Source organism: Pleurodeles waltl, chromosome 1_1 (genome assembly GCF_031143425.1).
Source record: "Pleurodeles waltl isolate 20211129_DDA chromosome 1_1, aPleWal1.hap1.20221129, whole genome shotgun sequence".
Lineage (NCBI taxonomy): Eukaryota > Metazoa > Chordata > Amphibia > Caudata > Salamandridae > Pleurodeles > Pleurodeles waltl.
In genome coordinates, this window is record NC_090436.1 from 245,006,423 (window position 1) to 245,150,601 (window position 144,179).

Here is a 144,179-nt window from a genome sequence, read left to right on the forward strand (position 1 = left end):
ATGCATTTCCGAATCGCAAATAGGAAGGGGTGTTCCCTTCCTATTTGCGATTCGCAGTGGTATGCAATACCATTTGCGACCGCATATGCAGTCGCAAATGGTGTCGCAGTTACTATCCACTTGAAGTGGATGGTAACCCACTCGCAAATTGGAAGGGGTCCCCATGGGACCCCTTCCCCTTTGTGAATGGACCACAAATAATTTTTTCAGGGCAGGTAGTGGTCCAAGGGACCACTACCTGCCCTGAAAAAATACCGAAACTAAAGGTTTCGGATTTTTTTTTAAGTGCAGCTCGTTTTCCTTTGAGGAAAATGGGCTACACTTTAAAAAAACTGCTTTATTTATAAGCAGTCACGAACATGGAGGTCTGCTGACTACAGCAGGCCTCCATGTTTGCGAATGCCCATAGTCGCTATGGGGCCGCAATTTGCGACCCACCTCATTAATATTAATGAGGTGGGTCTTTGCGACCCCATACCGACTCGCAGACGATGTCTGAGACACCGTTCTGCATACCAAATAGCGAGTTGCAATTTGCGAGTCGGAAGGACTTGCAAATTGCAACTCGCTATTTGGTTTTTTGCTACATCTGGCCCTTGGTTTAATAATTGTTGGGAGCACATTCGTTAGCCCTGAAGAAGGTGGTGAAAGGACCTGAAAGACCACAGAAATGTGGCGACACTGTATATGATGTTACTGGACCTGTGGGAGCAGGCCTGAATCGAACAGGGATCGGTGACCGAAATTGAATGGCCTGTATCTACCAATACTGGGACAGTTTACCTTCAATAGACTATAGTAGATGTCTTGTTTTGTCTCCCTCATGTTAGATTTTATCTTTCCATGTGATTTTTATATGTGATTTTTAATCAAAAATGTTGTCATATTGGGTTTTAATTGTATGGGATTGTATAATTAAATCATTATCATTAGATTCCTTTATTTGAGATTGATCATTTGAGCGATTGATTGTTTGAGGTTGTGTGGTGTGTTTTTTTCTTCCCTTGGGGAGTTTTGTTGTTTCATTAGGTATCATGGGAACCTGCTGCTGCACTGGCTGCAACTGTGTCATTTGTATATGTGGCATTTGCACCTGCTGCCTGGGTTGGAAACCTTGCATTTGATTCATATTATTTTGGAAGTTTAGACTAGGACCTCTCATTTTCAGTCCTCTCATGTTCTGTAACGAATTGATGTCATTACTTTGCTGAACAACACCTTCCTGCACCATCATTGGACACTCCCATTTCCAATGTCCAAGGCCTCCGCAAACGTGACAGGGCAATAATTTCTTCATTCCCTGCACATCATTCTGAACCAATACAGTACCCAAGTCTGGACCACATTCACATTACCTCCGCGACCTCTACCTCTCATCTGGGGCTGAAACATCATTTTTCCCTGCTGCTGCTGTGGTAACTGTTGTGGAAAATGTCCTTGCATGCCTGTTGAGCAGCTTCAATCTGCATCACCATCGCCTTCTCTTTCAGCTTCCTCTGCTTCAACTCAATTTCATCACCACAGTACTTTGCATAATGCAACACCTCATCAATCGGATTTGCTTGCCAGCAAATCAAATAACTCTTAATCATTTGGCTAATTTCAGGTCTTAATCCTTCCACAAATCTGAACACAAAATGATTCATGTCCTTTGCCTCTATTGTCTCTGTACCACTGTAATGCTTGAACGCCTGTAACAACCTCTCATAATACTCATGTATCAACTCCTTTGCTTCCTGAGCTGGCCTGTCAATTCTCTGCCAATCAATATTCTTGGGCAAAATTCTCATTTTCTAAAATTCACTCACTTTATAGTAATATTTAATTACTTCGGGAGACAGTGCACCTCTATTTTATTTATCTCTTTCTGGTTTGCTTGTTGGCCAATGTACACTCCTCTTCCATTCTATCCACAGATCAGCTGGGACTACCATCTCTAGTAATGTGTTCAGGTCTTCCCACAGGCACTTTGCAAGTTTCACAAACCTGTCTGTCTGCTGATTCCACTCTGGATTCTCTCTCAATTTTGGATCATCGTTTATAAATGATAGAATTTCACTTCTGCTCCAAGGGGCAAGAATAAAGTTGCCTCCTGGAACCTCTCTCATTGGTAAAATCTTCACTAGATCTTGACCTTGCCACACATTTGCAGTCAGATCCACATAATCCCTTTTTCTTTGTCTCTTTTCTTTACCCATCTGCCTTCCCATTTGTCTAATGCTCCCCAGGTCTGGGCACTTTGAAGCAATTCCTTAAGGTGTGCCTTCATTCCGGCAGATCTCATGTGTTCAAAATCTTTAATCTCAAAATCTAATCTGTAACTCCTTTTCAAATGCTTTGTTTTCTTTATTTCTATGCCTTACTTCCCTACCAGGTCTGCTAGCTTCTGATGCACATTACTGACTTCCTTTGTAATCTTCGGGCATAGGTATCTCAATTCTGCTTCTGTGTAGGATTCTAACCTATTCACACCTATAGTTCCCTCAATGAGCTCACACGCTTCCATGTTTAGCTAGCATAAATCAAACAGTCCTCTCCCTTAGATGCACTCAATGGGGTATTCAGCTTGTCTAACCATTCAGTCAACTGCTGAGCTGACAACCCTTGCAACGAGATGTTACTGGCTTGGACCGGTGGCACCTGCTGTGCAACTGCATTTGAGGTCAGCGGTCTCAACAATTTCAAACTCTGGCTAATGTTTGACCCTACCATAGTATCTGGAAGTACTCCGAATAGACTAAGGTCCAACAGTGATCTTGATCCATCAAAAGTCTGTCCCACAGGAGAGACTGCTCGAGTAGTTTCATTAAGTCCTCCCCCATTACATTCTGTGTCATGACACCCTGTTCACTTACACTAAGTTTGTTCTGTGCAAATAGGGGTACTGTTGAACCAACAGTTATAGGTGAAGATATAGCATGTGGGGTTGGTCTGGTACTTACGCTCTATGGGAGAGTAACTCACATGTTCTGATTCATCACTGAAGACATATCTGACTGTGTCCCTGTCCTGCCATTGATTAAGTTTGTTTGACCAATAACTTTGTGTTTCACCACTGCGCATATTAGTTGCTCAATGTTCACCGTAGCACATGGTATGTTTTGTTCAGTTTAGCCGCCTATGGGCTTTGACATGGCATTAGCCATTGCATTTTGTATTCAGTTCAGCTGCCTATTGGCTTTAACATGATATTAGACATTGCATTCTGTATTCAGCTCAGCTGCCTATTGGCTTTGACATGATATTATACATTGCATTTTGTATTCAGCTCAGCTGCCTATTGGCTTTGATATGACATTAGATATTGCATTTGATATTTAGGTTAGCTGCCTATTGCCTTTAACGTGAAGTTAGACATTGCAGTTGAGAATCCAAGCTGTATTTTTCCAAGCTGTGTTTTTGCACAAGATGAACCAAGCTGTTTTCTTCTCACAGTAGACTAGACCTGATAAGAGAGGGTACATTGGGTGTTTTCTCTGCTCGAGCCTGGGAAGAGGAGCAGTCTAGGAGATCTGGCCAATCTCCAAAGGCTTGCATAGTTTTCCCGAGTCTGAGAGGAGGGGGCACACCTTTGTAACGGATGTCACAGGCTTCAGAGAATTAGATTCGAATCTGCCTGACTTCGTGCTGGAACTAGGCGCCAGTTGCCAGCATCCTGTGTGGGTAGATAAATCTCTTTCTCGCAGTTGACAAGGAGTCATCAACTTGCAGACCCTAGAAAGATGAAGCTGTAAATAGTTTCTCACACGGTGAAGTATTTGTTTTGCTTTGCATTCAATATCTTATAAATATAACCTGCTGTGTATATTGCAAACTGTGCATTAACGTGTGCTTGAAGTCTACTAATCCGTCATTTACGAAATAGCGGTTGGGGAAGAATTAACAACAATAAAAGTCTTCTTTGAACTCTGAAGTGCATTCCTGATATGTTATGTAAGTGCTGAAAACGAGATAAGTAGTGAAGCACCACATTTGGTACCAGGAGTGGGGTTTGACGAATTAATACATTTCTAAGTGCACACTTTAAAAGTGTAATTGTTTTTGTTGTTTGGAGAATTACAGAAATTGTTTTCTGTTGTTTGGAGAATCACAGAAGCACGGCAGACCATGTTTGAAAATGCATGTGTTGTTAAACTGCCCGATGGTGCTATGAAAAACTGTGAATTGTTTTCTATTTGGAGAATTACAGAAGCACGGCAGACCATGTTTGAAAATGCATGTGTAGCTAAACTGCCTGATGGTGCTTTGAGAAATATTCTTTTTTGTGATGAAGCATATTTAGAAAATGTGCCTTTTGGAAGCAATGATGACAGAAAGGTTTGGATACCTTTATCTGCTTACAGAGAAATGTAGGCAATTGGAACATGAAAATGAGAATTTACGTGAACAAATTAGCCAGAATACATTAATTCAAGATAATGCTGAAAGTTATAAAAATGCTGTTTTAGAAGAATCTTTCTTTTCCCATTCCAGTAATGAGGGGGTTAAGACAGCTTCGAGCTGCTCTGAGCCTTTGTGTGAGCCAGGGTTTTTGGCAGCCAAAATGCATTCCTTAACTGATAACACGGACGAGAACGAGAGAGCTCAGAATGTGATTTACGAGTTACCGTTGCAAAAGGAAGTAAAAAGAAAGATTTTAGGGTTGTTTACTGTTTGCACTAAGCAAGAGACACCGAGTTTCATTAGCTTGTTTGATTTTTGGAAACAGAATAGCCCTCATTTGAGTGAAATCCTAACACTTTGGTATATGGTCACTGTGAAAAATAATATGCAGCTGCGCGCTTGTGATTTGGCAAATGAAATAATGCAGACTTTAGGTTTCTGCGCAGTGAAATTGAGTGTAAACACTGATGTACATGTAAATTAAGAACAAGGGAAGAAAATAGTGCCCCTAGCTAGAATCATACAATGGATCTGGTACTTGCAAGACAGGGCTAGAGTACCACAGGTAAAAGAGTCACTAGTGAAATTGTGTGCACCATTTGAATTCGTGTCCACTGAAGATAAAAAGCATGTTTGTTTTACTAATGATTCATTGACTGAAATGTTATTTTATGGCACAGGAGAAGGAACAGCGTTGTACAATGTGTGCCAGATTTTAAAGCAAGAGCTACGTGAGATGTGTAATTTTTACGCTGATTTTGGGTTCACTGCCTATGGTTTAGCAGTTTGTTTTTCCACATGGCTTGCACCTAACCGGTTCAATTATCTTGCAGATGTTAATGAGAAAAATTCAGAGAGAGAAGTGTACACCCAGAATTCTGCCTTAGTGGGGATGGCTAAGTGGGTGCCCCAGAAATGTGAACAGCTGGGAGAAAAAGCCACTTACAGGTGGGCAGAGATGAGAGAGATGCACATTCCCCTAGATTTGATAAAACCTGTGCAGCACGCACGAGCGCAATCTGTCATGCAAGCAGTCACAGAGCAGTTGGGGAGAGGAAAGTTAGCAGGACAGAAATGGCAAATTGAGCAGGTTTTAGGGAGAGTGATTGCTGCAAATTACCAAGGAGAAATCGAAATTATGCTGATACCTAGAAAAGAATCTGATTCATTCATACCAATTGGAGACAGAATGGCCCAACTTGTCAAAAATGCAGTGAATGGAGGTTTGGTAAAGAATGAGTCTGCCCCAGCCCCTCTGACAGAGCAAGGAAAAGGAAGCTGTGGTGCAGCAGATAAAAACCTCAGTGCTGGTGTGTGGGTTGAAGCCCCAAGTGATCCTCCAGAACCTGCAGAAATTATAACAAAGGGCCCCAAAAACGTCCTGCTGATTATAAAACAGGGAAAGAAAGAGGAAGGGTACATTTTAAATGACAAATGTTATTTGCAAGAAAAGCCATACTTGTTTCTTTTGCAGATCCTACCACGTTTCGCCACTGTCCCTGAGTGTGCTGTGTGGTCCCCCTTCCGGTGTGTGCGTGTGGGGTCGGGGAAAGGACCGAACCCCCAAGCTGAACCTGGCTGAGTAAAGTGCCAGCACCATGGATCCATTTTGCGCAAACTGCGCCTTCAGTTCAAGTTCAACTTGTTTGATTGCATTCTTCCACTGGAACTAAGCTGTGTTTTTTTTTTTTTTTTCCCTTCTCGTATGGAACTCTGACTTTTGCTTATCTTCCAGAAAACCTTTCAGGTGGACCGTGCACCTTTACATGAGTAGAACTCATGCCACATCAAATTGCTAACACTGTTGAATTAGAGACACTATAATCTCATGCAGAGTATAAAAATTGTTCAGTCTTTTTGGTTTAGATGTATCTGATGTGAAAGGTTATGAGATCAATGTGTTAATTCACTTTCATTGCTTAACAGGGATTGTTTTGATCATTCAAATCTGACTTGCTGATAATGTTTTTTTTTTTGTGCTAATGTTTTTTGTTGTTGTTTTTGTTTGAAACAAGAGATATGTGAAACAAAAATTCATTGGTCAAAGGGTGGAATGTCCTGCCATTGATTAAGTTTGTTTGACCAATAACTTTGTGTTTCACCACTGCGCATATTAGTTGCTCAATGTTCACCAGTAGCACATGGTATGTTTTGTTCAGTTTAGCCGCCTATGGGCTTTGACATGGCATTAGCCATTGCATTTTGTATTCAGTTCAGCTGCCTATTGGCTTTGACATGATATTAGACATTGCATTCTGTATTCAGCTCAGCTGCCTATTGGCTTTGACATGATATTATACATTGCATTTTGTATTCAGCTCAGCTGCCTATTGGCTTTGATATGACATTAGATATTGCATTTGATATTTAGGTTAGCTGCCTATTGCCTTTAACGTGAAGTTAGACATTGCAGTTGAGAATCCAAGCTGTATTTTTCCAAGCTGTGTTTTTGCACAAGATGAACCAAGCTGTTTTCTTCTCACAGTAGACTAGACCTGATAAGAGAGGGTACATTGGGTGTTTTTCTCTGCTTGAGCCTGGGAAGAGGAGCAGTCTAGGAGATCTGGCCAATCTCCAAAGGCTTGCGTAGTTTTCCCGAGTCTGAGAGGAGGGGGCACACCTTTGTAACGGATGTCACAGGCTTCAGAGAATTAGATTCGAATCTGCCTGACTTCGTGCTGGAACTAGGCGCCAGTTGCCAGCATCCCGTGTGGGTAGATAAATCTCTTTCTCGCAGTTGACAAGGAGTCATCAACTTGCAGACCCTAGAAAGATGAAGCTGTAAATAGTTTCTCACACGGTGAAGTACTTGTTTTGCTTTGCATTCAATATCTTATAAATATAACCTGCTGTGTATATTGCAAACTGTGCATTAACGTGTGCTTGAAGTCTACTAATCCGTCATTTACGAAATAGCGGTTGGGGAAGAATTAACAACAATAAAAGTCTTCTTTGAACTCAGAAGTGCATTCCTGATATGTTATGTAAGTGCTGAAAACGAGATAAGTAGTGAAGCACTACAGTCTCTGTTACCAAAGTGAATCTCGGCATGGCTTGTGGCTGCACTTGGGGCAGTAAAAGTGGAGTTGGTTCTGCCTGAACCAACATCTGTCTCGGGTAAACCTTTTCCGTAGGCAACATTAAGTTTGTAGCCATTTCCATAATGGGCACATCAGGGTATATTTTCTGAACCTGTGCCGGTTGCACCTTATTTTGTACTACAGGAGTAGTAGGCGTGTTAAGACTACCCCTCACCATATTCTGTGTCAGGCTAGTATTAACCTGCATCGGACTCACTATCCCATTAACCTGTGTCGGAGCTGTAGGATCAGCACTGGTGCTCGGATCACTCTCATGTGCTGCATATGGCGGCGGACGATTTCTCAATAACTGTAAAATAAACACATCATCATCTGATTCTTCCTCCGCTGCTGAAGACTTTCTAGCCTCCCTACTTTTGGACGGGCTTTTGTTAGTCTTTCTAGTAGCTTTCCTTCCTTCCTTTTCATTGTCCTGCATAATTGCTGGAAACAAATTAGTTCTGTGCAAAGTCTCCATCCTCCAAACCCTCTGGCATTATCCTACCTAGCCTCTGTTAAAGTCTTTTCTGTTTTTCGCATTCTCCTCTCGATTTCTGTTGCTGTTGCTGTCTGACTACTAGCTCCCAAATCGGCAATGCCTCGAACTGTGCTTGTCTCGGAAGGGGCTTCGATTCATATAGCACCATCCTTAAATGCTCTAAAACCCTCAAATTGAACGTTCCATTTGTAGGAAATGCTAAGTTCCCATCTTTCTCTGTCACTTTGCATCATTGCATCAGCCAAAAACATGGCACAACACCCTTCTCTTCCATTACAACATTACAGTGTAAGCTGGTGTACCTTCTGGTGGTGTAGCTTCGCATATACTCTTTGTAATGTATGTATCTCCCCTTAAAGCACCTTTAAAGCTTTGAAAAATGTCATCTTTTCTACCTTTTTGTTATTCAAAATCAAATCAGGAAGTGACTTTCAATCCCAGAATTCTCTTCACCCACTTTCTCAAGCAATTGCCTCTCACAGACAGCTGCCAATCTGTGAGCGACCCTTCTCACTAACCGACCTATCCCAGCGCGGCTCCAATGACATCACACTCACACGTACTGCGACTGACAAAGTCTTGCGGCTTGCCCCTCCAAACTTCGATTCACACACATAATGCAAAGATTGCGAGCACTAAACCCAAAATCAAAAAACAAATCTGCTGGTTTACTACAGGGAAGGTAACAGAATTGCTTCAGAAACTTTAAGGATTTTTCACTGACAGCTCTCGCTCTTGCAGCTACTCCTTCTTTCTCAGTCTCCCTGATTCACAAGCAAAATTCGACCCGCAAATTTTACCCTCCACTGGTCAGTGGGTCTGTCTTGGTGCACATAGGACTCGCTAGATCTCAGTCAAATAATTCTTTCACTCGTTTTGACTCACACTCTGACTTGTCGACCACGCACGATCAACCTACTGAACCAGACAGATTACAACACAAAACCAAGTGTCTCATACACTTTTCAATACACTCCAGAGTCTTAGACCACGCAGGGTCTGTACATCAACAACCACATGGACAATTTTTGAGCACAAAGTACCACACACATGTGAAGTTCGACGACTTCCCTACTCTCACACTGCGGAGTACACACACTCTTTCTACAACCTCATTTTGAGTACGCTAACTCCCTAAACCCTCACAAACATCACAATTCACCTGCGATTTGCATAAGCTGTGCAAGCGCAAAACCCTACTGCATTCACACTATCACTAGAACGCCAAGAACATCCTCAAACAACCGTTGGCAAGATCCGATATTCTGGTAACATCATTTCTGAACTTAGGGGAACATTTGCGCTCCAATTAGCATAATTGAAAAATAAAGTCCAAATCTCAGTATTAATGAACTCTCAAAAGACCAAATCATCATGCTACTGCCAACTCTGGGAACACCTATGACGGGCTCTTAAGGAGACAACCCATCCGTCTCTGCTACCGTCTCTGTTAACGCATCTGACCTTAATAAGTAAACTTACAAGGGGACGCAAATAGGACGATGAACCTTTTGACTCACAATTAAGATGCTCCCACCATAACTCCAGTACATGCAGATCAATAACCAATAATCAATCAGTGATATCAATAATCAATGATATTAGTAATCACTTGGAGTCAGTAATTGTCACACACCATGATCTTTCAGTAATGAATAACCACACCTTTAGTAAAAGTTAGAAATATGTATTTCCCTATATTAACGGGGCTAAAGTCACATAAATTAATCTCAAAATTAAACATACAGAAACAATACTGGCTGTCCAAACCTGTGAAAGAAACGCAATCTAGTCAAAGCTTGAACTATTACACATTCTAAGGTTACAAGGCAAATTAATAATAAGAACAATTGCGCACATACATTTAGATTCAGCAAAGAAATACATCAACGTTATTCCTTATTTCAGACTTTCATTAATCAGAATCCTTAACTAACACCAGGTTAGCATCAGCATGTTGGGCTTCATGCAAACAATTTAGTAAACACAAATTTGGAAAACATCTAACTATGGCTCTATCAAAACAGTGCGGTTGGTACGTAGAAAGAAAAAAATCAAATAGTACAAGAATACCTTTCCTCAATTGGATCGGCAAGCTAAGATAGTCTTCGTCATCAGGACATCAGTTCGGTCAGCAAGGCATCAGGATTCAGCATCAAAGTTCAGAAAAGGCTAAGGAGGTTATTACAACTTTGGAGGAGGTGTTAATCCGTCCCAAAAGTGGCGGTAAAGTGACGGATATACCACCAGCCGTATTACGAGTTCCATAGGAAATAATGGACTCGTAATACCTCTGGTGGTATATCCGTCACTTTACCGTCACTTTTGGGACGGATTAACACCTCCTCCAAAGTTGTAATAACCCCCTAAGTCTTTAAGCATTAAAGTTAAGCACGTCCCTCGTCAAGACGCACAAGAAAATATCAATCTTTTGGCCAGCTAGAAAATAGGCAATGGGCTAAATGGCTGCTTCTTCTCAGTGTGGTCCTGTTAAGTTAATTTTCCTAAAACTACTTCCTAAGTCCCTATTGGTCAAGGGATCACATGTTCATACTTTGTCCAATAAAACTAAAACTTCAAATCTATGTATTCAACCACTACTCTGTTCACATGTCACTGTTTGGCTTCTCCTGCAATGTCCTTATCATCCGGCTCATCAGGTAACAATATTGTTGCAGCTTATACTCCAGTCTGTGTCTCCACTGGTCTCCTCATGAGAAAGTCAGTCTTACACATTTTACGCTCATAATAATTGTTGGACTTTTTTTACTTATGCAGGGTCATCCCCAATCTTTTTACCTCCTGCCTCCTATTTTTCTGACCTGTTGCTGTTGGCTTTTGATCTCTGAGCACTTTTCCACTGCTAACCAGTGCTAAAGTGCACATGCTCTCTGTGTAAATTGTATGTAATTGGTTTATCCATGATTGGCATATTAGATTTACTAGTAAGTCCCTAGTACAGTGCACTAGAGGTGCCCAGGGCCTGTAAATCAAATGACCTGGAGGAAAGGGCTACTGCTAATAGTGCCCCTCCCATGTTGTCTTCTTAGGGGGGCACTCCTAGTTGGGGGGTGCAGGACCCCAGAAGGGAGGGCAGGGGGAGGGAAGCCTCACCCCTGGCCCTAATCCAAACTGAAGGTACAGACCCCAGGTTGGAGGACCAGTTGCAGGTTAATAGCCCTGCACTGGTGGAAGAAGTGTGCAGGACTGCTTCTACAAGCACCCTGACAATTTTTGACACTGGGGGTGCCGCTCCTGGTGGGAGGGTACAGAGCCCCAGAGGGGAGCACCAGGGTCAGGTTGTCACCCCTGACCTGGTGGAAGGGAGAGTAGTCAAAGTGTGCCGGGCACCTGGGGCTACCGCCTCCACTCTCCACAGTCACAGTGGTTGGAGAGACCTGAGGTCGGGCTCTCATCCATGACAGTTGTCCGGGGTCACTGTGGCTTGCTGTCCTGGTGGACAGAGTTGCCCCTGGGAGGGGGACGAGAGTCACACCCCGGGGGTAGAGTGGGCAACACAACTGTGTTGGCCCTGGTGGTACTATCTGCCCACTGGGATACACCTGTGAGCAAAGTAAAGTTAGGTGCTACACAGATGGTATCTGTGGATGTGGAGAAGGGTTCCCCATGGGTTAGCTTAGTGGGCCCTGAGAGAATGGACAAAGGGATCCAACTGGAATCAGGAAGGCATAGAACTGGAACATGCCCCTGCTGTTGTGGGCCTGGGTCCTTGTTCTATCGCCCCAATCAAGGAAATACATCAAGGTATTGATTGTTCTTCCCTGGCTTTAGGCTTGTAGGGGGTTGTGATGGACTTTTTTACTTATGCAAGGCCATCCCCAATCTTTTTGCCTCCTGCCTCCTATTTTTCTGCCCTGGTGCTGTTGGCTTTCGAACTCTGAGCACCTTACCACTGCTAACCACTGCTAAAGTGCATATGCTCTCTGTGTAAATGATATGTAATTGGTTTATCCATGATTGGCATATTTGATTTACTAGTAAGTCCCTAGTACAGTGCACTAGAGGTGCCCACGGCCTGTAAATCAAATGCTACTAGTGGGCCCGCAGCACTGGCTGTGCCACCCACATAAGTAGCTCTGTAATCATGTCTCAGACCTGCCACTGCAGTGTCTGTGTGTGCAGTTTTAACTGTAAATTTCGCTTGGCAAGTGTACCCATTTGTCAGGCCTAAACCTTCCCTTTTCTTACATGTCAGACACCCCTAAGGTAGGCCCTAGGTAGCCCCAAGGGTAGGGTGTAGTGTATGGTTAAGGTAGGACATATAGTAATGTGTTTTATAAGTCCTAACAGTGAAATATTGCTAAATTCGTTTTTCACTGTTGCAAGGCCTGTCCCTCTCATAGGTTAACATGGGGGGTACCTTTAAATCTGATTAAAGTGTAGATTCCGTTTGGGAGCGGATGGACATGTGGAGTTTGGGGTCTCTGAGTTCACAATTTAAAAATACATCTTTTAGTAAAGTTGATTTTAAGATTGCGTGTATGAAAGTGCCACTTTTGAAAGTGAGCATTTTCTTGCTTATACCATTTCTGTGACTCTGCCTGTCTGGGTCAGTTTGACAGTTGGGCTGGTTGCACCTCACACTAGACTAGAATTGGTGCACTGTGTTATTATTTTGGTTAACACAAAGGGAGCTGGGATGTAGTCTGCATTTCCTGATGAGCCATCTGCGCTTGGAGGGAGGGGAGGAGTGGTCAATTACACCTGAAAGGGCTGTGCCTGTCCTCACACAATGCAGTTTCCGACCCCCTGGTGAGTGTCTAGGGCCTGGCCTGGGCAAGGCAGGATTTCACGTTCAAAAGAGACTTTACTTTGAAGTAGGCCTACTTCAAAGGAGAAATTGGGTATAAGAAGGGCACCCAAAACCACAGACTTTGGAACACTTCTGGAAACAAGAGGAACCTCTGCCTGGAGAAAAGCTGAAGAGCTGCCCTGCCTGTGACTGTGCTTTGTGGAGCTATCCTGCAGTTGCTGCTTCTGCCAGAGTAAGAGGGCAAAGACTGGACTTTGTGTGCCTTCCATCTTGTGAAGAAATCTCCAAGGGCTTGATATAGAGCTTGCCTCCTGTTGTTTGAAGTCTCAGGGACAGCAAAGACTTCTCTCTGCCAGCACCTGGAGTCTCTGGAGAGACTCCTGCTCTAAGTGGTGCCCCATCCAGTCCCTGGCCCTTGAAAGGAAAGCTGGTGGAAATCCAAGGAAATCGACTTCGGATGACTTCGGACCGGCGCCACTGCTGAATCCTTGATCTTCGCTGGAACGCAACGACCTTCGCAGGCCCGACGCCGCTGCAGCCCCGCTGAAGTCCGCGACTCCGTGGAAGTCGCCGCACTATGTCGTGACCAACGCCGCTCGAAGTGCGACCAACTCCGTGATCTTCGCTGGAACGCGACGACCTTCGCAGGCCCGACGCTGCTGCAGCCCCGCTGAAGTCCGCGACTCCGTGGAAGTCGCCGCACCAAGTCGTGACCAACGCCGCTCGAAGTGTGCAGATTCAATGTTTCGCACAGACGCCGCGATCCCCAACTTCGCGCCTCGACTTGTTTTCACTCTTCACCAAAGGTAGTGTACTTGGGGGTCTATGCGACTCCGTGTCTGGCGCCGCTGGTGTCGGCTTGTTGGGAACGACTCCGTCACGACTCCGTGTTAACACCTCATCGAAGCATTTTGTGTTTCTAAGCGCTATTTTTGAGTTTAATCTTTAAAAATTCATAACTTGACTTGTGTATGTCGGATTTTTGTCGTTTTGGTCTTGTTTTATTTAGATAAATATTTCCTATTTTTCGAAACTGGCGTTGTGTCATTTTGTAGTGTTTTCATTAGGTTACTGTGTGTGTTGGTACAAATACTTTACACCTAGCACTCTAAAGTTAAGCCTACTGCTCTGCCAAGCAACCAAGGGGGTAAGCAGGGGTTAGCTGAGGGTGATTCTCTTTTACCCTGACTAGGGTGAGGGTCCTTGCTTGAACAGGGGGTAACCTGACTGTCAACCAAAGACCCAATTTCTAACAATGTTACATTTATCAAGAACAGCATCTTCTAGCAATCGGTTCTCATGAGAAAGACGTTTAGCTATGAGCACATTTAGACAATACTATTGAAAACCACAGCTTAATTCTCTAACCAGCCATTTTATTAAACGTTACGAAATACAGCTTGACATGAGGCCGTGCAACTAAGCCAAGACCTTTGCTAAGTTAAGGCCTACAATTAATAAAGCTAATACATAATGCATATCCCTTAATATGACATATTACTACATTCATCTAACATATGCTCAACATTTCATATTAATAAACTATTAATAAGTATACTTCGTGAACATTGGCGGCCACTCATTGTGATCACATTTTCAACTGCGTGCATTATTTTTCTATGTTATTCCATTTTCTACACAAATTCGTTACTCATAGTATTAGAACACTCATTAATAATTTTAATAAAACACCTGCGCTAGCAAGAACCATTTAAGCGAACTTAGTAACTAGTAGTTTGAAACTCTTTTCTACTGCTGGAGGATTGTGGACATTTCAAAATGCATTGCTCTCACTCTAACAGTTGCATGTGCTGCAAAAAGCAAACCTAAACCACACAGTTGCTCCTGTGTTACATGTAAGTTATTTAGTTGTTAAACTGAGGCATTCACCCAGAAGTGTACAAAACTGACTCTTATTAAAGAAAATAAAATTATAGTACCTCATACACAAGTATTTGTAAAACCAACAGGTCTGTCTTTAATATACCAAGGCAGGAAAGAAGCATTTGTGCACGCTTCAGTGTGCATGCAGTATGAGTTATCACATTAAAGCCAGACCTCATTCTCTTCCCTGTCGATCTCTGATTCTGGTGACCTTTAGTACTATCAGCAACGTGCAAAACATACACATTTTTTCCATTTTGACTTTGCATAAAAGACAATACATAAGTATGTTAAATAATTTCAAACCCTGCAATACCCCACTTGTAATTTTCCCACAAACTAAAACTGCCCAAGCCATCTGCTGCAGACACATAACCTCTAGACTCATGCCACAATACACAAGCCAACCACAACTATGACGAATGTTCTTACGATTTTGACCATATAGCACAGTTTGAAATTCTCTAGTAAAGGCACTGTCAGATGTCTAATATTGAATCATTCTACTTTCCCATTCGCTAACTATTACAAACCCATGTTGCCTCGTCTTTAATCGGTGACATTCATCCACGTGTTTTCACTAACACTAGCTATTTAGCTAGCATTACACACAAGCTTACCGGGTGGGCATTACCTGGGGTGTTTATGTCATAGAAAACGTTTTCCATAAATGGGAGCATGGCCATCAAATGATGACAGGGAGGTGCATATAGGTGTCAGGCATGCATGCTGATGTCATTTCCTTTTTTCTGTGCCCTTCAACATAGATGTGGAGCTCTGCTCCTGAACTTTTGTCAGTCTTCACTGACCTTCAAAAATGTTTCTTTACTGTGTGCTATGGTGATGGACCAGCACAACATCTGCCTTTGGTGAATGATCCAACCATGACTCCAAATCATGCGATAAATGCTCCCTGGTGCACCAAAGTTCATCAGTGTGCGGGAGGTCAAGTCACTGAGCACAATCAATGGGGTTGTGTTTCAAGTCTAGGGCCGTTCTCATTTCAAGTCCTGGTCCTTGACTCTGCCCTTGGATAAGTCCAAGATGAAGCTGAAGGATTAAGCTCAGTGCAAGCACAAACAGTCCAGACAGCAGTCCTCTAACCATTGCTCCTGAGAGAGATTACACAGTTGGCACTCAGGAGGCGTAACTCCATGATACTTGCCTGACTGTGGCTCTATTCCCCACCTAAAGCTGATGCACTATGAATTTTCCAGACCATCTTTGATTCTGCAGCAGGTATAGGCATGCAATGAAGCAATGCGGCACCTTTTTAGGATGAGCCTCTGTATGTTTGGCCTATGACCCTCCCTTCCCCGCCAGGCTGCACCAACATCTGTTTGCCAAAGGGTGTGGCCCTGATACAGCATAAGAGATGGAATTGGATCCCCCCCATTGGGGCTCTCTTCCGAGGAATCTGTCTCATTTGTAGTAGTGGTCCATAGAGCTGTAGAGGTTGCCAACTGTGGAAACCAAAGGAAATTTGCTTACCGAAATTTTTCAAGCTGGCCCTTTAACATTAGTTACTTTTTTACCTTTCAAAGAAGCTCTCACAGAAGCAACATAAAATCAACATAACAATAAAGCAGTAGAATAAGACAACACCCCAACAAAATAAACACTACAGCGCAAACGAATAACATCACAACATAATAAAATCAACACAACACGCACCAACATAGTGAAGTGAAAGGTAAACAAAACATAAACATTCTACCTTCAATTAGTGTTCACTGTTAGCTGAACCTTAACCCTTTCCCCACCAAGGATGTAATGGTTACGTCCATGGCTGCAGCGCTGAAGCACCACGGACGTAACCATTATGTCCTGGGACCGACCCTCGGGGGAAGCGCTAGCGCTCCCCCCGAGAGACAAGGGGACAGAGTTGGAAAGGGAATCGCTTCCCCTTCCAACCTTACCCCCCCCAATGACGTGAGCTCGCGATTGCGCGGTGACATCATCAGAGGGTGCCAGAGGTGCTGGAAGCTATTTGTTTCCAGCGCTTCTTCAGGGAAGGAGATAAGTATTTCCCCAAGATTACTAAAAAAAGAGGCACCGGGGGTAAGGAAAGGGTTTTTCTTTCCCTTGATGTCTCGCGATCGGGCAGCAGGAATGTCCACTAGACACCAGGGATTTATGTGTGTGTGTGTGTATTTATAGTGTGGGGGAGCGACCCCTTGGGCAAGGTTCGCTCCCTATGGGGGGGGCAATATATTTATTGCTGTTCCTGCCGCCCATGGGGGGCAGATAAGCCTTTTTTTTAGGCCAATCTGCCCCCAAGAGGGCAGAAGCCACTAGAAACCAGAGATAGTTTTTGTGTGTGTTTTTTTGTGTGGGGGGGCGTCCCCTTGGGCAAGGGTTGCCCCAAAGGGGCAAAAAGCACTATTGGGCAGTTCTGCCCCCCATTGGGGGCAGATCGGCCGATTTATTTTAGGCCCATCTTCCCCCAAGAGGGGCAGAATCCAACTAGCGCCAGGGATCATGTGTCTGTGTGTGCTTTGTGTGGGAGGGTGGCCCCTTGGGCAAGGGTTGCCCCCCAAAGTGGGAAATATATTCTATGCCATTTATGCCCCCTTGGGGGAAGATTGGCATATTTTGTTTAGGCCCATCTGCCCCCAGGGGCGGCAGAGAACACTAGACACCAGGGAAAATATATAAATGTTTGGTGGTGGGGTGTTTGTCAACTGGAAAAGTATTTGCATTTGTGATTATAACAGTTTATATCTCCTTTTTGTTCTAGTTCAAAGCTTTTGCTTCTTTTGATGTGGTTTGTTGCGGTTTTGGTAGTGGTTGTCCTGCGGTTTGCGAAGTTGTATGTTTTAGGTAAGTATATAAATTTACTCCAAAGGAGTATTATTAACATGCATGAATGACATGTGTGTAGGTGGTGTACTAAATGCAGGCTTGTGTGTGAAATTGTCCTTGGATTAATGCACAATGATATTTGTGTTGTCTTATGTCTAATTTGCTTCTTTTTTTTTTTGTGGGATATCATTGATGATTACTGTGGCTGTGCAGAGTAGTTGCTGGTGAGTCTAGCTTTTTCAGTCAAGTGAGCAGTATAGTTTTTGAGTTTATAACTCTTAGTGATAAAGCTACACTTTGTTTATTACTTCTCTTACACAATGCTGGTTGTTGGTGGGGCATTTGTCCAGTTACTTTTTGTAGGAAGGATCATGGCTAGCGGTAGGATGACCTCTCAGCAGGTTGTTGGTGTGCTTTTTGAGTCGTCTTCTGACCATGATTGTGAGACTGACTCTGCATCTGAGGCAGAGGAGGAAGTGCAAGATTCTGCAAGTGAATTTTCTGTCAGAGATTAATCATCTGATGATGAAGCCACTCTCACTGCTGATGAAGTGCCTGTTTTAGAGAAGTACACTGATGTGCCAATGGTGCAGCAGCCAGCAGCTGAAAGGCTTCCCACTGGAAGACCTGACCCCTGGGTTGCACCAAAAATGGAGCAGCCACAGTTGCCAGCCTTTACTGGTTTCCCAGGGTGTAGAGTAAATACGGAAACTTTTTGCCTGTCAACTTCTTTGAGTTGTTTATGGACAATGTGTTTTTGAAAGAGATTGTTGAGCAGACTAATTTGTATGCAGAGCAGTATTTGAGGGACAACGGTGCCAGACATAGACCACACTCTAGAGCTACCCGGTGGATTCCCACAAATCCAGAAGGGTTGAAAAAGTTCTTGGGTTTAACTTTTTTGATGGGGCTGATAAGGAACCCATCACTGTCTTCATATTGGTCTACTAGTCCCTTGATGGCAACTGCTATATTTCCTGCCATCATGAGTCGTAACCGGTATGAGCTTCTTCTTCGGATGTTGCATTTTGTAGATAATGCTTTAGCCTTGCCACAAGATCACCCTGATTCTGACCGTCTTTTGAAGATTAGACTTGTCCTTGATCATTTTGTAGACTGTTTTTCAGAGATCTATGTTCCAGGCAAAGAAATATCCGTAGATGAGTCTTTGGTCCTGTTCAAGGGTCGTTTGGTTTTTAGGCAGTACATTCCTAGCAAGAGGGTACAGTATGGAATTAAATTGTATATGCAGTCTGAAAGTAGTACAGGATATGTTTATAATTTCCAGGTCTACACTGGTAGGGATTACAGTATTGGCCCCCCTGGTTGCCCACCCACTTTTGGAGTTAGTGAGAAAATTGTATGGGAACTTGGTAGACGATTGTTTAACAAAGGTCACCATTTATATGTGGATCACTTCTACACTGGAGTTCAGTTATTCAAGGAATTGTTCAGAGTGGACACTGTTGCTTGTGGCACAATCCGCTCTAATCGGAAAGGCTATCCAAGAGAGCTTGTCTGTAAAAAACTTTAGAAGGGACAGTGCAGTGCCCTGCTGGAATGATGAGCTACTAGCTCTGAAACTTGTAGACAGGAGGGATGTGTACATGCTAACTACCATCCATGATGAGAGTACTTCACCTGTGGCTGTTTGGGGTCAAATTGCTGAAGTGTGCAAACCTTTGTGCATTTTAGATTACAATTAGCACATGGGTGGTGTTGATAGAGTAGATCAGAGGTTGAAACCTTACACGGCTGCTGTTGTGTTTAAGGATAGTTCTCCAGAGACAAGGATGCCATTTGTGAAATTTCAGGAGTCTATCATAGCGAGCCTTGTTGTGCTGGAACAGGCAAGAGTTCCTAGAGAAGCAGTGGTGGAGGATGTGGCTAGATTGAAAGCTCGCCATTTTGCTGAGCACATTCCTCCCATGGCCAAAAAAGACTTTCCTGCTAAGAGATGTAGAGTCTGTGCTCAAAGACGTATCAAGAATGAGACTAGGATGTACTGCCCTGATTATCCTTCAAAGCCTGGGCTGTGTGTGGCTGTGTGTGGGTAGCTGTTTCAGGAGCTACCACATGCAAAAGAATTATTGGGAAATACCGTGAGCATAAACTGCTGTTTTATATTTTCATATGTTCAGTTTCACTGTTGCCATTATTGTCATGTATTCAGTTAGAGCTTTTGTGTTTGTAGTTTTGTACTTCTTTATAATTAGTGGTTTCTTTGTTGTTCAAAAACAACAAAAAGCGATGGGTGTGCGTGGACTGGCGCTTGGCTGGCGGTGTGTGTGGAGTGGCACTTGGTTGGCGGTGTGTGTGGAGTGGCGCTTCGCTGGCAGTGTTCTTGGAGTGGCGCTTGGCTGGCGATGTGCGTGGAGTGGCGCTGGGCTGGTGGTGTGTGTGGGGTAGTGCTTGGCTGCCGATGTGCGTGAGGTGGCTCTTGGCTGGAAGTGTGCGTGGGGTAAAGCTTGGCTGGCATGTGTGGGGGTGGCGCTTGGCTGGCGGTGTGCATGGAGTGCCGCTTGGCTGGTGGTGCCAGACAAACGCAAGTCCACACACTCCCATCAGCTGGTGTGATTGCTGTATCAGGCATGTGGGTGTATGAAAGTGATGGGCCATTGAATGGCGCTGTCAGTTGATACGAGTGTTGTAATGTGCTGGGCCCGCGGCTGGCGGCATGAATGGTCTTGTGCATGTCATGTATGAAAGGTGTGTGAATGGACAGTAAAGCAGTATGTGCCTTGACGCGGCTTTACAGCTCACGAGCTGTGAGTCATTGGTATAGTTTTTTAGCCTTTCAGTTATTAACATTGCATTTCACTTTTGTGAAATCTCTTGTTAATAAAATTTGATCTTCTGAACCATCTCTCACCCTCGTGCCAAATCCAACCAGTATGTGGGGTAAAAATGACAAAACCTGCTCCGCTGTAATCAAGCGTCACAGCACACCCATGACAAGCTTGGTGTCTCGGGGGGGCCCGATGATGAAGCATGATACCAACTTGATTGGTGGGTGAGAGGTCTTTTTAACATAACCTAAGTGTGTTTCTTTTCACAATTTTAGTGTTTGGAACATCACAGAAGTACGTAGACACATCAAAATGATCTATGACAAAACTACCTGTGTTTGCGGGGCATCTATGTTTTTGTTCCCGCGTGCGGCCTTCATCTAGAGAAACCTACCAAACCCAGACATTTTTTTAAACTAGACACCCCAAGATGTCCACGCAGGTATGGCTTGCGTGGACTCCCCTAAATTTTCTTACCCATTCTCCTCTGCAAACCTCAAAATTTGATTAAAAAAGCATATTTTCCTCACTTTTCTTTCTAGGATCACCGCTCAGGCACACATTTCCTACCACCCAGCATGCACCTCAGTCTCCCAAGTAAAATGATACCTCCCTTGTGTGGGTCCCCAAAGCAGAGTCAGCCTAAAGATGTATAAAAGAAAAATATGTGCTTATCAACTCGCTGTGCTATCCCGTCAATCTCTACATGTTGTTGGCCTTTTTCTGTTGCAGGCACCTGGGCCACCCACACAGGTACCATTTTTAGCAGGAGACTTGGGAGAACGGTGGGTGGAAGGAAATTTGTGGCTTCTCCCAGATTCCAGAACTTTCTGTCACCAAAACATTAGGAAAAGGTGTTTTGCTTTGTCAAATTTTGAGGTTTGCACAGGATTCTGGGTAACAGAACCTGGTGAGATCCCCACAAGTCATCTCATCTTAGATTCCCCTAGGTGTTTAGTTTTCAAAAATGCACGGGTTTGGTAGGTTTCCTTGGGTGCCGGCTGAGCTAGAGGCCAAAATCCACAGCTAGGCACTTTGCAAAAAACAGCCCTGTTTTCTTTGGGAAAATGTGATGTGTCCATGTTGTGTTTTGGGGCATTTCTTGTCGCCGGCACTAGGCCTACCCACACAAGTGAGAAACCATTTCTATCAGGTGACTAGGGGGAACACTAGGTGGAAGGAAATTTGTGGCTCCTCTCAGATTTCAGAACTTTCTGTCACCGAAATGTGAGGAAAATGTGTTTTTTTTTCTCCACATTTTGAGGTTTGCACAGAATTCTGGGTAACAGAACATGGTGAGGGCCCCACAAGTCACCCCGTCTTGGATTCCCCTAGATGTCTACTTTTCAAAAATGCACAGGTTTGGAATGTTTCCCTAGGTGCCGGCTGAGCTAGAGGCCAAACTCCACAGCTAGGCACTTTGCAAAAAACAGCTCTGTTTTCTTTGGGAAAATGTGATGTGTCCACGTTGTGTTTTGGGGCATTTCCTGTCACGGGCACTAGGCCTATGCACACAAGTGAGCTACTATTTCTATCAGGAGACTTAAGGGAATGCTGGGTGGAAGGAAATTTGTGGCTCCTCTCAGATTCCAGAACTTTCTGTCACCAAAATCTTAGGAAAAAGTGTTTTTAGCCAAATTTTGAGGTTTGCACAGAATTCTGGGTAACAGAACCTGGTGAGGGCCCCACAAGTCACCCCGTCCTGGATTCCTCTAGGTGTCTAGTTTTCAAAAATGCACAGGTTTAGTAGGTTTTCCTAGGTGCCGGCAGAGCTAGAGGCCAAAACCTACAGCTAGGGACTTTGCAAAAAACACGTCAGATCTCAATGTAAAAATGTGATGTGTCCATGTTGTGTTTCCTGTCGCGAGCATTAGGCCTCATTTATTGGCTCTGGGTACCTTAGGTTCTTGATGAACCTACAAGCCTTATATATATCCGCAACCAGAAGAGTCCAGCAGACGTAACGGTATATTGCTTTAAAAAATCTGACATCGCAGGAAAAAGTTACAGAGTAAAACGTGGAGAAAAATGGCTGTTTTTCTCACCTCAATTTCAATATTTTTTTATTTCAGCTGTTATTTTCTGTAGGAACCTTGTAGGATTTACACAAATAACCCCTTGCTGAATTCAGAATTTTGTCTACTTTTCAGAAATGTTTAGCTTTCTGGGATCCAGCATTGGTTTCACACCCATTTCTGTCACTAACTGGATGAAGGCTAAAAGCACAAAAAATAGTAAAAATGGGGTATGTCCCAGTAAAATGCCAAAATTGTGATGCAAAATGGGGTTTTCTGATTCAAGTCTGCCTGTTCCTGGAAGCTGGGAAGATGGTGATTTTAGCACCGCAAACCCTTTTTTATGCCATTTTCAGAGAAAAAGTACAAGCCACTTTCTGCAGCCCTTTTTTCCCATTTTTCTTTTTTTAAACAAAATTTTTGTATTTTTGATAATATCTCGGTCTCCTTCAGGGGTACCCACAAAGTCTGGGTACCTCTAGAATCCCTAGGATGCTGGAAAAAAAGGACGCAAATTTGGTGTGGGTAGCTTATGTGGACAAAAAGTTATGAGAGCCTAAGCGCGAACTGCCCCAAATAGCCAAACAAAGGCTTGGCACCTGAGGGGAAAAGACCTGGCAGCGAAGAGGTTAAAGAAAACAGCTTTTTTAAGGTAAATACCCTAAAATAAATATTTATGCCATGCCAACAAAAATAATGTCTCCAAAATATTGTATTTAGAGCACTTGTAGTGATAAACGCACACTCTCACATTTATTACCACAGATCAAATATCCATTTTCGTAATATCACAACAATACAGCAAAATCGGAATGAGAAAAACGCTGTTCACAAATTAGTACAATGACTTCTCATAGGGTTAACCATTCTGCTCACAGTTACAAGGTCTCTTTAATGTCAATTTATCACACTTCAGTAACTGAACCCCTTGAGGCTTATTTTTGGCCAAATAACTTCTATTAAAGCAGTTACATCTATATATGATGATATATATATATGATATATATATGATGTAAAGGCATAAACAATAAATGCCTATGCACAGAATGTAGTACATGTTTATTACGATTGTTGAGGGAAGGATGGGGCAAACCGACCTTCTCAGCGCTTCGCCTCTTGTCATTCATGGCCTTCTACACACTCAAAATGTCAAGAAATAGGACATGGCACTCCAGGCATCATCTTATATACTACTGATGTTAGTCCACTGAAACTAAACGACATACAGTTATAGGTGGGATTTACAATAACAGTGCTAATAAACACATTCACACATTTATTATCACAGTAAACCCAAATTGAGCACAAACGGTTTATTGCCTCAAAGGCTGCAAGTTACAATGACATCAAACATAGAAACAACCCATTTAATTTTAATATGTCTCTTGCACTCCGATTTTGCCACACTGCATAAATTTAACAATCTGCATCCTGGTTTAAGATTTTTTTTTTAAATAAATACAGGTAAAAAAGTGCCATGGTATAAGACATATATACAGAGTGTAATATGGGATTGTCACACAGTGCAGTGCAGCAAGTCATCTCGCTGCACTGCACTGCGTCACAGGGGAAGGGCAGGAATGCACCATATTTAAGGCGATACCTGTCTTTTCCCTTGCATTGGCACCCTTTTGGTTGCCTGGTGCCAACGTAGCTACCCTTGCACCATGGTGCAAGGATGTTTTTGTGCAGAAAGGGGCACTTTCCTGCACAAAAACAGAAGCAGAGTGCAGCACACATAGAAAGAGGAAGACACAAAGAGAAATAGAGATACTTCTAGTTGTTACTCTTCCACTGGAAGGTTTAAGATTTTGGTGCATTCTCAGGTTTACAAGTTCTTGTAAATCTGGGAATGTGTCAAAAACCATGGGAGTTGTGTGGAAACACTCACACAAGGCCCATGGACTGCCTTCCCAGGGCAGAGTAATGCAACACAGCTATTTGCACTGTATTGTGATACTCTAGATTTTTGGAGACACTCACTTTGGCTTTGGGTGGCTTCAACAATCTGACTTAATGTTTGCGTCGCTCTTGCACCCCTTTGCATGGTGCAATAGCAATGCAAACTGGCTCATAAGGAGTCCCTGAGTGTATAATTACTGCTCCATTTAGAGGTGAACCTAGCGAAAATCACCTGGGTGAAAACTGTAAGAGCACACAAGGGATATTGACATTTTAAAATCAACCTGCACTTATATTGACAAGGTAAGTAGATGTAGAATTAAGAATAGTAAACTCATACTTTCCTATAAATGTTTGCCTTGGCAATATTATGGTATTCAATACTGTGGAGTTGATGTATTTGCAACTCAATATTTTTTACTTTGATACTGTGACATACAAACTGTGCACAATTACCTCGAGTTAAAATTCCAATTTGGCCATAAATTGGAGTTTGCACCTAAATCAGAATTTGGGTGGCAAGGACAATGTGGGTCAAAATCTACAGTCATTTATAAAGTAGCCGAAGTACATCACAAATGTAAAATACTTGCTACATTCTTGTTCAGAATCGATTCCATCCACGTAAATACATCCCAAAATTGCTAAATCTAAATATTCTAAATGCCAGATGCCGTGAACGAATTATAATTTTGTATTTTGTCCTTGGCAAACTGGGGTCTCGCCAATGGACCACAAAGAAAGAAATAAAGGCTACCCGCTCTGAAATTAGAGGCCAATGAAGGTTCCTCAGAAGTGGAGGAGGAGTCAAATTTTGAGCCCATACTAAAAAGATTGGGTTCGTCTATGGATCATCTACAAATACTGGATTAGGCCTTTGGGATGGCTTTACAAAGGAATCTGCTTAATCCATCCGAGAGTCGACTACTATTACTACTGTGGACATTCACATAGAGGGAATGAGACAGTGATCTTTCTTAAACGCATCAGCTGAACAAAGCAAATTGGTTAAAACTGCAGTGGTCTGTGGATTTACTGGTGTAGCCACACCCATTTTTCTGATCAGACTCCGTACACACCTGGGCAGCCTCCAATTTCCATGGGCCAGTGCACGAGCCAATAGGAATTGCCCCGATAAGACGTGCCAAAGTTGTGCCTGATTTGAACATGTCAGCTGCTGCCCATTCAATAGCGAACCCACAGCACATTTCTTCAGAATTCTAACGCAGTTTATCGAGTCATCCCATTCAAATGGGCGAGTAATTGTGTGTCATAAAGGGTGTGAGAAGTGAGAAATAGGTCTGGGTATAAATCAGTACCGGGCAGAACAACACATGCTAATTAATTTGATTGTTTAACTTGCCATGGATACCCCTGCACTTGATCAGCCACGTGAAGTGAATCATTTAAGAATAATTCGTTTCAGATCAATTTCAGAGTATAACGAAGGAAAATGTAGATGCTTAACACCCCCTCAGATTATTTGTATAACATTCTTATTCAAAATACTTTGCACAGTACTTACTGTATATATTTATTACTATGCAATCAACTGGAACTCATTGCTTCAACTTCTGAAGCATCGCAGAATAAACCTGGGGGGGTTGAGATCGGCAATAGACAGATCTCACAAACATTTCAAGGTAGGTTCACCAAATATGTTTTGGGTTTTAAATGCCTCACAATACAAAATACTATTTTATTTCTTATGAATACATTTAGCTGCTGATTTCTCACTTTCTGAGTTACCCAGAAGGGTAAACTTTTCAGCATTTGCTCCCGCATGCTAACAAGTGTCAACGTCGCACTCCATAGCCATCTCATCCCACCTCCGGAATTGACGACGTGTAGGTGTGTATAGGTGTCAGGCATGCATGCTGATATCACTTCCTTATTTCGGTGCCCTTCAACGTGGATCTGGAGCTCTGCTCCTGAACTTTTGTTAGTCTTCACTGACCTGCAAAATGTTTTTCTTTGCTGTATGCTAGAGTATGTTCTTCTTAAGACTACAGGCTTTAAACTGTGCCGCATCTGCAGGAAGCCGTTATTGGTGTTGGACCAGCATAACATCTACTTTTGGTGACTCTGAACGAAGCATGACTCCAGATCATGCAATAAATGCTCCTTGGTGCACCCAGTTCTTCAGTGTGTAGGAGGTAAATTCACTAAGCACAATGAGGTTGTGCTCCAAATCTAGGGCTCGTTCTCACTCCAAGTCATGGTCCTTGTCTCGGCCCTCGGGTAAGTCCAAGATGAAACTGAGAGATAAAGTTCAGTGCAACCACAAGAAGTCCAGACAGTAGTCTTTTCACCATTGCTCCTGAGAGAGATTACACAGTTGGCACTCAAGAGGCCTAATTCCATGCTAGTTGTCTGAGTCCGACTCCGTTCCCCAGCTGGAGCTGCTGCACTATGACTTTCCCAGGCCATCTTTGATTCTGCAGCAGGTATAGGCATGCAATGAAGCAATGCGGCAGCTTTTCAGGATGAGCCTCAGTAAATTTGGCCTATGACCCTCCCTGCCCTGCCAGGCTGGACCCCCATCTGTTTGCCAAAAGCTGTGGCCCTGATACAGCATAAGAGATGGAATGGGATACCCCTTTGGGGCCCTCCACTGGAGAAAGGGTCTCATTTGTGGTAGTAGTACATAGAGCTGTGGAGGTGTTAGTACCGCAGCTGCTACTGACATTTTGCAAGCTAGCCCTTTAAAATCAGATACTTTTTTTATCTCTCAATGAAGCTCTCACGTAAATCTTCATGGCAGCATGTCCGAAACCATATTCAGCACCACTGGTAAGTCATCCCTTTGCTAGATGACAGAGCACAGTAGCACCCAGCCCAGAAGGCCTTTTAACTTTGACATCTGTCAACAAGGTGAAACAGAATGCCTTCTCTACTGTCGTGCCTGACAGGAAATCAAAGCACATTCACACACTTAAGAGTATGATCTCTTCTGACAGTCTGGCATTTCAGTCTTTGAATGCTGTTCGTTTGTTGGGGAGATACATTCATGCTTTGAAGTATATGGTGGGAAAAATCTTACCTGCCCACCACGAGGAGCTGTAATATACTCTTTGCCTAAATGGTTCACAGGAGGATGAATATCGTATATTTTATGGGCTGGTCTGAACACCAGAGAGTCAGTGGCCATGCAAAGGACACTAGTGAAAGCATTCACTGTCTGACCACAGGTGTTTACGGGTATGTGCAGACACCCGTTATGTGCATGCCTTTTGATCGTTCCAGAGTGTTTAGAGACAAGGCAAATTCAACTTCAGATCAGTTTAAGGACAGCTGTGCTATGGCCCACTACTTGGGGTTACAATCCCCAGACTGCAAGTTCCAACAACAGTAACAGAAGTTCAGAGGTTACTCAAGGAGCTTGGCTTACTGCCCGAGGCAGCTATATCATTCTGTGAAGTTTCCTGTTCAGCCTTTTTGTGGCTCCTGAGGACATGGCTGTGGCAGAGGATGGAATCAATAGAAAGGCTAGTTCTCAATACCCTCTTCAACCGCCCCAGTTGTGGCCAAATTCCTCTGACTCTCTCTTTAGGAGTTTAGGAGTCATCTAGGGCAGGACATCGGTTACCTGTTCAGTTAGCATGCAGTTACCTTAGACTAGTGGGTGCTTCAGGTTGTCATGGGTACGCCCCTCCTTTCTGTCCCCTCTTAGCTCTTATCTTCTGATCCCTGTCTCAGCGCTCTCTCCCACTGCCTCTGCCTTGCTCCTCGTGCCTGCTGCCCAGCTGTGGCACACGAGGCCACCGGTTCGATCCAGCGGTCTGCCTGGACTAACTCACTGCCTTGTGTAATTGCTGTAATGTTAATTGTTGTCAGTGTGTGCTTTTTTGTAAAGTGTAATACAGTCTCATTTTTCTGGAGCCTCAGTAGCCCTGTTCTGTTTTACCTACTTGCTGTGTCCTGTTACTGCCTGTACTTTGTTTGTCGTTTTTTTTTCCTTCTGTTTATTCCCATTGTTTATTCCAAACCCCAACAGCTGCCCTCCCACCTCCCTGCCAGCCCCTCCCACCTCCCAGTATGACTTATGGAGGCCGCTGCTCCACTTCCAGTAAGTAGCCTCTGACCCCAGTGTCAGCGCTCTCCCATGCTGCCTTGCTCCTCATGTCTCACAAGGTTGCTGGTTTGATCTCGTGGTCCATCTGGACTTACTCACTACCTTGTGTAATTGCTGTAATTGATGTCATGGTAATTGGTTTTTGTAAAGTGTTTTTTGTAAAGTGTAATTATAGTCTTGTTTTTCTGGAACCTTATTTGCCCCATTCTGTTTTGCCTCCTTGCAGTGCCCTGTTGTCACCTGCACTTTCCTTGTCCGTTTTTCCTGCCATTCTTTCCTGATGTTTTTTGCCTCCCCCACAAACTGCCCTCGTACCTTCCTGCCAGCCCTCCCACCTTCCAGGACTTCTAATGGAGGCCACTGTGCAATCGCGCAGGAGACATGCCTACGGCATGCCAAAGTCAGGCCCGTCTGTGCACATCCGTGCCTGGATCACACCCAGTGCTAGGAACCCTCGCACTACTCACCTGCTCTTAACCCTGGATGCAACAACAACTGTTGCCTCGCATCACTTCGCCTCACAGTGGGACCAATCACCTGCACCCACTGCCGATACTCCTCCACCCTAGGACTGACCACCATCACTGTCACCAACACCTCTCCATCCCTGCTGACGAGACTTCCGAAGAACAACTCCGGTGCTTCCTGTTCAATGCAGATCACTCTGCAAACATGTAACCGAAGTTTGGGATACCATCTCCACCCTCGCGCCTTATGTAACCTTCATCACAGAGATCTGGCTCACCCCCGTCTCGGCCCCGGACATCACCAGGGCAACACCCTCTGGCCACAAAATGAAACACTGCAACCGTATCACCATCATATACAAGGAATCAATCACCTGCGCCATCATCAGTGACAAAGCCACACCCATCATGGAACACATGAACTTCCTGCTCCACATCAATGATACCACCACCATCAAAGGAACCCTCACATACAGGCCACAAGGACCAAGAATCGGCCTCAGCGACTCCATCACTGAGTTCATCATCCCGCTCCCCATTGAATCCAAACACTACGTCTTCCTGGGAAAACTCAACTACCACCTGGACAACCCTACCGACATCAACTCCACCAACCTACTGGAAAGACTGGACAACATCGGCCTCTAGCAGCTGGTCATGGGCTCCACACACAAAGCAGGACTCACGCTGGACCCCATCTTCACATCCAGCAACAGAATCATGCTACAGCCACACCAAATAATTCACCTGATCAGACCACTTCACCCTCACTGGATCTCCCTGCACTGCCCTAGTCTGCCACAGTGCCCCCCTGGCTTGGGCCAAGGCCACCCAGCAGCAATGGACGAATGCCCTAGCACATCACAGCCCAACGTCACCACCAAATTGGATCAGGTAGTACAGAACTTTAATGACTCAGCCATGCCACCGACCTGGTCACTTGGACCAAACCAGCCAAAACCCACAGAACCAAAAAGCCAACTGGTACACCCCGGAACTCAGCAAATCAAAACGCAGGAGCAAGCAACTGGAGAGAAGATAGCGCACCAGCAAGAACCACGCCGACCAAGCCACCTTCAAAATGGCCCTCAACAACTGCCACTGCTAGATCAAAGCGACAAAAAGAGAGGCCCTGAGCCGCTGGATCAAGAATGGTGCTAACCAAATCAAGGAACTCTTCATCATCATCAGAGAGTTTGCTTGCCCATTAGCCATTGAGAACTCCATCCCCCCTCACAAGAACTCTGCAGTGCCCTCGTAGACCACTTCCACAACAAGAAAGAAACCATCTACAATAACTTCAATCTTCAACCCTATGACCTCCCCAGCATCCCTTTAACCTTCACGGCTAACCACCTGCTCACCACACGGGGACAACTCAGAACACCAAACACAATCACACTCATGAGCTCCATCCACTCAGGAGCACCCACCGACATGCCCCCACAGGATCTTCAACCTTGGAAGAAAAAAGATCAACCACCAGCTCACCACCATCCCCAATACCTTGTTTACCATGGCCAGTTTTCCAGGTGCCTCAAAATATGCAGCAGAGTTCAGACCCCTCCTTAAGAAGCCCTCTGCAGTGCCCAGCAAGCTCCAGACTTACCAGCCAGTCCTTCTGCTCCCGTTCTCCTCCAAAGTCCTGGAGAATGCCATCACCCTCCAAATCACCAAACACCTGGGGAGAAACAACCTGCTAGACTCTGCCCAATCAGGCTTCAGAGCCAATCACAGCACTGAGACAGCTCTGATCACCACAACACATGTTATCCGCGCCCTGCTCTATAGAAGAGAAGCAGCTGCCCTAATCCTGCTCGACCACTTCGTCTCATTCAACACTGTCTCCCGCCACACACTTGCAAACCAACTATGTCAGATTCGGATCACCAACAACGCGCTCAGATGGATGGCGTCCTTCCTCATGGGACACATCCAGGGGGTCCGCCTCCCCCTTCACCTCACAGGTCAAGCACACCATATGCAGTGTCCCCTAAGGCACCTCCCTAAGCCCAATACTCTTCAAAGTCTACATGACACCACTCACAGACATTGTGAGATCACACATTATCAATATCATCTCCTATGCTGACAACATGCAGCTTGCCCTCTCACTTTCAACAGACCACACCAAGACGAAGACCAGCTTCCACAACTGTTTACAGGATCGATCCCCATGGATGAAGGACAACTGCCTGAAGCTCAACTCAGATAAAACAGAGGTTCTGATCTTCATCAGACACTCAACCCTCTGGAATGACTCCTGCTGGCCAGCAGAGCTCAGACCCACCCCCACACTGTAAGATCATGCCCCCTAGCTCTGCATCAATTTCGACAGCAAATCTTATTGAAACGCCAGGCCAACACCGTTTCCTCTGCCTGCTTCCACATGCTCTGCAAGATCTCTAAGTGACTCCCCATCAGTACAAGAAAGACAGTGATGCAGGCCCTCATCACCAGCCGACTGGACTACAGCATAGCACTCTACGCAGGCACCATCGAAGTCATGCAGAGAGTCCATGCCATCCAGAACACAGCTGCCAGAGGGACCCTCAACCTGCCCTCCATTGGCTCCCGATCTGGAAAAGATGCCACTTCAAGCTCCTAACCCATGCCTACAAAGCCCTCCATAACCATGGATCCACCTACCTAAAGCACCGCCTTCACATTCACCAACTGACCAGGAGCCTCTAATCAGCACACATCGCCATCATAAAAATACTGAGCATACACCGCTGAAGCCCCAGAGGATGCTCTTGCTCCCGCCTCGCTGTCACAGTCTGGAACTCCCTCCACCTCCACACTGCACCCTCACTGGCCCACTTCAAAAAGGGTCTGAAAACCTGGCTTTTCGAATAAACACCTGCAGCAAGCACCTAGACACCCAGTCAGGTGATGAGCCGCACTATACAAATAACACCTGATTGATTGATTGATTCTGTCAACCACCCCTTCAGTTCCTTCTATTATTGGCAGACCACATCTTTATCCCTACCAGAGAAGTTCAATGATTGTTGGTCAAAGGGGACCCATGAAAGAGAGTGGCAAAGGATGCTACTGTTGTTACTTGTTGGTGTCAGATTGCAGGTTCAGGACTATTTTGAATCTTCAGTTCTTGAACACATTTCCTAGAGATGACAAATTCAAGATGAGAGTACTACTCTGTCTCAAATTCCACCTATAGCCTGTGTAGAAGATTCCATGTACCCAGGCTGTTCTGGACAGAGTCACGTTAAAAGCCACTGCATAGGGACATTCAGGGTATGATTCTGATGTTTCTGGCTCTGTTCTGTGTTCAGCCCTGAACAGTTCTGAGGCTTATTGGTCCTCTGGCCTTGTTTCTCCGACTGTTGCCTCAAGCCCATTGGCACAGGCAGGCTCTGCAGTGGAAACTTTGCCTTCAATGCTTTCAGCACCAGAACTGTCTCCCAAACAACCTTTGTGTGATGGATAAAAGGAGCCCAGGACCTACAATGGTGGATGAAGGAAGGCAACCAGATATGCATTAGACCATTCTCCCTACTCCATTCAGAGCTCACAGTGGTGATGGATGCATCATCTCTGGGCTGAGAAGGCCACCTAGATGAGGTGAAGACCAGAAGCCTCCAGTTTCCAATAGAACAGTTGCGCCACGTCCCTCTTATGGAGCTGCATGCCATCCAGCTAGCCCTCAAGGCCTCCCCGCCTTCCATCAGGATGCAGCCCTGTTCAGTTTCTGATGGTCATAAAAACTGCTATGTGGTACTATAACAAGTAGGGTGGGGTGGTGTCTTGTATGTTGAGACTGTGGCGTTGGCTAGAACTTCTGCCACTCTATCAACCATCTGGCAGGTTACCTGAATGCCAGATCGGACAAGCTTAGCAGAAATAATTTAGGCGAACATGTGAGGCATTGGTAACCTGAGGTACGTCAAGGCATCTTCGCTCAGTGAGACATGCCTTGGGGGTCACCTTTTTACTGCCTCCAAGAATGCTCAATGTCAAGTGTTTAGCACTCTGGTGTTTCCACCAGAGCACTCCCTGTGAGACGGTCCACTAACAATGGAACTCTATTCACCTTTATGCATTTCACTCTCTGTGGTTGCTTCCATGAGCTCTGACGAAGGCCAGGAGGGAATGTAATTATTTCCTTCAAATTGCTCAAGATCAAGCTCAGAGAGTCTTATACTCCGATTGTCTGAGCTGAGCAGCCTTCCCAACAACAAGGCAAGGTTCTGCATCTGAACTTCCACAATCTATACCTCCATGAATGGAAATTGAGCTGAACCTGCTGAGTGGTGTGGACTTACCCACAGAAGTGGTTGATGTGATTTTGGCTGTTCGCTGCCCAACAAAGAGTCAATCTATTTTAACCCCTAGGCATTTTGTGGCCTGGTGTAAGGTCCATTGTGTCGATCCACTTCGGAATCGGGTTTCTAATATGCTGCTACTTACCCTAAGCTGATTGGTGGACACCAATTTACATACTATTGATAATTGCTCTCTGTAGTCTCTTGATTTTGTGCTCCTTCTAAAATCCTGTACCAATTCTGGATCACTTTCTCCCGCTCCCTGGTATAGTGACACTCTACATGAGCTCAAAAAGAGTTGCAAGCATCTAGAGATGATCTGGCTCAAAAGTTTTTGTGAGAAGAGTAAGTTGAAATATAAGTTGGTTCAAGAGATTACCACAAAGAGGAATGTCACCCCACCCGGGTCCTTTTCTACTCCAATAAAATTTGCCTTGGCTCAGAATTGCCATAAAACACTATTTCAAGCAGTCAAATCCCTGCTGGATCCTACTACTCCGTCTCCTTCTTTCATACTTTTGCAGATGCAATGTGATAATCTGGCCAACTTCTTTTTTTTAAAAAGTGGCTGAACATCCAGGCTTCCCTTTCTCAAAGTCTTCAGACCTGCCTGTAAGTGGAAAATGTGGTGATTTTGCGTTGTTCTCCATCCTGTCTTTTGAGCACTTTTGCCCAGTACTTTATTTGTAAAAAAAAATATATATATATTGCCAGGGCCCTCTTCAGAAGGCAATTGCAGCTTGCATCACATATTCCCCACTAGTGCTGCCAATGACAGTACCTTCACACTTATATAAGTGTGATAGTTCATAATTCAAATATACATTACAAATGACTATTATATGTTGCCCAAGCTATTCTTATATGGCAGGAAATAGTGATTTCAATGTATATTTAATTATTAAGCACTTACTGTTGTGCTCATGGCAAAATTAGACAAACAACACCACCATGTGGCACTCTGTTACAAGAGCTGCTGTTGACAATAAAGTGCCGGAGCCGAGAACCGGAAACACCAGCTCAAATTAAGCACTGTCTTTGCCCCTATTTATGTCCCTGGATTCATTTCCTCATTGAGTTCCATTAAATCCAGCTCTTCTATGGATCCACTCCCTCCCACCTACTTTAGTAAATTGTGTCAACAGCTCCTTTACACTGTGATTAATCTTCTGTATTCTTCATCGTCAAATCTGTAGTCCCCAAAAATTGCAAGCATGCAATGATATTTCCTTTATTAGAGAAACCCAATCTTGATGCACTCAGCTGGTCTATCATTCGATCTCGCTTTTGCTCCTATTTGCAAAAACTCTGGAAAAACATAAATAAATAACTTTCTGCTAATGGTCTTCTTCATCCTCCGTGTCCTCCCCTCTTGGAGTCACTGAACAGCTCAGTCTCCAACTAGATAGGGGTGGAACTTTGGCTCTGATTCTATGAAATCTTAGCACAGCATTTTATGCTGTTTCACACTAGCTACTTCTTCAAGGACTAGAGGATATGGTCACTCAAGATCCGGCCCGGCTTGGTTAAAATCATTTTTACAAGACCTCTTTTTCAGAGTCCTTACTAAAATGCATACCTCAAATTCCTGTCCTTTAACCTCAGATGTACCTCAGGGTCGGCTATGATCCAACCCTGTTCAACATTATTGTGTGTCTCTTGGCTGATATAGTGGAAAGCTGGCGACTCGCTTTGTTTTTATATGTGGGCGATACCCAGATCATTTAATCTGTTTTTGTAGAAGGCTAGCCTGATTTGTAGTGGGTACGTAAGGTACTTACAGCTTATACCAGGTCCAGTTATCCCTTATTAGTAAATTGTAGGCAGTGTCTAGAGGCCAGGCGCTCTAGTGGTAGTGCGGATGAGCAGCCAAGGCCTGACTAGGAGTTATGCAAAGCTCATGCAATACCACTGTAATCACATAGTACTCACACACATGAAAGAAAATACTCAGTGTTACAAAAATAAAGGTACTTTATTTTGGTGACACAAATGCCAAAAATACCATAGAGACTATACTCCCTTAGAAGGTAAGTAATACACAAAATATATACACTAATATGCAGAAATAGTTGTGAAAACAGTTAGCAAATAGTGAAAATCACAACAGTTAGAAATGGGCCTGGGGGAAAACAAACCATATACTAAGAAAGTGGAATGTGAATGTCGATTTCCCACCTAGGCAAGAGTAATGTGTAGAAGGACGCTGGGAGTATTAGAAAACACCTATGGTAAGTAATAGAACCCACCCCAGAGCCCAGGAGAGCAGGAGTAACTTTCCTAGAACACACAAGAACACGAGAAAGAAGATTATGCAAGAAACAGAAGAGACAGCAAGACACCAACAATGGATTACTGGACCTTAAGACCTGTAGAAGAAGGGAACCAAGTCCACGAAGCACTGAAGAGTTCAGGGAGAACAGGAGCCGCTGCTAACCCGGATGAAGGTGCAATAGAAGAACCACCAGTGCATAACAACAGTCAGTACTGCACCCAAGAAGATGGATGTGGGTTCCTGGTTGGTGCAGATGATGTCCCACGCTGGATGGATGATTGCAGTCTGGTTTCCGTCACTGGATTCCAACAACAAGCCTTGGCACACGCAAAGCACAAAGTTAGTGGAAAATGGTGCTGCCTGGGCCCAGGAGGGACCTGGTGGACTCTACCCAGGAGGGGGAGTCAGAGGGTGCTCTCAGCAACTCAGAGAGCTCTCAGAAGACCAGGCAGTGCTCACAGGAGTCCCACAGCACGGGGACAAAGAAGGTGCAAAAGGAGGCTCATGCAGCACTACACAAAGGGATCCCACACCACTGGAGAACCACTCAGGAAGCTGTGCATCGCAGGATAGAGTGCTGGGGGCCAGAGCTGCACACTGTATGAAGAACTTTGTGGAAGGATCCCAACAAGCCTTGGCAACTGCAAAAAATGTGGTGCACAGGGGTACCGTCTTTCGTGGGGAGGCAAGCTCTTACCTCCACCAAAGTTGGACAGTAGGACGTCAGAACTGTTAGGACCACTTCAATCCACCACCTGTGATGCTGGATCCACGTACTTCATCAGGAGAGGGGACCCAAGCCATCGTTTGTCGCTGCAGAGGGGTGCCTGCTGAAGCAGGGGCGTGACTCCTTCACTCCAAGGGAGATTCCTTTGTTCTTCTGGTGCAGGCTGAAGACAGGCTGCCTTCTGAGGATGCACAACCTGGAAACAGTTGCAGTTGCTGGCAGCAGCTGAAGATTCAATGTTGCAGAAGTCTCATCTTTCCTTCTTTGTTGTAGTTTGTAGGGTTCATGAAGAGTCCAGATGCAGTTTCTTCGGTGAGAAGGTGAAGTAAAGGTTGCAGAGGATTCCTGCTGGAGTCTTGCAAACCAAATCTGAAGAACCGCCCAAAAGAGAGACCCTAAATAGCCCTGAAAGGGGGGGTTGGTCAACTAAACAGGTAAGCACCTATCAAGGGAGGGCTCTGTCGTCACCTGCTGGCACTGGCCACTCAGATGTGCCCAGAGTTCCCTACCAACTTGGAATCCAAGATGGCAAAACCTAGGGACCCTCTGGAGGAGCTCTGAGCACCACCCCTGGGGTGATGATGGACAAGCGAGTGGTCAGTCCTCTTTCCTTTGCCCACTTTTGTGCCAGAGCAGGGGCTGGGGGTCCCTGAACCAGTGTAGACTGGATTATGCAAGAAGGGCACCAAATGTGCCCTTGAAAGCATTTCCAGTGGTCTGGGGAGGCTACCCCTTCCAAGCCTGTAACACCTATTTCCAAAGGGAGAGGGTGTAACACCCCTCTCCTGAAAGAAATGCTTTGTTCTGCCTTCCTGGGCTCGAGCTGCTTGAGCAAAAGAAGGGCAGATACCTGTCTGAGAGGTGGCATCAGCTAGGGCTGCCTGGAAAACCTCAGAAGGCTGTAATAGCAGAACTAGGGGTCCTTTAAGGAGCCCCGAGAGAGCATGACATCATACAACCAAAGCTTGAAAAAGCCTTTGGGTATGATTCCAACATGTTTGATACCAAACATGGCTATATTCGGAGTTACCATTTTTGAGCTAGACATAGGTAGTGACCTATGTCCAGTGCATGATTAAAATGGTGTCCCCACACTCACGAGGTCCGGGAAAATGGTCATGGAGGTCACAGGGGCATCTCTGCTAGTGCAGGGGTGCCCTCCCACACAGGTACTCTGCACCCTGTCTTCAGGGCTGGAAGGTCTGCTATAGGGGTGACTTATAAGTGACCTGGTGCAGTGTAAATGCCAAAGAAAGGGTGCATGCACCTTTTCACGCAGAGTGCAATGGCAGTCCTGTAGAAGCCTTTGCATGGGCACCCTATGGGTGGCAAAAGATATGCTGCAACCCATAGGGATCCCCTGGAACCCCAATGCCCTGGGTACCTCAGTATCATATACTAGGGACTTATAAGGGGCACCAGCATGCCAATTGTGGGTGAAATACTGAATTACCAGTATGCAATAACCATAATTTAAGGGAGAGAGCATAACTACTGGGGTCCTGGTTAGTAGTATTGAACTAGGTTCTTTCAGGAATGAAGAAGAAAAAAACTCTGGAAGCAGAAGTGGATCCTTTTTGATGTATTTATTCTCCAAGATAAAGAAACACAAGGAACTCCAGCCCGACTTCCAAGCTGCTCGGCTAGTCTTCAACTGACAACTCTCACATTCCAGAATCTCTCATGTCAGGAGCAGCATGGGGGGAGTGGAGCATACCAATAACAATGTAACTCAATAACAATAAAATAAACTTAAAATAAACTTGGTGAACCAAGTAAAATAACTCATAGTACTAACTTACAATGTGAAATATACTACACTACCTCCCTTTTTACAACACAAAAAAAACAAAAAAAACACACAAAAAAGAAATATATATATGGCAATAGTTCATCTTAACTTAACAACTCTATTTAAATTCCAAATACACCCATCATCGACCTTTATCGCTCCTTGGAAAACTTTAACAACTTTAAAAATTTTACTATATTGAGACTGTCCACCTCCAGTTTTTCCCGGCAGTTTAATCTTAACAAAATCCCCCACATCGACTAGAACTTCCTTCACAGATTTTCGCAAGTCATAAATAAGTTTTCTCTCTTTTTGACAGTGCACATTTTTCTCAACAGCAATCTTCTTCTGCAACTCACAATCTAGTTCTTTTTGAGTATATTTCTTTATCCAGGGAGGATCCAACCTAGTGTGAGGAAAACGTTTTTTGAACAAAACAAACGGAGATTGTCCAGTGCTTGAATGAGGAGTAAAACGATAATCCTACTCACCCAATCTCCACCCAATTGTCTAGCCAATTGAATAGTTTCTTTTAGAGTCTGGTTAAATCGTTCTACCATACCATTAGCTTCTGGATGGTAAAGTGCACACCTTTTATGTACAATACATCTTGAGTTAAAAAAATCACACATTAACCTTGACGTGAATTGAACCCCATTGTCAGACACAATACACTTCGGGTTACCTTCTCTACCAAAAACTTCTGATAAAAAACGGATAACAATGGACGAAGTAACTTCATGTGTGATCAATACTTCTGGCCACCGTGACAATGCGTCCATAACAACAATGACATATTTTGACGATGTACCAGAACCTATAGACCCATTATATCAATGGAGATTTCCTCCCACACTTCTTTAGGAATTTCTTTCAAAAACAATGGTTGAGTTCTGAGTTTCAAACTCTTATCTGCAACTCTACATTCCACACACTCACAAACTCTTCTCTCAATCTCTAGATCCATTCCGGGCCACCAATATACGCATCTCATTCTTTCCTTCGTTTTGCAAATTCCCTGATGACCCTCGTGCGCAAGATCCATCAAACGTCCACGCAAACTTTTGGGAGGTACCCCTCACAACTAGATCATTGCAAACTGAAAGCTCATGCCAAATTTTCCTAAACTGTTCTCCATACCTATCCTTATTACACAGAGTCCTGCCAGCAGATAGCATACTTTTAATGTTTTTCAATTCTTCATCATTGTCTAGCTCTGACCTCCACTCATCTTTAGAAACACACCCATCAGTGATATTGCAAACTTTCACCTCCTCATCCACCCACCAAGACTCGTCATATTCATTCTCATCTAAATTACTCACCCTCAATCTGGATAAACAATCTGCAGCTCTGTAGTTCTGTTATCACACCCAGGTACATACTTAACTGTGAAATGGAAATCTTGCAGACCCACAATCCATCCACATATACGAGAAGAAATATTATCCAGACCTTTCTTCTCAAACACTTCACGTAAAGGCTTATGGTCTGTATGCACTTCAAATCGAGTTGCCCAAAGAAACTGTTTGAATTTTTTGATGCTCCAGAATATTGCCAAAGCTTCCTTTTCTATAGTCGAATACTTGCTGTCCCCCTAACGCAGACTGCGTGAGGCAAAAGCAATATTATTGACCATGCCATTATCTACCTGCTTCAGAACACATCCTAAACCCTTCTCCGATGCGTCTGTAGTAAGGTAACAAGGTGAACCAGGTCGGAAACTGCTGAGGGATTGAGCATTAGATAAAGCTTGTTTTAAGTCTTCAAACTCAGCTTGACAATAAGCATCCCAAACAAAATCAACACCTTTCTTGAGCAGACCCCTTATGGAAGAACTTCTTTTGGCAAAATCAGGAATGAATGTAGCATAAAATTCTGACATCCCTATAAAGGCTTGAACGTCATTTTTACATTCTGGAGCAGCTAAAATCACAATAGTTGTCACCAATTCCTGTTTAGGTTTAACTCCATCCTTCGATATGATGTGACCTATATATGAAATTTCTGTTTTGAAAAATATGCACTTCTTACCTTTCAATGTAATACCACGTGACTGAAATATTTTGAGTCCCTTAGTAACTAATTCTTTATGCAATTCAAACGTATCTGAAAAAATCAAAACATCATCTTGGAAAATATTTACACCTTCAATGCCCCCCAAAATATCATCCATTAGTCTCTGAAAAACGGAAGCAGCTGAACACAAACCAAAAGGCATTCTGTTGAACATGAAGACACCAAATGGTGTAATGAAGGAGGTAAGAGGTTTGGACTCATCACACAACTGTACCTGGTGGTAAGCTGAATTGAGATCAAGAGTGGTGAAGAATTTAGCATTTCCTAGAGAACCAACCATTTCTGATATATTTGGCAGAGGAAATCTATCTTCAACCACAGCCCTGTTAAGGTTTCTCAAGTCCACGCACAATCTGATTTCTCCCGAAGGCTTCATAGCAACCACAATGGGAGCAATCCACTCTGCCGCCTCCACCTTCTCAATTATGCCTTGAGATAACAACCTCTGAAGTTCCATCTTAACCTTATCTCGAACGCTAAAAGGAATGTTTCTAACTTTACATATTTTGGGAACAACATTATCCTTCAAAACAATACGGTGTTTATACTCTTTGATGCAACCCACTTCATTGTTGAAAACACATGGAAAGTCTCTCATTAGATCATCACCTACATTGGTTATTTCCTGCACCAGCACCTGAGGATCTGAATTAGGATTCAATATGATTCCCAATAACTTCTGATGGGGCCAGCTTAGTATTGTGTCTCCAATAACAGGAACATAAACTTTACCTACAATTCTGTTTCCTTTGAAATTAATGTTCGCATTGAAATAACCCTTTAGCTCAATGGGCTTGCCGCCATAACCATAAGGTGTAACATCAGGATCATGTAATGTAACTTTACTCAAGAAATACTTAACATAATCAGATTCTGAAACGAGAGTCAATTTCGCTCTAGAATCCATCATCATAGATATGTCGACCCCACCCACTTCCACAATATCAGAAGGGTACACACATTGATGATCAGAAACACAATTGACATCATTAACAATCTGAAGGACAAAACTGTGCTCTCCCTCTTCGTGGTCGGTGCAATCAATTTCATTAACTTTAACATTCTTCTTTCCCATGGCTCTACAACATTTAGCAGAGTGTCCCCTTTTTCCACAATTGTTGCAAACAACATTAAAAGCAGGACACATTTTGTTGTTAGCTAAATGTGATGGTGAATTGCACCTGAAACAAAGTAATTTTCCCTTCACAGTGGTGTTTTGCGTCACTTTAGATTTAGCATCCAAACTATGCACAGTGGAATCTGTCCTTTTAGATTTCCTTAGATCTTCGATACAAGACTCAGAATGTTCAATCTGTTTTGCTACAATCAAGACTTCCTCCAGTGTTGGATCTCCTTTAGACCATAAAGCTTCTCTGACTTTGTCACTTTTACATTCAAGCATGAACTGATCCCGAAAGCGTTCGTCCAAGTTGTCTCCGAATTTACACTGTGCTGCTAATTTCCGTAAATTGGTAACAAAGTCTTCAATAGACTCCGAATCACCTTGTTTACACTTCCCAAAATAATATCATTGAAGAATAATCGAAATCTTTGGTAAGTAATGTCTGTCTAATTTAAGTAACATTAGTTCAAATTCATTTAAGGAGGAGTCGCCATCCGCACCGTCAGGGTGGGTAATATGTGGCAGAGTTTCTAAAATTTCCTGTCCTTCTGCACCCAAACAATGCTGTAGGAGTGATGTTTTCCTCTCAGCTGATAAATTACTTCCACAAACTCGTATATAAGTTAGAAAAACTTTTTTCCATTTGTTCCAGGGAATAGGTGGATCACCTGGTAGAGAAAGAAAAAATGGTGGGGGCGAAATGTCCTGCATTTTTGATGAGAGAAGGGGGAAGTAGAGAGAAAAGACAAAAATAAATAAGAGTACCAGAAACTTTAGAGATTAGTTTAAAACATAAAAAAAACAAAACTAGAAATTCCTTAAACAAAAATTTTGGTTAAAGAAAAATGAGTCTGAAAATGCCCAAACAAGTTGTAATTTCATTCGTAGCTATTTGCATTCAAAATCCAATCGACGTTTGATAAGTTTATTCCAGCGTTGCTTTAAACAAAATGTATCTAGTTCGAGTACACAACGATTTTACAGTCACACCACAAAGACCATGATAATTTACCTTTCTGGCTCCACGCCGATGAATAATAGCGCATGTTTGCCGGGAACGAAAGCTTGCACAGCAAGAGGTGTGAATGTGACTCCGCGCCGATAAATAAATAGCGCGCGTGTGTCAGAAAGGAATGCTTCTGATCGTTGCTGGGAGACGCAGCAGGAAGAGCTCGACGAAAGGGTTGCTACGGCAACCAAAATGCTCAAGTTAAACAAAACCGTGCCAACTAAAAGAAAATTAGTAGCCGTAAATAAAAAAAATTGAAACGTTGTAACATCAGAGAAAGAACAAATAAAATGTCACCAGGATCAAAGGAAGTAAAAAGGAAAAATTAACTTTAAAGGTGACTAAAACTGAGATGAGTTGGAGTTCCTGGATTATAAGGGGTTCAGCTCGTCGCCAAAAATGAAGTAGGTTCTTTCAGGAATGAAGATAAAAAACTCTGGAAGCAGAAGTGGATCCTTTTTGATGTATTTATTCTCCAAGATAAAGAAACACAAGGAACTCCAGCCCCACCTCCAAGCTGCTCGGCTAGTCTTCAACTGACAACTCTCACATTCCAGAATTTCTCATGTCAGGAGCAGCATGGGGGGAGTGGAGCATACCAATAACAATGTAACTCAATGACAATAAAATAAACTTAAAATAAACTTGGTGAACCAAGTAAAATAACTAATAGTACTAACTTACAATGTGAAATATACTACAAGTATCCCAGTAGATACAGTCAAACACACTGATAACCATGCTAGAAAGAGGCTATTTTCCTACTTTGTTCCCCAGTGATGACTGCAGTTCTGATACCCTTAATTCCTGTGTTATGAAGGTGGCAACATGGATGAACAATAACCTTCTTTAACTAAATAGAAATAAATCTGAAATTTTGTTGGTGAGTAATAAACCTCATCTTTGAGGTCCTCATTATTGGCCTGTTGCTGTGAGAACTAACCCCTCTTCCGTTTCAGTAGTCAAATCAGTCAAATCACCAAGGTAGCCTCCACTTGTTTTGGTGTCCTACTGTAGTTAAGAAAAATACTTTGGATGCTCCCTGCCTCTGCTAAATGGACGGAAATATAGGCATTACTCATCTCTAGATCAAATTGTAGTAAAATCTGTTTCTGGGATATTCTAAAGGCTTCATTTATATGCCTTCAGGTAGTCCAGAACACGGTTGCCCAGCTGTCACTTCATCGTTCCAAGAACTCCTCTGCCTCTAACCTCTCAGAAGACTGTCATTTGGTCCCGATTAAGAAGCAAGTCCAATTTAAAGCTTTGTGCTTCCTGCACAAATGTATGAGGAGCACGAGTCCGCTATATCTTAGATCCTTGGTGGCACGTTATTGCCCCAGACAGCCCCTTCATTCAAGTGATCTTAATCTTTCTTCAGTTTCCAGATTCATGAGGACCCAACACTGTAGCAGGTCCTTCTCTTATCAGGGTCTAATTCACTACCTGCCTCTCTGAGATCTTGTAAATCGTTCTGTGGGTTTCACAACCTTCTAAAAGCCTGGCTTTTTACATTTTTGCCTCTGCAATCTGCAATCTGCCATGATTTCAGGTTATTTCTGGTGCTCCACATCTAAGTGCACGGAATGCTTTGTTAATTGACAACAATGCACAAAGGTGGGGCTTATATAGGACCCTGAGCTGTACCTTCCAAATGCATGATGAGGCTGCTACTCGTTCTTGCACAGGAGCAATTGCTTAGAATTTTCCACATCCAGTATGGTGCCTGAAGGGAATTCAAAGAGTGAGGAATCTGCTGTTAGAGTATCCAGCAGAAGGAGTGTTCCCAAAAGTGAGCAAGTTGTTCCTTTTTCCCATGTCACTTCTGTACATGATACTTTGTTAGGTTATATGGATTTATTGGCATAAGTATTCCACATAAAATAACAAGCTACTAAATATAAACTTGCATGGTGCACGGATGGCTCTACCGGAGAGAAGTTTTTCTAGTGGATATGAGGGGGGCAGATAGTTTGCCCCACTGCATTATGGAGGGGACTCATTTAGATAAATGCTACCAGTATATAACGCTGCAGGAAGCACAGACTTGGGAATTAGCAATTACATCTGTCCTTGGTTGGCCCCTGTTCTTTACAAAATTGCCACTTTGGTGGTTGAAACATTTTTTGTATCTCAAACATGTTTCTTCAATGTTGACTTGGATTGGGAGGCATTAGGGGACCGGTACCAGTGAGTAGAGGTGCTCAGGTCATTTTTAATATTTTGCCAAACTTAGTAGGACAGCCAGCAAAATCTGCACCAGTTTCCTGCAAACCCCCATATCGTCACATACACTGGAGGTATTGCTGGATGTGGACTCCCCTCGGGGGATGGTCTCCCACTTACATGGACTATTAGGGCAGTATCAGACTTGTACCCAATGGTGGCAAGGCAGGGTTCTGACAGGGACTTAGAGGATCCTTTGATAGACAGGAATTGGGTAAAAGCCTTTGCATTATTGTGAGTAGTCTCATGTAATGTGCACTTTAAATTGGCATACTGCTACGTCCTACAATCCTACCTATTGCCACAAGGTCACACAGTGTATATACAGAACGAGGTCTGCCATCAGCCCTAGGTGAGGAAAAAATGATGGAACAACTACTGCCTAAACAACAACGATCTAAACAACGACTGCAGAACCACATTAAAACCTAAACAACGACTTTTATTACAATGACATCTCCACAATGACAAAATCCTCTCAAACAGTAAAATACCTAAACAACGTTACCAACTACAACTAACACTGGAACCCCGAAAATATACATGCAAACGAACTACGAAAATTAAAACAAAAACGCTGTCTAAACTAAAATTTAACTTAAAAAAAATATATACATTTCTAAACGAACATTGATACCTGCATTTACAGAAAAAAAATGCATTTTTAAACAAACACATTAAACGGACTACAAACCAAAAAAATGTCATAAACACATAGTCTAACAACACTGTTTACAACCCCCACAAAGTATTTCTCCTCCCCAAACAAAACGGAGCAGAACGGGAAACCAATCAAAATTAAACAAACAATAAACTCAAAATAATAAACATATGTGCAACCATATCAAAATATACAATAACAAATCATGTCGAAAACAGGTTCTATATTAAATTTAATTCAATACTTCAAACAGGTATATAAACACATATGCAGCCATCCACCATTTTCAATACATTGTTACAGAGAACACCATACAGAGAAAACGTGTCTACGAGAACGAAGATACAGCGGTTAAAAATAATCTAAGGGCACCATCTACTGTTTTTAAAAGGTAAATTATTATTTGAAAATACCCCACAAATTAATTAACAAAACACGACCCAAAATACAAAATAATAAAATAAAATAATCTCTTTAAAATTTCAGAGCTACACTACAGAATACTGACCAAGAAACAAAGAAAATCGTTTAAAAAACAAAAATCCCACCGAAACCTATATCATTTCCTGGAAATTTTGAAAAAGGAACAAAGTTTCCAAGAAATGAGGCTAGCTCAATCACTATCATGCAGCCTAAACCCACGCACAACCCAAAAAAGCAAACAAATGTCAGAAAAGATATTGGCAAAAATACAAGAATTCCCTTTAATGGTACTGTCAGACTACCTAGACAGTCTAGCATATATACTAACTTACTAACAACAACAAACAAACTCATCATTACTTGCCAGTGTACAAAACACCATTAATCAAATCAAAAAGAATTAAAAATCTTTAACACCAAAATAATCCCAAAACACAAAAGCTCCTACCTTAAGGTGTTTTCTTGTCTTAATATAATAATAAGACCATTTCTGCATTTCTCCCTGTAGAAATATTGATCTTCTTTCAAATAAATAATTCATTTTAACCTGCAGAGAAGAAAAAACAAATCAATAACCCAAAAAATTACCATACATAAAACAAAATATATAACAAATAAACAAATATATAACCCAATAACAAATAAAGTAGGTGAAGCACAATATTCCATATAATGCATGAAAAAACATTTTTTCCCAAAAAAAATCGAACAAGCATAAATAACATACTAAATATATACTAATTTAATAAAAAATACACCACAAACACAAGAAAACGAAATAAAAAATTAAACAAAATAAAAAATAAACAAATACGAATAACAGTAATGTATGATAAGTAAACTATTTTACCAAAAAACCACTGCCAACTCAGTCTATAACGATACACAACATAAATCAGCATCACAAATTTTTAACATTCACATCACAAATATTAGTAAACAAAAAAATGCTAAACATCTTTATAAATAACACCGCAATCAATAACTAACCTGTACAGGAAAAAAACATACAAATTATCAACAGACGCCACTTCGAAACGCTACTCCCTAACTTAAAATTACCTCCGATACCTAATAAAAATACCCTAAAACATATATTAAAAATAATTTAAGTGAACTTACCCGAGCAAGGTGTCCTCTTCCATCCACTCTTGACCGCGACTCTCCCCGGAATGAAGAAACAGACGTACGACCTACGTAAAAAGAGGAAACCACTAAAAATAGAAAACGGACTATTGCTTACATAGGAAATAATGGAATAAATAAAATAATACCGCTAAAAAAGTTTAAAAAAAAGAAATAGAAATACATTCTGAAAAACTTCTAAAAATAAGTAAAAATTTATCTATATTTAAAAATAATTTTCTATATTTTGTAAACATTCTTTTGTGAAAAATAAACATTTTCAAAAGTTGTCATTAGGTGTTTTTATTAAAAAAAAAATTATTTACATGTAAAAAAAAGTCATAAATGGTGCTATTTTTTTTAAAATTATAACACAATACCACAAAAAGAAAAAGACCTAAGATATCTTCTCTAACTATATTTGAAAAAATACTTAAGTGTAAAAAACACATCCATTTTGCTTGCAAAAATATTATAAATTGCTATTTAATAAAAAAAAAATCTAACATATTATATTATACACATTTATAAATATACATATTACCCAAACAAAAGTATAATTTCCAGTGCAAAATATTTTAAACAATTAAATATAAAAATATTTGATAACAATTACAACATGTATAAACAATATAAAATACAGAAAAAATAGTACAAATTAATTAAATAAAAAAATAACTGAATAACAATTTTAAATACAGTTTAAGTAAACTAATAAAAATGTCAACATTACAATAATACACAATTATATAAATTTTAAAAAACAAAACAAATATATTTAATTAAAATACACAGAAATAATAAAAAAGATAAAACTAAATAATACAATACAAATATTACTTGTAAAGCTTAAATATAAATTACATTTTCCAACTATAAAAAACAAATACCATATAGCCTATCCCATTTACCACAAAATATTTTAGAAACAAATAATAAACATAACATAATTTTGTAAATTAATACAAAACCATCAACACAAATCCCTACTAAAAAGCCCTAAATCCCATATATTCCAAACCAAAAATCAAAGCATGTTTTTTATTTTTTATAAAAAAGAAGCCACTATAAAAAACAATGAAACATAAAATAGTTAAAATAATACCTGAGTACTACTACTCTTCTCCTCCCATAAGGTGTACATCCCAAACATCCAACCCCTTCCTCCACAGAATACATTTTTATATATAAAAAAAATACAAAACATTAAACTAAATACCCAAGTATTAATACACTTCCCCACCCACAAACCCTGTATCCCATTCATCCCACCCCTTAGCCCAATACACATTAATACACTTCTCCACCCACAACCCTTAAATTCCATACATCCCACCACTAACTCTACAAGAACATTTATTCCTTTAATCAACCAAAAATAATAATAAAAATAATAAAAATAATACCCAAGTATTTTAATTAATACCTAGGTATAAATACACGTGCCCACCCATAACCTTTCTATCCCATACATCTTACTCCTTAGCCCAATACACATTAATATACTACCCCACCCACAACCGCTAAATCCCATATAGGCTGCCACTAATTCTACAACAATTCATCCTTTAATCAAGCAAAAATAATAATAAAAACAATCAAACTAATACTCAAGTATTTGTATTAATACCCAAGTATTAATACACTTCCCACCCATAACCCTTACATCCCATACATCCAGCTACTTAAACCAATACATATAAATACAATCCCCTACCCATAAACCCTATATACCATATATACCACCCCTAAGTCCACTACATTCCTCATTTAATACTCAAGTATTTAAATTAATACCTGAGTATTAACACACTTCCCCTCACATAACCCCTACATAAAACATATATCCCAGGCCTTAATGTACAGCATTCAAACCATATATACAACAATATTAAAAAAACATACATATATATATACACATAAAAATATAAACATAAAAATAAATATAAATATATATATATATATATATATATATACTGTATATTAACATAACATATAAACATTATATAAACAAAAAGTAACAAAAATACAAAAAAAAAACTTACCTTCAAATTCTTTCTTCCACCATTAAAGTCTTTGTTGCAGCACTCGTTCTTTAGGAAAAATCGTTCTTAAGACAGTAGTTACTCTGTACCTTGTGGTACAGACTAACTAGTGGTTTAAGACTCGTTGTTAAGGCAGGTCGGCCTTATCAACTCGTTATTAAGGGTGTTTCCCCTAGGTGAGAGGTGGCTCAGGTGGATTTCCTGCACATGGCCTGCGGTGTGTGGGGCTCACAGTATATTGGGGCATGGTCAAATGCAGACTTCGGGAGTTGAGAAATATACATACAGGTACCACTGTCTCCTACTGTTTGCTACACCTCATACCATGTACTAATAATATAAGATAGTAATATAAGATATATTATAAATCTGCATTGGCTAGTCATATAAGATATATTATAAATTTGCATTGCTTGGTCTTCTATTGGCCGTTAGAAGAATTGCTATTAGATGAATGTGACCTAGGGGACCCACATATGCCCAGAGGAGTAAGGAGTGTTGTAGGTTAATTTTAGATCCTTGCTTGGACACATGTACTTTAGCTTAGGCCTGCGGGCTGAGCCCTTTTACCTAGCTACATGCTTTTTTTTCATTATTTCAGGTTTAGTCGTTTTAACATGGCCTGCTTTTAGCAGGGATGTTTTATTTTCCTTATCAGCTGCCATTCTGCAAAAGCGTTGACATTTGACTGTGTACTTCTGGCCAAGGCTGCTCAAGGCTTCACATGATAATCTATCTAGCATTGCCAGCACAAGAGTGTGCAGTCAGCCTTGACGCTTACACACATGTGCACGTCCAGCCTGTTTCTCAGAACACAATACATTTAGTTAGAAAAAAATCACAGTCCAAAGCAGGTTAGAGAGGTCATTCCAGCCAGTGTATACATCCTATGCGGTATGCCATTTCATTGCCGCCTTGCTGACCTCAGCCCTGCCTCAACTACCAACCGAGGAGACAATGGGCAGACGCCTGTTTTTCCGGTTTGGGGATGCTAACGCGCCCCAACTTTGACAATTTATTTACAAGGGAACTCGTTTTAGGCCAATGAACCTTTTGACCCTGATTGGAGGCTCCTCAGGACGAGATATTTATTCAACATCTCAATTGACAGCTAAATAATCTAATCAATATTCACAATAACTTATCAATCAAACTGATCAATGACATTTATTAAGAATGAAACACACCATGACCTTTCAGCCATGAATAACCACATAAACCTGGTAAGATTTTGTATATTTATTCCCTATTAGTTACAATCTACTAGCATATTCATTAGTCTCAATATCAATAAGCACATCAACAAAACTACAATATGGCAATTCGAATAAGACTTTATCAAAGCATAGATCATGAACATTGGGACAAAGCACGACGTCAACATGAATCAACTTTAGCAGAGTATCATTAGTACATTATTCAACAAAGCAAAGATTCAGTCATTTGTCTATTTGCACCCGATTTTAGTGAACTCCTTAACTAACCTCTAATTAGCATCGGCATGTTGGGCGTCATGCAAAACAATTTAGCAACATGAATTTGAAAAACATCTAACTATGGTCTCTATCAAAAGAGCAGTTGGTACCTAGAAAGAAAAGGCAAACAGACAATTACAATTTATCATCAGATAGTTACCCATCCAAATGGGGCGGCATACAGTGTCAGTCTTCGTCCTCAGGACATCAGTTGATTCGCCATCAGCCAGGATAAGCAGGTAAGTCTCAGCAGGGTATAGCAAAAGACTCTTCCCTCATAAGGAGGAGAAGTACGTCACAGGCAGGGGGTAAGGAAAGGATGGTTTAAGAAGAAGACAAAGTCTCTCAGAAAGGCTAAGGAGAATGTCTCGATTATGGCAGGATAACAATGGCAGGATAATGGCAAAGTAATGGCTGGTTTCTCCTTGTGTCACGTTGTTATATCAAAGTTGTCGGACAAGTCCCTAATTTCCTATTGGGCGATATTTGGTGCATCGTTATCTCTGTCCAATAATCCGTCGCACACCTTACTAGAATTTTCACCTAAGACAGTTCTCATGCAGTTTATTGGCTACTGTGATTGACGTCTTCACCGGTTAGAATGTCAGGTAAGAAAAGTTACACTTGTTGCTCCAGTCAGTAGTTCCATTGTCTTCTCCTAGTTTAGGCGACCTTGCACCTGTTGCGAATTACACTGTTGCATTCGGCAAGAATGTCTCCTTGAGCAAGTCGGTCCCATGAGAAAGAATTTACTACGGCTACACACATATCTCTAGCTTCTGGAAAAGTACAGCGTCGTGTCCTTTAGGAAAGCAGCACATTGCACGTTAGAAAACACAGTTAATATGAGACCAGACAGCTAGGCCCAGACCCTTGCTAACTAAGGCCTAGTGAGAAATTTAGCAAAACCTTCATTCATAACTCTTAGTGCTGATACAAAATCATACATGAGTACATCATTAATTCATTATTAGTCAGTTTCATTAGTCATCGTATACATTGGTGGCCACTCCCCATGGGCACATTTCAAATGCGTGCATTAGTATTACATTTATGCGGTTTCATTAGACATTATATTGCAAGCTTTTCATGTTAATATTGATTATAAAAGTCAAACTCCAACAATCCCTCCTCTGATGACTCTTGTCATCACACAAACCTTTCCTTCACAATTTATTCATCTTCTGAATTCCTTCATCTCAATTTCTTCTCCCAATTTTGTTGCGTCTAATTTTTCTCTGAACAATTTCTCCCTTTTCTTTTCTTCCCTCCTCTGATTATTCGTCACCCTTTTCAATTTAATTCTTTTACTAATTTTACATGATGACCATAATCCAAATAAGCAAGCCAGAATAATCAATATTCCCTGTATTATTTTTGCTAATATCCCATGCCAAATATGATTAAACCAGCTTCCCACTTTAGCAAGTCCCTTTCCATTTTTTTCTCAAACACCTGGTTCCTTCAGTTCTTTCAAATCTGTACTATCTCTTGTTAGGTTAGGAAGCATACTTCTGATTTCATTACTATTTTCAGGTATATATGCACAACAATGTCGCTCATTAAGGCCCGTATTTATACTCCGTTCGCGCCGAATTTGCGTCGGTTTTTTTGACGCAAATTCGGCGCAAAACTAACGCCATATTTATACTTTGGCGTTAGACGCGTCTAGCGCCAAAGTATTGGCAAATAGCGTCATTTTTTTGCGTGAACGCCTTCCTTGCGTTAATGAGATGCAAGGAAGGCGTTCCCGTCTAAAAACAGACGCACATAGCGGTGCGTGGTATTTATGCTCCAGGGCAAAAATCACTCCCGCGCGGCAGGCGGCGCAAAAAAATGGCGCAAAGCATGAATAGCGTGACATTTTAACGCCTGGGTCAGGGCAGGCGTTAAAATGGGGCAAACACACCTGTACTTAATCAGAACACACAGAACAAACAACAGAGCAGCAGAGCAGCAACAGGGAGACATGGAGGTGCTTTTTCTTCAACGTGCACGTAGACGCAGAGCCCTGCAGCAACAACAGCAGCCACAACAACAACAGCAGGGACCCCAAAGACAGCGCAGAAGGCAGGAGAGGATATTCCGCCCAAGAACAACCCTGCATGGCCTCAGGGAACGAGACATCATCCAGAGGTACCGGTTGAACTGGCAGGCCATTCAGCAGCTGCTGACAAATATTGAACAGCAATTGGCCCCCACTTTAGTGACTCCACGCACTATCCCAACAGAAACAAAGCTGCTTGCCGTACTTCACATGCTGGCAAGTGGCTCCTTTCAGACAACTGGTGCCCTGGTTGGTGGAATCTCACAACCATCTTTCTCCGCATTCCTGCCTAAAGTACTGGATGCCATCATTGGACTGACACCCCGCCACATCTGCTTCCCTAACACACTGCAGAAGCAGCAGGAAACAAAACAGGGGTTCTACGCCATCAGTGGCTTTCCGCACGTCCTTGGTGCAATCGACTGCACACACGTACGCCTTGTGCCACCTGCTGCGAGTGAACACCTGTACCGCAACAGGAAGCACACACATTCCATCAACGTGCAGGCCATAGTCGATCACCAAGGACTGATCAGCAACATCGTGGCTAAATATCCTGGGAGTGTACATGATGCATTCATCTTCCGTCACTGCACCATCAACCAACACTTCCAGGATGGACGGTATGGCAATGGACTACTTGTTGGTAAGGACAAAAACCTACTTATATACTCACTGCACAGAAACCCTCTAGGATAAACAACACATACACCACAATAGCAACACCTAGACAGGAACACACTGAGGTACTCACATCACTAGCCATGTGTCACAAGTCACCATTGAACCTCTCACACATTTGAATTTACTCCACAGCTTAGTGTGAAGACATTCATGACTGTGGTTGCCTAAATGTCACCTTGCAAATTGGAAGTCTCACAATAACCTGTACACTAATACAATGCATAACTTTTAAGGGATGGGATGGCCTGGCTATGTTCATATGGACGTTTCTAATACCCTTTCATGTTTCAACTCTGCATGGAACTATCATCACACCCCCAGTGAGGACACACGGACACCTGTGTCACAAGTCACAATGCAAGGGAGGGCACACTGTACTTGAGAAAACAATACATCCTGCTGACAAACAGTTAGACAACAAACACTTGCTCAGCCAAGGAAAAAAAACAATGCCAAAGTTTCCACCAACAACCATAGGTTGTCACATTAGTACACAAAATAGTCACAGACAACACAACACAACTACTGCCATCAAAGATACGTACAACAGTGCCTCCTACATCTAATTGATACCATTCTGTGTTTCTCTTTCAGCTGATCAGGGGTATGGCATCCAGCCTTGGATAATGACACCATATGGGAACCCAAACATTGTGGAGAGGACCTTTGGGATCCTAAAGTCAAGGTTCCGCTGCCTTGACATCACTGGCGGAAGCCTACTATACTCCCCAGAGATGGTATGCAAAATTATACTCACTTGTGCCATATTACACAATATTTGTGTACAAAGGAACATTCCCCTCCTTGAACCGGACCCAGACATGCCTGAGGATGATGATGAGGAGGATGCTGGCCTGCAACAGGAGGGGGAACAACCTAACACCGCAGCAGGAGTGCGTAGGCGCCAACAGCTTGTGAACAATTTTTTTACTTAAGTCATTATAATCACTTGTATTCCACACTTGTAAATAAACACAGATCACAAACACCACATCATGCTTTGGCCTATTCATTTCTGGCCACCTTTAGTTTGAAATAGCTGAAGATGAATGTCGTCTCATTGATCAAGAATGCCATTAAAAATCATCACACCAAAAATAAACATCACAACTGTATGCACAGAGGGTAGGATGTGACATGTTACATTACCATACACAGAGCCCAACAAGAGTACAAATGTGACAATTAGACATGCCGGATCCAAACAACTGAAACAGTCTCTCATCCAGCCCAAAATTGGAGATCATTGGAAAGTCACATCACACGGGTTCAGAGACAGGATGGGACCATCCATGTGTACGTGAACATGTCATCAATGGCTTCTCTCAAGTGTATGATGTGAGCAATACACAATAGCAACAACATCAGCTGCCACTAACTCAGGAGGAGACCTTGAAGTTACAGTGACAACATACACACAGACAGGTCATACTGGATCCACATTCCCACACACATGTACACATATGTCATACAACCAACCTAATATTTGAAAGTAGACCATCACAGTTGTGTCCCAGTTTGAACCTAGCAGGAAGATTGTAACATGACACTAAACCAGTTTATGCAGAAAGGGACACAGACAAGCAAAACAATCTTCGCATTATCACATCGTGAACGCTGAGAGTCTTGCAAACTTAGGGGGTCATTCGGACCCTGGCGGTAATTACCGCCCTGGCGGAGGTCGGCGGTAGCACAGCCAACAGGCTGGCGGTGCACCGATGGGCATTCTGACCGCGGCGGTTCAGCCGCGGCCAGAAACGGACTTCCCGCTGCCCTTGAGAATCTGCCATGGCGGCGGAGCGCGCTCCGCCGCCATGGGGATTCTGACACCCCCTACCGCCATCCTGTTCCTGGCGGGTCTTCCGCCAGGAACAGGATGGCGGTAGGGGGTGCCGCGGGGCCCCTGGGGGCCCCTGCAGTGCCCATGCCAATGGTATGGGCACTGCAGGGGCCCCCGTAAGAGGGACCCACAAAGAATTTCAGTGTCTGCTTTGCAGACACAGAAATTCGCCACGGGTGCAACTGCACCCGTCGCACCTTCCCACTCCGCCGGCTCCATTCTGAGCCGGCGTCCTCGTGGGAAGGGTGTTTCCCGCTGGGCTGGCGGGCGGACTTTTGGCGGTTGCCCACCAGCCCAGTGGGAAAGCCAGAATGACCGCCGAGGTCTTTCGGCGGGAACCGCTTGGCCCGCGGTCAGAATGACCCCCTTAGTCATATGAAAATGGTATGCAACTTAGCTCCAAATCATCAATACTGCAAACGTCAAATGGGCTAATGAGATGAATGAATGGTCAACAGTCATTCATACCATATGGCCTTACATTCGCCCGCTGCTGCAGGTTTGCCAGGATATGATAAAAATACTCCATGGATACAGTAGCTATTCTGGATGGTCAAATCCTAGGGTGCTGGGGGACTAACTCCACCTCTACCACCCCCAAAACATACAGGAATCATGTACTTGTGAACTAAACACATGCATAAGGCACATATGTGGCCTCAATGTCACAAGTCCTACACAAATATGAAACACAAAATCATAATGGGACATGGTCAGCCCCCTAAAAACTGAAAGTGACTCTCACACTCCCTGTTAGGACTACAGATAAAAGCATCCCCATCATAAAGGTGGGGACATTTTGGAGACGGAATACATAATGGTATCAAAAACCTCATTTCAAAATAGCCATCAGCAATTACACCAAATATGTTGTCAAATATGGTCAATACATTAGTTAACGTATCCCAAACATCACAGTGTGAAGGCCGTCTATACATAAAAGTACGGACATTTGTCAGATACAAACACAAATGTGTCTCACATCGCACCGTTTTACCATGACAAATCACCTTTCCAAAGCTAAACACATGAAGACATTTGGATCAATTTGCTCCATATTCTACGCATACAGCATGGCCGTCATAATTTGTTCATGTACATGAGTGCACACAATGCAGAGTCAGATACAAATGTATCCAAAAGTGTCTTGATATTTCACCTTCAAATTATTATTTACATCCACAATATTTTTGACTCTGCATCATGTGCACTACTGTACGTGTAATAAAAACCACGCACATGATGTATGCGTGGTCAAAATGACGCTATATGCACAATATATTGCTCATTTCATGTACAGTATTAATTATTAATATTAATAGCATTTTTTTTGACTCCGCATCATGTGCACCACTGTACGTGTAATAAAAACCACGCACATGATGTATGCGTGGTCAAAAAGACGCTATATGCACAATATATTGCTCATTTCATGTACAGTATTAATTATTAATATTAATAGCATTTTTTTTGACTCCGCATCATGTGCACCACTGTACGTGTAATAAAAACCACGCACATGATGTATGCGTGGTCAAAATGACGCTACATGGACAATATGTTGGTCATCTCATGTACATTATCAATTATTAATATTCATATCATATTTTTTGACTCCGCATCATGTGCACCACTGTACGTGTAAAAAAAACGACGCCCATGATGTATGCGTGGTGTAATTGACGCTACATGCACAATATGTTGGTCATCTCATGTACAATTTGAAATATTAATATTCATAGCATATTTTTACACTCCGCATCATGTGCACTGTAATGCGTCAAAAATATATGACGCACATCTGTGTATGCGTGAAAATATGACGCATTACGCGAAAATAAAAACGGCGGCCATTTTATGCAGGAAGTGATGTAATAGGATATCCTGTTTACCAAATCTGTACTGGGAGTTGACTTTCACTTTCACTTTGCAGTCTCAGAGTTATCTAGACTGTGTGGTTGTGTGAAAGGTGTTGTCCTGTGTTTTACTGCTTTAGTGTCCTGTGTGCCTTGTATTTTGTCTTTGTGTCAATCTTTTATTGTTGTCAAACATTGTCTCAGTCTGTTTAGTGTTGTTTTGTCTATACCTGTGATAGTTTGTATTGTCTGTGGGAGTCTGTTGTGGGTAGCATAGTTTGGGGTGTTAGTTGGGCTATTTTTCTCCTTCTTCTTTTTCTTTCACACCTCTACCTTTCCCCATTTCCCACTTTTTCTTTCATTTTTCTTTGGTACTATTTTTACACCTCGCATCATGTCAGGTAGGCCTCGCCTGTCCAGGATGGGTGAGGACGAATTGGGGGGCTTCATATGGCTCGTAAGCCATTTCCTCCCACTGATGCTGGAGGCTGGGGGCCGTGTGATACAGGGGTATCACACGGAGGCGAGGAAAATACGTTGGGAGAAGGTGCGCCATCACCTGGTCCGGGTCTACGGGAGTATGAGGAATGTCCATCAACTCAAGCACCGCTGGGCAGATCTGATCAGCAGGGAACAGGACCTGCTGGACCACCTGGGACTCCGGATTGGTGGCTATGTTGGTGAGTAATAATCAATTACATGGGAATAATAGGAATGTGTGCGTGAACATGTGATGATTGGTAGCCAATCTGCAAAATAAGTAGCTGACTGCGTGTTATACTAGGGAAACCTAGGCCCATGGGCATACACATAAATCCCCATTTTTGCTACACATGTACACCCAATAACAGCAGTAAAATGCAACATCTATTTGTATTTTGCTAAGTAGCCCCCTCTCTGCGTCACAAAATGATGCAAATGCTGCGCTAAAAAGGTATACATATGTGTCCAAATGTATATTTGTTGCCGGGTGTGTATGAAGACCTATGCTACCAGGCCGATGCCTTATCTTTGCAACACATACCAGATGGCTGTAGCTGCATGGAATGTAGTGTTGCATTTGTGTCTGAAAAGCTGCATTTGTGTCTGAAAAGCAATACGTGAACTGCTCAATTTGTACTCTACTGGTCATAATGGCCAGTGAGTACGTCATGTAGAAACAACATACCTACATATGTAGACGCCATAGCTAGACCGAAAATTGCAAACACATGATGATGCAACACCTGTGTGTTGCCTTCACGTCACATGAAGTTAGTCATGTTGTCCACACATATGTCACATGTGTGTCTGGTTGCTGTGTGATGAACCTGTCCCCATAGCCTGTTTGATTGTGAGTGGTCATGCAGTTCTCTCTGGGATGCACATGCTGAGATGTATGGATCACATGATTGTTCGGGCCTACTAATGGAGGAGTAACTTGGACGACACATGACTGTCCTGGCCACTGCATGAGTGTAGTAGGGTGTGTCACTGGAGCAGGAGACTCATCCAATGATAATCTAGAATACAAAGTCAGCCAGGCAGGATGAGCATGTGTGAAAGTGTATCATTACCATGTAATATTCACACACTGTCATTGTAACAGAAATTATTTGTCTGTTCACCCAGTCTGAGTATAATCTTCCTTTCATGCTTTACAGGTGGACCAGCCCCGTACACCGTTGGTGAGGTAGCCCATTTTGACGACCCCGATACCTACAGTGAGTGTTGCCTAAGTGCTATTTACATTGTTTGGAAATGAAGCATGATGGATTACTGTGTGTTCAGGACAATTCATGATATGATGTGCTGGCCGTTCATTGGCTTTGTTGTTTTGGTGTGATATCAAATTTGAATAATGTTTCGGTAAAGCAATCCCTAGTCATCTCTCAGATTGAGGGGCAGTAGGTCATTCAATTAGTGCGACTATTGGGAATAGCATGACTCATTTTGAACACACTGGTCAATGTTAGACTTGGTCAGGAACTTGCCATTAACTGAGTCAGCATATCAGACTGACAGTCTCCCAGATAGCTTAGGCACATGGCTTCGATGACAAGTGCTTCTTCCTAGTTGAGGATGGACTGTGTACACTGTAGGTCGGATCTTCCGGGGGCATGTACTTCCACAAGGTGACCTCGAAATGTGTGTGACTTGAGTGCAATGGCCTAGGTGTTCTGTTGAATCATGTGAATGGGTGTTCTACCTCCTCTGTGTGTGTTGTAAAACATGCCTCACTAATAGTATGTTATGTTTGGCTAAGTCATATCATTTTGACATGTGTGGACCTGGGATGTGACAAGGTTGGGCTGACTCCAACGTGTTGCTAGCCCTTCATAGGTGTTGTGTGTGAAGGCACATGCTTGTTGCACTTTCTGTACACTCCTGGTTGTGCATTGATTATGGGATTGTTGTTTGTTCTTCCCACACCACCCACAAAGACTGGGATGTTACTGTGAAACAGGGTACCTAGGACTGTAGCAACCAGTATGTTACACGTACTTAACACCTTTTGTGACTTGAGTTTGTACCTAGGTCCAGATGTAGCAAAATGTCTCCACATTGCAAATAGCATAATTTGATGTTAGTGAGTTGCAAACGTCTGTTTCCTAATCCGAAATGTTTTTGGTGGTCATGTACATATTCGCAAAATGCTTTTCTAAAGTAAAAAAATAAAGGAGTTTACCAGCCCTACTTGCAAATCACAGTGGTAGGCAATCCCATTTGCTAACGAGTACGTGGTTGCAAAGTGAGTAGCTGTTATCATCCACTTGAAGTGGCTGCTAACCAACTTGCTGACTGGAAGGGGTCCTCATTGTGAACCTTCACCTTTGTGAGTGGACCAAAATACTCCTGCACAAAACAGCCAGTGGTCTAGGGGAGCAATAATTATTGTGTAAATTACGAACAATCAATTGTTGTGAATTTAAACAAATCGCAGCTCATTTTCCTTTCAGATAAAGGGCCTACACTTGGTGAAAAATAACTTGCTTCATTTAAAAGCAGTCACGTCTATAGAGTTCTGCTGTTCCCAGCAGGCCTCCATCCCCGTGAGTGCCCATAGTTGCTAAGGTGGTGCAAGTTGGAACCCACATCATTGATGTTCATGAGGTGGGATTTAGGGACCCCATAGTGACTCGCAGACGGTGTCAGAGACACCGTTCAGCTTTGCAATTTGCTAGTTGATTTCCCATCAATTCCTACATCTGGCCCATAGTGTCGACATATGATTCATGGCCAGGGGTTCAATCTTAGCACACAACTATTTCGAAATGCCATTGAGTGAGGAGTGTGATTCTTATCACATAGAATGACATATGTAGTGAAGTCAGTATGCGGACGAGCTGGTGCCATAATGTATAATGGCTTAGGTATGAATTGTAGGAGTAGTTTAGGGTGATGTCATCCATCATGTAGAGACATGGATATGCTATATGTGATATGCCCTTCAGTATGCATGATTCACATGTACTTCCTCTGAGCCTTCCCGTGACATATGTTGTAACAATTGCTGCAACCAATACATTGCTAGTAATGGTCAAATTACCCATTGTGGTATTCAACCCACTGTAAATTCTATGCTCAATATTTGCCTTTTCCCTTCACAGCTGCAAACCTGAGTGCCGCAGCTCGCAACCAGTTTGAGCGCCGTGCAATGAGGTACAGGCACATCCTGCAGGTGCAGTGTGGGTATCGGAGGATGGCCCGCAGATACAATTCGGAACGGGCCTCCGGGGCGTGGTATGCCACACCACAGGCTCCACCAACGGTGCCACCTACAACCACCAGGTCTGCCCAAGGGGACCCAGCGACGGACCAGCCATCTTCCTCAAGACCTGGACCCAGCCGTGTGTTGGGAGCAGGGCTGTCCCGTGGCCACTCCACTCCAGCAACAATCTCCACCTCCACCGGCACGCAGACCAGCAGTGACCCTCCAATTGACCCTGCAGTCTTCCAGGCATTGTCTAGGAAACTGGACAGGTTAATTCAAAAGGTTGACAACCTGACGGAGGACATGGCGGAGGTTAAAAAGAAGGTGCGCTCCATCCGGCGCACACTTCAGAGGGCAAATCCTTAGTTATTTTGCCCTCCTGAACTTTTACCCCTCCCCTCTCCCCTCTTTCCTCTTTTCATACTGTTAGTTGGGTTTGGGGGGTTAGTTGTAGGATAAGTATAGGTAATTAGCTTAGTTAGTGTTAGGTAAGAGGGTGGGGGGTCCTTATACTTTCTATCTAATATTTTTGTGTGGGTGGGTGGGTGGGGGGAAATGTTGGGATTCCTGTTTGATTAAAAAAAAAATATATATAAAAAAATAAAAATACAAAAAAATATATGTTTGTTTAGGATAGTATAGTATGTGTGTAGGTTAGTAAGTGTTGTCCTGCATGTGTCTTGTCTCATAATGGTGGGTGGGGGGTTGATGTTTAGATCGTTTCGTTACATGTGTAGAGTAAGTTTAGCTTAGGTTAGTTAGGGACAGTTGTGGGTTAGTAGTAGTCAGGTTAGATTAGTGTAGGTTTATCTTTCCCTTAGTTGCCTCTTTTCTTACTTATTGGAAATAAAAAAATTGTTAACCCTTTACCAGATGCGTTAGGTGCTACCTTTTCATGGCCTTGACATCAGTGTAGCAGAAAGTTTTAGTATGACATTTGTGTCCTATGCTCGCTATCCCCAGGCTATTGAGGTTTAACATGCCAGCTACCCGTGTGCTAACTTGGTAAGTATCCACCGTGTGGGAGAGCCACCATTGGTAGTGTGCATAGATCATCCAGATTTGGGGTTGGTATGTATCCTACTTCACAAAGAGTGCTTCCAGAGTTGATTTTGTAGGTAAATAGATAGGTCGGACAGCATTGTGAAGTTCAGGGAGAGCTTTGTAGATGAGTATTTGTTCACACTCTTGTCTTGTTGCTGTCATTGCTGACCGACATCATGTGTGTACTGCTTGAGCATGACTTTCCTTCATGGTAGTATACGCTGTAAGGGTGATTGATGCAGTGTAATTTGGTTATCATTCCTTTCATTTTACAGCATAATGTATTGTGTTAGTATCGCAAGGTGCCTACATTTCTCATCCACCATTAGTTGTCTAGAATAGCTATGGATGGGGCCTCATTCTGTCCAACACAGCATGATTGTGTGTGCTTAGTCCCTACATCAGTTATTTTCCTCAGTCTAGTAAAGCTATGATGCAATCCTGGCCACTGCACAGATGTTTCAGTAGACATGAAATCAGGACAGTAGTCTAGAGAATCAACATGGTTGCCACACAGCCACTTTGGAGTTATGTACTGCACAGTTGAAGTGTGAAATGACACAGAGACACAATAGGTGTGCAAGTGATATTTATTTTTAGGTGGAGTAGTGCAAAAAGTCCATTAACAATGTTAGGTGAGTCCGTTCTGGTGCATTCTTAAATGGTGATCCTATTTACAGGGTGTGGATGATGCTCCTGACATGCTGGGGTGATGTCACAGACGGTGCAGAGGAACAGGAATTGCCAAATGGTAGGAGAGAAACATTTACAGCCAATGTGGACAAGTTAAACAGTAGATTGCCGAACAGTCATTGAGGGTAGTTGGAGTGAGGCTGGCATGTGTCAAAACGTAGGACCTTGGTCAGAGTGGGGCATGGTGCAGGGACTAGGGCTTCCGGGTACTCTTGCGTGTGAATGTTATCTGTTCCATGTCTTCTTCTTCTGATGTGTGTGTTGCCTGGTGTGTCCTTGTTGTTGTTGGTTTTGAAGGGGCAACACACACCTCAGTGTCAGAAGACATGGAGGCAGACATCCCGGGGGCTGATCCCTGTCCAGTTATGAAGGGCAGTACTGCAGCAAGGAGAGCGTGCTGGTTTTTCAGAATGGCAGCCACATCCCGATGGTAGGCAGCCAGGTCTGCCCTGAGGGGTTCGATGTTGCATTCGTGCACACGCTGACTGGCTTGCTGTTGGAGTTGTTTGGTCAACTGGATGACAGCTGTGCAGATTGCCTTCTGTGTTACTAAAAGTTCCTCCAACAGCGATGTTCTGGCTTGCATTGCAGCTGCCTGATCAGCAGTTGACAGCATGCACGAACGCACCCCCTCAAGGCTGGCTGCCATAGTTTGCATCCCCACCCGCACCTCCTTGGCCAGCTCCCGCTGGACCCCAACGACTGTTCTTTCGAAGCTGGTGCCAGTGTCGTCAGAGTCCTCAGCTGTGTTGGAGCTGGCAGGTCTTACAATTGGGGTGGCGGGTGGTTCTACTGTGGTGGCTGCTTCATCTTGGCTCCTCCTTGTTACTGAAGGGGGGGTTTGGAGGCTTTCGAGGACCATGTCAATGGTCTCTTGTGTGAGGTTGATGTTCTCGTCATCCATGTCATCAGGGAACTCATGGACAGGCATATCGGCAGGAGATCCGTGTTCCTCTGCAAAGAAACAGGGTACAATTAGTGTGTCTGTGTTGAGATCATTTAGCACTAAGATACAAGCCTTTGGATGCCTTTACTTTGTACTCTGATTTTGTCTTGGTATCTGCTGTCTGTCATAGGGCATTGTTGTAGGCCTACGGCCCACCTGTGTGTCACATATATGATATGAGCTATCAGACATGCCTGCCAGGACATCTCTAGGTGTTGATTTGTAATTATTTTGGAATATGCATTTTTTTGTCCTACTCCTCCCTCGGTGTTTCACTATTGTTATGGAGGGACATTTGTTTGGGTGGGCTCTCATTATCCTACATGTGATTCTTGGCTTTCTAGGCAGCAGGATAGCTAATGGTGTGGGGGACTAAGTTTGACCCACTTGTAAATAACTCTGTCACCCAGATATTGTATTTAGCTCAGACAGACTAGCAGTGCCTCTGGTCTCCCACAACAGAGGAATGTTTAGAAGTCCAAGCCCATGACATCTTTGGGACTTCTCAGGGAAGTGGTGGTCACTCAGGTCCTACACATTTCTATCTTTTCCGGTATGTTCCCATACACAAATGACACAGACAGTATTTGTTGGATATGAAGTTTCATTGTACAACTGACTTGTAGGAATTTAGGTGTGAGCCCCAATAACCAAAACAATACACACAGTTAGAACTGAAATAGTCCGCAGGAGAGTAATACATTGGTACACAGCTATCATGGTGCCTAACAGTTTCTACTCTCCCTCTGCTTGTTCTATATATAGCACTGCATGTTAAGTTTGGAGCTTGGCTGTCTGAATCACAGGGGAGACATCATCCCTCATATCAGAGGAATGGGCTGGGATCTGGTTGTGCATCAGCAGCAAGGCAGGCAGCATCTAGATGTGATTTTCTGTTTGTAAACTCCCCCATGCGTGTCTTGGGACGAGGAAGTGAATTTAAAAGACATATGTCATTGTGATGACAAAGTTTCCCTACGCAGGAATGGCAAACCTTAACCCCTACCACATCTATCATCAACGAACCAGACGGTATCCTTGACTGGGCCACAGAGTGAATATGTTCTGGCAAACTCCAGTGCAGAAGTAGGCAAAACAGGGTGATTTGACTAATTGCCAACACCTTAGGACTGACTATTTGCTACATTAACTGATAGGAAGGGCAATGAGATTCATTTAGTGCAAAGTGCTCTGAGGCACTTAGATGTGAGCAAATGAGTATAAGTACATTCAGGGTAAGATGCACAAAGGCCTCCAGCCTGAGGCTATTGCGCAAAGTATACGTTTCACTTGCCACGCTACACTTTGACTGACTGTGGGTGTTGTGACTGCCCTGCCAGCACACTTGCCTCACAGGCCCTGCACCATACACTTTTTATTCACATTGCATGATCTGTACATGTTAGGTGGCATGACCTATGTATGTCAATGTTAGGATGTGGTATGGATGTAAACATTGTTGATGTTTGTATCTGATGGGGTCTCATGTGTGTCTTACTGGATTGGCCTGTTTATCGTATGAATGTCCTATTTTTTGGTTAGACTGTGCAGATGTGTTTCATTGACCAGTTGCCTGTGTCCCCTCGTCAATGTTGTTGTCTGAGCAGTATGACATTTGTGATGTAGCATTGTTAGGCAGGCACGTGAGGGACCCTGACGTATGCAGCATGTGTGTGTCGTTAGTGCTGTGTGGCTCCTATTGCTGTTTACTTAGGCTTATGTATGTGTCAGTTATGGACATTCGGCATTTAAGTGTACTGGTAGCTTTGTCTTATTTCTAGGAGTAGTTGCAGATGTCATCCTCACCCCCTAATTTAGGAATGTATGTTCCAGGGTGGGGTTCCTGCCATTTGGTACTATAGCTGCCCAGAGATGAGAGGTGTTATTGTCAACTGTGGTGGCAGTTAAGTTGCAGTTGTTGTATTTGCTACTGCATTACAGGTAGGGACCTAGTTGATGGGGAATAGTTTGTGCAAAACAAGTGCCTGGATGTGGATTCAGGGTAGTGTCCTTCCCACCTGTCACTGGTTTCCCTTGGCTCTCTTGTTGTAATTACAGGATGTCCCCATGGGACTGTAGTGGTGGCAGTATTTTGTCGTGCCCCGGCTATGGTCAGTACTGGGCATTCCCCCCTGCCGTGCCCCTTTCCCCATGCCACTTCATATATGTGCTAAGTTACATGCATTGTGTAGTAGGTATCCCCCCCCTGCTTACAGTCCCCATTATTGCATTGTAATTCCCCATGCGACTTACCCTGCATGTGCTTAGTGTCGTGGTAGTCTGCGCTGTCCAGTCCTTGTATCCCTGTGACGATCTCCTCTGGGATGACGGCTGCGACCATCTCCTCCATGTGGTCCAGAGCCTCCTGTTGTGCTGGACTCCCCCCTCCAGTCTGCATTGCTGCCTTCCTGTTCCTGGCCATTTTCTCTTTGGTCCTACGTTTACAGTCATGCCAGCGTTTCTTACACTCGGTGACTGTCCGGCGTTCTTCAGCCACACTGTTTATCTTGTCCACAATTTCTTTCCAGATGGCCTCTCTCCTACTGAGTGGCAATTTTGAGGATATGAAAAGTTGGTGCTGGTGTTCCGTCACCTCTTTCACCAGGATTTCCTGCTCCTCTGCACTGAAGCAACACTTTCTTTTTTTCTTTAACATGTCCTGGTTCCTGTGTGCTTCCTCCTGGCTGGGTCCTGGTCTGCTCTCATCCTCCTGGGGTCTGTTGGGGCATCTGGGATCCATTTTGGGTCTCCTCTCCTGTAAGTGCAGTTTTCGCGCAAAAATGTCACGCAATAGCGTGAAAAAAAACGGCATATTCACGATAGCGCTGTCGTAAATCGACCCACAGTGATTTGCGTCACTTTTACGTGGGTTTGCCTTACGACAGACCGACGCTGTTTGCGTCACGAAATAATGACTCCCACCTGTTGGTTGCGCCGCCGTACGTCAAAGTATAAATTTGACGCCCGAATGGCGCATTCAAATGGCGTTAGACGGCGCAAATTTTTTTGACGCAAAACTGCGATGGCGCAGTTTTGCGTCAAAAAGTATAAATATGGGCCTAAGCATCTTACAGACTCTGCCATTTTTCGCTAAAAGAATGTCTAAAGCATGCCTGTTTTGAAGAGTCATAGCCCTCTCCACAGCAAGTTCAGTATCCATCAGGAGTATAGCTCCAGTAAAATTTGTCAGCATGTTATCCACAATAGTAGACAACTTTCGTATCTTTATGGAGTTCAAGATAACTTCCACTGAAGGAATTATTGCTCCAAATATGTCTCCTACTACACCAGCAGCAGTCTCCCTCCTTTGTCTAGTACGATGTAATTCAGCCAATTTCTGAAACTTTTTCAAATCCTCTAACTGATATATCTTTGGGAAAACTATCCCCAAATAACATGTCCCATACCATCCCTTTGGATGACGGTAATAAGCATTAAGTCCACATATGTAATAGATCCCAGGGATCGCTGGATCCTGTCCCTTTAAAATGAACGTCCATTTACTCTGAAACAAAAACACATGCTTACATTCACTCATTCCCACAAACACATTGTCATAGTATGACTTAGGTCGTGTTATGCAAAGCTTTCGTACGTGTAGTGCATCTAAAGCTAATTTCCCTTGCTCCCTAATTGCACTATAGCTCTCACTATTTACAAAAGCTCGCTGCTGCAATCCTTTCTCCAACTTCCCTTTCAATGCCCTTCTTTTATCTTCCGTGTGATCTAGAAAGCTTTCCTCTACAGGTGTAAGCAAACATGTCAGATTATTGCGGTGTACATAAGATGTACTAATTGCTAATGTCACCTCAAAGAACAATTTAACTAACTTTATGTTAAAGTATTTCGCTACACTATTCAGATCCTCTATGATAGGCACATAAGAAAACACAAGATCATTATTAGAATAACTGTACTGAATCTCTTCCTGGTTATAGAATCGGGTTAGTAGCAAAGTACAACTTATCCCATAAGTTAGAGGCAAACATTGATAGATAACTCCCTCTTGTACTGAAACAGGAATTTGTGTACACACATAACAATCTTTTGCATCCATAGTGTCAACATACTCACTCAGCAAGCGATAGAAAACATTAGTAGATAGTTCCCCTTTTACGTTAGTTCCCTCATGCAAATATTTTGTATCCTGCTCGAACCTCTCCCAAGGTGTTCGTGTAGCGGTCTCAGGAATTGTAGCATTGTTAGTTTCACTCTTATCCACCAAATGCATTCCCACAATTAGAACTATAATGAATATCACACACACAACGCCCAAGGCGACACCCAAACATTTACAACAACTACTTCCCCTATTATCATCTCTAGTGCTAGGCATGATCTGTAAAGAATCAGAAAGTAAAGTGCTATAGGTGCAAACAACAACCAACTTAGGATGGTTAACGCTTTTTCTTCTTCTTCTCTTTTTTCCCAGCAAGTAAAAGCAAGCAAAAGTCTTTCTGCAGCAATTATTTACACCTTCCACATTCACTCCCAGGATCCTTGTCAATTCCGGTTAGCAGCTTATCAAAATCAGTTTTCAAATGTCAATTCAGGTTAATTGTGTCACATACTTTAATTCATCAATCTCTTTTCTCAGGTTTCTTTACTCAATTTTTCACATTGGCACAGTCTCTTTTCTTTGACCAGACTCAGGTACCATAGTATTGACCTGGGACTTCTCGATCAAAACAGAACACCAAGAACTCTTGCTGCCATTCAGCTGATGTTGCGTATGCCCATTCAGGACCTGCGTACCTTCTGTTTGCTATTCTCTTTCTTTTCAACTTGCGATCACCTTGTAACTCTCCTTCACTCAGATCTTCTTTCCTTGTTGTATCAACTTCTTCCTCTATTGTATCATCGACAACCACTTTCCCTTTTGTCACTTGCGATTCTGGCCACTTATCTCCTTTCAGCGTCTCTCTGGTCTTTGATCTTCCTTGCAGCAGCTCGTTGCCCTCCTCTGACTCTATGGTGTTTTCTCTTGATGGACCTGCAATTTGCTCAGGAGGAGTCTGATCGCTCTGACTCTCTTCCGCCTCAACTCCTTCGCCTTCTGGGTCTGTCAGGGGCTCTACTTCAATACCGCATCCGTCTGCTTCTGGGAGAACCTCTCTCTGGGTCGGTCCTCCTGGCGCTTCAGTTGAGATAGGCTCACTTTCACCCCTCTGGGTCTCGTGTCTTATTGGACAGACCAAGCCGTCCTCAACGGGCTCTCCTTCTGTCTCAGTTCCCTTTTGATTGCTCCCTGGCCCTGAGACTTCCTTTTCTGGAGCTGTTATTTTCGACAATTCAATTTCCTCATCAGTTGGACATGTCACCTTTTTCGTGTGACTGGCATGGATCCAGTTTGGAATTTCCGCACACTTCACAGCAGTAGTAGTTGTCAGTATTACTTGATATGGCCCCTTCCAACATGGCTCCAAACATGACTTCCTCACGTTGTTCTTGATGACAACCGAGTCACCAGCTTTCAGATTGTGACCTGGATCACTTATCGGTGGCAGTGTTTTAGCTTCCACCTGGTGAGAGAAAGAGCGGACCACGTCAGCCAGACCCTTGCAGTAGTCCAACACCATATCATCCGTGATATTCACAAGAGCATTTGCAGGCACCGCAGGTAGTCTCATAGCTCGGCCCATGAGAATTTCGTGAGGAGACAGTCCTGTTTTCTTGTTGGCTGTATTTCTCATTGACATTAGCACTAAGGGCAACGCATCAGTCCATTTCAAATTTGTGGCTGCACACATTTTTGCCATTCTCAACTTCAGGGTACCATTCATCTGCTCCACTAATCCTGATGCTTCAGGGCGGTAACTATAATGCAACTTCTGCTCAATGTTCAATGCTGCACACAATAGCTTAACCACCTCGTTGTTGAAGTGACTTCCCCTATCTGATTCTAAAGAGATCGGAAACCCGAAACGTGGAATCAATTCCCTATGCAGCAGCTTTGCTACTGTGAGACTGTCATTTCTGCATGTAGGGTAAGCTTCAATCCAGTGACTGAAGATACACACAATCACCAACACGTATCTCAGACCTCCACACACAGGCATCTCAATAAAGTCCAATTGCATTCTGCTAAATGGACCTCCTGCTCTCCCAATGTGGCTCAAATTCACCACTGTCCCTTTCCCCGCATTCATCTGCTGACAGATGATGCGCCTGTGACAGAGCTTGTCTGAATTTCGGGTTAAACCAGTCAATTTTAAACAGCCTGATCATGGCATCTCTCCCAATGTGTACTTGCCCATGGTAAAACCTTGCAAACTGTGACAGAAGACTATTTGGCAAAACCATTTTCCCCTCATCTGAAACCCACAAATCATCTGGTCTCTGTACACATTGCATCTTTAGCCAAGTGCGTTTCTCATCTCTGCTGGCACGTCCCTGCAACAATTTAAATTCCTCCAACGTGTCAACCACCCCTTATGCGTAACCTGTGCATGTCTCATTTTCTGTTTCAGGTAGCAAATACCACTGATCCTTGAACGATATACAGTTCAATGCGCAAAACCTTGCGACTTGATCCACATCTTAAACCTCTGTATTTTCATTTGGAAACAAATTTGTGCGGTTCAGCACTGTACATCTTTTCAAAGTTACATTTGGAGAGCCCAATATGATCGTTTCATATTTCGTCAGTCTTGCTTTTGTCATGTGCTGCGTTTTGGTACGGGTCAACAAAATCTCAACTGAGTGTGGGACCACAACGGTTAAAGGATGTCCCATCACTATGCCTTCACACTGTGTGAGGCTTTGACCAACTGCTGCCACTGCACGCAGACAACCTGGCAAGGCTGCTGCGACTGGGTCCAAAGTAGCTGAAAAATATGCTACTGGTCGGTTTGCACCTCCATGGACCTGTGCCAAGACAGACAAAGAACATGCATCTCGTTCATGACAAAACAGGACAAAAGGCTTGGTGTAATCAGGCATACCTAAGGCTGGAGCCCTGCACCTACCCTCCCTTAGCTCAATGAACGCCCTCATCTCTTTCTCGGACACAGTTATGACATCCGGCCCATCTTTCACCTCCTTAACCGTCAATCTTACACTTGGAGATAATTGAGAAATTCGGGATCCACTGACGACAGTAGCCCACCATTGCCCGAAACATCCTCACGTCTCTCAGTGTCGTTGGGGGACCCATCTGCAATATGGCGGTGTTGGAAAATGGGTTATTGGTAGGGCAGGTAGGTACCTACACCTAGCAACAAGCCACTAACCTCCACATAGGTACAGTTAGGTCTCAGTAAATTAATCCCAGCTCAACCCTTGGTAGCTTGGCAACGAGCGTCAAGGCTTAACTTAGGAGACAAAGTGTAAAGCATTCAAATATCACAGAACAGTAATTAAATAAAACACAGGAAACAGTTTAAAAATCCAAAACCAATTTATAAAAATAGTTTATATTTGTATCTTTAAAATGACACCAAAACGAATAAAATCGGATAAAGGGAACCGGAGATATGAATTTTTAAAGAATTATTACTTTTCTAGCGCTTAGAAACAAAAAAGCGCCAATCGGGTCATCTGGTTGCACCAGGACCGGGGCAAAGTCAAACTTTCAGGCCGACCGCGATGGAGCCCTGCTCGGCTACAGGTCGCGGGAGGCCTCGGTCAAAAAGTTACCTTCTGACTTAGTCTTTATTTTTAATTTTTTCTTCACCGGGACGAACCTGCCAGTTGAATCCGACCTCCTGGAGCCCTTGTCCGGATACGCGATGTGGGTTTCCTCGGTGGTGATTTCTACCTTCGGACTTAGTCGTTTTTTCGAGATGAAAATCCTTCGACCGGGTAAACCTGGATCTTGATCCGACGTCCATGGAGCCCTTCTCGGATACGATGGCTGGGAGGTCCCGGTCAACTTTTTACGTTCGGACTTAGTCTCTTTTTTGGATGTTTTTCTTTACCGGGACGAACCACGAAGTCAGGCCGGGTCGCGGTTGAGGCAAGCCGGCTAGAATTTCCGCGGCGGGTCGGTCCCTCTCTGGAGCTTTTTTCCAAAAATTCTCAAATCTTTTCCAAACTTCTGGGGCTTCACCCAGATGTTCTTTTAAGGTTCTTTTGGGGTCCACAGCTCACCCCAAGGGTCCAGAAGTTCTGTGATGGTCCTTGGGGGGTGCGGACTTCAACTCCCAGAATGCACCTGGCGCAAACTCCTTTTTGGCCACTGGACAGTGGTCAGCTGGTCGCTTTCTTCAGGAGTTGGTGCAGGGGACTCTGGTTTAGCAATTTTTCACCTGTAGCAAACAGGGAGTCCCTCCTTGAACCAGTTGAAGCCAGGCAAATTCCTTCTTGTGGTGAAGCCCAAGTGTGCAGCTGGTGCAGTCCTTCTGAGTGCAGGGTCCAGGTGCAGGCCAGGGGTCCAGCAGGGCAGTCCTTCTTCTTCTTTAGTTCCTTTCTTGTTGAATTCTGGAGGGGATCTGAGGTGTGGGTGCAGGTCTGCCAGTTTTATCCTTGCTCCTGGGTGAAAAGCAGGGGGGCCCTGGTTCTCCAATCAGGGACAGGGTCGTCCCCCTGTGATGACCACTTCCTGGGAAGTGTGGCAAAAATCCATCCCAGAAGGCAACAGTCTCTAAAAATCCAACATGGATGAATCTGATTTTTGGAGGTTACATCTGGCTGAGCCCACCCACTGGTGTGGCTAAAAATCATAAACACACCCCTCTCCTGCCCTCTCCTAATCTAATCAAGGGGGCACCTAGCTGTCTGGGGTTGCAGGATGTGGGGGTGTTGCTGGGTGCTGCAAATGTCCTTCTCTGCCTTTGAAGACCAGTTTGGCAGCCCTCCCCCTTCCTGCCTCACCATCTGCTGAGGGGAGATTCTCTCCCCCAAGCACATTCCTTTGTGTGAAGTCTGGCCACTTCACACCTCATCAAGGCAGCCTGGCAGAAGCTGCTGCAGGCTGGCCAATCAGAGCACAGCAGCAAAAACAATGCAGAACTGAAATTGGCAACTTTTTAGGTAAAGTCTAAACTTTTTACCTGGACAAGTTATATTAAATCCAACAACTGGAAGTTGTGGGATTTATTACAACAATCAATTTGATACCAAATTCTTGGTATGTAACATTTAAGGAGACTTTAAAATTTAAAATAAAGTCTGCCCATTCTAGCCTATGAAGGCCATTTACTTCAATGAGGGAAAAACGAATTTGGCTGTTTTTACCTCACCAGGGCTTATAAATCTATTTTTATAAAGTCCCTGCTTATAGTTACATGGCACCCAGCCCTAGGGGCACATAGGGCACACCTTAGGGGTGACTTATATGTAAAAATAAGGTAGTTTAAGACTTTGGAAGTACCTTTAATTCCAAAGTCGAATTTGCATATAACTTTAATTTAAAAGCAGCCAGCAAGGCAGGCTTGCTTTTAAAATGACACTGGGCACCTCAGCAATGCACCTAGGTGTGCACCACCTATGCTGTGGTCCCTAAACCTACATGCCCTACCATATACTAGGGACTTATAGGTAGGTTAACTTAGCCAATTATAATTAGCCTAATTTGCATATCCATTTTACACAGAGCACAGGCCCTGGGACTGGTTAGCAGTACCCAGGGCCCATCAAAGTCAGGAAAACACCAGCAAAAAGAGGAAAATGGGGGCAAAAAGTTATGGGGCCTCTGCAATCAGCCCTGTTTTCTCACAGGCGGTCACTCTTTCCTTTGATATTTTCCTTGATCCCTTCTCAATTAGATGACCTAAGTGTTTCACCTCTTTCTGACAATACTGCAGCTTCTTTGGGGACACCTTATGCCCATTCTTTCCCAAGTGGTTTAGTAAGGCAATGGTATCATACTTACAATCATCTCTTGTTTTGGAGGCAATCAACAAATCGTCAATGTATTTCACCAGAGTCGATTGAAAAGGCAATTCCAATGACTCCAAATCTTTCTTCAGTATCTGATTGAAGATGGAAGGTGATTCCGAAAACCCTTGGGGAATTCGACACCAACTGTAAACCTTGTCCAAGAATTTGAAACTGAAGAGAAATTGTCTGACCTCATGAAGAGACACAGAAAAGAACGCTTGGGACAAATCTACAACTGAGAACCATTCTGCATCACATGGAACCTGGAACATGATCACAGCTGGATTTGGCACTACTGGGCAACACTTCACCACTATGTCATTGATTTTCCTCATGTCTTGCACAATTCGAACTTTCCCACAAGGCTTTCTCACTCCCATTATTGGTGAATTGCATGGACTGCTCATCACTTCCTTCAGGACCCCTTGCTTCACAAAGTCTGCAATTATCTGCGTTACCTGTATAAGGGCATCTTGCGCCCTGTGGTACTGTAGTACCTGGCGTAACACGGCATTTGGCTTTAATCTGACCTTAAGTGGTTCTACTTCTTTTATCAGTCCCACTTCCTTTCCTGTCAAGTCCCACACCTTTTCCTTTACTGTCCCCTGCAAATCTGCTGGCAGATCAGTCACTGTGAACATTGGGAAGAAGCTTATCAGGGGGTACTTCTCATCTGTGGTTTCCGTCTCAGGCTCTGAGATCTGTCCATCATCCCCTTCGTCACTGTTTGTCTGCACCTCAATCCCTTCATTAGAACAGGTGATAGAACACCTTGTCTTGCACAGTAAGTCTCTTCCCAGTCGGGACACGGGACTTGAGTCGCAAACCACAAATCTGTGCAACCCCTGAAAGGTACCAATCTCAACCTGAACTGGATCTGTGATCGGGTTAGTCAAAAGATGATTTGCTACTTCTACCACCTTTATTGTATGTCCCGAAAGAGGCAATTTCAGAACATCTGCACTTCTGACTGTAGAGCATGTAGCTCCTGTGTCAACAAAGAATGAAACTTTGTGACCCATCACTTTCCCTTGCACATAGGGCCCTCTCTGATCTACTTCTAGGGACGCTGCAAGTCTACACTCCTCACCATCTGAACTGACATCCGACCATTCATCGTTTATTCCATTCTCACCACGCAATGGGAACTGTTGTACTGCGTTATTTTGACTCATTCCTTGACCTGTGACTTGTTGAGGAAGCATCACCTGTTGCTGTCCCATTGGTGCTAAGGGCAACTGCATTTGCTGTCTAGGCACCACGGGAATCTGCTGTTGCACTTGCTGTATCTGCACTGGTTGTACATGTGGCATTTGCACTTGTTGCATGGGTTGGAGACCTTGCATATGAACCATGTTATTCTGGAAGTTCGGATAAATAAATACATTTTTTAGGACCAGGCAGTGGTCCCTGGGACCACTGCTTACTGGTAAAAAAAAAAGTTTTTGAAACGTCCCTTTTTTTAAATGCATCCCGTTTTCCTTTAAGGAAAAGAGTCTGTATTTAAAAAATTTAAAATGTTCTTTATTTAAATGCAATCAGAGACATGGTGGTCTGCTGACAACAGCAGGCCACGATCACTATGGTAGCGATTCGTAGAGGGTCACAATTTATGACCTATCTCCTGCATATTAATGAGGATGCAAAATTGCCACGCCCCCAACCCCCCTCCAAGGTTGGGATTTAACATATGCTGGTTCTCAACACAACAATGTATTTGGTAAAAATCAGTGCGCAAATAATTGTGACCACTTTTCCTGAATGCTTTGTATGAACATAAGGCCCTGTAAAATGTTAGGCTAACGCCTTACACATCTCCACATATACATTTTTGACAGTCAATTCAACCTTATGGCCTCATTTACAAGAAACTGACACATCGTCATTGATGAGTCAGACTTCTTGCGCCTGCCGTACTTCCCTTAATAACACCATGGATACACTGTATTTACAATACAGAGCTCCATGGAGCATGTTTTCACAGATGCATCAGAAATTCAGATGCATCTGTTGGCGCTAAAATGATGGATTGCTGGAGTTGTGTTGTTAAACTGATGCAACTTCAGCAATTTGAGGAAAGTCCCATTGGAAAAAGCCCTGCGTCAATTTTAAACCTGGTCTGAGTAGGTGGTAAAACTTTGATGAAGTGAAGTTGTAGAGTGGCGCAGTGAAAAGCTTTAAATTTCACTGTCTTTTCTACGTAGCTTTTTCCATGAGAACACCTACACTGCAAACATTATACCTGGTGTAGGGCTTTACAAACTGGCGCATTGGGCCCAATGCATCTGTTTGTAAATGTTAGACTTTTCATCCTTGGCGTGGTCTCCCTCAACTTTTTGCCTCCGTTTCCCAGGTTGCTGATGTGTGCTGGACTCTGTTTTTGCAGATTTTTTTACTCTGGGCACCTTACCACTGCTAACCAGTGTTAAAGTGCAAGTGCTCCTATACAAAATGTGTATGTAATTGGTTCATCCAAGATTGGCATTTTTGATTTACTGTTAAGTCCCTAGTACAGTGCATTAGAGGTGCACAGGGCCTGTAAATCAAATGCTACTAGTGGGCCTGCAGCACTGGTTCTGCCACCCACATAAGTAGCTCTATAATCATGTCTCAGACCTGCCATTGCAGTGTCTGTGTGTGCAGTTTTAACTGTAAATTCGACTTGGCACATGTACCCACTTGCCAGGCCTAAATCTTCCCTTTTCCTACATGTAAGGCACCCCTAAGGTAGGCCCTAGGTAGCCCCATGGGCAGGGTGCAGTGTATGTGTAAGGAAGGACATATACTAATGTGTTTTATATATCCAGACAGGGAAATACTGCCAAATTCGGGTTTCGCTGTTGCAAGGCCTATCCCTCTCATAGGTTAACATGGGGGCTGCCTTTAAAAATTATTAAAGTGTAGATTCCCTTTGGGAGCGGATAGACATGTGGAATTTGGGGTCTCTGAGCTCACAATTTAAAAATACATCTTTTAGTAAAGTTGATTTTAAGATTGTGTGTTTGAAAATGCCTCTTTTAGAAAGTGAGCATTTTCTTTCTTGAATCATTCTGTGACTCTGCCTGTTGTGGATTCCCTGTCTGGGTCAGTTTGACAGTTGGGCTGTTTGCACCTTTCTCTAGACAGTAACAGAAAGGGAGCTGGGGTGTAACCTGCATAGCCTGATAAGCCATATGTGCTAGGGGGAGGCGAGGAGTGGTCATTCACACCTGAAAGGGCTGTGCCTGCCCTCACATAGTGCAGTCTCCAACACCCTGGTGTGTGTCTGGGGCCTGGCCTGGGCAAGGCAAGATTTCACAAACAAGCCTACTTCAAAGGGCAAAATGGGTATAAGAAGGGCTCCCAAAACCACAGACTTTAGATCACTATGGAAACCAAGAGGAACCTCTGCCTGGAGAAGAGCTGAGGAAGAAGAGCGGCCCTGCCTGTTACTGTGCTTTGTGGAGCTATCCTACAGTTGCTGCTTCTGCCTGTGCAAGAGGACAAAGACTGGACTTTGTGTGCCTTCCTTCTTGTGAAGAACTCTCCAAGGGCTTGAATTTGAACTTGCCTCCTGTTATCAAGATCTCAGGGACAGCAAAGACTTCTCTCTGCCAGCACATGGGGCCTCTGCTGAGACTCCTACCCTGCCAAGTGGTGCCCATCCAGTTCTTGGGACCCTGAAAAGAGAAGCTGGCAGAACAAGAGTAAGAAATCCATGCACAGACCGCAGTGTGGGGAAATGATCGACACAACTCCGAGATGCGGCTGAAAAATCGACGTGCCGCCGGCTTCGCGGCTGAAATCGAAGCTCACCTGCAGCGCGGCTGGAAGATCGGCACGCAGCATTGCTGATGGAGGCTGGTGAGATCACAACCCGCGATGCGTGGTTTTCGAATCATCGTTTGGCAGAATTTCCGATGTAAACATCACTGGGCATATAGAAACTATGCAAGGCCTGCCCGGACCCGAGAGTGCTGATCGGATCGGCGCATCGCTCTCCTGCAGAGAGAAGAAACAACTCACGCCAACCCGACTGAAGGAGAAATGACGCAAGGTCTCGTTCGTGAGTGACATTGACGCATCGCAAGCCCCTTTTGACGCACACTCACCTGTGTGGGGTTATTTTTGACGCGCCCAGGTACATTTCCATGCTAACAGAGTTTGCGTTGTGTTTAAAATTCCATGAAGACTCTTTTTGGTTTTTAATTGATAACTTGACTTGTGTATAGTGGATGTTTGTCGTTATGGTCTTGTTTTGTTTAGATAAATAGTCTCTATTTTTCTAAACCTGTGTTGTGTCATTTTGTAGTGTTTTCATTGAATTACTGCGTGTGTTGGTACAAATACTTTACACCCAGCACTCTGAAGTTAAGCCTGCTTGCTCGTGCCAGGCTACCAAGGGGATCAGCGTGGGTTAGCTGAGGGTGATTCTCTTTTACCCTGACTAGAGTGAGGGTCCTTGCTTGGACAGCTGGTAACCTGACTGCCAACCAAAGACCCCATTTCTAACAGTAAATATGGAGCAGTGTAGTACACTGCTAGCACCGCCGCTGTGTCCAAAACAATGATGCAGCTTCAGCGCAAGGAGCTTGTAAATGAGGGTCTTTGTGTGCGTTTCAGCCCAATACACTGTATCACGATTAGACTTTATTTCCTGCACTGTCACCATCTGAGTCAGAAGATAACTGTCATGAGGCTTAAATGGAGGATAACATTTTACAGGAATACTTGGCAGACAGAAACCTTAGGGGGAGCTAAAGCCTAATTGTCTGGTTTGGGCTGAGCCTACAAGTTTCATCAATTAACTACAAAGTCAAACAAGGCGTGGTGTCACATGATGTCATTCTGCTCTTTGAAACTAATGGTAGAGAGTTCCAATGTTCTACTAATTTCGACAGAATGTTGCAAGTTATACCGTCACTATGGAAATTACAGGTGAAGAGATATGTAATACTGAATGCAATTCTTCAGCAGTATGGAGGCAGAATGAGATCATTTCAACACAGAACAGCCAAAATGGTGCATGGCCTGCGCCATACATCCGAGGAAGTGATATACTAGCAATTCAACATGAGTGGCCAACAAGAGAGGTGGCTGGAAAAAAATAATAGTCATTTTAACACCTCAGAAGTATAAACTAGCATTTTAAATGTGAGACTTTAGAAGGCTTTTTCAAGGTGACGCTCCTGGGAAACATATGTAGTAAAGGATTCAAATATTACTTCCAATAAGCATAGCAGGACCACAATTTGTAGCAATATTTAAAAAAATACAAAACAGATACAGCAGGCTGAAGGCAGTGCAAGAGAAAAGACACATAGATCATGAAGTGGCAATTTAAAAAAGGGTTTTAATTAGACTTTTGCCATTAAAACTCAATCATACCACCGCCTCCAATTTGGAGGTACATTGCTAGTGCCCCATGTGATGACAGAAATACCACAATGGTAGACAGGCATAATGGTATAATGATTTTCCACCGGATGTGGCTTAGTCATGGTGGTGACAATAATTTTACAGGAAGAATAAAATCCACTATGGTCAATATATTTTGATACTAAGGACTTCCCTCCAGCAGTTTGCTGAACATGATCTTTCCTCCACGGTCAATGTGAGATGTGCCCTATGAACTCTCAGTAGGTGCCATGAGTCTACAGTTACAGAGCATAAAATACAGGGACAAACGTGATTAATCTTGCAGTCCTTATTTCCAGGCAATATCCATGTTTCTGTGTACAACGGGTGGATTATGGAAATCTAGCATGTGTTTGTAAATCCACCTGGCTCATATTATTTCTGCTGATATAATTTTCCATTAGAATTACTTCCTCTGCACATTGTTCTGCATCAGAATCACCTAAAGTGATGTGTCTCAGCTAGTGAACACTATCCTAGCACTCCTTTGCACTGTAGTGTAATCTGGCTAGCTACCTGTCATTGCCCTTAGTCAAGTACACTACTGAGAAAGACCAATGGTCCCTACGATCTCAGCGAGGGGATCTAGTTAAAGCAGATCCATAATTGGGCATTGGTATTGAGAGGATGGCAAGTCATAAACCTCCTTAGGCGGAACTGAAATCCAAATTACGTGCTCATATCTGTGCCATACGCAGTTAAGGAGACGTTTTGGCCATCCGCATGATTAGCCCACTGCTGATCTTCTGTAGTCTAGCTATGTGTCAGTAGCATACTATGGATTACTATGTTTATTTATATTGCTTGTCCTCTAGTTTGGAGACTATGCAATACACTTGATTTCTCCTGATGTATCCTCTACCTACTGTGGTTCCAGAGTCATAGATCTCGCCAGAGTCTAGAATGATCTGCCAAGTTATCAACAACGATCTACATAAACTACCTATAGACTCACGATGGCCGGATGCTGATTCATTTAAAGTCCTGCTATAGAATGGAATTGGGTCTGATTTGGTAAACAACTTTAACTGCTGCCTTTTCAGTACTCTTTCTCTTTTGAGATGTCAGTGGAAAGGCAACCAGAGTCAACTAAGTTCCTATTAAACAATTATTATTCAAACTTATTGTGACCTTCAGCCTCATATGACTTTGCTATCTCCCTCGTTGAGACATTTAAGAGTTGAATTCCGTTTTTGCTTCCAACTGTTGTCCATCAAATTGGTGAGACTGAATAAAAAAAAAACATAGAATTCTGGGTACTGTGTGGATTGGGTGATATGTCTCACCTTCTCTTCCCTTGTCTCCTGTTAAACCAGTTTAGGAATTGATTCCGGAGACTTTTTTAACCTCATGGAAGCCTGAAACTGCGTTGCTCAATGCTTTGCAGGGAATAATTACCACTTAGGTGAAAACGTCGGTAAATACATGTTTTGAATAATTTTTCACTTAGCATACTAATATTGACAGTGATTAAGTTATCTTTTTAGTTTCTATTTTTTAGGTTTGGTCAACACTGTGCTTGATGTTATTACTCTAGCAGCAAATTGTAACTATTGTTATAAATAATCTATTTATAAGTGTTTACCTGAACTTGATTCTATGTGTAGCCTTTAAAGTAGACTTAGTTATAGGATTAATGAAATGAGTCTGACTATGACGAATTGTATTGTTTTAGTTTTGGTTTTTAGGGCTCGGCGGGCCCTAGGCTGTAATTGCCGAGTATATTAAAGAAAGAGGTAGAATGTGTGTTTCTATGGGGCAGATTTACTATTTTCTAACGGAACGCAGTATAGCAACAACAGTTATGTCGCAAGGGGTAAACAGCACGGAGCCAAATCTATTAAGACTGGCCTTCTCCTCCCGTCTTCTCCTGAGCTGGCTCTCCTATGGCTGCCTTGCACGACACACAGACTCGCAGAGGCCAACGTGCATTGTCTAGCATGAGATCCCTACTAGGAGCATATCCCACTAGTACTATGCCTAAGCAAAGAGAGAAGGATTCCACGCACTGGGTGTGCTTTGCAAACATCAGCTCACATGCATGGGTGTTTTTTTTTTCAGAAATGGAAACATTAGTAGCAGTAATCTTGTATAAGGGATGCTTTAGTAGACATGCTGGATTTTTGACATTCCTTTCTCAGCTTTTTGACTGTGGACAGGTGCAAGAGGGCCCTGGATTCACTCCAACTGTTTGCAGTTTTGATTCGTTTCCTACTTTTTGAAGCTGGTGTGAGTACCTAGGTTGATGTGGTTTTGGTTTGTATTTCATCTGTTTCAGAGCAGCCATGGTAGCCACAGCTGGTACCATGATTCAGTTGTATTCCTCAGTTAAGTTGTTCATAACACTGAAGGTTAAATCGGGGTACCAGGAAAGCACTTAGTAGCCTAGTGGATAGATTTCATAGTGATGTGTTCAAATAATATTTGGTGGCAAGTTTATCAACTGGATGATGGTTGGTTGTGATGATGTGAAATGGCACAGGAAGGTAATTCAACCAATCAAAATGTATGTGTGGGTGGTACATGATATAATTTCATCAAAAGTAAATATGAAGTCTAGAATGTTGCCTTTTATGTGAAAAGCATGCTGAAGGATGGTGAAGGATGGCAGGTTGATTGTAAAGTTAATATATTTTAAATGCATAAAGGAAATGCAGTTACATATCCCCCAATGTTAAAACCCCCTGAAATATATGTTTAAAGACTAGCATGAGATTTGAGGTGAAGTATTCAGGATTTAAACAATCAGTTTGGGATGGTGGTGTGTAATGTACAGATGTACTGTATTTTATGGCCAGTGGTGATTGATAATTGGAGAATTTCAAAAGAATCATAGGAGAGCAAAATCAACTGGATACATTTGATGGAGTCTCCATAAAGGCTGCTACCAACTTTGAGTTTCTTGACAGCTCTTATTAATTTGTGGTAATGTGGAACATGAAGACCCAGAAGACCGTGAAAGTGTAATGTAAATTGGATTTGTAGACCGCTGCTTGTCAGCTATGAGGGAATTCAGGCTCTGAGTAGGTGAGTGAAGGAGTGTGGTGATGCTAGGCCTGAATACAGGCATTCTCGATGGGCCCTCAAGAAGACAAAGGGGCTTATTTACAAACTTCTTGCGCCGCCAAGACATCACTTTTCAATGATGGTGTGTGACTTTTGATGGCCTTATAGATATGGAGTGAGGCAACGCAGCGCAAGTCGCCACTTTGCCTCACACTGTGATAGGGAGGCATGCCATGGGCATGATGGTGGGTGTTCCCACAAAACTCATGGCATTTAACACTTTTCCAGATTTACAGCATGCTGTAAACCTGGGAATGCATCAAAAGCCTAAGCCTCCCAGGGGGGCATAAAGGAGGCACGATGAGGAGAAATTACTTCATTTCTCCTCGTTTTTTCCTCTTTCTAAATGTGCTTCATGCACATACAGAAAGAGGAAAACTCCTCCATTGATTGTTTTTGTGCAGGAAGGTGATCCTTCCTGCACAAACAAATTCATCCCAACAATGAAGAGTTCCTTGCTCCACTGTGCAAGGTTGCCTGCATTGACGCACAGCAGCCAATTGTACGCCACAACTGTGACGACAGGAATGCGCAGTATCTTAAAAATACAGTGCATTCCTGCCCTTTTCTTTTGATGCAGGGCAGTGTAGCAAGAAGGCTTTGGGGCATATTTATACTCTGTTTGCGCTGAATGTGCGTCAAACTTTTTGACGCACAATCGGCGCAAACCCTGCCCCATATTTATACTTTGACGTCCGACCCCGCGGGAGTCAAAGTTCCACCATGTGCGTCATTTTTTGGAAGGGGGAACCAGCCTTGCGTTAATTATATGCACGGTAGGCGTTCCCTTCCAAAAAATGACTTTAAGGCCTGTGCCCCATGTTTATACTCTGACGTCATTTTGACGCACAGGAGGGGGCAGGCCTTAAAAAACGGCGCCCAGCCTGATGGGCGCCGTTTTTTAACGCCTGGGTCAGGGCAGGCGTTAAGGGACCTGTGGGCTCAGAAGGAGCCCAGAGGTGCCCTCCCATGCCCCCAGGGACACCCCCTGCCACCCTTGCCCACCCCAGGAGGACACCCAAGGATGGAGGGACCCATCCCAGGGAAGGAAAGGTAAGTTCAGGTAAGTATTTTTTTTCGGTTTTTTTTGTGGCATAGGGGGGCCTGATTTGGGCCCCCCTACATGCCACTATGCCCAATGACCATGCCCAGGGGACATAAGTCCCCTGGGCATGGTCATTGGGCAAGGGGGCATGACTCCTGTCTTTGCTAAGACAGGAGTCATTTCAATGGGGGTTGGGCGTAAAAAAAAATGGCGCAAATCGGGTTGAGGCCTGAATTTTGCCTCAGACCTGACTTGCCCCATTTATTGACGCCCAACCTCTATTTTCCCCTACGCCGGCGCTGCCTGGTGTGAGTCATTTTTCTTGACGCACACCAGTCCGCAGCGCCGGCTAACGTCATTCAATAAATAAGGCGCCCGCATGGCACTTTGGAATGGCGTTAGCCGGCGGTAAAATTTTTGACGCACAACTGCGTTGGCGCAGTTGTGCGTCAAAAAGTATAAATATGGGCCTTTGGGCGCTGCTTTGCACCAAAACATCTTAAATGAGGCCCTCTAATTTTGAAGTGACCTTGTTCAAAGCTTCAGCATTCATGATATTACAATAATCGAATCTCTAAAGCAGCAAGGCCCTGGGTTGTTCAGTGCCTTGAGAAACCCCTTCATTTTTCTCCGTCATAAAGGGCATTGCATTGACATGATGCTTTGTTTGCCTTAAGGGTGGTTTTAACTGCAACATGTTCATTCAATTTATTTTCTTTTAGATGTGTGTGTTTTGGCAGCATTTTATAGCTCAATACCACTAGACATTAGCATCTATTATCTGGTAGCGTTGACTAAATAATGGTTTTAGTTTTTGCCTTAAACAACCCATGTAAACATCACATTGCGCAGAAAAAGCTATTGAATAAGAAGTGTGACGAATCAGACCCAGATTATAGGTTTTAACATGCTGAGTGCACAGCTGTTATTACATTAAAATGGTAATGGAAAGAGGCTGAAAGATTAAGAGGAAGCCTGCTTGCACAGAACATTGTGTACTTTAAATCCGCATGAGTAAATTTCAAGTCTCATAGAAATTACAGTTTCACCGAGGAAGGGCTATCGGTTCGCAGAAGACTAGGCAACACCAGGTGCAGTGGTCACTTCGGTTTTTAAGTAGTGCTGGAAATGTGTGATGGCTGATTAAGATTAGCATTCAGGTTTACGAGTTTCATTCTGTTTGTCAATGCTCTTGTGAGCATGGAAGCAAATACACAATGTGGCTACGGGGAAGTCACATCCTGTACTTTTTAACCTTTGATATCATGGCCGTGGTGCCAGGGGTAGCAGAAGTGGCACACCCTTTGACCTTCTCTTCCACATATACACACACATACACACACAGGTTACTCTCTCACGTAAACATATGTTTAAAAGCATTTTTACTTACCTGAGCTGTCAGAAAAAGTCCCATTTGAGCGCCATTTTTATCAAAACAATCGTAATTTTTTTTAATTTTCTTCGCTATTAATGGAATAAAAACTACATAGAAAAAAAGGAGAATGGAGGGCCCCATGGAGAGCGGATGCAGTCTAGTCTCTCCACTGGAGATTTCGGGAAGGAAGTGAGGACAGGGAGGCAGGGATTGGTAAGGAGGTACGTGGGGGAGAGATTAGGGGGTGGGTATATATAATGGGATTAGGGAAGGGAACGCCTTCTTCCGTGCCTACCCATTGCACAGTCGGAAGTTTGGCATAGGTGAGCGTTAGGTGGGGGACAGGTTTTGCACGCAACAGTCATGGCTTCAGGCAATGCGGGCCATGCTTCGTGTTATCAGCGAAGCCGGCCGGGCCGACCTACTCAGGCCTGGTGTGCTTGACCAGGCCTTGGTCGTCATGGTGCGCCCTAAATGCGCGGGGTGTGGCAGCAGCGGTCGCCGCGTGCCGCTCGCCAGAAAGGCCAAAAAGGACGAAGTCACTGGGGGGGCAAAAAGCCAAAAACGTGTCCACTTGCGGGAGAGGTAGGGGCGGGGCCCCGAATTGAGGAGTCTGCTCGGGCCCCAGGGAGGCCAACAACAGTGAGGAGAGGGTGGGGCAGGTGATGAAGGAGCTGGGTGAGGAGGCAGGCACCAGCAGTGAGGCCTTTATGCCTCTGGATCTTTCTGCTGGCAAGGAAAAACACAGAGAAGGAGGGTGGAGGGGCCCGGCCCAGGGGGGGCGTGGGCCCTGGGCAGAAGAAGTGCAGGGGAAAGGCCAAGCAGGGCCTGGGGCAGCCCAGGCTACAGACTGGGGGCATCAAAGAGGATAGCAGGGAGCCAGAAGGACAGAGGCAGGCAGCCAGGGACAGGGCAGGCCACATGGGTGGGGACCACCTGGGCAGTAATGCAGGACAGACAAGGGTCCACAGATTGGTCCATGGTGGATATAGAGGCCAGGATCTGGGAGGAAAGGAGAGCAGTAGCAGAAACAGAGGAGAGGTGGGCCCAGCTCTGCGGAGAGAGGGAGGAGTCCTTGGGTAGAGAGAGGTAAATGAAAAGGAAGTCAGGTGGAGAGGGGTTGGGGGGCATGGAGGACACCAGGGCAGGACAGGGTAGCTGGGTATGGCTTGCCAACAAGGAGTGAGGAAGGGGTCAGGCCTGTGCGGCCGGGGGGTCCGGCAGCGCGTGGGGCTTGAATGGCGCATACTGCCAGGAGAGGCGTGGGAGAGCCAAAGTCAGTGATGGAGGCTGGCGGAAAGACGGTGATGCCAATGGGGTGCAACACGGTCCTAGGACATTGGTCTGAAGCACTAGAGGGGTCTTTGGCAGCCTTCTCTATGGCGCAAGAACATGGTAGTCGCAAGTATGGCACATGCCATGGGGGACAGGCTTGGGAAGAGTGGAGTGATGTAATGAGTGCTGGGGGTGATGATGACAAGCGTGAGATGGAAGGCGATGAGGTGGAGCTTGACTATGAGAATGAGTTGGATGTGTGGGAAGACAGGAAGATTTGCGATAGCGAGGTGAGCAGGGAGAAAGGGGGGGATGGCCTATGAGCGGTGCAACCCCCTCTTGGCTTTCTATTTTGCAGGAACGTAAGTCTAGTGTGTGGACACAGGAGGCATCGCACAAGGAGGAGCATGATGGCAGGACAACGAAAGAAACAGGGGCCGTGGAATCCAACTTAAAAGGTAAGGGTGAATGGTGGTCTGTGTGGGGCGAAGTGCAAGCCAATTCGATGGCTCTTAATTACAAGTCGGTAGGGTTGGGAGATCAATCTTTACATGAATCGCCTGGAGCAAGTGCGGCGCAGGAGGGAGACAGTGCAAAGACAACTGACAAGGGAACGATGATGGCCGGTGAGGATGGGGGAAAAGCCTAAGTAGAGGGGATGGAGGTGGAAGAAAAAAAAGGTGGGGGGCATAAGAAGCGGCTCCCATACATGGGTCTAGCAATGCAGTTAGGTTCTCATGGGGCCGAAAAGACAAAGGCAAGAATCAGGCAGCATGAATATGTGGATTTGTTCAAGCTCCTGCATAGGGACATACAGGCCAAAGAGGGATCTAAGGAGGAAGAATGTGAATTGGCACAGAGGCTTTCTGATATGTGCCAGTATTTATTGCGAAAAATATCCAGACAGGTCCATCGCAATGTTTAAGTAAATGGACATTATACGCAAGGCCCAAATGCATTTTGGGAGTTTTGCGTGGCTGAATTATGACAAGGAGTTCAGGGCGGGAGTGAGCATGGACTCAGATGAGTCTTGGGGGGACGTGGATCCCGAATTGTGGATGCAGTGGATGGCATCCCCACACTCCGCGGCAACCACGAGTACCGCTAGTGGTTTGCCTGTGGTGTATAAGCCTTTCAGTCGTGTCTCGCTCAATGGGGGGGAGGGTACTATACAGCGACCCCAGGTACCTACCTCCAGGGCTTTTTGGAATTTTAACAAGGGTTTCTGCTCCAGACACCCGTGTAGATTCAAGCATCAATGTTCAAAGTGTGGGGGAAGACACCCGATTTTGCAATGTTTTTCGCTTGCCAGCCCGGCTGAGTAGTGGAGATTGGCCAAAGGTAGAGGGATGCCAGGCGCACCTGTGCCAAAGGGCTCCTACCCCAATTAAGTTGGAGGTGCTGCTGCCTTGGTTGTGCATGTACCCGGATGCGGACATAGTGCGGAAATTGGAATTGGAATGGGATTTCAAAGAAGGGTTTTGGATAGGTTACCAAGGACCGAGAGTGAAGAGGTGGGCGGACAGTTTGAGGTCCGCCAAAGAAATGCCACAGGTGGTGGCAGCAAAATTGGTTAAAGAGGTGTCTGAATGCAGAATTGGGGGTCTATTCGATGACTGGCCCATGGAAAATCTGATGATTTTACCTTTGGGCGTGTCTCCCAAAAAGAGTAGAGGGGAGTTCCGCCTCATACAGCATTTGTCATGGCCGAAAGGGGCGTCGGTGAACGATTTCATCGCACCGGAAGACACGTGAGTGGTATTCGTATCAGTGGACAATGCCATTCGGCTCGTTCATGTGTGTGGCAAGGGAGCTGAGTTGGCCAAGTGTGACATTAAAGCGGCATTTCGGCTGCTGCCTACCCATCCTGAGGATTTTGCCCTGCTGTGGATGCAACTGGACCATACATGTAGACCGAGTGTTACTTATGGGTTGCGCGCTGTTTGAGGCTTTTAGTACTTTCCTACAATGGGTTTTCATAAAGGTGAGCAGACATCGGGAGGTGACACATTACTTAGACGACTTTCAGTTTGTGGGTCAGCCAGGATCCGATTCATGTAGGAAGGCATTGGAAGAGTTTGAACAGCTGGCTCAGGAGGTAGGCATTCCTTTGGCTCCAGAAAAAACAGAGGGCCCCAGTTGGGTGCTGTCATTCCTACGGATAGAACTGGACATTGAGGCAATGGTGGCTATATTGCCGTCAGGGAAGGTGGACGAGATTCTAGTTTTCCTGAGACACATCAGGTCCTTTCATAAAATCGAATTGCGCATGGCTCAACAGCTCCTGGGTTTCCTCAATTTTGCATGCAGGGTGGCTTGGGGGGGTGAGGGCAGGACTTTTTGCAGGCACATGGGACTGGCTATGTCGGGAGCATCCCTCCCGCATCACAGGATCCGCGTGTCAGTGGCGTGCAAAAGGACATCAGGGTGTGGGAGACATTCCTGATACACTTCAATGGGGTCTCAATGACTTTCCAGGAGGAGGACACGATTTGGCAAGTACAGGTATACTGTGACACAGCGAGGGCCACTGGTTTCAGACTTTTCTGGGATGGTCGGTGATGGGCAGAGGCATGGCCTGAACAGTGGTTGTCACAGGGCAGGAGCATTGCTTTTCTGGAATTTTTTCCGCTGCTGGTGGCTTCGACAGTATGGGTGTACAAACTGGCCAACAGGACAGAAGTATTTCACATGGAGAACATGACAGTGCTGGACCTGGTGAACAGACAGAGGGTGAAGGATCTTAAGGTATTGAGGCTACTGAGGAGTTTTATTCTCTGATGTTTAACTTTCAATATCATATTTAAAGTGGATCATATTCCAGGGGTGAACAATGCTATTGCAAATTCCCTGCCTTGTTCACAGGGGCAACGCTTTCACAGATTGGTGCCTGGAGCGGAGCAGCACAAGACAGCAGTCCCGTCAGACCTTTGGGAGTGGGGGGGCGTTATGATCATTAGGCTGGTGAAGATTTCATTAGCGGAATCCACTCAGAAGAGTTATCGCCTTGCATGGTTGGAGTTTCAGAATTTTGAAAGTTTTGAAGGGGAATTTTGGGTATAGGGTAGAGGCACGCTTGAGTCACATGCATTGCGTTTTGTATTGTTTCTGATCCACAAAGGTCTGTCGCCAGCCACAATTGGTGGGAAGTTAGCAGGTGTTACTTTTTACGGAAAATTGTTCTTTGGCTGTGATCCGGTAAAGGATGACATATTGGGAAAAATGTTGAAGGGATGGGGTAAGGCCAGAAGGGGAAATGGCAAGGCTGTGAGGGAAGCTATTACATTTGACTTGTTATTGGAGCTGCTGCACGTGTTACCGGTTTGTTGTGCGTATGCTCACAAGATTGCACTATTCAAGTTATGCATGGTGTGGATGTTTTTTGGGGAATTTCGGGTGTCTGAACTTTTGGGTGTGGGAAGGTCTGTGGGCGTGAAAGTCAAAGAAGTGTGCTTGCAAGGGGAGCACCTGCCAATATGGCTTAGACAGTTGAAGACTGATCAGATGGGAATGGGTAAATGGGTGTGGTTGTGTAAAGGGGGAGATCCAGCCGCATGCCCGGTTTCAAAGTGGGTTGGTTTTAGGTTCCAGGGAGTGGCAATCAGGGTTGGTGTATTTAGTCACGTGAATGGGGAGAAGCTCACAGCATTTCAGTTGTCTGTATGGCGCTACAATAGATTGGGAGACAGGCGCAGTGCTTTGGCACTCGTTCTTTCAGAATATGGGTAGCAACAGCACAGCTCACTATGGTTGGGACTGGGATCAGATCAGGCGTATTGGAAGGTGGCGATCTAAGTGCTGCGTGCGATACAGGAGGGCTTGATTTCGGGGCATGAAGTAAGTTGTATGAGGGTTCAGGGTGTTTCAGGATCGGAGGGATTTTAGGTATTTGTATTAATATTTGTTCTCTTTGCAGGTTGTGTGAGAGGCCCCAGGAGTAAAAAAAATGGTCACATGCTTGATAAGGCACTCGTTCATACACTGGGCAGCAAAGTACACTGAGAGACAGATTTATGGACACTCCTTAGGACTGGCAAGTTGCCGTCATGAGGTATTGTGGGGGGGGGGGGGGAGAGCGGAATGAGGTGGAGTAACTTGCTTCCTTTCTTAACATCTATGATGCCGAACTGGGGATGTCCTGATCTTCTGCTGTTGCACCTGGGTGAGAATGATCTGATGCAGCTCTCTGGGCTCACCCTACTGCAACACATGCAACAGGATTTGTAGTTGCTCCATCAAAAGATGCATGGAACATGCTTAGTGTGGACTGAGTTTGTGCCTAGGAGAAAATGGAGGGGGTAATGAATCATCAGGCTATAGAAAGGGCTCTGAGGAGCTTAATCGTGCAATGAGGGTTTTCTGTTGGGCGCATGACATTAAAGTGCAGAAGCATGAAGGGATTACAGAGGAAGAAGCAGGGCTCTTCAGGGATGACTGAGTGCACCTGTCCAAGTTGGGCAATGCATATTACCTTAAGGAGCTTTGTTTGATTTTGGGGGACTTGTGGGGTAAATAGATGTGGCTCAAGAGTCTGTGTAAGGTCGTGTAATGTTGCAGTGGGTTCTCTGGTGGGGCAGCAAAACGCCTAAAGGGTTTGTGCTGGGTGGCAGTAGATGGAGGAGGGTGGAGAGTGAGATGCAGGCCTGGCCACCCTTCCAGTGGAGGAAAAGAAGCAGGTGAAGGATGACAGCGTGAGGATGCCCGAAGTAGGCTCGGGACGAAAGGAAAAGGGGAATGTGTGGGTGAATGAAAGTGGAAGCTGGGTGAGCCGAGGAAAAGTGGGGGAATGAATGAAAAGGAAGATTGGAGAGAAGTTTAAAAATGGTGGGGTTTGAAAAGTTGGAGTTGATTTGATCATGTTCATGTTATGTTACTAGATGCAATCCTGTCCTAAATAAATGCCCTTTTAGACTATGTAAATCTGTTTCACTGACTGTGTCCCGATGGAGGGCCCCAGTCTAGCTATGGCAGAGCTGCTGCTCTATTCCAGGCACTGATCCTGCCCCTTTGAGGCGAGGAGTCACAGCTGTGACCTCTGGAGACCCCTAAGTGACATCCATGAACATGTCAGAGTTAGACTTTTATCCTTTCCTTAACACCTTCATAACCTTCTGATTCCTGCAGTGGGGCTGAAGGTGGATAGGCGGCGCATACTGGAGTTAGCAAACTGGTATCCATGAGCCGATTCATAAATATCTTTTAGAGTATGTAAATTAGCACTCCAGTAGTATTACTTCGCCAAATACAAAATACAATTCACAAACACCCGACCTGCAAAACACTGCTTTCTTCTGACCTCTTTTCTGAGTAGAGATCGCTGCCATGCATGTGGAGATCTCTATATACAAAGGTATAGGATTTAGTAGAAACAAGGTGGAATGGGGATGAGGGGAAATTTAAGGAGAAGTTTAGGTAATGCAGAAATGCCCCCACAAAAGAGTAAGACCAATTTAATTTAAACAATACACTTCCAGTTCTATTACAGCCCTAAATGTGACAACAGATTACAATACCAATCAATCACAATCAGGCAGACCACAGAAGAAAATAGGTCACACACCAAACAGCTTTTTTGGGTTCACTATCTCAGTGCATAGCTTTGAAGCCTAACCCCTCATATCGAGGAACAATTACTTGAAGACAGAGAGGTGCAGCAACAATATACCAGATTTTACCAGAAAAATCAACGCTCCAAAAAAATCACTTAAGGCTTTGTCTGCAGCAACAGGCAGGCCTCTGTATCCTCTCCCTCCCAAGTTTTCTTTTTCAGCAAGGGGCTGTGCTACATGCTCCACCCCTGCCAATGCAGCTTTATTCCCTCCCTCAGCTGCCTCCCTCCGCTCCCATCCTTCATCTGCCCCGGCTCACATTCACCACACACTGTTATTTCACATTGAATGTAGTTTAGGTATTTATTACACAGTAATAGTGAGGTGTTACCTGAGGTTAACGGTGAAGCATTTGAAAGTTTGAAACGCGAGGGCCATATATCTTTTCCATCGTAGGGAGCATGCTGGGGGGATGCTACCTGAGCAAGATTGTCTGACATGACGTAGCCTAACTATGACTCTCAATTCCAAGAAAGTTGTCATGCATTGAAGCTCGGATTTATTTTTTGGGGAATCATGGCTGGCTATTAAAAAAAATAATGGACCTAACAAAACTACCTTGAAAAATGGAAGGTTTACCTTACATATTAGCATGACAAATGCGTCACAGTATCAATATTCCTCTAATTTTTGCGCTAATGTTCTTGAAAAATATTTGTACGTGTAGGAAATAATGGACATATGTATTCAGCATTTCTTTATTTTGTCTTGATTTTTTTTTGGTGTTATTTGACTAACATGGGAAACTGTGTTCCCTCTTGACTGCCTTGATTGCAGGCATTATGTCTCATCTGCCTCAACAACCCTCCCTATCTGCTGTAGTCAGATCTTCCAGTTCGATCATACAAACTGTTTCTCTCTCTAAGCATGTCTTAAATGACTCAGGGATGTCTGGGCCTACCATGTACTTGTTTTTATTATTTTCTCACTCACCTCCAAGTTTAAGAATCCCCTCTGACTGAAGTCATGATTTGTTTTAATTTGCCCAACCCCAAGAATGGTCTACAATATCTTTATCCAGCAGTCTAAAAAAAATATATATATATAAATATATATATATATTAATTTAATAATACCAGCATTTTAATAGAAAATGTATGTATGTATTATTGATGTTGTTGGTGTACTTGGTTGCAAATGTAATAAAATGCAGTTCTACGAAATTTACATGACCTGTGTAGGTAGATGGATATTTTATAACAGCACATCATACATGCACATAATATAAACACTTTACATGAAAACACTCATTAAAGTGAACATGTGTTTATGTTGGGTAGTATTTAGCTTTATTTTCAAAGGTGCTTACAGGATAGAGTTTTACACATCTGGATTTGTGAATTGTGCAGAAAAATAGAAGGATGTCCTCTCCAGCAGATGACTGAGGGAAAACTGGAGCTATGGATGTACCTGCATGGGAGGAGTGTGTAGGAGAGTTGTGTGAGGTACCTGTAGGTTACTGGCCATGTGGAAGTGTGTCCTGCATCGCCAGGACAAGCATCTGTGGATCTGTAGCTGATTGCATCCTCAGGAGAGACCTCGAAGGAAGAGTACAAACTACTTGCCAGCAGTTAGGTGATCTTGACTTCTGGTTTCTAGGTAGGGCCAACAATGCCCTCCTCCTGCCACCTCCAGCTACTCTTTTTCTTCTTCTGCATAAATAGCTGCTTGGAGCAGGACTGGATTTTCTCCTCAGATTGCCCACAGTGCTCTGCTTGTGATTAGTGCTTCATCGCTGTAAGCCTTCTGTGCCTGCAAAAGGAAGTCACATGGGAGTATACTCAAAGTAATCAACATATGGGTAGAGCCGTGAATGGAATTCTTACAGATATGTAATGGCACTCACCTTGACTTCACTTGCTGAGCCAGTGTCCTTGAAGATGGTGTTGGTAAGGTATCCAACGATCGAGCAGCTGGGGGGAATATGAATGTTAAATATGAGTGAAAGAGTTATGAATCATGGGTTAACAGTGGTATCTGACACAAATGATGTGAATGCAGAGTGATATAAACACAAGATAAACAAGTTCAAGTTTAAGTTTATTGACACGGTTAATTAAAACCATCGCAATTCCGACATACGTAATAATATAAATACTTTGCCTACTCATTCTATTAATAGAGAACCATAAAGAAAAACATATAAAGCTTGTTTGAAACTAAAATATATCATGGTAAGGAGTTGTGCGTAGCTAAAAGGTTCTCCACTGATTCCAACCTTGGTCTTGAACTTAACTTTAGGACTTTCTTGCTCCCTTACAAACACTATAATTGTGGGTGAGTGTAGCTCAGGGAGAATCCTAAGTTGTACCTGTTAGAAATGGGGTTTCTGGGTGGCTAGGGTATGGACCTCAGCCAGGCAGAACTTACCCACTCTAGTCAGGGCAAGGGAGTTAAACGTCCAAGATAACCCCTGCTCACCCCCTTGGTAGCTTGCCACGAGCAGTCAGGCTTATCCCAGAGGCAATGTGTAAAGCGTTTGCACAACACACACAACACATGTGACGCAACATCCCCACCACAAAGGAAACACAACTCCAGATTATATGAAAATATACTGTATTGCACACAACGTAATTATTAGACCAACATCACATAACAGTAGTATCCTGCTACCTGAGCAGTTGTAAGAAGGTCACACATTACTTACTCTGCGAACTAGCAGTAGTCACAAATAACACACGTTACTCAATATTCTGCAACATAAGCAGTTGTCAGGAAACACGTTATCACATTAAAGCAATTGTCATAAGAATATCATGAAACCCCCATGGTAGGAACATTAGAAAACATATGGCAAGTTAGAAAAACAAATTAGCAAGTCATGCCCATAAAAGGAACATTTGCATACATATGTAAAAACACATCAAACAGGTAGGCAACATATAAACTAGCAAAGTCTCTAGCAAGAACTTAGAATTTATATTGTCTCTTTAAGAGTACCTGGTTTGATGAAGGCACCTCCAGTGCCTGAAAGACGAACAATGGGGCCCCCGGCGCTCCTCTCCGCAAAACGGGGGCCTCCTTTATCCTCTGGGGTCAGAGGAGGGTGACATGCACCTCCTCTCTCTTATAGATGGGCCCCTCTGTGGACCGTGACTACTGGGGCCCCCCCACAGGGCCTCAACCGGCCCTCACGGGGGAGCCAAAGCCAGCAAAATCAACTTAGGGCAGGAGGGGGGTGCCACGCATCCCCTCCGGTTTAATGACGGGCCCCTCCAGGGACCCACAATCTCTGGGGGCCCCCCAGGCCTCCACTGGCCCTTCCACCAAAGGGGGGGGCCGCAATAATGCCCGTTTTAACTAGCAGCCGAAAAGGAGCATCCTGCTTCTAACGCAGAGGCCAGGGGGAAGGGGGCACTCCCCGTGCCTTCCCCTGGTCCTGCCTGAAGCCACAAGAAGATCGGACCCCTCCTGGGGCCCGAGCAGACACTCGCCCGCACCCGATGCAGTGCGCAGGTGTTCTTCCAGATTCCCGGGCCGCTGCGGTGATCTTCTCAAAGATCTGAGGTGGCTAGTGCCCCAGGGGCACTCCAGGGAGCAGACGGTACCCCGGGGCACTGAAGAGTGTGCGAGGCTCGCACTCTGTAAATATCAGACGCCCGGGCTGCGGCGGTGATTCGGGGCATCAAAAAGAGTGCTTTTCAAAGTGCCAAAGCCACTCTTGAAGCCTGGGCTTCATAGGTGATCATTTTTAAAGGGGCACAATGCAGCAAGGAGCCTACGAGCTCCCAAGGCTCCATAAGGGCACTGCAATCAGCGCTATGGCAGCTGCAACCACGGAGAAACACCCCCCATGAATAAATGGATGCAGGGGTCAGGGGCCACAGCACCCTGCCCCTGGGGAGCATAGTCTTAAGAAAAGGTCCTCAGGTAGAGGGCCCAGCAACAGGCCAGCACAAGGGAAAGGCACCAAGTGGCAAGTTCTTCACAGTGACCAGGCAGGTCACTGGTCAGCACAGCAGCAGCAGTCCATGGCGGTTCCTGGTGAGTCCTTTCAGCCTTTGGTGTTCAGTTCCAAGATGATTCCAAGAGTCTCCAAATTGTGGGGAAAATTCCCCTATACTTAAACTCAGTCCTTACAATGTTTTGCAGTGGAAGGGAGAGGAGGTTCCAGCCAGTTACAACTGGTTCTGGGAGTGCCCCCTCTCTCCTTTCAGTACAGGCTTCAAACATCAGTGGGGGTTAACGACCCTATTGTGTGAGGGCAGGGCACATCTAGGTGTGCCCCGCCTCTCCCTTCTCTCTGCCCAGGAAGACTATTCAGTATGCAGAAGCACCTCTGTGACACCTCCACCCTCCCTGTGTACAGGCTGTCTGAAAAGTATGCACAAAGTCCCAGCTGTCACTCTGCCCAGACGTGGATTGGAGTCAAGCTGCAAAACACCAGTCATAAGCACAGACAAATGCACACTTTCTAGAAGTGGCATTTCTGTGATAGTAATAAAAAAATACACCCACACCAGTAAGCAGCATTTATTATCACCATCACAACCATACCAAACACGCCTACGCTACCCCTCATAAATCAGACAATACCCCTTACACATAAGGCAGGGCATTTCTAATGCAATCCTATGAGAAGGCAGCACTCACAGCAGTGAGACACCAAGTTAGGCTCAAAAGTTGTGAAGAAAAGGGGGGACAATTATAGGGATAGGCGCTAACAGAATATCACCTAAACATTTCTTAACAATAGATAATAAATACGGTGCTCCTGAACGGAGGGTCCTCCCAGCACCTCCAGTTTTTCTCCAATAGGAAAAACCAAACTGATTAAAAAAATCAGGGCACTCTTATGAAATATGATAAGAGTATGTGCAGTTAGGTTCTTGGTCTTCAGAGAATCATTATATAATCCAAACAGAGTTAAAGTTCAGTGTCTTTATTCTTGTGCGAGGTTTTCATACATGTTCATCACATCAGAAAGATTCCATATGTGGTCATCACAACAACATCCAACAGCCAACACGTGTTTCGTCTCCGAGAAATTAATCTCATTGACTTCCTCAGGGCAAAGTATAAGTAAGGTGTTAACATGAATAACTGGCTTATCCTAATCAAGTAAAACTCTTCAAGGTAATGTACGATCAATAGAGAAAGAGTAGTGGGAATCACGTGGCGGGGACAAAACACTATTATCCCCGAGTCTTCGTGAGGGAGTACTCATAAGTCAGCAAGTATGAATCCAAAATCTTTTATGGTGCGATCTATAAACAAAACAGTTCTTTTGGGTAATTACTTGTGTTGGGGGCGCTGTGTCTTGCTCCCCGATTATTAAGCTGGCATGTATGTAGAGAAAAAGGACGTGTAAGCCCTCCGTCTCATCTAAAACCGATGTGACAAAGATTATAATCTTATGTTGCTTCTAAATTGAGCAACCCGACTCAGCCCCCTCAAATAAAGTGCAAATACATAAGTTAACACTAATGTCATGCAGAGGAGTTTCACACACACACCTGAGACCTTACTCTGTGTCTCTTCTATACCTTATACCTCTAGGTAGGTGACATTAGTGTACCTGTGTGCAAGTCCATCATTGCGCTAAGAAGGCTGCATGGTAAGCCCCAGCCTTTCAGTTTCTCCCATAGGTGGGTTCTTGGTACGCAATCAAAAGCCAGTTCTGTCCAGGATTCTGAGCCAATTTTATCCTTTATTTACCTCTCCATCTCCTTCCAGACCCAGATCTGGGTTCTGTGGCATCATCGAGAAAAGATCTCCGGCAAAGAGCCCCCCTTCGGGGGGAGCCCGTCAGACATTGCAGCGCCGGTCTGACGAGGAGCCGTCCGATGATGAAGTATGACACCCAATAGGGTGTGTGAGGACTCGTGCTTCTATTAATTAGGACCCCCTTGTTTTCTTCATCCTTCTTTTGGAACAGTGTATTTTGTTATATTGTTAAGTAAATCTACCTGAGTGTCTTGCTTATCTGCTTGAAATTGGATAGCTGCTGACATCGCGTCCATTGTTGCTAGCAAGGCCTTCCACGAGTCTCCAGATGCTGATGGTTCGCCATTTGATTTAGCCCCCGTTGTGTGCTCTAATGGGTCTTCAAGTTCCTCTAGTTGCTCTGGTTGCTCCATTGCCGTGACAGCTGAGGTTACATGCATGTCGGATGTTGTTGTAGTTATTATTTTGCTAAATGGGTGATCTTTTTGTGGTGAGCTTGTGCTACAGGAGGTCAGCAAACTAGCCTTGGAGTCACTCTGGGGTTCTGGGTTCAACAGATGCAGGTCCAGTCCTTTTCACCCAGGAAAGAGCGCAGTAGACAGCAGGTCAGCACAGCATGGTAGCAGTCCTTCAGAGTAGCAGCCCAGCTGAATGGCACTCTTTACAGCAGCATAGCAATCCTTCTTCCTGACAGAGTATTCACAGATTCAGAAGTGTACTGGCGAGTTGGTGTCTGTGAGTCCAGTATTTATACCTGACCTTCCTTTGAAGGTGGAGAAACTCCTAAAGGTTTCAAGTCCGCAGACATCCTGCCTTCCCTGCCTTCCCTGCCTTTGCTCCAGACTAACTACAAGGGGTATGCAGCCCTGCCTGTAGTGGCGGGACACAACCTATTCAGCTGTAAGTAGGGCTGTACCAAGCTCAGCCCTCCCATCCTGCCACTGAGGTCCCATCCAGACACACCTAAGCTTTCTCCATTGTATTTGATTGTCTAGGCAAAGCCCAACTGACAACTGCTCCCACTCATGTGACCCAGAGACAGGCTGCAGGCACTACATTGCTAAGGCAGGAAAATGCCAACTTTCTAAAAGTGCATTTTTGGAACTGTAACTAAAAATCCGACTTCACCATCAGATAGGATTTCTCATCACAAATTCAAAGACACCAAAAATGAATGGGTTACCTGCTCCCATTGGTGGTAATGGGAAAGAAATGTCAGCTTATTAACTGTAATAAGGTACCTTCAATATTATCCTACGGGAGAGGTACATCTCACAGTAGCGAAAAACATATTTAAGATTTCTTTACTGCTTGGACATGTAAAACTTAAAGTACATGCCCTACTTTTTAAATACATTGAACCCTGCCCTCTGAACTGTCCAGGGCCTGCCATGGGGATGACTTATGTGTATTAAAAAGGAAGGTTTGGGCTAACTATTTTGGCAGGTCAAAATGGCTGTTTAAAACTGCACACACAGGCTGCAATGGCAGGCCGGAGACATGTTTAAAGTGCTACTTAAATGGATGGGACAATCAGTGCTGCAGGCCCACCAGTAGCATTTATTTTACAGGCCCTAGGCACACTGCAGTGCAACTTTACTAGGGACTAACACGTAAATTAAATATGCCACTTGGGGAAAAGCCAATTCTACCATGTTTTAAGGAAAAATCACAAGCACTTTAGCACTGCTAGTGCACATAATCCTAAAACCAGCAACAATGAAGTCAGGAAACAGAAGGTCTGAAGGCAAATATTAGGGGGAACACCATGCCAAGTCTAACAGTGCTCAAAATGTGTGTGTGTTCATTAGAAGCTGTTTATGAGGTATATATGTGTAAGGACTGCATAATAGCGTAAGATGGAATAGGGCTTATAAGGATCGAGAGGGGTTTAATTATGACCTAGCCTTACATTAGACTTCTGTGCAACAGGCAGGTCATATAGCATGTCAGGGTAAATAATGGATAGGCCACACTGCTCAAGGGGTGTGAGACAGAGAGACTGGATTTAGGTCCACCTCAGGAATAGTTTTTGCCACCTGATTCCTGTGGAACATCTCCTTCTTTCATCCTGCCATTTCTTTTTACTGACCCTTCATGGTGTTTGCCTCCTTTACAATATAATTACGGAGTCTGTGACCACATACCACCTACCCACAGTTTCCTCACCACCAAGGTTCTATGGAGGTAGACCATGTCGGCACTTGTAGCTTTTGACCACAAATATAACTATATGGGCTGATATGACCTCCTGCTGACCACATGGTTAGGAAGGTCAAGCAGAAGAGGGCAGAGCATAGGTTGTGGGTTGTATGTTTGGTTTTCTATGTGAATTGATGTCAGATATATGCGATTTGGACCGCATGTATAGTACTTGACTCTTTCCTTTCATTCACACATCTTCAACTTGATGCTGGACATCTCCACCTCAGTCACAGACATTTTTAGCCTGGTGGTGGATTTTTACTCCAAGCAAGTGGAACATAAAATGTGGTTGCAAAGCTACTAGTTTTAACCTTACAGCCATAATGTCAGTCATAGGAGGCTCTATCCCCTCATTTGAGTGGGTGGAGACTCAAACATCTACTCCACATCTAGGTTTAAATCTCTACTTGCAAATGTTGAATAGAAAAAAAAAGTGGAAAGTTACACCTAGGTGTAGGAGCAGATCTTCAAATGAGTAGATCTCAGCATACAAAAGTACCTGAGAAAATTGAGGTAAAGAACTAAAACCTAACCATACCAAAAATGATTGAGATTAAATAGGAGTTACGTGGAAGAATGGGAATTGTGGAGGATGACTGGCTTTAATAATAATAATAATAGCTTTATTCGGTCAATAAAGGCCATCAAAGCAATAATACAGTGAATGACAGGGTTAAAAGACTTAAAATGGAATAAAATAGTACATCCTAATCATAATAACTTATTATGTATATACAATAATTAAAACTTATCAATAGTCAAAAACATCCCTTTACATCTTATCTTCTGGTTCCTGCATCCTAAAATAACTAATAATAAAAGAAGGAAAAATGTATTTCAATGAGCGGTGTCGTATACTCCAAGTGGTCACAAGGAACTTGCTAACCGTGAGAATTACAGATTTAGTAGTTTCGCTCTTTAGAATCCTGATAGCTGTGGAGCACTGGCACAAGCCCAAGTCTCGACAAGTTCCACGAATCCATTTTGACCTTGGAATAGTATAAGCAGGGCAAAAAAACATAAAGTGTTCAATGGTTTCAGTGCAACTAGTACAGGCTGGGCAGAGATCAAATGATAAAATAGTTACCCAACCTTTGGTTAGGGACAGCAGTGGGAGGCTTCCAAAACGAAACGAGCATAGAGGCCCTTCCCCAGTACATCAGGAATTAAATCAAGATATTGTTCATACTGGGGATACCACTTGAAGTCTATGAATGTGTTGGTCAACCAACCATGAGATATACAACAAACCAGGTTGGTTCTTACATAAAACCAGTATGCTGTCTTCAAGACAGTTTTATCAAATCTCTCCAAATTATATGGCTCCTCCCAGAACCTTCCTAGACCCAGAACATGGAACCAGTTCGATACATGCCTAACCCATGAGATGGTAGCCGCTTCCGGCCTCCTAAGTATATTGAGGACTGAGTCTCTATATATAAGAAGTTCCGGGACTGTCCAGATCCTTACCCAGTATAGCAAGGGTCTTAAAGCTATGAAATCAGCTATACAATTAAAACCTAAATCCAGGAACAAGGGAATCAGGGGTGTGCTGCGGGGGCACGCAACTAAGGCCCTAGCAAAGTTGTTTTCTCCTACTGCTAATCTTTTGCTCTCATAAAATCCCCATATTTCTGCACCCTAAGCGGCAGCGCCCTGCGCCTTTGCTAGGTAGATTTTAATGGCTGGGGCTACAGCTTTAGATAGAGAATTCCTGTAAAAGCACAGGATAGCAGCCACTCTGTGCTGAAGGAGCACCGTGCCTTTGCTAATTTGTTCCTCCCAAAGCAGATTATTTGATAGCCTCACGCCTAGATAGTCTATGTTCTGAACTCTGTTTAATATGGCCCCATCCAAATTGATTGTGCATCTCCGACAAGAGCCGGGGTGAACACCATCAATTTCGTTTTGTTGACATTCAGTTCCAAACCATGATCGTTGCAGATTTGAATCTGTCTACAAGGGTTTGAAGGCCCATGGGGGTCTTGGAAATAAGAAGAGAGTCGTCAGCAAATAGTAGTATTGGAATCTTCTGCTCATTCAATGTAGGAGCGTCATTGGAACATGCAGACAAACTTTTTACCACTTTATTGATAAATAAGGTGAATAGAGTAGGGGCCAACTCCCCTCTGTATGGGGATTTTGTCTGTCAGTTCTCCTTGATCGCCCCACCTCACTTGTGCTTATGTGTTAGCGTGTATCCGCTGTCAAAGGAAAACTATATTGGTAGGAACGCCCATCTGGAATAGTACTTCCCAAAGCTTTTCCCTGGGAACCAGATCAAAGGCAGATCTAAGATCCACAAAAACAACATATAGGGATTGTTTAGCGAGAACCACATATTTCCAATACAAGAGAACAAGTCTAAAAGCTTGATCTATTGTGCTGGTTGAAGGACGGAAGCCCACTTGAAGCGTGGAAAGGGCTTGATGGTCTTGGACCCAACTAGTTAGCCTCTCTAATAGTTGACTAGCAAAGATTTTCTGTAAATTATCAATCAAGCTAATGGGTCTATAATTAACAGGGGAGTTTGCATTGCCCTTTTTGAAGATGGGAATTATCTCGGCTCCCTTCCAGGTGCTAGGAATAGCAGAACCAGCAGCAATTCTGTTTGAAATCCAGTTGATGTACCAGGACCAGATAGTTATTTCGGATTTATATAAATCGCCTGGTATCTTGTCAGGCCCAAGAGCTTTCCCTGGTTTTAGAGAGTGGATTGTCAGCTATGGTTTCGTCTATGGTAAAGACGAGTGGATCATCACAGTCACCCGGGCCTACCAGATGTAATGAAGTAGAATCGTATGTTAGAGAATGATCAGCTGAGGGGTTGCAGGGGACAGCATAGAGTTGGGTAAAATGATCTACCCAAGTCTCGGGTTGAATATGGTTCCTCATACGCCTATTGCCCCCTCCTTGCCCTCTAGACAGTAGTTCCCAAAACATCCTATTGTTATCATTTTTCGTTGCAAGAGTTAGGCCCTGCCGTATCGAATCTTCCCATAACCTTTTAGCTAACGTTTGAGCCCTCTTATATAATTGCCTGGGGTGATTGAATCTCTGCTGGAGAACCAGTATTAATAGCAACTTTTAATGCTGATTTGGCCTTACTACAGTCCTCGGTGAACCATCCTCTATCATCCTTGGGAAGATCATCACAAGGTTTAGAGCTGGTCTTTCTATAAAAGAACCTTTGCAATCCCTTCAACATCTCTTGATTGATATTCAGAATAGGGATATTATCAACTTTGGAGTCCTCATAAATACCCAGCACATCTACAAATAATTTGTAGATCCCAGCTATTGAATGAGGGTTTGACATAACCTTGGTCCAGGAGACCTTAGTGAGATTGTTATTCAACAATGGAGAGGGAACCACAGAACATTGTACATTCAATGTTCTCCTAAAAGTATCACCGGTCATAGTAAGTAGCAAGGGATTATGGTCACTCTCGCATCGGGATTCTACCTTCATGTCCTTTAGTAGCGTCCACAGTCTGACAACTAATAAGAAGTAATCCAATACACTTGAGGACATCCCACGTTTAAAGGTGGGTGCCAGATTTAGATCAGAGGGAGTGCGTCCATTACAAGCCCTAAGTCCATACTTAAGACATGATGTAGCTAACTGAAGGGCCACACGGGATCGAGTGCATTGGCGATTGATTTTTAGCTGTGGGATTCCCCACATTTCATCTTCTTCATCTGTTAGTCCATTAGTCATATAAGAGGGTTCAAAGGTACAATTTAAGTCTCCTGCTAATATTAGATAGAATGGAGAATTTAACGAATCCAGGAGTTCTGTCAACTGGATCAAGGTTTGAGACTCAGAACCCCGTGAGACAGATCGGGCATATACATTAATGACAAGGATCTTAAATTCACGGTGAAAGGGGAGTTGAACTCCCATTAAATCCGCTGAGTCTGTCTTTAATAGTGAATGTTCACATTGCAGATTCTTATTGATAAGCATTAATAGTCCCCCTTTAGCACAGCCTAGGCACTTCTCTGGTAATTGAGCTGGAGTGTTAGATGAAGATAACCCGTCAATATAAATTTGCCCATCAATCCAAGTCTCTTGGAACAAACAAATGTGCATATTACTAATAAAAGAAACCCACTCTAAATCCCCTAACTTCTTTCCAAGACCGGCAACATTACATCTTAGTAATATAGCTCAGAAATAGCTATATCATTACTATGGGCAGAGCTATAGCCCTCTTCCACACAGATGTTCCCAGTAGTAACACCAGGCCACACTTCCTGATTGCTACTTAGTCATTCAATAGCATCCAGGGAGTGAGAAGTATTAAGCCCCACAAGGGGTTCATGTCCTGGAAGCGGGACTAACTCATTAGAGAGCTTCTCTGTGCATGAGTGGGGTAATTTTAGAAAGAGGCTAATGCCAACCCTCCTCTTAGCCCATAGGTCACTTGTTCAAGTTGTAAATTCTATAAGTTGATTCACAAAAGTTTTTTTAGTAAAACAAACAGAAATTAAATCAGAATCTAGCCCAGGTTGACTGTGTCTTTCTACCTCGAGCGAATGACCAAGAGACAATTGCGTCTAAAGCGTATCCAGTGGGTAACCTTATTGGTCAAAGACTCATGGTCCTCGAAGGAACCAGGTGACAGTTTGGGAAAGTTGACCATGTAGACAATACTGTCTCTACTTGTTTGGCCCTGCTACGGTAACTGCTGTACCTACCGTGGAATGCCAGTACAGGGCATGCCTGATCTGGGGGGGGCCCATGGGGATCAGCCGCTCCACCAAAAACTCGGGGTGCGGCAGTCCCCCGGGATACACCATCAACAGGACGAGGCCAAGCCACAGCACAAGCATCCCCCTGGGAGCCCCTAATATTAGAAGTTCCAGTGCGTTTCCGCCATGACCTTTCAGGAACTAACTGATTACTCTCAGCAAGAGACAGGGGAGAGTCAATTGGAGAGGGATTGATAGCTGCCTCAGGGGGAGGAATAACTGGTTGTAATCCTAACTTGGGCACAATTTCCCCCCACTCATTCCCACCTTCTTGTTTGTTGACTGGCAGCTACAACCTTCCTCTAACTCCCTTTTATCTTTCAGTAACTCCATTAGCGATATAACCAAGGTCTTGACTTCATAAACCTTTTGTAGAACTAGGGCTAAATTAACATCCTCATGAGGAATTAGCACACCATCAATAACAAGGGCATTGATACTTTGGGTATTATTCTCCGTAGTATCTCCAAGGGAGGCACGAGTTGGGCAAGCGGGCAAGTCTCCCTCCTCCTCCAGTGACCCAAAGCGATTTGTACACGGAACATTAGGAAACACCATAATCACAGGGCTGAGTGGTGGAGGGTTAACCATGGTACCCATAGTAAAAGAATCTGTCTGACTGTGTGGAGCATCAAGAGAGCTACCAGGAGTGCTGCTGTCAAATACATAGTTTGGTCCTTGGAGACAGAAGAGTCCTTACTTGGGGGAAGCATGAGTGAGGAATGTGTAGTTAGTGTCTTCCTCTTCTTGGAGAAAATTTCCGGAATTCTCCCCGCCCTGGGAATTCCGCTCTTTTTAGCTGGTAAATGAGAGTTACTTTTCAAGTTTGCATGAACCTCCTCAAATAACAAATCGATTTCGTCCAAGGGATTAATCCGTTTCCCAGTCACAGGACTCACTTGATTTATATGGGGTTTTTTCAGTTTCTTGGTGCCGTTGTGGGGGGCTGGACCATCCACAGCTTTACGTTTCCCCATTGCAAGCAATATATAGATCACAAAAAACAAATACAATGAGAGGAAAATTGCCCAGTGCAATTGCCTTATAAAATAAAATAGTGTGTTCTGGCCGGCCACTATCGTACAATAGCGGGCCCCACCCCGAGCTGATCTGGCACAAATCTATTTGGAGGAGTCTACGCATGTGGAAAACATCGATTCAACAATCACAAACACTTAGAGGGCCCAATTTGATACCTTAGGGCCCAGAGGGGGAGCCTAGCCCAGCCTCAGTCAGACTCTGACAGGCACGAATGGGCATGCCCTTGGCCCGGGCGTGGCCCGCGCACATCCCACACAGCGGCAGTGCGCGGCGCACTATGTAGCACCCGCAAAATAATGTCAATATCCCCCAGGTGAGGGCAGCAGCAAAGGAGCCTGGGACTGGGAGTCCCACCAGGCTAGGCAGGACAAGCTGGGCAGGCTGGCAGAAGACAGCAACCGTGGTGGCAGTGCACAGCGCGCTATGTAGCACCTGCGAAATAATGTCAATAGCCCCCAAGTGAGGGCAGCAGCAAAGGAGCCTGGGACTGGGAGTCCCGTCAGGCTCGGCAGGACAAGCTCAGCAGGCTGGGCGAAGACAACAACTGTGGAGGCAGTGCGCGGCGCGCTATGTAGCGCCTGCGAAATAATGTGAATAGCCCCCAGGTGAGGGCAGCAGCAAAGGAGCCTGGGACTGGGAGTCCCACCAGGCTCGGCGGGACATGCTGAGCAGGCTGGGCGACGACAACAACTGTGGCGGCAGTGCGCGGCGCGCTATGTAGCGCCCGCAAAATAATGTCAATCGCCCCCAGGTGAGGGCAGCAGCAAAGGAGCCTGAGACTGGGAGTCCCACCAGGCTCGGCAGGACAAGCTGGGCAGGCTGGGCGAAGATAACAACTGTGGCGGCAGTGCACAGCACGCTATGCAGCACCCGCAAAATTATCTCAATAGTCCCCAGGTGAGGGCAGCAGCAAAGGAGCCTGGGACTGGGAGTCCCACCAGGCTCGGCAGCACATGCTGGGCAGGCTGGGCGAATACAACAACTGTGGCGGCAGTGCGTGGCGCGCTATGTAGCGCCCGCAAAATAATGTCAATCGCCCCCAGGTGAGGGCAGCAGCAAATGAGCCTGGGACTGGGAGTCCCACCAGGCTCGGCAGGACAAGCTGGGCAGGCTGGGCGAAGACAACTGGCTTTAAGTACAGCTCCGGCCCCCCTCCCTTTTCTCCCCCCCCCCCACACACACACACACAGAGCTCCAGCACCACAGTTACAATTTGGCTCTCCAGAGAAAAAAATATACTGACCCACAATACTTTTGCTCATGTTCCCACTCCTTGTACTTCTTTTCCCTGCACTGCAATTCACAGTTCTATCTTTCAATACCATTCTGCTGCACAGTAATGCTTGCATCCCAACAGTGTTGTTCAGAGTTGTTCTCATAGCATCGCCATATAGGGTTATCCTCCTTCTGAGGGCTCTAACTCTATGTGCCCAGATGACAGGATGCTCCTAGAGGCAAACAGACCCCAAAGATATGAAACACCATTAGGGTAAAATGAAGTAACAGATATCTTTACCTCCCAAATGGTTTGCAATTGGGATTTAGATTGGCCCTATAGATAGTCCCCACTTTTGGTCATCTGAAACTAATTGCTCACAGACGTGGATAACAAAGAGATGGCACTTTTGATTCCTATTCATCTGCCACTTGTTCTCAACACCCTCGGTGATGACCTGCATTTTTGCATAATCTTCCACAATGATTAAATGCCATTTGAAACCTCAACTGACTGTCCCTTCAGAAAGGGAGAAACACATCAGTAGAAACTGCAAAACTTGGAACTCTCTACAAGCAGAGACAAGAAACATCCCAGACTATCTGGATTTCTGCGAAGAAGCAAAGACATGGCTCTTCCAAAACTGTGGACTAAGGATCATTCAACTATGAGCCAATTTTCATTAAACTCAGGAAATGGGTAAAAAAAAGTTCAGGACCATACTCGCCCTAAACCGGCGCAAATCACACACTAAGGGAAGTGGGCACAATGACACGTGCAGGTGCCCGAACTCTCCTTTGCACCACTATAAGACTAAGCATAGCTACACATATGTATGGCACACTTTGAGCAACAAATAACTTCCTACAGAAACTACAAGACACTCATACATCTTTGTCCATTCAAATGCTAAGTCCTTTTGATGTATACTCATTATTTTCTCACTCCTAATGCCACGGTGCCAAAGCACATTAATAGCATGACATTTCAGCACCTCTTATAGAGGCCCAAGACCAACACTGTACTATCCATGCACACATAAAGATAGCATGCTATTTACCCACAAGTATGCTTTTGTTGCCTCATCAGGGATCTGAAGAGCTTTATAAGTTGAGATACAATCCAGTACAACTGATAAGACTCTGCAATGGGTTACATCCTTGTTAATTAGGCAACTTCCCATCTGATACTAAACCATAACCATAAGGAGTGCTACAGGAGTCATCCTTTTTCTCACTTTGGTTTAAATTATACAGAAGAATCCTAGGGAGTTCATTCATAGTAGTCCCAGATCAAAACAATGGAAACACCAGTTTCGAACCATGGTCTTTTTTATGTAACCATGGGCCAGATGTATCATCACGGCCCTTGCGATTCGGAAATAGCGATTTTTAAGAAATCGGCACTCGCAAAGTGCCATGTATCACATTTGCGATTCGGTAATAGCGATTTCTTTAAAATCGCAAATTCTATTACCGAATCGCAAATTGCGATACAGGCCCCATTCGCAGCTATGGGCCTGTTGGGCCATATCTGCGAATTTTTTACATTTCCAAAATTGCGATTTCTGAACCAGAAATCGCAATTTTGGAAATGCAAAACCCCAGGGTGCTGGGGGGCTAAGGCCCCCTCTGCTGCACCCCAAACATTTTTGGGGGGACATGTAAGGTGCACACATGCCAAAAGGGCATGTGTGCTTTACATGTCCAATTTAAAAATGCATTTTAAATGCATTTTTAAATTTTACACATGGTTACCACCAAGTTCAACTTGGTGGTAATTAGCGATTCCTAAATGCCAAAATCACATTTAGGAATTGCTTCATACATGTGCTAAGAAATCGCAAATAAGGAATCCTTGTTTGCGATTTCTAATTTAGAGAGTCGCAATTTGCGACTCTCTAAACAGGGTCACAATTTTAAGGAATTGCTATTTTAGCGATTCCTTAAAATTGCATTCAGAATGTATCTTATAAATTCTGAACTGGTATTTTGAATTCGCAAACGGGCATTTGCACCTTTTGCGAATGCAAAATGCTTTCATACATCTGGCCCCATGTGTTAGACCTGGCATCCTTGGCATGGTCTCCCCTATCTTTTTTGCCTCTGCTTCACATGTTTTGACTGTGTGCTGTTTTTGGTACTCTGGGCACTTTACCACTGCTGACCAGTGCTAAAGTGCAAGTGCTCCTGTGTAAATTATAAGTGTAATTGGCGTGTACATGATTGGCATATTTTATTTACTAGTCAGTCCCTAGTAAAGCGCACTAGAGGTGCACAGGGCCTACAAATCAAATGTTACAGTGGGCCTGCAGCACTGATTGTGCCACCCACATAAATAGCCCTTCAAGCATGTCTCAGTTTTAAACTGCCAATTTGACCTGGCAAGTGTACTCACTCGCCAGGCCTAAACCTTCCCTTTTTCTACATGTACGGCACCCCTAAGGTAGACCCATGGGCAGGGTGCAGTGTATGTTAAAGGTGGGACATGTACTGGTGTGTTTTACATGTCCTGACAGTGAAATACTGCCAAATTCAGTTTTCACTGTTGCAACGCCTGTCTCCCTCATAGGTTAATATGGGGGCTGCCTTCAAATCATATATACGTGAGATCCCTTTTGTGTGCAGATCGAAAAATGGAGTTTGGTGTCTCTGAACTCACAATTTAAAAATATATCTTTTGGTAAAGTTGGTTTTTAAATTGTCATTTTGACAATGCAACTTTTAGAAAGTGGGCATTTTTTTGCTTAAACCAATCTGTGATTCTGCCTGTTTGTGGATTCCCTGTCTGGGTCAGACTGACGCAACAAGGTACTTCATGCAAAATCAACGTTTCCATTGTTTTCTATGGATTAAGACTCTTATTCTTTAGAAAATTCATATTTAGACTTGTGTATGTTGGATTTTTGTCTTTTTGGTCTTGTTTGATTTAGATAAATATTACCTATTTGTCTAAACTGGTGTGGTGACCATTTAATTTTGTAGAGGTTTCACTGTATTACTGTGTGTTGGTACAAATATTTTACACATTGCTTCTAAGTTAAGCCTGCCTGCTTGTGCCAAGCTACTAAGCGAGTAAGTGGGGGTTAACCAGGTGTGTTTCTCCTTTGCCCTGACTAGAGTGAGGGTCCTTGCCTGGTCAGGGGTAGCCTGACTGCCAACCAAAGACCCAATTTCTAACACCATGAATAAATTATCTATAAACATGGTTTGTCAAACAAAATGTGAGCTGGGATTAGCTTCTCTTTCAGATATACATGGTGCTCAGCAGGTTAGTTAGATGAATAGTAAGATCATAGAAGGTAGGTGGCATGCACTGATGGTATGGAAAATGTGAGCTAGGATTAGCTCCATCATCAGATGTACATGGTGCTCAGCTGGTTAATTAGATGAATAGTGAGATTATAGAAGACTGGTGGTATGCAATCACCAACTAGTTAGGTATTGAGTGGGTTAAAGTCTGAAATACTAGGCACTGGTATTCATAGTTAATTGCAGTTTATATTTAGTAGTCTGGTCTACAATTGATTACCATGTTGAAGACAAAGTAGCTTTTTTCGCCATGCTAATGTCATTATCAAGGAATCTTATTATTGATTTAAATGTTTTATGGCCATCTTCAAATGAAGATAGGGTGTAATATTTGTATATACCAAGCTTAACCACAGTCGATTGCTGAGGTGCAATCAACACTTTTGATCAAGTTCTAAGTGCAAATGATTTGACCAAAATTTGCACAAAATACTGCTTGCTCACAGCTGCATATTGCTGTACTGTACTGCATTATTTACATGATTACAGCAAATGATATTGTCAACCCACGACTCACAGTAATTACAGTGCTGCATAGTTTTTCCCTTTCAGACCAAGCAACTCTGCAGATCATGAACCTCATCTTGGTTAATGTGTGTTGGGTCGCCACAGCCAAGAGCAGTATTTGAAAGCTGCCAATCCTATGTGCTTACACTACTGCAAGTTATCTGTGGATGTATTACACAAACTTTTGCTCAACAACCGAAAGGCCTCTAAGTATTCTTCATCATATGGTACTGGATCTTTGATATCACTACGGGCAGTCTTACTAAAGACATTGCAGTCAAGGAAAAGGTTGGAATCAACTGACGACACTAGCCAACAATTCTAGAACATGCTCACCTCACTCCGGGTAGTAGGAGGATTAATGTTCAGAATTGCAGAAACACATTGTTTTGAGACATTCCTTGATATTTTTCAATGTGATGACCAACATATACCACATCCTTTTCATAATACTGCATTTTGTTATGGAACATTTGTGACCATTGTTAGCTAAATGATTCAACCTGGCAGCTGTATCAAGTTGATGGTCTTTCATCTTAGATACGACGAGTAGATTATCAATATATTGCACCAAGACTGAATTACAGTGCAACCTTACATTTTCTTGCTCTTTCTTCAGAATTTGGCTAAACATTGAAGCTCTTTCAGTATATATTTGTGGGATTCTACACCAAATGAGAACCCTTTTTTGAAATTGAAACGCTAATAAGTATTGACCGTCTTCATGGAGGAGAATTGAGATAAACACTTGGCATATGTCATTGACTGTATACCCTTCTGTATCTGATGGAATAAGGAAGTAGCACAACATGGGATAACTATTTTATATATTTTCCTCAAATCCTGCACAATCCTCCATTCACCATTTGGTTTTTTAATTCCCATCATGGGAGAGTTACAAGGGTTACTAAGCACTTCCGAAAGAATTCCTTTTTTTCAATGACAGACTTCCTTTCTTTTTGTGCTTCTCTCTAAATTTTGTATTGTTTAGTTCTGGGCAAAAACAGTGTTGTGCTTGAAGTTTATCTTAACAGGCCTTCACTGTTCTGAGACTCCAACTGATTTTTACCATGTAGCCTGGGCTTGCCCAATTAACTCCACATGTTGGCAGGAAATACGTCAAGAACTTTCAGAGGTGCTGGAGTGGGACCTTGGCTTGACCCCCAAGGTGGCCCTGCTGGGCATAGTCGATGAGGTTGGAGGCTCCTGGGCTGACTGTACAATTGTGAGTGTTGCCACATTGGTTGCTAAAAAGGACATTACATGGAGATGGAAGTCCCCCAGTGCCCCGTCCCTGGCAGAATTAGAGCGGGAGTGCACTAGTGCGTTCAACTTGAAAAGTCTATTTAAATGGCAGAAGACTGTCCACGGAAGCACGATAAGACATGGGGGTTGGTGGGACACTTACAATGGTTTGGGAATGTGGTTTGTGAAGTGGTTGGTTATAATGTGAAAGTGAGATGTGGCTGTAATTGTACTTTACCTGTTGTATTTCAAAAACGAATAAATGTTTGTTATAAACAAAAAGCATAAAAGGTTTTGCACTTTTTTAATCTTATGTCTTTACCACAAGGAAATACCATACCACTTCTTTGACGTTATGACTTAAAGCCAGAGGTAGATCATCTTTGGTCAGGACTGGGAACAGTTTGACTCTTGAGTCATGTGATTTAATTTTAAATACAGAATCTTCATCCTGGGTTACAATTGCAACCCCATCTGGTGTACAATAAATCACACATTTCACCTTACAAAGCCTTGAAAGGCATGTCGCTGGCCAACAAATTTACAGGATTTGAATCACACAGAATGAACAGATGATTGTTTTCCATTGAGTCATTTAAATAGGGACATCTCTTGTGATCTGGTTAACAATCTTTTTATTGATTTCTACAACATGGATTTCTGTTACCATGAGTGGTAAGTTTGGAACTTCCACAGAACAAACTGTAGAACAGTTAGAATAAGGTGAATCTAACATACCATAGAAACGAGGGCAGCACCTTCAAAGCACTGTTTAAACTCAGTTCACACAAAGCAGGTCCCTGTCCAGCAGCAGTCCATCCCTGGCTAATGAATTTACTACTGTGCACTCAGTAGCAAAAGACATCAACTTAGGTAAGACACACAAACATTTAGAAAATAAATTTTGTTAATTCAGAACATCCTAACTGTGTGCATGTGGCACCTCACAAAAACACACTATCTTATGCAGGCATTTAAACCTCGATATCTTGGATTTTGACAATTCTGATAACCAAACCAACCAATTATAGGAAAACAAAACTTTTCCAACAAAATTACTACATCAAAACAACAGTGATCAATCCCACCAATTGCTCCCAAATCAACTTCACATACAGTATAACAATCAATCTCTCAATATAAGACTTGACACCTCAATAACACTATGAAAACATTCACAGACACCAGAATCATTCCACCTTATTCATACTTACAATCCAAATTGTTCAGGAACAGTACTGCAATGCAGGTTCTCAGGTAATCCACACCAAAAAATCCACTATCACTAAGGACTGGCCAAAAAGGGAATTTTAAATCCGGGAGGAGGTGCTCTTTAATGTGCAACATTACTCTGCTACCAAAACTGTGGGTGGGGGGAACTCCGAAACGTTTAGAGATCCTAAAAATCGACCTAAACCAGAATGCCCATATTCCATGGATCAGAGATAGGGGGTGATTCTCACCCTGGCGGGCGGCGGAGGCCGCCCGCCAGAGTTCCCCCCTCCAGAATACCGCACCGCGGTCATTAGACCGCTGCGGGTATTCTGTGTTTTACACTGGGCTGGCGGGCGACCGCCAAAAGGCCGCCCGCCAGCCCAGTGTAAAACTACCTTCCCACGAGGACGCCGGCTCAGAATTGAGCCGGCGGAGTGGGAAGGTGCGACGGGTGCAGTTGCACCCGTCGCGAATTTCAGTGTCTGCAAAGCAGACACTGAAATTCTTTTTGGGGCCCTCTTACGGGGGCCCATGCAGTGCCCATGCCTTTGGCATGGGCACTGCAGGGGCCCCCAGGGGCCCCGCAACACCCCATACCGCCAGGAACAGGATGGCGGTATGGGGTGTCAGAATCCTCCATGGCGGCGCAGCTTGCTGCGCCGCCATGGAGGATTCATTTGGGCAGCGGAAAACCGGCGGAAGACCGCCGGTTTTCCACTTCTGACCGCGGCCGAACCGCCGCGGTCAGAATGCCCAGCGGGGCACCGCCAGCCTGTTGGCGGTGCCCCCGTCATTTTAGCCCTGGCGGTCTTGGACCGCCAGGGTTAGAATGACCCCCATAGTGTTGAACCTCAGTTTCATGAGGCAATGTGTTGGCATATGGTTAGCAGGATCTCAGTGCACTCTAGTATAAGTTGCATCCAGAAACCAGGCAAAAAGTAGGGTGGGGTACTGCAACAATGTGCCAGTTTCCCACAAAGTCATACCACAGTGCCAGGTGGTTTGTTTCCAAAGAAGTGTGCAAGGTCAAATGAAACACGTTATGCTTCGCTGATGGTAAATGGTGGAACAGCAGAATGGTGACAGTGACAGCATGCAGTGTCTTGGAAAGAGTTGCATGGACATCCAATGTACCTGATAGATCAGATAAGATCCATGGTGTGGAAGAGGGTAAAAAAGAGGTTCCAGATTTACATTTTCTGTTAGATATGTGCCAGGAGTCAATAATGTCAATGCGGCTGACTCTCAGGGTTGTCTTTGGATAATGACAAGTGATGACGAGGTGTCTAGTGGTGGTGATATATCATAAGACAAATGGAGGGCAGCTGTGTTGGATGGCCAAGGTTTTCAGTCACTCATAAATTATTTGCCTTAAAAAAAGAAAAAGATTTGGAAAAGATAACATATTTTGAGAATTCCAGAACATTTGGGTAGAATTGTCAGTGGTGAATGACATTGTACGGAGGGAAGGAATGTTAGTAGTCCCCATTTCTTTGCATCCAAGTTTACTCAGTCTACTGCATGTGGGTCATGGAGGCATGTCAGCCAAGAATAGGAAGGCGCATACTGATTTTTGGCAAGTTGGAACGGACAAGGACATAGAGAGATGTGTCAGGAATTGTGGGGCTTGCACTTGTAGTAGCAAGTCTCACGTGCCTTCTGAAACACCGAGTGCGCTGGTGGAATTTCCTCAGAGGGTATGGAAAAATATGAATGTTGACATATGTGGCCCTTTTGAGTGTCTAAGCAGCAACTGTAGGTTTGTCATTGTCATGATGGACTACTATTCCAAGTGGCCTGAAGTAGAAATCTTTAGGAGATAAAGGCTTTACATGTGATAAATGTTTGTGAGAAAGTGTTTAGGTGGAAAGGGTGGCTGAGGGTTGTTCTCATGGACAATGGGCCACAGTTTTGTATCACAAGTTTGAGGTTTTGCTAAAAAAAAGAAGGGATCAAACATTACAAACCAGCAGTATATCATCCAAGGGACAATGGTTTGGTGGAACAATTCAGCTGTGTGTTGGTTGAGTGCATCCAGTTGGCCAATAGGAGCGGTTTGAATTGAAAAAATGAGGTGAAAAATATGCTGTGGAGTTATCAGACCATGCTGCATGCCATAACAGGTGAAACTCCATTTTCCTTATTAAAGGGAAGAGTAGCTTTTACCACAGTGGTTCAGGCCAGGATGGAAAGGGGGGCACGCTCCAAGGTGGCTGAGTCTGAGCTGAGAGAAAGAGTTGGTGAATATCAAGCACATTATGCATTAAAACACAACAGTAAAGTAGTCAAATGTGGTGAAGTCATACTATAGAAAATGCAGTTCCAGGTGGTTTGGTCCCAAAGAAGTGTGCAAGGTCAAAAGAAACATGTTATGCCTCGCTGATGGTAAATGGTCGAACAGAAGAATGGTGACAGTGACAGCATGCAGTACCTTGGAAAAGGATGCATAGGCATCCAATGTACCTGATAGATCTGATAAGGGCCATGGTGTGGGAGAGGACAAAAAAAGAGGTTCCAAATCACCTAAGAGTAAGAACTAAACCTGGATGGATGAGAGAATATGGGCCTCATTACGACCCTGGTGGTTCAATGACGGGTAGGGTCGCGGTCAGACTGCTGCCAATGCAGCAGTTCGACCGCCATATTATGACTCTGGTGGTAGCGCTGCAGACGGACAGCCAGCACAGCCACTTTTCATAGACACAACAGTCTGGCAGTGCTGGCTGTGCTAATCTGCCAGGGCAGCAATGCAAGCAGAGCCGCCCTGGGGATTACGGCCCCCTTCTCTGCCAGTAGTCTCATGGCGGTAACCCCGCCATGAACAGGCTGACGGAGACAGGTGGCAGGGGGTCCCACGGGGCCCATGCACTTGTCATGGGCAGTGCAGGGGCCCCCCTGGCCAGCCTTGTCTCAATGTTCACTTTCTGCTTGCAGAGACAATGCTGTGGGCCATTTCCTACTGGGCCAGCAGGAAACTTGGAATGGGCCCGATGGGAAGACTGCCACACAGGCGGTAACCTACCCATCAGGACTTCTGTGGATGGGCTTTTCCATCCGCCAAAGCCCCTATGTGTGTCACAGATGGTTAATAACCCATATGTTCACTGGTTTACCCATGGTTTCCATGGTAGAAATATTTGGTTCATGTTCGTTTTTGGTGTGTTTGTAAATTGTTGTGAAGTTTTGTAATGTTGCTCTCACTTAGGCCCTCATTATGACAGTGGCGGTAAGTCCCGCTTACCGCCATGGCGTCTGCCGCCAACATACCGCTGCAGTTTATCGCTAGCCATATTATGACACACACATAGCAATCCATCACTATACAGGCACACAAACAAGTCCGCCAGCCCAAAGGTCAGAGAAAAACTGACGGTAGCAAAACCCGCACCGTTAGGCCAACAGAACTAAGCCCACAGCATTATGACCCATGAATCACCACGGCGGACATTCAATGGCGCTAAACCATTGGCGGTACATACCGCTGCGCTCAAAATACTCACACTCATACAAAACACCACCACATTGGACATTTTGAATAACACACACCTGACACCCATACACACACCACACCCACACCACTATAAAACACACACCCACATTAACCACAACCCTTTACGACTCAAGAAAATTGACAACTGAGAGAGAGACACACCAAGAGCACCCACAGAACCAGAGCCACAGAACACCATCACCCATACACCATCCACACACATCACAGCACACACCCCAACACCTCAACCCACACACCACTCACACTACACCCATGGCACCACAAAGACACCCCCAATTCTCTGAGGAGGAGCTGAGGGTCATGGTGAAGGAAATCATCCGGGTAGAGCCACAGCTATTCGGATTACAGGTGCAGCAGACATCCATTGCTAGGAAGATGGAGCTATGGCGGAGGATCGTGGACAGGGTCAACGCTGTGGGACAGCACCCAAGAACAAGGGATGACATCAGGAAGAGGTGGAACAACCTATGGGGGAAGGTGCGTTACGTAGCAGAAAGACACCAGATAGCAGTACAGAGGACTGGCGGTGGACCCTCACCTCCTCCCCCACAACTAACAACATGGGAGGAGCAAGACTTGTCAATCATGCATCCTGAGGGTCTGGCAGGAGTAGCAGGAGGACTGGACTCTGTCAAGTCAACTCTATTACTATCACCCCCTACCTACATGCCATCACATACCCCACCCTCAACCTCACCCTCACTCCCATCACTCCACCACCTCCCACACACCTTACCATCACAACCCACCCCTCTCACAACCAAGCCCTGCATACAACACCAATGCCTGGACCCCATCACAGACCTGCATGAGCACCCATCACCAAAGCATGCACACTTGAGTCAATCACCTAGCTCACCAAATCACCACTCACACAAGCCTAAGCTGCCAGAGCAATAACAAACATACAGGGCAACACACCCATGCACAAGATTTCACACGCAGAAACAATAACACTGCATTTACATCCCCACAGGTCCCCCACACAACGTCACCGGAGAGGAGGTGCCAGCAACATCCAGTCCCCCCACAGAAGAGGCCCACAGTGATGACAGCAGCTTTGCATGCCTGGATCAGGATGACCAACCTGGCCCATCAGGGACCTCCGGACAGTCGGTTACCCAGGCACAGTCCCATACCACCACAAAGCCTCCCCCCTCAGGAAACACAAGCACAGCACCCACCCAGCGGGCCCATACCTCTGTCCCCAGGACACGTCAATCAGCAGTGTGTCCACCACTACCGGGACCCCAGGCAACCCCACAAACACAGGACGATCAGGGACCTGGGGTCAGTGGCAGTGGGCACACGGTTCAGGGGACAGAGGCACAGGACAACAGGAAAGCTGGGAGAACTGCTGTGCGACAGGGGGAGGACATGCCCAGGGAACTGACTCTCCATGAGGCATTCACCATCATCCTAGGAACATACCGCCATTCCCAGGAGACGATGGGCCAGATACTGGCCAAGTTGCAGGAGACCCAGCGGCTGGCGGAGGGGCAGTACCTGGGGATCAGGGAGGACCTGAGGGACATCCACACCACCCTGGTCACCATTGCATGGGTGCTGGCAGACATGGCCAACACCATGAGGGAGGCAGTGGCACACCAACAAGCCCCTGACACTAGCCACACCGATGAACAGCCCACCACCTCCGCTGACGCTAGTGGACAGGAGGACCCACCACAGGAACAACAGGCCATCAGCACTCCTCCCCCTGCACAACGAGAACCACCATGCAAACAGTCTCTGCGATCCAGGCAGAAGCCAGAGACTATTGCCAATTCCCTTGCCAGGAAATAAGACTCTCCTGAATGTCACCCTTGTGTCCCACTATATCACCCTGTCCACCTTGAACTGCCATTGCTCCACTTCCTATGCCCCCCCTGGACAGTGCACCTGTGATACAAATAGACTGGAACTTTACCCTGGACTCTCCTCCACCACCACCCCAGCCCAGAGCAACACCCCATTCACTTATTAGCACATTAATAATCACACTTGTAAAAATTCAAGTATTGAGTCTGTCAATTGATTGAACTATGTATTTGTTTAACAAGCTGTAAACATTGCAATTCAACTGTACAGTAATGTATAAATAGATATGACATGTAGTTTGCTGCAGTCAACACACCAGGAGCCAGAGTGGGGCACACATATCTGTAAATAGACATGCCAAAGGGCACAGTAAGTGGCCATAGTAGTGGAAATATCAGCCTGCCAGTGACAATATCCAATACAAAACTGTCAATGGAAGGTGAAGTCACAGTGTCTTACCTGTGTGTCACTGGAAGTACTGTCGTATGATTGCTGTTCTATTGTCCACTTCCTCACCCTCTTCTTCCTCCTCGTCACTGTCCACAGGCTCCACCGCTGCCAAACACCCATCTCCAACCTCATCCTCCTGCAGGAAAGGCACCTGGCGACGTAAGGCAAGGTTGTGCAACATACAACATGCCACGATGATCTGGCACATCTTCTTGGGTGAGTAGCACAGGGAACCACTTGTTAGATGGGGGCACTGAAACCTGGCCTTCAGGAGTCCGAATGTCCTCTCGATTATTCTTGTTGTTCGCCCATGTGCCTCATTCTAACGTTTCTCTGCCCTTGTTCTGGGATTCCTCACTGGGGTCAGTAGCCATGAGAAGTTGAGGTAACCAGAGTCACCTGCAAAATCAAGGGATACCTGTTAGCCAAACACTAACCCTTAGGGCCAACCCATACCCCAACATATCCTGGTGGGAACTATGGGCTTACCTATTAGCCACACCCGGTGCTTCTGAAGTTGAGCCATCGCATATGGGATGATGCTATTCCTCAGGATAAAGGAATCATGCACAGAGCCAGGATACTTTGCATTGACATGGGAGATGTACTGGTCTGCCAGGCACACTATCTGAACATTCACTGAATGAAAGCTCTTTCGATTTCTGAACACCTGTTCATTTCTCCGGGGGGGGACGAAGGCAATATGTGTACCATCAATTGCCCCAATAATGTTGGGGATATGTCCAATTGCATAGAAGTCAGCTTTCACTGTGGCCAAATCCTCCACCTGGGGGAAAAAATTTAGCTGTGCATGTGTTTCATCAGGGCCGACAACACTCTTGTTAGCACTATCGAGAACATTGGCTGTGTCATTCCTGCTGTCAAGCTCACTGTCACTTGGAAAGAACCAGTTGCCAAGAAATGGAGCACAGATAGCACCTGCAAAAGAGGGGGGATCCCAGTGTGGTGACGGATAGCAGATATCAGGTCTGGCTCCAATTGGGCACACAGCTCTTGGATTGTGGCCCTGTCAAGTCTGTAGGTGAGGATAATGTGCCTGTACTCCATTGTTGCCAAGTCCATCAGGGGCCCATCAGGGGCCTGTACACGGGGGATGTCTCCATCTCCTATGCATGTGCAGCGGTTGCAATCTAGGGGGGAAAACGATGAGCATCTTGTCAGTATTCCACAGTTCCAAAATGTACACTGCATTGCATGTTGTGCCTGAAACAGTATGTTGTTGGATAGGCCCAAATGGTACCTATGTGTACTGTGATGCAGTTGGGTGCCATGGCCTGCCCGCCCCCTGAAATGGCGTATGCCTCTCCTGTATGGATGGACAGGTGGAAATCAGGTAATGCCGCTGACGTTGTGCGCCATTGCGGGAGGCGGTCGAGTACCACCATGCAACTCCTCATTGGTTGTCTATGGGCCCTATGGGTTACAGATGGCCAATGATGATGTACGCCATTGGTAACGGTATGCACAACCGCCATTTTTCTATCTGTGCACTCACTTGCTACCTGACCTTCAACAGGAGAGGACCTACACTGTAAGTGCCGCTGTGACCTGTGTCTGGAACCGACCATGGCTCGGGTCACTGGGGAAAGGGCCCCTGCCTTCACCACTGCGGAGTTGGAGAAACTGGAGGATGGGGTCCTACCCCAGTACCGAATGCTGTATGGGCTTCCAGACCAACAGGTGAGTACACTGTGAGCATGATGCATGGGGCATGAATGCATGGAGTGCTGTGTGTGAGGGCCTCATGTAAGGGTAGGGTGGAAGGATCCTGGGCAGTGTGCTGCACGTATGGTGGGTAATGTCTGTGTGTAAGGGGATGTGAGGGATATGGTGGGCCATGAGTCTAAGAGGCCGGACGGTGTGGCTCATACCTTTTTGCTATGTTTATTTCTCAGCAGGTCAGCATCCAACAGAAAAAGGGTATATAGCGTGCCATCACCAAGGACATGCGGACCCTGGGGGTCTATGGCAGGCGGAGCACCCACTGTCGCAAACGGTGGGAGGACCTGAGACTCGGGGCATAGAAGACGCCGGAGGCCCAGCTAGGGATGGGCTCCCAGCGAGGAAGGGGTGCCCGTCGAACCCTGACCCCTCTGATGTTCTGCATACTGGCGGTGGCTTATCCGGAGCTGGATGGGTGCTTGAGGGCATCACAGCAGCCACAAGGGGGTGAGTACAGTTTCACAATATACTACTTGTGTGTGGTGGAGTGGTCTTCGGGTGGGGAATGTGGGCCTGTGGGTGCCCCTAGGCCAGGGCGGACATTGCAGGTTAGGTTCCATGTTGGGCAGGGTGCTGATATGAAATACCTCCAACCAAGCTAGTAGGCATCCACTACTGGGCAGGGCTCTGTGGGTCCCAGGTATGCTGCAGGTGACTGGTAGTGCATTGCCTAGTGCGTAGGGATGTTTCCTGTGTGTATGTGTGTCGTGTACGCCAACGGTGGTGTTGTTGCTGCCATTGACGAAGTGTATCCTCTCCCTCTTCCCCCCTTTTTGTTTTGTCACCATGTCCTTATGTGCATTAGCATCATCTGGTGGAGGAGCAGGGCTCTGTGGGTCCCAGGTATGCTGCCGGTGACTGGTAGTGCATTGCCTAGTGCGTAGGGATGTTTCCTGTGTGTATGTGTGTCATGTACGCCAACGGTGGTGTTGTTGCTGCCATTGACGAAGTGTATCCTCTCCCTCTTCCCCCCTTTTTGTTTTGTCACCATGTCCTTATGTGCATTAGCATCATCTGGTGGAGGAGCAGAGGCACCGGTGATGGAGGGAGTTGCATCCCACAGGGCTCATGAGGACGAATCCACCAACGGTGAGGGCACCAGTGGGACGGAGGGCAAGGGGAGCACCACGCAGAGACAGGAAGGGACAGTTCTGACAGTGATACCTCCTCCGATGGAAGCTCCCTGGTGGTGGCAGACACCTCTGTGTCCACCCCAACAACATGTACAGCCGCCACCCCGCGTACCAGCACCGCCCTCTCAGAAGCCCCTCAGAGAGTTTCCCATGCCCGCTCACCCAGGAGGGTGGGCATCTCCTTCGCCCCAGGCACCTCAGGCCCTGCCCCAGTTAGCCCTGCAGCCCTGGGTGAGGAGGCTATTGACCTCCTGAGATCCATTTCTGTTGGGCAGTCAACCATAGTGAATGCCATCCAGGGGCTGGCAGGCCATTTGCAACAAACAAATTCATTCCAGGAGGGCATTCACTCTGGCATGGCCACCCAAAAGAGATCAATAAAGGCTCTGGCCTCCTCTCTGATGGCAGCCATTGTTCCTGTCTCTAGCCTCCCCCCTCCAACTTCCTCTGCCCAGTCCCATTCTCCTCAACCCCAACCTATCCCAAGCACACATTCAGACCAGCATGCACCCAAGACAACACACAAGAGTGGCTCAGGCAAACACAAGCACCACACATCATCCCACAGGAACTCACACGAACACCATCCAGATGCAGACATAACAACATCCACTGCCTCCACTGTGTCCCCCTCCTCCTCCTCCTCGTCCACCTTCCTCCCAGTAGCGTCTCCACTCAATCCTGCATGCACTACATCCTCATCCACTACCTCCATCACCAGCACGCCTTTCACTACACACCTCTCACTGGCAGTCACCACCCCCACATCCAGGCACACGTCCCCTGTGTCCTCTCCCACTGTGTCTGTGCCCCTCCTCCCAAAGTACACAAACGCGAGCACTCAGACACCCAACAGCCATCCACCTCACAGCAGCATCCAGCCTATGCACCTGCACCCAAACACAGCAGACAGACACCTCCAACAACCACTCCCTCTTCCTCCACTCCCAAAACTTCACCCTCTTCCCACCCCAGTGTCCCTAAGAAGCTTTTCCCCTCAGCTGTTGACCTCTTTCCTACCCCCCTACCCCATCCTTCACATCGGGCCAGGGTGGTCAGAACCCAGGCTAGCACCTCAGCCACCCAGTCTACGGCCACAGTAGTGTCGGCAGCTACTGCAGGTGTGAGAGGCTCCAGGGAACTACCCATCAGCACTGGCAGTGTGCCTGCACCAGCTACCAAGGGTAAGGGCAAGGATGCACCACCAGCTGCTAAGGGTAAGGGCAAGGATGCACCACCAGCTGCCAAGGGGAAGGGCAAGGAGGCACCACCAGCTGCCAAGGGGAAGGGCAACGAGGCACCACCAGCTGCCAAGGGGAAGGGCAACGAGGCACCACCAGCTGCCAAGGGGAAGGGCAACGAGGCACCACCAGCTGCCAAGGGGAAGGGCAAAGGGCCTGCAGGCAGGCAGGACAGGAGGCCTGGTGCTGGGACTGATTTCAAGCCCCCACCACCAACCATGGCTGTTCAGCCATCCAAGGCTGCAGGGGAAGGGCTGGAGCCTCCCTCTACTACTGGCACCCCCGCCACCAGCACCGCCACCAGCATCACTGCCTGCAGCAGTGCCAGCAGCTGCAGCCCCAATGGGCAGCCGTCCCAGGCTACAGGGAAGTGCCTCCTCCCACCACTGCTGCCACCAGCAGTGCCAGCAGCAGCAGCACCAGTGGGCAGCCGTCCGAGGCTGCAGGGGAAGGGCTGGAGCCTCTACCCACCACAGCTAGCACCGCCACCAGCACCGCCACCAGCACCACTGCCAGCAGCAGCCCCAGTGGGCAGCCATCCGAGACTGCAAGGGAAGGGCTGGAGACTCCCCCCACCACTGGCATCCCCAACACCAGCATCGTGCATCCTGACCCCTGAAAATCCTGTGGGTTTGACACCCAGGTGAGAGACTGTGACCTTGCACTCCCCAAGATCTGCATCACAGGGCACAAAGCCCCCTCCAGAACCAGTGGAAGAAGGCATCCACTCACCACATCCTGGCCAGGATGAAGCACACTGGGCACAAAGCCCCCTCCAGAACCAGTGGAAGAAGGCATCCACTCACCGCATCCTTGCCAGTATGAAGCACACTGGGCACAAAGCCCCCTCCAGAACCAGTGGAAGAAGGCATCCACTCACCCCCTCCTGCCAGGATGACTCACACTGGGCACAAAGCCCCCTCCAGAATCAGTGGAAGAAGGCATCCACTCACCCGCTCCTGCCAGGGTGAAGCACACTGGGCACAAAGCCCCCTCAAGAACCAGTGGAAGAAGGCATCCACTCACCCCCTCCTGCCAAGATGAAGCACACTGGGCACAAAGCCCCCTCCAGAACCAGTGTAAGAAGGGATCCACTCACCCCCTTCTTGCCAGGATGAAGCACACTGGGCACAAAGCTCCCCCCCCCAGAACCAGTGGAAGAAGGTATCCACTCACCGCATCCTTGCCAGGATGAAGCACACTGGGCACAAAGCCCCCTCCAGAACCAGTGGAAGAAGGCATCCACTCACCTCCTCCTGCCAGGATGACGCACACTGGGCACAAAGCCCCCTCCAGAATCAGTGGAAGAAGGCATCCACTCACCCCCTCTTGCCAAGGTGAAGCACACTGGGCACAAAGCCCCCTCAAGAACCAGTGGAAGAAGGCATCCACTCACCCCCTCCTGCCAGGATGAAGCACACTGGGCACAAAGCCCACTCCAGAACCAGTGGAAGAAGGGATCCACTCACCCCCTCCTTGCCAGGATGAAGCACACTGGACACAAAGCCCCCTCAAGAACCAGTGGACAAACCACCCACTTGAGAGACTGTGGCCTTGCGCTCCCCAGAACCAAGCAGTGGGCAGACCACCCACTTGAGAGACTGTAGCTTTGAGCTCCCCAGGACCAAGTAGTGGGCATACCACCCACCTGAGGGACTGTGGCCTTGCACTCCCCAGGACCAAGCAGTGAGCAAACCACCCACTTGAGAGACTGGATTTGCACTCCCCAGGAACAAGCCCAGGGCATGTAGCCCCCTCCAGGACCACTGGTGTTGGTATTCATGGTGAATAAGTAGGTAGACCAGCATGGGTAACACCTGCAACTCGGGCTCCATGGCATCGTGGTTGCTACCTGAGTCTCCATAGGTGAATTGTTTCCATTCTGTATTCTGCCGGGCTTTTCATGTTGTTGGTACCGCCCTGAAAAGGTGGCAGATAGGTGTGTCATATTACTGTGGGCGGTACATTGTCTTCCGCCTGGCTGTTGGCGGTTACCGCCGTGGTGCTTGTTGCTACCGCCATGGCGGTCGGTGTGTTAAAGTGGCTGTCTGTGTGAGCGGTTTCCGCTGTGGTCCTAATTCAATTTTTTTTACTGCCGGCCTGATGGCAGTGTTACGACTGCTTTATCACCGACCACCAGGGTTGTAATGAGGGCCTTGGTGTCTAAATTGATGCTAATATCCATTCCGTTTAGCACCTCATTTTCTTGCGGGCTCCAATTTTATTTGTTTGTATATTTTAACTGCTCCTGCTTGTCTCATCTTGGAAGGTTCCTTGCTAGGAATTCCATGCTGAGGTAGGCAGAATTTTTAGAAAGCGGAATTGAGTCAGTTGGGAGCTATGTGGCCAGTGTTCGATATCATGAGCTTCAACTAAAAAAAAATGCTGCTTTGTGTGGAATATCACTTTACAAAAATGGCAACAGTCAAGTCTTGCCAGGACTAATGGTTTTATGATCTGAATTCTGTGCTAGCTGGTAAAAAGACAGCTTATTTGTTTATGTGTGGTCATAGAAAAGCAGGTGTTTGCTACTGACTTTAACCGATCTTCCATTCACTAGTGTTGATTGAATTAAACACCCAGAATTTTAACAAGATGCACTGATTCAGGCTTCTGCCCAAGTGAAAGAGGCCAAAAGGGAAATTTCAAAACTGTAGCTTGATTAAAAGAGGCAAAAATTTCAGTTGTCCCTCGATTTAATTTAAGTTAATTTTGTGACATCCACGCTTGGATGTCTTCCCTGCAATGGTTTCAGTTTTTTTACTGGGGGCCCATAAACCACAAGAAAATAAATAAGGTTAAGCCAACTGATTGTATCTGATATGCCAGTGGGACCATCTGTACATTAAAAAGTAGAGAGTGGAGCACTGACCCTTGTTGTGCATGACATAACACATATTTTAAGTCAGATACCCATCATTACTCTGGCAGAAAGGTGTGAAGATAGAAAGTTTACAGTCAATACTGAAGGATGCCTTGTATTTAAATAGTACCGGATGGTCAATGAAGTAGAGAGATCTAATAGAATCTAATAGGACTAGCGCACTAGGCACAACTTGATCAGCACAACAGCGTAGGTCATGAAGCATAGCTGTCACCACATTGACCATGCTGCAACCAGCACGGATGTCAGCTTACATCTGGTGAATCAAATTTTGCCATTAAACTGAGACGGATAGTTGGTTGCAAACCGCACTTTTAAGTAGTTTGGCTAAGTATGGTAGATGAGTATATTTTTCCCTTTCCTTTATTTAGACAAATGGGGGTACACCTTGGGCTGTGTGTGAGAACATAAAAGGCCATAAGACATTGACAACAGTAGTTCAAAAGTGGCAGTCCCAAAAAGTCAGTTTTGCAGGTATTCTTTGATGGCCATCTTTTATGGATCCTTATTACATAGGCTTGCACTGGTAACAATCTGCCAAAATACTTTTAGATTACCAAGGACTGCACTTGCAATTGTCAATTTTGCCCTAGTCAAGAGTGAATGTTTTTTTCGCACTGATCAGTGAGTGCAAATGTCAGTGTACAATTGCATTAGAACTAAGCAGCAGCAAGCCAGGGAAATCCATGGTAATCTGGCCTTTTGTTTACAAAGACTTTTTCTCTGCGGTACTCATGTTGGATACGTTCAAGCGATTAGTAATTTGATAAAACACCCACATTCAATTTAAGAAGATATGTGTGAAGCTTTTTTCTCATTTTCACTCGCTCTACATTGTAGCATGAAAGAGGAGGTTGGCATTGTTCTGTTCAAATGATGACACTAAATACTTGGTCAGAAAATGGCCTTTTTAGGCTTCTTGAAACTTCAGGGAAGTTTGGTCAAGCAATTAGGGACTAGTTCAAAAGTGGTGTGGCAAAGGTTAAAAAACATACAGCATAAAACAACCACTGCAAGTGCAATAAAAATAGATAAAATATGTAATGGACTGCCAAATTTTGGTATTTTAGCATATTAATGAAGTCTTTATTGTATATAGATATAGGTACAAAAAACAAACTAAACAATGCAAATCACACATATGAAGGAAAGTAAAAGCTATTGCAAAATAAATAAAATAGCTATACTGCCACACATCTTACACAAAACAGATGTTGTTGCAATTACCAGCTGATTGGCTATAGTATGATATTCTTGGTTATTTGAGAACCCTTTTGGTTTATGACCTCTCACTAAAGATTAATCTAATAGAAAAAGAAGCCAAGATTAAGGCACTTTACAATCAAGAGCCTTCATATTTGAGATAAAGGATTATGTGGCTATGAAAACTTGTTTGCCTTTCTGGTTAGGATTAGGGACAATAGCACATTTAAAATTGGATATTGTGCAACCTAGAAATACTAGTGACACCAGCCCATTAGCTTCAGCTCCACATCCACGAAGGACAAGCATTGGTACTGATTGTGGCCGTCAGGCTCCAACCCTATGGATTAATCAGGGTGTGGGCACAGAGGGCAAGGACTAGGACCATGCAGGACCTTCTTGAGCTTCTAGATCTAGTTAGGATGAAACATAAAGAGATGTTTTGCATCTAAACTGCAAGACAAGTGAACCTCAACTATGGTTCACAGATACTTCTTCAGGCACCTATGCCTCTGAAAGTGATAATGGGCCTTAGGTCACACCACCCTGCCTGGTGGGTGCTAGCATGAGACATATTGTGGTCCCCACAAAGCTGGAACATTGAACACTGGTATAGGGAGTGAGTTTGCTTGTCAGATAGTTAACACTCAGCATTTGCACTCTTGTAGATGTATCTTCCGTTAGTGAGGGGTAAGGATGGCTGTTTAGTACTCTGTGTTCACCTCTCAATGTCCTTTGACTGCCTGGGGTATTCCATACAGCAGGAGAGTCTAGCTGAGCTTCAGTAGGGCAACATTGCTTCAGGCTTGTCCCTACCCTTGTGGAAAAAAGTCAACATTCAGAGTGATAGCAGGAAGGCTAGCAGGAGTTTGCTAGAGAAATAATACAGCTAACGTGATCAATCCTAGGCCTTGAGCGGCAGGATACTTTTGTCTGTTTATTGCATTTCAGGTGGTCAAAACCGTAACCCATTGAGTAGGGATAGATTTTCCTGCGCACATAAGTCTTTCTCTGTGCATTCTTTATGATGTTCAAAATGGATAATGTAAATGCACTTCAGAGAAAAACTTTTTTTTTAACTTTAAACAAAGATTATTGAAGAAAGTAACAATAATAACGTTGCACAGTGTAATGAGTTACCAGAGCAATAGGCATATTAATATGTCTGATTAGTATAATAATATATCACTAAAAAGTAATAAAATATAAGTAAAAAGAAAAAGGGAGAGGTTAAGCAATATATAAACAGTAACAATAAATATAAATAAAGGAAAACTGGTACAAATTTGAAAGGAAAGCAGTTGTGTGGAGCAAATCAGTAATTAACATAACCAAATTGTGTGAATATTGTTACAGAAAACAATCAATGACTTAAGGGAGTAAAAGAGACAGGGAGACTTCTTTAGTTAAAGGTTAGTGGAGGTTATTCGTTAATACACAGGAGTCCTGGAAAACAGTCACTAGTGGCCAAACAATGTCTCTTTTGATAGCAGGACACAATGGGGTAGTGGATGCTCTCTCCACTTTACGATTATAGCAGATACCATACCACCATGCTTGGAATGAAACATTAAGAGCGTATTTCCTGTTTTTTTGTGATTTACTGGAATGCAACTACAATCAATAAATACAATATCTGTACATTGAAGGTACAACAATGCCAATTGTCTGACAGACTTCCTAAAAAAAGATTTGTGAAAGTTAAAGGTATATTTGTATGAGAAACACAGTTAATTTGTTTCCAAACCTTTAAGAAAATTGATAAGTGGTAGGGCATTGGAATAAAATGTGTTTTAGTCTGACAAGAACACATTGCAAGACCAGCAGGATGGCAGAATGTAAGCGTTGAATGTGTGTAGATTTATTAGGTCAGCCATGAGTCTACTGTAAATAGAAAATAGTGTTTGATTTGTGTTGGCAGCGCAGGAGGACTAATGTTTCTCGAGGCAAATTTTATTCCATAAAGGAAGAGCGAATGAGGTATTTCAATCCTTTTCACATTTTTTATTCCAGCGTTGTTTTCTCTCGAACGTTAGGAGGGGAGGCAAGGATACCATAAGTGTGCAATGCTGTAGTAATGGTTGACAGTAAGAAATTTAGAGGAGAGTTGATAATGGTAGGCAAGGTATGTATTTGTAGGGAAGAGTAGGAATTGGACAAAGCCAAGATCAAGGAATTAAGAGCCTCAATTACGAGGCCCTATCGGCACACTGCTCCACGTGAGCATAATTGTTTTTTGATGCTCCTGTCACTCAGTGTGCCATCCCATATTTACCTTGCGTGGCTTTTCATGGCCTTGTAAATAAGGGCCCCTTTCACATATAAAACTGCGTGAAAGGGATGTTCCATGGGTGTTGCTGTGGGTGTTCCCACGCATCACCCATGGAACACTAAGGAATCTGATGCATTCCCAGATCTACAAGTCAAGGAATGCATCAGATTCCTATGCCACCTCACAGGTGGCATAAAAGTGACGCAACGGGGAGAAATATCTTTCTGAAAGAGAAAAACACCTCTCTTGGTTGTTTTTTTGCAGGAAGGTGTTCCTTCCTGCACAAAAACAATCATCCCGACAACACATGCATCCTTGCACCATGTTGCAATGGTGACTACGTTGGCACTAAACAGCAATTTGTGCACCAGCGCAGGGGGAGAGGACATAAATGCACTGTATCTTGTAGATACAGCACATTTCTGCCCTTTCCCATTGGCGCAGGGCACCGTAGGAAGACACTTTAAGCGGCCACCCAGCGCCACAGGCTTGTAAATAAGGCCCTACATTTCTTATTATAAGAGGAAGGAAAATTAAAAATTCATTGAGCGAGAAAAAATGAAATACAAGAGATATTGTTCATAGGTTGATGAACCCATACTATACCTTTTTATTTGCAGGAGTTCCAAAAGACAGATTTATTATTAATCCTAATGAACGTATTGTAGCAAATTGAGGAATTAATTAACTGATCAATGTTGAGAGAGTAGATATGTATATAGGCGTAATATTCAACAAGCATTTTTAGGAAGAGACATGAAAGATGGTCATTAAGTAAAAGATAAACATTGTAAAAAAGAAAAGGGTTGAATAAAGAATAACTCTAACTCTGCCCATAAAGGAGAGATAGTTGTGTGATGAGCTATTTGGTAAAAGGCAGATTGTTTAAAAAGAAAGCACTGTGATATGATTGAAAATCTGGAAAATGTTCTCCCCCTGGTCATTTATTACATTGTAGTTGCTTAAAAGACATACAAGATTGTGCTATAAAAAGGAAGTTTAAATACAAACAGAAGATGGAATAATAATGGGAATTTTGTACAAATAAAAAGGAATGATAGGAACTAACATAATTTTTTATACAATATAATATAGCCCACCAGGAGAGGACTAAAGGATGCCATCAAGAGGTATGAGTAGATAAGGTTGTGAGAAGGGTACTAGAGTTGAGAGAGCTAATTTCTTTAAGGAATCAGTCGTCAACCAGAGGACTAAATATAGAATTGTTACTGGATTCCAAAGAAAACCAGGTGATAAAAAGTCATATTTAAAGCATCATTTATTATGAGGGAGGATCTCTCATTTGTCTGAATCAAACTTATAATCAGAAAGAGAGGCAAGGGTATTATCCATATCAATAAAAGGCTGCAGGTGGGAATCAGGGGGTGGCATATATAAAAGAATATCTTTAGCATATACTGAAAATGGAACCTTTTTTACTTCGTATTTGAAGCTGTGTATGTTGTCTTGTTGCCAAAGTTTGGATAAAAAAGGGTTCAAGTACTAAAATAAAATGAAGAGGGGGAATCCTTGCTGTACTCCTCTGTGAATGGAGGAAGTGCTTGAAGTTAGGCCATCAACAAAAATTGATGCTTTGGGAGAAGACTATAAACGTGAGACAAGAGTAATGAATTTCAGTCCAAAACCAAACCAAGTAAGGGTAGAGAAAATAAAACACCAATGTACGTGATCAAAAGCCTTCTCAGAGTCTAAGGGGATGCCTGCTAATGAATGTTTATATGATTTGGACTTGCTGAGGATGTCAAATAAAAGTCTAGTGTTATCTAAAATGTGTCTACCCTTAGCAAACCTAATTGTTCTTTGCCAATTAAATTTGGTTGAGTTGTAAGGCCAGAATTTTCATCAAAATCTTACATTCGTAATTGACAGGAGATACTGGCTTGTAATTTTTACAACGTTTAGGATCTTTATTTTCTTCAGGAATATGGGAAATGAAAGCATCTTGAAAAGTACCAGTAGTAGTTTTGGTAGTAACAAAGGGGCATATTTATACTCCGTTTGCGCGGAATTTGCGTCGTTTTTTTTTACGCAAATTCGGCGCAAAACTAACGCCATATTTATACTTTGGCGTTAGACGCGTCTAGTGCCAAAGTATGAGGAATGAGCGTAATTTTTTTGCGTGAACGCCTTCCTTGCGTTAATGAGATGCAAGGTAGGCGTTCCCGTCTAAAAAAATGACTGCAACGCAAATGCGTCGTATTTATACTCCCGGGCAAAAATCGCGCCCGGGAGTGGGCGGGGCAAAAAACCCTGCATTTGCGCCTCTTTTTAACGCCTGGGTCAGGGCAGGCGTTAAGGGACCTGTGGGCTCAAAATGAGCCCACAGCTGCCCTCCCATGCCCCCAGGGACCCCCCCTGCCACCCTTGCCCACCCCAGGAGGACACCCAAGGATGGAGGGACCCATCCCAGGGACATTCAAGTAAGTTCAGGTAAGTATAATTTTTTTTTTTTTTTATATTTATTTTTGGCATAGGGGGGCCTGATTTGTGCCCCCCTACATGCCACAATGCCCAATGACCATGCCCAGGGGACATAAGTCCCCTGGGCATGGCCATTGGGCAAGGGGGCATGACTCCTGTCTTTACTAAGACAGGAGTCATGTAAATGGCGTCTGGGCGTCGTTAAAAATGGCGCAAATCGGGTGGAGGCGATTTTTTTGCCTCAACCTGACTTGCCCCATTTTAAGACGCCCTAACGCCATTTTCCCCAACGCCGGCGCTGCCTGGTGTACGTGGTTTTTTTCCACGCACACCAGGCAGCGCCGGTCTGCTAGCGCCGGCTAACGCCATTCAATAAATACGGCGCCCGCATGGTGCTTCAGAATGGCGTTAGCCGGCGCTAATCTTTTTGGCGCAAAACTGCGATAGCGCAGTTTTGCGTCAAAAAGTATAAATATGGCCCAAAGTGTGTAAATAATTGATGTAGTTTAGGGATTAACAGTTTGGAAAAATGATGATAAAATTCAATGAGAAATCCATCAAGTCCAGGGACCTTCCATTTTTTAACAGAATGTATTGCAATATGGATGTGTTGAACTGAGATACCAGATTCAAGGGAGGGAAAATCAGTGATTATGTATACAGCATAATTATAGATTACAATCTGTCTGAAGAGGATTGGATTCCGGTATATGAAGGGTGTTATAGTATTTGGAAATTTCTGCCAAAATATTCTTGGCTTTACATATATGAGATCCATCATCTCATAAAAGAGTATCTGATTTCATACTGTTGTTTTTCACTGTAAAGTAATTTGGCTAACGCTTACCTGTTTTATTCTGCCTTCTGTAAGATTTGGCACTGGATTTGAGAAGATATGAGGCAGCGCTCTCTGTAGGAAGTTTGTTATATTCAATTTTGGCTTTAATTCTATCTTTTTAGCATGACTTGGGTTTGGATGTAAAGTAGGAATGTTCAAGTATTTCAATCCGGATCATGGTATCTAATGCTCCTTTTGATTTTGCTTTCCTTTTCTTAGAGACATAAGAAATAATAAAGTATCTAGAGGCTGCTTTAAATGTATCCCGAATAATCTGAAATGATATATCAGGAGTTTTGTTCAGTACAAAGTAGTCAGTCAGAAAAATTTCAAAACTATGTGGAAAAGTAATGTCTAATAAAAGAGTATTGTTAAAGCGCCAATGTCTGGTCTTCAGAGGAAGGTGGAGAAGGTCAAGGTCTAAAATGACTGTGACATGATTTTAAATTAAATTGTACCAATATCAGCATGAAGGATATGTTGTGACAATACCTTTGAAAAAAAAAGATGGTCAATCCTGGATTGGGAGAAATGCAGTGCTTAATTTGCAAATAAAAACGTGCCAGTGCCAAAGCTTTCCTCTGAAACATGCGGCTGCTGCAATTAAATGTGCGAACACCGGAATACTGAGGCAGCATAATCCTGAAGCCATCTCGGGCCTCTTTAATCCATTTAAAGGCACTCTCTGCCCCTTCAGCTCACTCTTGAAGCTTTCTGCTTTCTCCCATTGTGATGCCTTTTCATTTTTCTTTTCCTCCATCTTTACTATATGTGTCCTTTGCTCGCGGTAAATGCTTGCGGCAGAAACATAAGTGCAGGCCCTCAAAAATAAGTGACGGTGCTCAGCATCAGAAACAACAAGCACAAATTAGGCACTGGAGAAATGTACAGGGGGAAATAAGGTGTATTGTTTTAAACAAGGATTAGAGAGTCTCCAGGAATCTATATGAGATCTCTATTTGATGGCTGAGGTAAATTGTTTGTGCATGCATAAACAAATAATAATACTTTTAGAAGATCGATCTAAAAAGGGATCCGTACAAGATTGCAATCACCTTCAAAAAGTAAAGAATCATCTGGAATGGACATCAATGTGTGTGTGATATTGGACCGGAATGATTTAGCAAAGTGTGTTGGAGCATATACCTTAAAAACAGTAATAGGTATTTTATTAAATGTTAATTTCAATATAAGCCATTGTTCTTCTTGACCTAATTCCTGAGCTGTTAACACAACAGCTATAGTTTTTTTTTCCAAAGAACAACACCACCATTTTGTTTCCCAAAGTCAGTGAAGCAAAATCATAGCTGACCTAATTTTGAATCAATTTCTTGACTTCCAAATCACCACTCTGGGTACCTTGTAATAAAGGACTATCAACATTTAATTTGGATAAATGGGTCAGTGCCCATTGTCATGTGATAGGTGAACCCAACCCTTTAACATTCCAAGTGATTACATGTGAAGTCATGGGAAGCAACTAGTCACTGAACTAATGTACTCTACCGATTAACATTTGTATGAAAAATACTTACTTATAAGAGTTTGTAAATAAGAAAATGTCTGTTCGGAGTAGAAGTTACAATCCATTGCTTAAATTTTACAGTTAAATTGCTGCAAAAGAGAGGGGTCTTCGTATGTTGTAGTTTTGTTTTTATATTTTACTTTAAATAAACATAGGTGAAAGATTCCCAAACTGGCTTTAATTTAACACAGAGCTGAATGTATGTACAGAATTCTTTTCTGTCTATCAGCAGTAGGTTTGGCTAGAACTCAAGTGAAAAATAGGGAATTATCAGACCAGTTAATACGAACTTTGTTTTTAGCTGCCTTAATGACCATAGGAAGATCTTGATATTTAAAAAAAGAAGATGATAGCACCTTGAGGTTTCAGAGATGATGAAGAGTGATGGGGACTATGACCAATTCTGGAAGCTTGTTGTATGTTTAAAGAGGTGAGTTCTGGCATGTTGAGGACTTTAGGAATGAAATATTGAAAAAACAAACTAGGATGAGAGTCTTTCAATCCTTCAGCAAGGTCATAAATCCATAAATTCCATAAGTCAATTACTATTTTCCAAATATTCAGCCTGTTTTTTAATTGAGCAGCTTTTTATTGGAAAAGTCAGACATCCTGTGCAGTATCTTGCAAGTCACCAACTTGTTTTCTACTTCAGTGACTTTGTTTTCCATCACAGACCATTTGTCACCCAATTGTTGAAGTTTCTTCTTAGTGTCCTCCATACAGGGCATAAGAGCACAGTTTTCTCTCAGTATAAGTTCATAGGTGCATTTAATTTTAAGATCCTGGTCTTCCCCATATGAGAAATGAGCATACGTGAGGCAAGCACTAATAGGATTCTGATAAGTATGACACAATATCTTAAAAACAATGATGAAGAGATAACTTGAGACTCAAAGGGTGTGTAAGAGGAGTAAGGTTCTAGTGAGCAGATCAAGTATTAGTAGTCTGAAGGTGAATCAGTTATTTGCTTTAGAGAAAATGTCTAAACACATTCTGTTCCAGCTCCTGATAATCTCTATGCATGGAAATAGGGATTATGTGAGGTAGGCATTGACAAGATATCAACAATTGAGAGAAAACGTCCTGAAAGTGTTGGTGAAGAGGACACTAAAATCACAAAAATCTTGAAGGAGTGATAAGGCTTGAGTTCGCAGAATAAACTGGTGGGTGTGACTGCATTAGCAGCATACCTACCATCATGAGGTGAAAATGGGCAACATTCTGTAGAAAATCTCCAGATAAAGGTATCAGTGTGTGCAGGAAACAATCCGCTCCATTTTCCTTTCTTTGGAGTGCGGTCAGTGGCCAGAAAGATGGTGACAGCACAGCCTCCAGCCTCAGTCGCATCGGAGCTCTGTTAACAGACTGTCATATTCATTAAAAAATAAGCACTGAGCATTGGCAAAGCCAATAGGTCTTCCTATTTCTAAAGAAGCAGTTATCACCAAAAAATCCTGGAGGCAGAACCAAGCTGGATGACTTTGAAGGTGTTCTTCCTCTTTGTGGTCATGGGAGGCTCAGTGAGGGCATGGCACAGCTGTGCTGGAAGGTATACCTCCAAGACCTGGAAAAGGCCACATTATTCATCATCCAACATGATGGCAGAGAACATGGAAACAGTTGTATAAGATACATGTCTCCAGGGTATAAAAGAGGGCAATTACCCAATAGGTATATAACAAAGCAGCAGGGTGGTTAAACATGGTTTGCTACCCCTCAATATCATCCATAGCAGATGTGTGGCAAAGTGAAGTGGGAAAAGTGTATTTTTTTTCATTTATCACAGTCCCCCACAGACTCAGATAGCAGCTAGAATAGTATATTATAAAGTAAAAAAGGGTAAAACACTTCCATGCCTAGAACTACCTAGAACTGTAGTATCTGATGCTTTTATGTATGATTTCTAATAATCAAACTACAAGTCTTCAAGAACCACTGAACCTGGTACAGTTCAATTGTAAATAATGATGAAGGCTTGTTTTTATAGTCTGGCCACCTCAGTTGGGCCTTTTTAAAAAAAAGTAATTCTAACATGTTTTTATATGTGGATTGATACTGAACTTCTGCATACTCTTGCCTTTTGAAACACCGTAATGTGTTTCTATTACTTACCCCATTTAATGGAACTCAATTGCTAATGCACCTGCCATTTTAAGTGGATAGGTGTACTGCTTCTAGAGCAAAGCTTGACTTGTGTGGCATCACGTGTGTGTTTTAGGAGGTGGTACAAGATAGGTGATGTACACCTTGCATTCTTCAAAATCTAGAAATTAACATTCCCCATTTGCTATTGCACTTTGCACTAAGAAAGTGCCAATTTCAGCCTTTGAATGACATTAGGTAGAACAAGACCTATTTGCTTTGCTTGTTTTTTTCCTTTGGCAGTTGGTATCAGGACCTTTAAAATTTTCCAGATCCACTCAATTGCTAATGTGGTTCACAGGGAAAAAAGCCTAGCACAGGTGACCTCTTCTACTTATTACACAAAACAGATTAATATCCTAGTGCTGGAAGAAATGTGTGATGCAGTGGTAGGCGAATCGTTCACTCCCTTAGATGTTCACAACATGGTTCTGACCATGTTGGCCATAATATCCCTCCAACAGAGGCCCATAGACCTTACTATGTGTCTATTATTTTGCTTTTCAAAAGAGCCAACATTGCCACACATAGAAGCAAGCTTTTAAAGTGTGGATGCAAGCAGTACATGAACACTTTAAATTCTCACATCTGAGCACCCTAACTTACCCTCAGGTTTCTCAGAGTGGTCCTCCATGCTGGTAGACAGCCTGGATATAAATGTTCCAATAGGGCCGCCAGATGTGCATCTCACAAGCACCTAAAGTGAATAAGCCTGTGGGAGATCCAAGCAAATTGAAATAGTGTGCATGTTTAGCCTCAAGTTGGATTGGTAGCACATGCTAGTTTCCTGCTAATGGGCTAAACTACACCCTACAAAACTCAAGCGCTTCTTGATTGTGTGGCGGGGCTGTAGTGGATTCAGCCAGATATGAGCTATAAGACAAAGAACAGGAAAGGAAGCAATGAAAGAAGAGTTTTAGATGGAGAGTTGACCAATTGATGAGCACACAGGGATGGGGAGACAAAAAGGAGAAAGAAAAACATGAGGCAGAGAGGAGAAAGCGATGACAAAAACCGGAGGGCATGATGGGTTTAGAACTACTTCAAATCTATCACCTCTACCTATCCCAGTGGCAAGACAAGAAAACTCCTTTTGATCAATTGCTGAAGGCAGGTGACCCAACATCCACTCTCTATTGACACCACTTCTTAATGTACTTTTAAAAACATATTGATAATCTCAGGTACCTCAAAGAGCTAAAGAGGTGTGGAGTGAGACCTAAAAAGGGGTCCCACTTACCAAAGTCAATTGACATAAATTACATTGAAAGGTTTAGGTGCAAATTCACATATGGGTGCAACATCATCCTTAGTGAATCATCAACAGGAGTATGAAAACATTTTTAGGAGCACAAATCACATTTATGAGGAAAATACACTTAGATGCAAAATCACATGTAGGTGGAAAATACTAGGAGCCTCAACTACGTACGTTTTGTGATTCGGTAATTGGTCGCATCGCTATTTGCAACCGCGGACATGGCAAAATGGTATGTATAAAAAACATTTTCTAATCCCAAATAGCGATGCGAGCAATTAGCAAATCACAAAATTATGCGACTGGATTATGCGAGTCACAAATAAGAAATTGCAATTTGCGACTAGCAAACCATATGCTGAAGGCAGTTGCTATTAGCAACTATTCTCATAAAGGCCAGTTTGCACATTCGGACTAGCACTGATTCCAAACAGGTAGCAAGCATATTCAGACTATAAAAGCAGACCCAGAATGCATCTTGGTTTTCAACAGCTGCACTCTACGTGATTGCGTTAAGGAGGCAATTTCAGGCTGCCCAGCCGAGGAGGAGGAGGCAGAGACAGGAGAGGATATACAGAACCAGGTACCCCAGATTTAAACAGACAGAGGAGGAAATATATGAGAAACACAGGCTGAGTAGTACAGTGATCTTAGAGCTGATAGAACTGCTCACACCTAAGCTAGAAAGCCGTACCCTGCACAGTTGCTCCATCCCCACAAATGTGTAAGTGCTCTGCTCACTGCACCTTTTGGCCTCAGGTAGCCACCAGGGGGTGATTGCTGTTGCTGGTGGGGTGTCCCAAAGTGCCTTGTCACGTTTCTTCAGATGGTTCTTAGATGCTATGCTCTCACACATGTCCAACTACATTTAGCTTTACCTTCCCAAGAATGCTGAACACCAAACTTAACTTTTATATGATAGCCAACTTCCCCCATGTATTAGGGTGTGTGGATGGGATACATGTACCCAACTGTCCTCCTGCACATCTTGAATATGTGTTCATACTAGAAAATTACTAATTTATTGAACATCCAGGTGGTATGCGATGCCTGCAATGTCATCACAGATATAGTGGCAAAACACCCAGCAAGCACACATGACCCCTATATCTTCAGGCATAGTGGAATACACCAACGCCTGGAACGTGGGTAGTCTGATGATGGATATTTACTAGGTGATTTGTAGTTATAAACCCAAATTGCAGATATATGTCAGTGCATAACCAGGTAATGCTATTTTCACAATCACATGTGTATTACACAGGTGACACTGCATATGCGTTGAGGCCATGGATACTGACCGCATACATATCCCAGCAGTTCAGAATAAGAGGTGCTACAACATACCACATCGGCGCACCAGAGCTGTCATCGAAAGGACCTTTAGCACGTTAAAATCACTTTTTCAATGCCTGCAAAAAAGTGGAGCTGCACTCCAGTATGCCCCTGAGATGGCATGCAAAATTGTGACTACCTGTGCCATTCTACATAACATAGCAACCAGGCATGGGCTACTTCTCAACATGGATGACACAGATACAGAGCATGAGGAGCAAGAGCCACCATTACGCCAGCCTGGGCATCATAGCATATCAGTGGAGGGAAGACGGCAACGGGATCACATTGCAACCCATTACTTTGTTAGGTAAGTGAAGACTGACACTGCCCTTACAAATAATATGCACACATAGCCAATTTGTCCAAATCAAACATCCTTTAATCTCAGGATATCCTTTTGTGAATGTGATTCAAATGGCAAGTACAAATAATGTTAAGGATATGGGGTTACATCACCCAACACATTTTAGCCATGTGCAGTAAAAAAACATCAAAATGTTGGTCCATCACACCCTCCTATGGCTATGACCACACTTGCCGGTGCCTGGTTGGTCTACAGATGTGTGACAGGAACTGCTATGCCACAGGATGTGTGTATCAGAGGCTGAAATACTGCTCACATTTGACATCTCGTCACCATCCTGAGGGGTCTCACTATTGCCTCTCGCTACCTGGGATGTCTGCAGGAGCTCAACTGTTTACACCCCTGGCCACATCACCAGCAAAATGTCCCAATTCCACCTAGAGTGTCACTGTGCATCACGACAGGCATGTTGTTGTGGCCAAATGGCTATGGACTGACTCAAGTGGTCCATCAGTGCAGCAGCGCTACGCTCATGGCGCCTTACATGGGAACTGTCTGCACCATTTCCCTACATAGGTCATGGATGGCAGTGTGAGGCTCACTATGTTGCCATTTATGATGGTCATATGTGTCCCTATACTTCCAAATCCTTGTGTCAGGGTCTGCTGCATGTGATGTAGGTGTTTGTTCTTCATGCACAACTGTTTCTTTTGCAGGCGTTGAGTGTTGAGAATGGATGCCTTGAGACCCAAGAACTGTTTGGTGCCTTCTACGCCCATTCTTTGCAAGTTGCTGTGGTTTACTCATACTTGTCTGTGTTTGTGGACTAGGAGGCATAGTTACATCCTCGTGGTCCATCTATGTGTGCTCTGTGGTTTTTGGGTCAGTGCAAGCGTGGGGTGGGGTGTTGCACTCCTCTGTATCCATGGGAACTAGCTCATCTGCAGCCATGTTGACATCATCCACTCCCTCTGAGGTGGGGTCCTCAATGGGTACCTGAGGGAGTTCTGTGGGACATATGAGATACATTGTGAATACCTATATGATGTATTACTCAATAAAGTCACATTTCATCCCTAAGCTGAGTACTGGACTACATTACCCATAATGCAGTATACTTGCACTGGGCTTGTACGATTGGAAATTTCTGAATGATGAATGCTTTTTTAATCTGTGGTTGTGTACGTGGTGCGCTGAGATGTGTCGAAGGTAATATATGCCACTTACTTTTGGAGGCTCCTGGTGCTGAGCTGTCAAGGTCCCCAATTTCCACAACAGCCCCCATCTTCATTGTGGTCTCCACCATGCTGTCTATTGCTCTGGGTGGTGGTACTGTGGATGGTCTGCCACCTATTCCAGATGTCTCCTTCAGTCGATCTGCAACCTTTTCCTTGGTTCTTAATCTGAGGTCATACCACCTCTTGCGTACTTCATCAATTGAGCGGTGGCTGACTCCAAATGCATTTATTTTTTACTGTATTTCCTGCCATATATTTTTTCTGAGACCCAGGCACAGTCATTGCTGCGCTCCCAAACAGCACATGATGGTGCAGACAGCGCTGTTCAGTGAGGACTTCCAACTCCTTTGAGGAAAACTTTGGCTTCCTCTTCCTCCCTGGTGGGTTTGTGTCCTTTGTTTGGCAGGCCTTGGCTGCCATTGCTCCTCTCTGCTTGGTGAGCCTTTGCTGTCTGTGCTGGCTAGACTCCTCCTACTTTCATGGGAGGCTTTTCCTGGTTCAGGGTTCATTCCCCTGCACCAGGAAATGTAGTTTCCATGTTATTGGATACCATTGGCTAGTTGCGACTCACAGTCATACTTTGCAAGTTTGGGTCGCATGTTGCGACACGGTAACTAGCACATCCGCAATTTATGTAATCACAATTAGCTATTACACAAATTTCAATATGATTCTGTACCGAATCATACATTCCAAACTGCGAATCGGTAATTGCGATTTGCATTGATTCACAAATACAGATTTGCAATTTTTGGATTTTGTACATATGGCCCCAAATGTGAAATCCCCTTTGCTGCATCAACTGTAGTGTGGAAACACACTGTGGAGCATAATCACATCTAGGATCAAAAACACATCTAGGTTCAAACTCATATATGGTGTAAAATGAGCAGAAACCTGAAAGAATGTAAAGGAACAAAAATCACAGATGTGCTGAAACGCCTATCATTGAAAAATCTAATTTAGCAGCAAAAACACATTTGCATGCAGAAGCAGGTACAAAATCTTCCTTGGTGAAAAAACAGTAGGTTTATGGTCTCACCTTTATGTGCAGAATTACTCAGTGCAGTGCAAAAAGTGGACGCAAGATGTCAACCTAGTTGTTTGTGGAGAGCGTGCGTATAATGTCTTAAGCTAACTGAGGTTCAAAAATACTCTTGGTGCAACATCACCTTTAGTCTGAAGCACATGTCACATTTAGGTGTCATAACGTGTAAGCACAAAATCACTTTTTGGGTGCAAAATCACGCTTAGCTGCAAAACGATCCTTGTAGCAAAGCAAGCAGATTTTGCTCACAAATTTATGAGTAAAATCATATTTTGGTAGGAAATCACATTATGTTCAAAATCACCCATGGTGCAACATCAACAGGAATGTGATAACACTCTAATGAGCTTAAATGGATTTTCATTGTAATACATGGAAAGCTCATAGAAGGTCATGGACACTAAACATTACAATCCAAACATTGCAAAAGAAGTACTGTTTAGGCAGGCAGACTAACACACAGAATATCTAATGGTTAAATTGCAATACTCCTCTGGACTGATCCAAAAATGGGAATGACACATTCTGGGTAAGTATTGGCTTAAGGGGCCTGACTCAGGTGCCCTAGCTGTGCATGCTCTGGTGTTGAAGACATGAGTTTTGGCTGACAGCTAAAGTTGTCCCTAATCTTACTTAACTATAGAGAGCTAGACCAGCGACTCTGGCTGTCATTGTACAGTGATTCCCATGAAATAAGAAAAGAAAAAAAACGTTGCAAACAATAAATATCTTTTTAATCATCCCTAGCGTATCTGAGCTCTCCACACTCAACCAGTTTAGAATTCTTTTTTTTTCCCCAGCTTGGTTTCAATGCCTTTGCACAGATATAATTTTGAGAATGATTTTCTGCCTGGCCTCTGTGATATTTCATCTGTAAATATGAAAGTCTAGTGTTACATATTTTTAAACATCAATTAAACATAGGATAGTCAATAGAAGAACCAACGTTAATTTGCTTAACATCACCCATCCGCCACACAAACGTGTAAGGGTTCTTCAGTTAGAAAATGTTTGTTCACTGCCATTCTGAAATGCTTTCCTGCACACAGTAAGTGTTGACATTCTTCTGTTGCACTCCTATAACATCTAATAGAATGTGTGTGTGAGTCTGTAAATTTAATCCTTAAAAAACACTTAAAGTTCAGTTATAGTATATGGGGCGTGGCCAAGATGGCGACGTGAAAGGACGCTCTAAAATGAGCTCCGTCCACAGCCGGCAAAAGATCCTGATAAAGCAACGAAATCCCAGATATTGCACATGAAAACTACCGTAAATGAGTGCAATATGGAAAACACAATAAGAAAAACCGAACAACGGAAACCCACGACGCAGTGAGAGCGGACCGGACGTCCTGCAAAGGAGCCGAGGCGGCGCCCGCATGCCGGCCTACCTGAATCGGGAGAAATCCGACCAGCGGAGCTGGACGAGACGGAGGTGAGGAGCGCATGGCCCGAGACATATATCGGGGCTCTAACTCGCGCTGCTGGTAACGCCACTACCCACGCCGAGACCACTTGCGGAGCTAGGCCCAGGGCGAGCGGAACCACCTAGCGACGAGGGCTCAAAATCGCTTAAACCTGGACGTGATCGGTGGGGTAATACGGAGTAAAGGGCCTAAAGAAACGATGGAGGTGAGGTTGAGCCCCGGCCGCTGGCCGCGCTGAGACCTGCAGACGACACCGACATCGGTGGACGTGCGCAATAAGCACCGATGCTTAAATCAACCCGACAAATCAGACGGAGCACGCGGCGCGGCGCCGCTCCACTATAGTTGCACATTTCTGCAGTTCTTCTATGGCTGGCACAGAGAGGCTCACTAGTGTGGAAGTCGCCGAGGGGCGTGGGCCGGATGTCAGAGGATGGACACGGCTGAGTGGGGAGCTGGGCGACCCACGGGGTGACCACTGCATGCACGCGCAGAATGGCGGGGTTCTCGACCTCATCTAGCCCCAAAATCGGGACATATCACCAAACACACGAGCAGATACAACTATAAAATCAGGACCACTGGATAGAAAAACGTTATTGATCAACGGTCCTGAGACGAGTTGCTACCACGGAGGACAATCTGCATAAACTTAGAATCTGATACACTTGAACTCAAGAATATAAAAATGGTGAAACCGAAAGCACAAAAAACACAAACTGAAACTGGACCCTCATCAGCCTCAGAACCTCACACAAATGTCCTACACAGAGTAACGGAGACCTTAGCCGCCCACTCCGTGCAAATGGAAAAGGTACTCCAAGCAATACTTGACACCAAAACATCGTTAGAAGGAAAAATAGACACTGTAGTGGCCGAAGTCAACACGCTTCGAATGGAACAACGAAAACTCACAGAAAGGGTTGCAACAACTGAAATAACCCTTAAATCGGCGCAACCAGACATAACAGACCTAAAACAACGGCTTCAACAACAGGAAACGGAAATACTATGCCTAAACAAACGGTCCGACGAGGCGGAAGGACGCTCTCGCCGCAATAATGTGAGATTCCTCGGTTTCCCAGAGAAGATCGAACTCCCAAACGCAGAACTATTCCTGGAGCGCTGGCTTAGTGAAAATATATTTACAAACGACCCCCCACCACTATTAATAGTGGAACGAGCACACCGAGTCCGGGAGTCCGGGAGCCCCACCAAGACCACTAATCGCGAGACTTCTTAACTACAGAGACAGGGACCAGATACTAAGAAACTTCCGCCCAACAGGCCCAATTGACATAGAGAATACAAAAATCACGGCCTACCCAGACTACACAGCTGAAGTCCAACGCAAACGCGCTACCTTCAACACAGCAAAACAAATATTGAGGGACAAAAACTATTCATACTCATTGATGTACCCAGCTAAACTGCAGGTAGTGGACGGTGAAAGGACGCATATATTCCCAACATCAGAAGATGCATGGACTTGGATACACACGAAAGGCCTGATAGACCCTACAGCTGAGACCCGAAAACAAAAAGAGTGGCTGACTCCACAACCATGACGCAAAAGAAAATCAACACATAAGACAGAATCGGGTCCAACGAAATCGCAAGTAGAGGCGGAACAACTCCAAGTCTTAAAACTGGCGAATAGTTTTTCATCCATTCAACCTCGATCCAGCCAAGACACAAACAATTCAGATTCAGACTCAATGAACAGTCAACAGGCCTAACCGCGTCGGCACTCACCGCGGGGCCAACGTTTACCCCACGCTCAGCGGATGACCTTTAACTCTGTAATAGTAGGACTTCCTTAGTGCGCACTCAAGAACTCAAGGTACAAAAGCAGAACAATGAAAATATCACAGAAATTCTTCCCCCAAAAATCAAGCAAGCCTGGAGCAACAACCAGACTTGGTACAAAATAGGACACATATGGGGAAGGTAAGTACAAACAACTGGGCTGGAAATCGGAGACACTCTGGAAAACAGAACAACGCCCACCCCCCCCAACCCAATGGGTAACCGAATGGACCTTGCAATAGCAAATGTAAAAAGTTGCACCAGTTGTGCCTTGCAGCCCCCAGTAAGATTAACCAATGTAAGTTCTACTTTCTCTTTTACTTTTACTCTCTCTCACAAGATGCTTAATATCCCACACAAAGGAGATTTGGGGCGTGGCGTGCGTAACGGCCTGGGACACGGGAAACACACTATACTAAGCAATCCACACAAAATGACGGTATATAATATAGTAACTTGGAACGTTAAGGGACTAGCAAATATGACTAAAAGACATAAGATACACTCATACCTTAAACGACACAAAATACACATAGCTATCCCACAAAAGACGCATGCCACAGCACACGAACTGCGTGAAATAGACAAAAAATGGTCTGGAATAACGCACAGAACCAAAACCTCGACATATGCGAAGGGAGTATTAATATGGATAGCTCCAGGTGTACCGTACACAATCAAAAACGTACATACAGACAACAATGGAAGACACACTAGTCTAGATGGAGAGTTAGACGGAAAGCAACTAATGATAATTGGACTATATGTACCCAACACAGGACAGGGAGAATTTCTCCAAACCATCACCACGCAAATCCCATATGACCCGACCATACCCACTATATGGGGAGGTGACTTTAATAGCGTAATTGAGATGTCATTAGATAGATCACACCCCCCAACGAGAGACACGCAGTGCAAGACACTGTCCTGCGCATTCAATAAATGGATACAAGAAAGAGAACTACAAGATATATGGCGACGCTTACACCCCACAGATAGAGAATACTCTTTCTACTCACCAGTACACCATCTCCACACGAGAATAGATTTATTATTATGCACTAACGGG